Source organism: Plectropomus leopardus, chromosome 7 (assembly GCF_026936395.1).
Source record: "Plectropomus leopardus strain MGB_pleo_1.0 chromosome 7, ASM2693639v1, whole genome shotgun sequence".
Taxonomy (NCBI): Eukaryota; Metazoa; Chordata; class Actinopteri; order Perciformes; family Serranidae; genus Plectropomus; species Plectropomus leopardus.
Window position 1 is genome coordinate 37,325,511 of NC_142182.1, and position 140,134 is coordinate 37,465,644.

General features: G+C 41.2%; 3 protein-coding genes, 3 long non-coding RNA genes and 1 pseudogene across 9 annotated transcripts; 4 read left to right on the forward strand and 3 right to left on the reverse strand.

Moving 5' to 3' along the window:
* The first annotated feature begins 16,387 nt into the window (after positions 1–16,387).
* Positions 16,388–17,640, forward strand: LOC148189257 (general transcription factor II-I repeat domain-containing protein 2B-like; annotated as a pseudogene).
* A 3,887-nt stretch (positions 17,641–21,527) lies between these two features.
* On the reverse strand, positions 21,528–40,632 carry LOC148189258 (uncharacterized). Of its 2 annotated transcripts, XR_015777106.1 has the most exons (6): positions 40,400–40,632; positions 34,762–34,897; positions 28,378–28,420; positions 27,025–27,410; positions 23,475–23,625; positions 21,528–22,227 (listed from the first exon to the last, which is right to left on the reverse strand). It is a non-coding gene; the product is annotated as an uncharacterized LOC148189258 (long non-coding RNA). The 2 variants fall into 2 exon arrangements; XR_015777107.1 differs by lacking the exons at positions 21,528–22,227; positions 23,475–23,625 and having other exon boundaries at positions 24,852–27,410; positions 40,396–40,611.
* On the forward strand, positions 21,943–72,951 carry smpd3 (sphingomyelin phosphodiesterase 3). The gene is made up of 9 exons (XM_042496693.2): positions 21,943–22,244; positions 23,484–23,735; positions 23,869–24,826; positions 38,453–38,528; positions 41,428–41,583; positions 43,386–43,475; positions 46,430–46,493; positions 58,351–58,519; positions 61,944–72,951. Exons 1-9 carry the CDS (start codon positions 21,943–21,945, stop codon positions 62,043–62,045), a joined length of 2,169 nt encoding a protein of 722 aa, XP_042352627.2. The 3' UTR covers positions 62,046–72,951.
* Positions 72,952–78,264: 5,313 nt separating this feature from the next.
* Positions 78,265–92,455, reverse strand: ska1 (spindle and kinetochore associated complex subunit 1). Its single transcript, XM_042496607.2, has 7 exons — positions 92,309–92,455; positions 87,287–87,372; positions 87,049–87,164; positions 83,985–84,079; positions 83,440–83,571; positions 82,331–82,500; positions 78,265–78,966 (listed from the first exon to the last, which is right to left on the reverse strand). The coding sequence occupies exons 2-7, from the start codon at positions 87,366–87,368 to the stop codon at positions 78,818–78,820; spliced, it is 744 nt and encodes a 247-aa protein (XP_042352541.2). The 5' UTR covers positions 87,369–87,372; positions 92,309–92,455; the 3' UTR covers positions 78,265–78,817.
* Positions 92,456–95,043: 2,588 nt separating this feature from the next.
* On the reverse strand, positions 95,044–99,019 carry LOC121950751 (uncharacterized). 2 transcript variants are annotated; one of them, XR_015777109.1, is made up of 4 exons: positions 98,763–99,019; positions 97,541–97,611; positions 97,277–97,363; positions 95,044–96,673 (listed from the first exon to the last, which is right to left on the reverse strand). It is a non-coding gene; the product is annotated as an uncharacterized LOC121950751 (long non-coding RNA). The 2 variants fall into 2 exon arrangements; XR_015777108.1 differs by having other exon boundaries at positions 97,277–97,373.
* A 1,197-nt stretch (positions 99,020–100,216) lies between these two features.
* Positions 100,217–115,663, forward strand: tesmin (testis expressed metallothionein like protein). Its single transcript, XM_088080634.1, is given in 12 exon segments — positions 100,217–100,443; positions 100,616–100,703; positions 103,164–103,271; positions 103,372–103,503; positions 104,665–104,788; positions 105,369–105,397; positions 105,539–105,624; positions 107,084–107,155; positions 109,555–109,657; positions 113,018–113,155; positions 114,474–114,577; positions 115,079–115,663. Coding segments are annotated over 12 exon segments (1,395 nt in total). The 3' UTR covers positions 115,263–115,663.
* A 7,901-nt stretch (positions 115,664–123,564) lies between these two features.
* LOC148189260 (uncharacterized) lies at positions 123,565–131,042 on the forward strand. Of its 2 annotated transcripts, none has more exons than XR_015777110.1 (4): positions 123,565–123,670; positions 123,790–123,875; positions 124,776–125,021; positions 126,068–131,042. It is a non-coding gene; the product is annotated as an uncharacterized LOC148189260 (long non-coding RNA). The 2 variants fall into 2 exon arrangements; XR_015777111.1 differs by having other exon boundaries at positions 126,095–131,042.
* Positions 131,043–140,134: the final 9,092 nt, after the last annotated feature.

The window sequence follows — 140,134 nt, forward strand, 5'->3', positions numbered from 1 at the left end:
CGGAAGCGTCCACCTCCACCACGAATTGTCGATCGGGGTCCGGGATCAGGAGGATGGGAGCCGAGCTGAAGCGTTTCTTGAGTGTCTGGAACGCTTCCTCCGCGGCCGGAGACCAGCGGAAGGGGATGTTGCAGGAGGTGAGGGCTGTGAGAGGGGCCGCCACAGCACTGTAGCCCCGGATGAACCGCCTGTAGAAATTGGCAAAGCCCAGGAAACGCTGCAGCTGCTTGCGGGAATCAGGAACTGGCCAAGAGGTGACCGCAGAGACCTTGGCAGGGTCCATCTCCATATGGTTGTGGCTTATGATGTAGCCCAGGAAGGAAACAGATGTGGCATGAAACTCACACTTATCGGCCTTCACGAAGAGGGAGTTGCTCAGCAGGCGTTGCAGGACGGTCTGGACATGGTGAACGTGCTCTTGCTTCGTGCGGGAGAAGATCAGGATGTCGTCCAGGTACACGAACACGAACTTGTTGAGCAGGTCTCTGAGCACGTCATTGATTAGAGCCTGGAAAACGGCCGGGGCATTGGTTAACCCAAACGGCATCACCAGGTATTCATAATGTCCGGTAGGTGTGTTGAAGGCCGTCTTCCACTCGTCCCCCTCACGGATCCGTACCAGGTGGTAGGCGTTTCGCAGATCCAGCTTGGTGTAAATGGTGGACCTTGAAGGAGCTCAAACGCCAAGGCGATGAGAGGCAGAGGGTAACAGTTCTTGACGGTGATGTCGTTGAGGCCCCGGTAATCAATACAGGGTCGCAGGGAGCCATCTTTCTTGCCAACGAAGAAGAACCCTGCGCCAGCGGGAGAGGAGGAGGGGCGGATGATGCCGGACGCCAAGGCCTCCTTAATGTAAGTGTCCATAGCCTCTCTTTCAGGTGCCGACAGGGAATACCGGTGCCCCTTGGGGGGAACAGAACCAGGAAGGAGGTCAATGGCGCAGTTGTAGGGACGATGTGGAGGCAGTGACGTGGCCCTCGTCTTGTTGAAGACCTCCTGGAAGTCATGATACTCAGGGGGTACCATGGAGAGATCTGGCGTGGAGCAGGAACTGGAACTGGGAGCTGGCACTGGCGTGACCGTCTGTTGAAGGCAGATCTGGTGACACGAAGGACTCCACCCCAAAATGGACCCCGTAGACCAGTCGATGTGGGGGTTATGACGACGCAGCCAGGGGTACCCAAGGATCAGGGGGAGATTCGGAGACCTCAGCACATGGAAACGGATGGTCTCAAGGTGTGTGCCTGACAGGAGCATGGAGATGGGCGTGGTCTGGTGGGTGACCCTTCCCAGGAGGTGGCCGTCTAGTGCGCTGGCCGGAACAGGGCGGGGCAGAGGATCCAGCTCAATCTCCAGCTGCCGGGCAAGTTCCTCATCAATGAGGTTAACATCAGCTCCAGAGTCTATGAAGGTGGCAAGGGTGTGGGACCCCTCCGCCAACAGAAGCTGAACATGGAACAGAGGCCGTTGATAGGGGGCAGAGTTCAAAGATCGGCTCAGCAGGATGCCCCCGTCTACCGCTGAGCCCTCCGTTTTGCTGGACACCGTGAAACAAAATGGCCGGCCTGGCCACAGTAGAGACAGAGGTTCCCACGACGTCGTCTCTCCTGTTCCTCTGGCGACAGACCGGTGCGGCCCACCTGCATGGGTTCTGCTCCTGGGGTGGGTTCGGAATGGAGACCAGGGTTAGCAGGTGGCCCATGCTGATGAACGGAGAAGCGGTGATCAGCTCCCTCCAACCGTTGCTCTCTTCTTCTGGCTTGAATCCGCCTGTCTAGCCTCGTGGTCAGTTCAATCAAGTCATCCAATGAGCTGGGGAGGTCGAACGAAACCAGCTCGTCTTTTATGTACGGAGCTAGCCCGTTGAGGAAGGCGTCGCATTGAGCCGCCATGTTCCACTCACTCAGTCGGGCCCGGGTTCTGAAGTCGATGGCGAAATCAGCGACCGTTCGATTCCCCTGTCTCTGGCTCAGAAGACCCCCAGTGGCGTCAGGTCCCGCTGGTACTGGTCCGAAAACCTTTTGTAATTCCTCCGCGAAGGACTGGAAGGAGGAACAAGCTGGCGTGCCTCTCTCCCATTCCGCCGTTCCCCACAAGCGAGCTCTGCCGGTGAGGTGATTAATGGTGAAGGCGACTCTGGCTCCCTCCGTGGCGAAGGTGTGTGGCTGTAGCGCAAACAGGATCGAACAGTTCGTCAGGAACGGGTTACAACCCTCTGGATCCCCGGCGTATCGTTCAGGAGCCCTCACCTGAGGTTCAGATGCCGGGCTGAGAGATAGTGTCTGTGGCAAAGCAGGCGAGGCTGGGGCTGGTGTTGGCGGAGCGTGCTGAGTCAGCGAGGAAGCCATCTGCTGCACTTGGGTGGCTAACTGAGTTAGCGCACGCTCCAACGCTGAAGCCGATTGGCGAGCTTCGGTTGCGTTAGAGGTGAGCTGTGCTTCGTGCTGTTGCAGCAATCCCTCGACGCGGGCAAGACAGGACTGGAGAGCGGTGTTGTCTGCTGGGTCCATGTTTGGCCAGATTGTACTGTAACGGGTGTGGTACGGACCCAGATGCAGTACAACGGTAAACAGGAATAGTTGGTAATGACTTTTATTCAGCCCAGCACAATTTAAACACGAAGCAAGATGAGGTAATTCAGCACACAGTTCGTTCTTCGGGTCGGAACCCACAACAAAGTCTCTGGAGGGAGATCGAAGCAACGAACCGAAGCTTACGTCACTCGGCGTGGAAGTGGAGGAAACCCCGTAGCCCAACAGCTCGACAGCATGTGTGGAGTTACCGTCGAGGAGAAGGCAGAAGCGTGGTCGGGGACAGGCGGAGGTTCCGAAACCGAGTGAGCAGTTCGATGATGCAGTGGTACCGATGGGGATGGACCAGGAGGATCGTCGGGGCCAGGCGGAGGGGTCTTTACCAGCGGAGCAGATCAGAAACGCCAAAACAGAACTCGTGGTCGGGGACAGAAGGCAGGTAGGTTTACCGGGGATCAGGCGAAGAGAGCAGGTCAGGAACAGGCAGGGTCGGCTTTCAGGGATCTGGCAGGAGAATGCTGGAGAGTCTTGCATAATGCGAGGAACAATCTGGCAACGAGTGTGTGTGTGTGGCAGGCTTATATACTGGGTTGATTACTGATGAGTTGCAGCTGGAGGTGAGTAAGCAGAGCAGGCAGAGTGGGCGTGGTCAGCAGGTAGAGGGAGCAGAGGAAGAGTGAATGGAAAAGTACTGAGAAGGGGGAGAGGAGCAGGGATCGTGAGAGAGCTAAAATTACCATTTTTCTCAATGGAGTCTAGTCACTTGGATCAGAACACAGACGGGGGATTGAGGCAGATGGTGGCCTCCCCGTTGAAACGGGATGTCTGACAGAAAAGTTAAGCATTTAAAACATTCTCAATAGAGCATTGAGGTTTTTAAGTTTAAAGAACTTTTTTTAGATGGCTAAATACATCTTGGTTCTGATACCTCCACAGCAGTATATTTCATAGCCTCTGTAGACGGGTTTCCATGAACCCTCAATACATTAATAAAGAAATAAAAAAACAAAGTCCGATTTATTGCAGAAAGATTTAGGGTCCAATGAGGTGGTATTTCAGGTGGTTCGAAAAAGCTATATTTTGCAAAACTGCAATGGAAACAGGTTTTTGTCTTTTCTAGGTCACATGATACTATGGCTATGTGCTTGGAACTGGCTCCCTCATGATGAAGCAGGCGCTACAAGAGCTGTTATTGCATCACATAACTCTACAAAAGTTGAGCAAATCATCCGAAAGATCTGAATCCACACATCCTCTGTGAAATCGTGGACTATCACCTCCCAGAAATTCCTAATATATGGCCGCTCCCACATATAAGGGGCTCGTCTTTCCATTATGGCTCCATAACACGCCTACGTAGTCTTGGATAGGAAATAATGCTGGCTAGTGTGGTGGCTGCAATAGAAATAAAGCTGCTAATGTTTTGAACACCCATCACCATGCTTCTTGGAATGTTATCACTAGAGGGGAAGTCACAGAACATCACTCAGTGGGAACACAGTCATCTCACAATTGTGTTTTATTGACATTTTGAAAATATTTAGTTTTGCGCAAATTTGTAATTGGATCCCATCTAGTGTCAGACTCCAGCCTGCCTCTCCAAAATGGGGGTGTGCCAATTGACATACTGTATCCAATATACTGGCCATGGATAAGAACTCCATACAACCCCACTTCAAAAAATCCAAACTATCCCTTTAAGGCCACCCTAGACGGCACTTTATCATGTTATGTAGGGGCATCCAAGAGGACACTTTACTAAAGCTGTACTGCTTTAAGAAAAGGGAGTCAGTTATAGTTCTGACAAGTCATTGTCGCAGTCACATGCAGCTAATGACATGGTGGAAAGACTGTCAGAGTCCAGAGGTGATTATGTTGAGGGAAAGAGAGATGCTGAATGTAGTAGAGAGAGACAGAGAGCCAGACTGAGACATGATGGAGAGGATGACATGAAACAAAAGGTCATGGGGAAGAATCAAATGTCACTCGTTTAAAGGACCATGCAGTGATGTTCTAACACATTACCTCCAAATACCCCTCTCATGCAGGCTGTTCTTAAACCAAAGTCATGATGCTTTAATGTATTTTTTATTTTTTGTGTCTTTTATTTTTTCTGAAAGCTAGTTGCGATTTAACACAATTGAAAGTCAGAGGAGCTTTTCTGAATCAGAAGGTCTCGAGCTGTTGTGTGAATCTTTTAAAGGATTTATATTGTCATTTGTCATTTTTATTTTATTTTCACTACAAGAAGCTGAAATTTTGGACCAGCAGCAGATGTGTCAAATAATTGCACCTTTTCTCAGTCTTCTCATGACTTTTCACCAGTTGACCAAAACCTTAGTTCATTTTTTGCCAATGAGCAGCAATGTTGCTCACAAGCAGGTGGCAGCAGGTTCTGATTGAATTACAGCACTGATTACATTGTGTCTCATAGTGATGGTATTATATGCTTTCACTAACCATGTTACACTTCCATAAGAACACAGACAGAGAGACAGACAAAGTGGAGCACAGTGTGATCCCTTGACAGTTCAAAGTCAGTGTGCAATTTGGTCATTTTTCACGGGAGGGCGGGATACCATAGAGCAGATGTCAAAAGTGATATCAAAAGTCAAAAAAAAAATTTATTAAATAAAGCAGCAAAAAGTCTCTTACAAAAACAAATGCAAAACACAAAATCACTCCGAAGAGGAAAAGTAACAACAAAAATACTCAGCGATAAGCAAACAAAGTATCAACATAAATTCACTCAAATGAGGTCGCAGGAAAACTAGAGATCAACAAAGTATCAACACAAATTCACTCTTACGAGGTAACGGAAAACTTGAGTCCAACAAAGTATCAAAATAAAAATTAATTTCAAACCTGAACAATACAAAAACTTGAGCAACAACAAGACTTGGCATGAATACGGTGCTGGTTCACTGGCTGATGAGACAAGACAAACTGGCACAGGACAAAGGGAGACGCAGACTATACAAGGTAAGGGGAAACAGGTGGAGACAATCAGCGTGGCCAACAATCACAATGGTGGTAAAACACACAAAGGGAGGAAGTAAGGTGACCTGAAAAGAGAGGAGAGTTAGGATTTCAAAATAAAACAGGAAATCACAAGACAACATGGACACAAGACAAAAACAACACAATTTCCTTGACATGACAGAATTCTAGTGACTTCTGGTGATCCCAGATCTTTTATGTGAAAGCCACCAGCAGGTTGACATTTGTGTTTCAAAATATTAGACAGCTTTACATGACATTTGCTAGAGATATGTAAGGCCTTGAGTATAAATTCAGACAACTTTGATCCCCTATTTTTCCTCCAGCATAGAAAGCGGGTTTCAAGTATTCTGTAAAACATCTTGACTACTTCATGGATAGGCACCAACTTTTTAACTCTTAGTGTTTTTGATGTTCTATGTAGAGCACTTTGAATTCCCTCGATGCTGAAATGTGCTACATAAAAAAATGTGTCTTGCCTTACAGACAGTCATGGAGCTCAGAGGATGCATTCAGACTACTCTAGTGATCCTCTGACTTTCTCTAGCACTATCATGAGTTGAAATTTGTCTTTCTTTCTTTGTAAATTTCATTGAAATATCTTGACAACTATTGGACTGTTGAATGGATTTTCATTAAATCTGGTAGAAAAAATTCATCATCCTCGAGATGGATTGTATCAGTAATGGTGATCTCCTAACATTTCATTTAGTGATATCATCAGGTCAGATTTTTTTCAGTTAGCCCTGACCTGCATCAACACAATCTCAAACATGTTCCTATGTAACCAGGAATTGATTAAACAGGCCGAATCATCAGCATAACATTGGGCCTCAGGCAGCAACATTCCCCTAAATGTCTCTTATATTTTATCTTCATTTTCTGGTAAATGAAAATATATGAGAAGTCAACTCCAAATGCACCAAATGCTTTTAACCATCCAAATCTGCTCTGACCAGGTGTGCTCAATGAATAATCCCACTGATCAAAGTCACCTGTCAGCACAGGGAACGCTTCCTAAACAATATGTAACTTACATATTGTTTACCTGTGCATATGGCATATGGCATACGGCATATGGCAACAAACCTGCTCTTACATTATGTCAGGGCAGGTCTGTTGCTGTATGCAAACACTTCAGTACATGCTCAAGACTAGAGAGAAGCAAACAAAACAGTTTGTAAGAACTATTGCAGCAGTGAAACTGACATAGGCCTACTGGTAAATAAATGTAGAAACCCAGCATTAACAAAAACATTATTATGTTTAGTATTCAGATCCTTTACCAAACCGAAGTACAAGTAGCGGACTAAAAAATATTACTGTATGCATGTGAGTACATCAGGGATATGTATTGAAGTATTTAAAGTAAAACTCTTAATTTAAAAAAGTTTAAATGAATTTAATACATCAAAATGATGAAAATCATTTTTTAAAAAAGCAGCAAGTCTTCATACACACATACGTATATATATGAGAAGCTGACACCATGAAATGTTTTAGCATTAAAAAATTATGCGATTATAAAAATAGATTAATTTTCTAATTAAAAGACTAATTGTTTCTGTTGCACTTATATTAATATTTATATATATATATATATATATATATATATATATATATATATATATATATATATTTTAATATTGTTTGTGTGCAAAGATTTTAATATGTAAAGTACTTATCGGTGGAGTAGAAAGTACAATAATGATTCCCACAGTAGAAAGTACAATAATGATTCCCAAAAATCAATGGGTACCAACGAAATAAGAACAAATCCTGGATATAAAATAAGAGAAAATAACATAATACCTGTATTTGCACAAATTTACACATGTTGTTGTCTTTGTTATTGTATGCATGACAACATGTCAAAAATAGCTGGACACAACTGGGAAACACACACACTGAACACACATATATATGTTTACTTCTTGTATAAGCCCACTGTATTGCAGTACACAAACACACACATGTATAGACATCCTCCTGACACAAGCTATAATGTGCCTATGAAACTCCAGCCACACTGCTACACTTACCAAGAGTATATGACCAGGTCACCATGACAACAGAATTCCCTGGAGCATGCTGAGAGTGACGTTACTGCTCTCTGTGTGTGTATGTGTGTTCGTTTGTATCCTGTACATGTTGTAATTACTGAATGAACTGCTGCTCCTGCAGAAGCTGCTGGAGTATGCTGTTTGTGTGAGAGACAGAGACAGGAAATGAAAGAAGAAGAAGAAAGGGTGGGTAAGAGAATAAATAAAGCTGAAACGAAGACGAGAGGAAGCAAAGACTGACACTGAGGAAAATTTAAAAATGCGTTACATGCAGACAGGGCGTAGTTACTCTGATGCGCACTCCAGCACTATTTTAGTTTCTGCCAGATGGTCTTACACGTCTTATCACTTTTCCCTCCTCAGACATTTCTGAGCTCTGTGTATGTGTGTGGCTTAATGCTTTTTTCTCATTCATTCATAACAAAATGAGGGCATTGGTCACTGTTATTGCCTTGTTCAGCCGCTGCAGCACATTGTGCTCATAAACACACTCACATACAGTACACGAACATGAACAAACACATAACTGTTTATGCCTCTAGCAGGGTACATGCACACGTATACAAGCATCATACACAACGCTATTGATGGGCTCAGACACAAGCAAGCAAATATGCCCCTTTGCTTTCCATACTTACATAAATACACAAGTAGCAAGCACTTACACACAGTTTTTCTCCTGTTTATCCAGACCGATGGTATTGATTGGGGCTGAGGAGGAAATGATCAATAGCAGATCTGTGGGAAAAGTTGAACAAACCACAGTTCCCCATCTGGCGTAGTTATTAATCACTCACTGTCTGGTTTTTGATTTGTGTGTCATAATCTTCTGTATAAATAATTGACATAGCTACTGTGACATCATCCATTGGTCTGTGAACTTACATCTTGACACCTTGATGGTGCAGCTTTGACCATCTTGTTTTCTAAGAGCTGGAAGTCGGGTGAGAGGGTGGAGCAGTGGAGGAGCGAGGGGTGGATCTAACTGAGAAGCCATCACCACTGTGGGCAGACAGCCTGTCACTCAGCCAGCCTCGCCCTTAATTATGTGTAACTTCAAACCTTGATAAAATATAAACAGGCGAGTTAAATAACAATTCACCTCGATACAGTTGTAATGAATATTAAATTGAGCTATAGACACCAGAGTTTGTTTTTTTGTACCATGCCGCAAACATGTAATGTTTATTTCTGCTGTAAAGTTGGACATTTTAACATGGGGGGGTCGGAGAGTATTGACCAAAGACTGTAAATAAAGATGGACGACGCGCCCCCATTTACTCCTGCTATGCTGAAGTGAGGATATGAGCGTTGCCATCCTGCGAGGTTGATGTCACTGGGAGCCCTGCATCTGTGCAGTAACGATATCCGCGTTGGGAAGTTCCCACCCAAACACACGTCCAACCAGTCGTGAGCAGCGCCATTGAATATGAGCGCACGGATTGGCTGTCACAGCTGTCAATCATCGCGGAAAAGCCCCCTTTTGTATAATTTAATAACTCATTAAAACCAAATTTATCATGAAAACAAACAGGCTGATGAGAACTACCTTCAGTGACAGAGACCATTTTTGGGAAAAATTTATTTGGCGTGTACTTTGAGGTTTTAATTCAGCCTATGACCATTCACTAACATGGAGGGGCAGGTCTTAGGACCTGTACTGCAGTCAGACACCAGGGGGCGATCCAGATTGAATAACCTCATTTGGGGGGAGCTGTCATGTTTATGTCCTCTTTATTTACAGTCAATGGGATTAACTCGATTTTGGAGCCAGTCTCCGGTGGACATAAGAGGAACTGCAGGTTTTGGCACTTACATGTTGGGCTCATTTTCGGCCTGGAGGATGCCACTTGCTCCGAATGAGCTTTCAGTAGAGTGAAGAGTGCATCCAATTAGGCAATGTGTTTAGGTGTGTGATAACAGATGTATGTTTGTCTCCCTATAGACTCTGTGGAAATGGACAATATGAACATTTCATCTCAGGTTTATCTCAGCTATTCAACATATTATCCAGCTAATTGTTATGACTTATGACTAACTTGATTCCTAACTTGGAAAATTCCTAAACTAGGATGGTTGTGTGATAGCTAAATTCCTATCCTAAGATAAGATGGAATTTTTACTAAATGTAGTTAGGAAATAAGTTTCTCCTATCCTTATCCTTATCCTGCTACATCTTTGGAGTTGAAGGATAAGTCAATTAAAATCAGCAGCTACTATGAAGATTCCATCAGGTTGCTTGGTGATGTTGCTGCTGATGGCATTGTTCAATTCCTGCAGTGCATTTTTTGAACTTGCATTAGTCTTAAGTCCGTATGGCTCAGCTTGGTAGAGGAATAGCTCCCGCTCCAAGTCAGGCCAGCCTCACCATGATACAGTAACAGCTCTCCTCCCTCTTTTCATCCACACTTTCAGTTTCGTTTCTCTTATGGTCTGACTGGCTTGTTAGCGTATACTGTCGGCGGAGAACCTTTTCTGGTCTACTGCATTCAGTCCAAGCACCACCCAGCTTTTCCCAGATGATGATAAGTAGAAAAGTCGTGCTTCAGCAGAAGGGGCCATAGTGTTGAAAAACTGTTACTGAATGAGATTTAATTTCATTTCATCCACTTTATTCTCCTGCGAGTGGACATTAGACAGAAGAAGGCTTGGTAGAGGAACAGCTCCCAGTCCAAGTCGGGTCAGCCTCACCCTGATACCAGCTCTCCTCTCTCTCTTTGTCTGGCATAACTATGACTATTCTGTCCTCAATGTGTGTGTCTGTAACTAAATTGACAGATAGCTACCAAGCTTCAAGAGAAAGTCAGAGGCTGGAGTAAAGTTGAATGCTCTTTACTGCTGTCGTTATTCTCACAAAAGGGCTTGTTGTAAAACTGAAATAATACAGAAAAATAGCACCAATTAGTGCATGCTGTTTAAATTACAAAATATATGCACAGACATAAAATAATGCAAACGACCCCCAAGTCATTATAATACAAACATACCACAGTCAAATGATGCACTATATGCTGTACATAACTTGTAAATATCTTGAAAATGATGTACATAAAATTCACCAGCAGAAAATGACTGCTTACACATGTAGCAAGAAAACTATCATAAAGCTGTCACAACAGAAAATGTCGTAGCTACTCATAGCTACCTTAACTTCAGCAGCATTCACGTGTAAACCAAATTATCTTACATGACATATCAATAAAATATAGAATGTAAATTGAACTTACAAGCAGTGCTTGAAACAAAGAAAATTAGCCCCATGGTTTAACCCCCAGATCTGCAAACTGAAACTAACACCGCAAAAATTTGAAAGAAATTGGCGTTTAACCAACCTTGGAGAGTCCCGTTCAGTCTGGCTGGATAGTCTTAAAATGTATAAGAAAGCCCTCCACCATGCCAGAGCAAACTATTACTCATCATTAATTGAGGAAAATAAAACCAATCCCAGGTTTTTTTTTAATACTGTAGCCAAGCTGACTCAGAGTCACACCTCTCTAGCCTTGTATTCCTTCGGCCCTAAGCAGTGATGACTTTATGAGTTTCTTTAATGATGAAATTATAATTATTCAAGATAGAATTCATCACCTCTTGCCCTTAACTGACCTGATCCCAGACTCAGGTAGCTTGGATATGGCAGCAAGGCCTGGAATTTATTTGAACCGTTTTTCCCCCATTGACCTTCGCGGACTCTCTACTCTGATTTCTGCATCTAAGCCATCAACATGCCTGCTAGATCCCATCCCAACTAAGCTACTTAAGGAAGCTCTACCCTTATTAGACAATTCTTTATTAGATATAATCAATGCATCTTTATTAACGGGCTATGTACCACAGTCCTTTAAAGTAGCTGTTATTAAACCTTTTCTAAAGAAGCCCACTCTCGATCCTGAGATTTTAGCTAACTATAGACCGATATCTAATCTCCCTTTTATTTCTAAAATCCTTGAGAGAGTGGTTGCTCATCAACTCTGTGACTTTCTCCAAGATAATAGTTTATTCGAGGACTTTCAGTCAGGCTTCAGACTTCATCATAGTACAGAGACGGCACTAGTAAAAGTTAACAACAACTTATTGATTGCTTCTGATTCAGGTCTGGTCTCTGTTTTAACCCTTTGCTTATGACATCATTGAGCATCATATCTTGCTGCACAGAATAGAACAGTTAATTGGCCTTCAAGGAACAGCACTAACCTGGTTTAAATCTTACTTATCAGATCGTTCCCAATTTGTTCACATCAATGATCAATCCTCCACGCATACTACAGTCTGCTTCAGAGTGCCACAAGGTTCTGTGCTTAGACCAATCCCTTTTTACTTTAAATATGCTTCCTCAAGGCAACATTATTAGAAAACACTATAAATTGTCATTGTTGTGCTGACGATATGCAGTTGTGTCTATTTATGAAAACAGATGAAACTGATCAGCTATCTAGACTTCAAACATGTCTTAAGGACATAAAAGCCTGGATGAGCCGTCATTTCTTGATATTGAATTCAGACAAAACTGAAGTTATTGCTCTTGGCCCCAAACACCAATGAAACTCTCTTTGTCATCTAGAGAAACAATGTAATTTCTCTAGATGGCATTACCTTGGCCTCTAGCACATCTGTAAGGAACCTCTGAGTTTTATTTGATCAAGATTTATCTTTTGCCTCCCATATAAAACAAACTTCAAGGACAGCTTTCTTTCACTTGCGTAACATCGCAAAAATTAGACATATCCTATCCCAGACAGATGCTGAAAAATTAGTACATGCATTTGTCACCTTTAGGCTGGATTACTGTAATTCCCTTTTATTCGGTTGCCCCAAGAAATCACTTAGGTCTCTCCAACTGGTGCAGAACGCTGCTGCTAGAGTTCTAACAGGAAGCAAGAAAAGGGACCATATTTCTCCTGTTTTAGCTTTGTTGCACTGGCTCCCTGTAAAATCCAGGACTGAATTTAAAATCCTCCTCCTTACTTACAAAGCTCTGAAAAAATCAAAACAAAATCACAACTACAAAATCACTGTGCTCTGAAAATGCAGGATTACTTGTGGTTCCCAGTGTTTCCAAATGCAGATAGGAACCAGAGCCTTCAGCTACCAGGCTCCTCTCTTATGGAACCATCTTCCAGTTTTGGTTAGGGAGGCAGACACTGTTTCAACTTTTAAGGGTAGACTGAAGACCTTCCTCTTTGATAAAGTTTATAATTAGGGCTGGCTCAGGTTGCCCAGACCAGCCCATAGTTAGGCTGACATAGGTTTAACCTGCTGGGGAACTTTCTATGGGTTAAATATAAAGGTCAGAGAGCAGTGTTAGTCCCACTGCTCTCTGACCTTTATATTTAAGCCATAATAGCTGATTAGTGACCCTAGTTTTGTTAGTGTGTATATTCCTGGAGCACAAGTGTCTTGTGCTCAGTTCAAATCCCCGTCCGTGTGACAGGGAGGAGGGGGAGGTGGCAGAGCTTTTGGCCCAATCCGGCGGGGGTGGTTTTGAGTCCGTTCAGATCTGCCACTCTGGCTCTGCTTCCTCTCTCTTTCTTTCTTTTCTATTACTGCTCTCTGGCATTCATATTTAAGTCGGAATTGCTGATCAGTGACTCTAGGATCCTCATTGAGTGCTTATCCTTTTTACTGCTCACCACCTTGGATCTGTTGAACTGCACCACGCTAATCCCGTTGCTTCTCCGGAGCATTCCTGCTCCCTTGTTTCCTCCCCTTGCTTTTCTGGATCCTGGCCGCAACCCTGGCTGTGCCTGATCGTGGTGATATCTGTGCTGGCGCTGTGACCCTGCCTTTGGTTGTGCTCGTACTGTGGCTGCACTGATACTGTACCCCCCGCTCACCCTGATCGTGGTCTTGGTCCTGGTTACGCCAATGCCGTGATCATGCCTTTGGACACCTCCCTATCAATATATGCATGACACTCTTATCAGCACTCACAATATCATCATAGAGTGCATTCGATAATTTCACTCCTATCATTATTGTCATATGACATGCGTCTGTTTCCATTATTGCTGTGCCTCTCTCCCCCTCTCTCCCCCTCACCCCTTTCCTTGGGTGATGTGAGGGTCTAAGGGCAGAGGGATGTCATACCCTGTAAAACCCTCTGAGGCAAACCATGTTTTGTGATAATGGGCTCCATAAATAAAATTGACTTGACTTGACTTGCTTTCCTGGACACAACAACAAATGGAATAGAAAAGAACTGGATTTCCTGATTGGAATGACTGAACTATCGCCTATCTAAGTCACATGATTTAAACAATCAATAGAAACAACAGCAGAAATTAAAGAAAGACAACGATGAATTACTCACAAAAGCCACAAGAGGGCAGGGTTCTCACAGTACATAACAATGACAGTAGTTTCATTGGGTCCAAAAATTCACATCATAGTAAAGTCAGCTGCCATTAAGGCCTTGGTGACTTGAAGGTATAATTTACACCATTCTGACCCATACCATAAAGGAGCCAAGGAATTGCGGTTGAGGCAATACACACAATAAATATATACTGTTTATAATATAAATATATCAATAAAAATGACACAAGTTGGCCAGTTGACATCTAAAGGCCCAGACACCACAAACCGACATCAGCAATCTACCTAAAACAAAAGCCCCCTGACACATTGCTTCATGTTGCAGTGTCTCAGTCAAAAAGTTGCACATAAACACCAAACCAGCACGTACCTCCTGTGCCTGTATGAGAGGAAAAATCCCCCCATGGCAGCATTCGTCTGTAATTGTCATTCAAAATGGTAAACCAGAAGACCGCCATGGTGCTAGTTAGCCAGTTAGCACATAAATAACACAATCTAAAATCACAATGGATTTTTACGAACAACACAAACCATCAGGAAACGTTTCTGCTAAAAAGCTCAATAGCTTAAGAATAATCTAAAAGTTAATATTGTAAAGTTTTTTCCTACTCATCTTGACTTTAACCCTTTGTTACATTCCTCCCTTCTATCCCTCTTCTTGTGTGCTGGGCTGAACGGCCAGTCAAAGTGATTTCATTTTCCTACAGGCTCTGCCATCACCAACAGCGATTTGACATGTAGAATCAGTTGAAAAAAAGTTGTCTACAGATCACGGTGTAGGACTATGACGATGGATGCTAACCGAAAGCCATACCATGACCAACAGCTGACTATCAGCTTGGAGGGTCATGGCCTTAACTACATCTATGGCCTGCAGTCTGTTGTAAGGCACTTGTTTCATAAGAAATTCTTAAGTGAAAGAAGAGCACTGTCAGTGATCCCAGGGGAGTAAGTTTAAATTTGAGTTGTCCTCAACAGGAGGCAGATGCAGACACAGTGTTTGTCTCCATTAGTCAACATTGTTCCTCTGGTGAAACCTCTGCAGCAGCAGGAGACCAGAAACAGTTGCTCTAATTAGCAGACTTGAGCTCTTCAGAATCATACAGTGCAATGAAGAATTTCTCTATGGCACAAAGCTGACTCACTGTAAACTCTTCTATGTCTGTATCTGCATGCATCTGTCTTTGGACTGGTATATGTTTAGCATATCTGTGCCTGAAAGTGTGTGTGTATGTGTGTGTGTGTGTGTGTGTGTGTGCGCTTGTGTCTGCTAACATTCTGTGGGATCTTTTGCTGTCGCTGTTTATTTCCTTCTCTCCTTATAAGCCTGCATGTTTGGGTATGAATTATGCACTGCTGTATTTCCCTGATAACACTAAAAGTGACAGTTTGTGCTTGCTGATATATCAGCTGTGATTGAAGGGTTTTTCTGGCTTGGCTTGTTGATGACATCTGCAATTCCAAACAGGAAATTCTTCACAGAATCTGAGGAAAAAGGGCTTGTTGATAAGTGAATACCTTTCAGTGTTGTGGGTCATGGGATTTAATAGCCTGGTAAGACCATCCTGATAACATAAGCTCAACATTGTGTTTCTCTCTGGATCGGTCTGGACACTCTGCCACCCCAAACACTTTCAGTAATCTAGTACTCACTCTGACAAACTCAGCCAATCCTGATCTTAGTACTAGCCTCTAACTCAGACCTGGGCATCATCCGCCCCACGGGCCACTTCCGGCCCGCCGGATAACCCTGACTGGCCCGTATGACAGACCTGGGCATTGTACGGCCCGGGCCACATACCTTTGGTTGACTCTGACCGCCCGTGTAAGGTTAATTGGAAATTACAAAATAAACATACTTTCTAATTTCACCTCATTCATGGACTAAAGCTGCACTGCTTTTATTCTGAAGTTGTTGTTTTTTTGTTTATTCACATACATAATGACGTAATACGTATATCAAGACATGCGTGTGATTGAATGTTATCACAAGATGACTTTAGCCCTCAAAAATGTCCGCTCAGGCTAAAAAAAGAAAGGTAGATGCAACAAAAATTGGATGGCTAAGTATTTATTTACTGAAGTTGGAGGTAAAGCTGTGTGTTTAGTTTGCAGGGAGCAGACCGCCGTGTTTAAGGACTACAATTTGAGTCAGCATTACCAGACGAAACATGCGGAGAAATATAAAAACTTGACTGATGCTGAAAGAGCGTGAACATCGGAAGCTTTGCTAGCTAAGCTGCAAACACAGCAAGGCTTTTTTACCAAACTTCATACATCCAGGGATGCAGCAACCAAGACCAGCTTTGTGATATCCCACAAAATAGCCAAAGACAGCAAGCCATTCTTGGAGGGGGAGTTTGTGAAAGAGTGCTTGGTAGACTCTGCAGCACTAATATGCCCTGAAAAAAAAGCAGCATTTGAGCAAGTCCCGCTGTCCAGGCGAACCGTGACGAGAAGGATCGAGGACATTGCGGGGAATCTGGAGCTACAGCTGCAACGTGAAGTGCCAAGTTTTGACCTTTTCTCCTTGGCTTTGGACGAGAGCTGTGATGTCACAGCCCAGCTACTAGTATTTGTCCGTGGGATAACGCCGGACTTCAAGATTACGGAGGAGCTGGCAGCAATGCGGTCGTTAAAAGGGACGATGACAGGGAGCGATCTCTTCATGGAGGTAAATGCGTGTATGGACACGTTGGGACTGAAATGGGACCAAATCTTACAGGAAAAAATGTCCGACTTTTAAAACATATGCAGAATAAAATGACTGAAATTGACCCAGATCAGAAATTGGTATTTTTACATTGTATTATAAACCAACATGTGTTGTGCAAATCAGTGCTAAAAATGAACCATGTTATTGATGTTGTTACCAAAATAGTAAACTTCATCAGGGTGCAGGCACTGAAACACAGACAGTTTGTAACACTTCTGGAGGAGCATGAAAGTGAACATAGTGACATTGGCTACCACACTTCTGCCAGATGGCTCAGCCTGGGCAAAGTGCTAAAAAGAGTCTGGGACCTGAAAGAACAAATTCGAGAGTTTTGTGAAACGAAAGGCAAAGACATCCCAGAGCTTTCAGATGAGGACTGGATGGCAGATTTTGCATTTGGTGTTGATGTGACTACACTGATGGCCTTTTTGTTCATGAAATGCACAGCCTGGTGAAGGCTTTCATGAGAAAGATACAGTTTCTTTCAAGACAACTGCTGAGCAACACTCTCACTCACATGCAAACCCTGAAAGAAGTCACACCATCAGCTGATAACCTCTGCAGGTACTCATCCATGTTAGGAGCATTGCATGGTGAGTTTTCAAGGCAATTTGAGGATCTCAGAACAATGGAGGATAAAATGCACATGATTTCCTCTCCCTTTACCTGCAGTGTGGATGATGCACCCAGTGATGTTCAGCTGGAACTCATTGACCTGCAGTCTGATGTAGGACTGGCAGAGCACTTTAAGTCAGGATCTCTGCTGGATTTCTACTCTTCTCTCAAGGAGGAGAACTTTCCAAACATTAGGAGACATGCTCAGAAGATGTTTGTTCTCTTTGGCTCTACCTACATTTGTGAACAAACATTTTCAATGACGAAGTTTGCAAAATCCAGGTATAGATCCTCTCTCACTGATGATCATCTGTCAGCTGTGCTTCGCATCTCCACTTCAGACATTCAACCTGACTTTGATGCACTCGTTAAAGCCCAGCAGAGATTAGATTTCTCTCACTGAACAAGAAAAAAGAACTTAAAAACACCAAATGAGGTAGTTATACCACAAATGTAGGCATGTTAAGGCACCAGATAGCAGTGAACTGGGACACTTTATCTGGAAGCCTTTTTCTCAAAATCACAGTTCAGTGACAGTTCAATATGTTGTATCTTGCTTAATGTTTGGCGCACAAAGACAATATTGTGATGTCTATAAAATGCTCAGAACCTTTACACAACTTTCCAACAGTATATGAAACTCAAAATGTGTTTTGGAGTGAATGTGACTGAAAATGTTTACTAATATGAGTCACAAATAGTAAAAAATGTTAACATTTTGTCTACCATTGTTTTGAGAAATTTGAGTGAATAAATTACATTTTTTTGTAAGGCAACCTCACTTTTTCATTGCTTAACTTTATCATATACTCTTGCCAGCTTGTCAAAACAATACTATTTACTGCTTTTTATAAAGAAATACAATTAATATTATGCAGAATTGAGTTCAGCCTTTTGGCGCGGCCCTCCACAATATTTTCTGTTTCTTATGTGGCCCCATGGAAAAAATAATTCCCACCCCTGCTCTAACTACATAAACAGTTGTTACATTAGACAATAACAGTAGATCTAAAAAATACAATTTTATTCATATTTACCATCTGTTTGTTATCTGTACTTCCTCGACACCAATCCCCATGAAGTTTTTGTGACGCACCGGAGTTGCCAGTAATATTCGCACCACTTCTTATTCTTACTACCGGGAAACATCTTCTTCATCACCAACAGATATAGTTAGTATATCATGTTTTTACCAAATCCAGTCAGAAGTGACTTTTCCACTGAGTATACTAGTGCATACTCCTATTCTTGTTTAATTGTTAATGACTCTTTTTGTGCCAAATTTTCACTTACTGCTGTATTTACGCTACTAATGGTAATGGTTATGACAGTAACTACAATGCAGTCCCTGACTGGTTCCCTATGTTGTCACCCACAAATAAGGTCTCATCTCAAGTCATCACATACAACCACTTTGCAGTAGGTTTCCACCTTTATATATTATGCTCTAGGTATCCCTCTGCATCAGCTTTTGACGTTCTGGGGTGCAGCTATCATGATGTTGAAACAAGCACATGGTGGGATTAGGCAGGACGTGGTTACATTTAGGCAACAACAGCACATGGCAACAAACGCTGGGATGTCAACAAAAGCACGGATGGTTAGGTTTAGGCAAATAGAGCGCTTGGAAATGTGTACAGAAAAAAACATCACATTCAGACAGGAAGTGAGCAAGGGAATCCCACATGAAAGTCCGGGTTTGTTGGATCCATCCACCGCCCCTCCTGCCAAGCCTAGAGCCACCCTTGCACTCCTTATATAACCTTATTACTGGCAGCGTTTCAACCAGACAGTGCTGGAAAGCAGACGAATTATGCGGAACCCAACAGGTTCGGTCAGCCCACATTCTCAACTGATGCCCACTGTCCACACATCATGCTGACGCAGCAGGTGCAGCATTTAGCAGCATTTCTTTACAGCCCCATCATCAGTTAATTGCACAGATATAAGGTGGGTTGTGGGTCTGGATTTTTACGGTATTCGACAATTTCTGATTGTCCCAAAACATATTGTAATTTCTGCAAAGTGTTTTGGGCATTAGAAAGTCCAGGCTGATACAGAGTGAAACAAAGTGTTAAGCTCACTCCATCAGAATGGTCTTACCAGGCTAGAAAACTAACACAATAAAATTAGCAAAACCTGTACTATAACCAAAGGTTGTCTCTCCTCTTCACTGGCCAGCTTCCAGCACTGCTCAGTCATGTTGGCCTTGTATTGACATGTAAGGAAGATGAGAAATGCAGTCAGTCTACAATGAACAGTGCTGATATTTTAAATAGTTAAACTGCTTCACCTCAGTGGACCTTTATATGTAGACATGGAAGTCCACTGACAAAGTGGCTTTATGTGATGATCGGAGATAAGCATGTGTTGGAAAGAACAGACCCTGGATGCAAATGAACGTGACAGACCATGTGGCCTCCCTCTTTTTCATTTGGTCCATGTCATTAGGTGTAACATTTTTATCTTGTTCTTTAACCTTTACAGGCTTTATTCTGTTTTTTAATCAGTCAGATGAAGAATAATATAGTCTTCATCTGACAGACTCAAACATAGTAATAATGATGTAACATCACAATCATATTATTTGAAAGTTGTGTGAATACAATTGCTCACCAGTTTAGTTGCAGATATTGTCTTTACCCACTGCTTGTTTAAATACAGGATGTGCATGTAACACGTGTTGGCATAACATGTGAACAACATATGCTGAGTGCTGGCTGTGTAGTATGATGGATGATGGGGTGGTTTTGCGGTGCTGTAGATGTGATGCTGTCCCGCTGGTGGTCCCTGTGTGGGATAGTTACACTGAGGTCAACACTCTCTGTGTGTCTCTATAAACCCTAGGTTGTTGACATAAATGGTTTCATTTTTTATTCACGGTGGTGGGATTGATTCTTCCCACTGTGGCTTGTGTTGGTATTACACTTGGTTGGTTAAGGAATTTAGTTAAGTCATCTGCAGGTAAAAAGAATATCAGATCTTTGAAACAGTTGGCTCACTGTTCATTGCAGTATCATTTTGATTGTCATCCGTATTGCTTCTATAAATATTTACCTTTGATGAATAAAGTAATTTTTCAGAAATGTCTGAAGTGTAGAAGACTATATAATTTATTTTGTGCTTAAGTCAGTTGAACTTCAATATTGACATCATAGCTGACATCACTACATTCATCTAGCTGTTTATTTACAGTTATTAACAATGATAGTCCAGGCTTTGTATGAAGACATTCAGTTCTTCTAATGTAACATTAAATATTATCCTCCGTGACACTACCTAAGTTACTGATCAAACCTTTCAACCCAATAGTTTGCTAGTTCTGCCAGCTGTTTTTTACTACAAATGTTTGTGTACTGTGATCATTTCACAGAATATGAGAAGATAGCTGGATTCATGTATTATTAGAAACTGAAAACTGACATGAGTATTAAGGGGGATAACTCCTCTGCCCACCCTGTAGGGACCTTCCAGCTCCTTTTATTACATATTAACCAGCAACATTTCAAACTGACACACACCAATATGAAATGTGCCTTATTGCATGCTGAAATCACAGATCTTGCATAGATATTTGATGAGTTGGGAGTGAAAATGAGCTGGTTGTTCTGATATCTGAAGCCTACATGACAGAAAACTTAACCAAAAAGAGAAATAAAAAATGAAGAGTGCTCCATTCCATTCTGTTGTGTCACATTAAAAACTAAAAAGCTTCTTGTATGTTTGTTGCTTTACGAAATTGCTTGTCTTGCATTTGCAATTTCTTTATGCAGTTGTTCTTTTAATCTTTTTCACGACACATTTGGCGTTTGCCCACATTTACTAAGTCTAACATTTGAAGTCGAAATAGTCAGCATGCAGATTTTGCCATCGAAAGCAGTTTTAAGGCATCCATTGCATCGCTGTAGAATACATGCTGGCTTTTAATAATGCTTCTTTTACTCAGTAGATTCACTGTAATGTATTTTATTTCTCTTGATCTGGATATAATTTGTTTTAATACTATTAAGGCTGGACTAGGCCAGAGCAGTGTTGGAAACCTGGATGCCTACAAAAATATTACAAAAACAGACTGATCCTGTTATTTCTGCCTATGAGCATACAAGGGCCTATGGGAACACACAGCACATGCATTATACATTCACAAACATAAAAAAATGTACAAGGTTCATTTTGCCTCCAGCATGCTGACATCAGAGCGAGTCAAACACTGATCTCCTGCCTCTTTTTCCTGCCCCTGCTCCCTCCCCCTCCCCCTCCCTTTCCCTGTTTCCTTCCTCTATTCTTCTATTGATCAGTTTACTTTCTCCAGGTCCTGAGGATGTTTAATGGCCGCCCCCTCCCAAGGTTGTCGGAGTTCTCCAAATTGTAGATCCATCATCAACGGAAAAGTTCTCATCATGGAAACCCCCTGCTTTCAGACCGTGCTCCTTGGCCCCCTCTGTAGAGGGTGTAATTGCTGAGGGAGGCGTAGTGATACTGAGACTAGCTTGCCTGTGACAATAAAAATCACCCAAACCATGTAGTGTAGCTCTCTCCAAAGAGGGGGGAGGGTCTGTGTTTGAGTCTGGTTTATTTTTTGATTTACTTCTGTTTTCTGTAGAACAGATTTGTGTTCACTTATTTAAAGAGTGTGTGTGGGTGTAGCGTGCAAGGGGAGGAGAAAGTGACAGAGAGAAAGAGAGATAGAGAAAGAAGGAAAGAGATGGTCCTCCACACCACCCCTTACTCCAGTGCCTGTCTGCACTTCCTGGATGGCTTGTCATGGAGCCTGGTGTTCCCCTGCTATTGGCTCCTGGACCGCCTCCTGGCCTCCTGCGTGGCCACCTCACTGGAAAAGCACCAACGCTCCCAGGACCCCTGCTCCTTCCTCACCCTGTGTGTCCTGATCTCCGCACCCCTGTACCTACTCCTCCTCCTCGCCTCCTTGCCCTTTGCACTGCTGGGCTTCATCATCTGGGCTCCCCTGCAGGTGGTCCGCCAGCCCTACCTGTACACATACCGCAGGTCAGTGTGGACCTTGGCTAAGCAGCGCAGGCTTTATATACTATATATATATATATATATATATATATATATATATATATACAACTTCTTATTTTCATGTCATATAACAAATGACAGTAAATCTGTCTCATGCCTCTGGTCTTGCTAGTGCTAGTTTTTTTGGCACGGCCATTAAACCTTCTGACTTATCCAGAGTTTCGTTACCTATCCATTCTCCATGTAGTCTTTTGCATAAAGACCCAGACACAACGAACCCCCATAAAGCAACTAGCACCACTGAAGGCTGACTGTTTTGTTGCCTAATGTTGCCTGTGCCTCAGGCAAAAAGTTACACATGAACACACCGCAAAGACCAAGTCAACCAACAGTCAACCAGCACCTAAATTCTGCACCTGCATAAGAGAAAATAATTTTCTGTAATCGTCTTTCAAAAAGAGAAACTGGAAAATTGATAGTATGGATTCAAGATGCCAGTTAGCAAGTTAGTACATTAACAACACAGACAGATGTTGAAACAACAAATCATATGGCTTGCATTTTTTTCTTTGTCTCGTCTAAAAAACATGGAGAAGCTTGGTTTTATTTTGAACCAGAGCATCTGCAGATTATTTCCATGCCTGATATGTTCAGATTCTGTTAGGCTGGGCAAGATACAAGATGAATAAACACCCATTCTTGATATCTTTGCCACCATCTTAACTGTAAGGCTTCCGTGAGGGACAACTTCAGTGAGTGCATCTGCACCACATACTGGCTGCAACCTGAGTGTTACCTGTACTTGCAACCTGTACTTTATCTTTACAACCATATGAAGTTTTTGTTTCTGGTTTTATATCATGAAGAAAAGTAACACCTGCACATTCACCAAAATTAATCATTTTGATCTGACAAACATCCATGTAGGATCCAAACATTGTCTTTATTAAACATTTGTAGCATGGAATAGATCTGCAGGTATAACCTTTTCTATTTTTGATAGCCTTGCACCAATGTGATGTGCTTATAATTGCTCTTCTTAAGCTTATTTTCCCACTGTGTATGCCTATGAACTGTTGCTAAGCTAATTGGCTGCAGGCTTTACCTTCATATTTAGCATAAGATTGGTACTACTGTTCTCATACAGACATAACCATATTTCTTAATATCAAATTATTCTTTTCATACATTATAAAGAGCTTTTTGTGTACTCCAGAGCTTCGGATAAATTTGATATAATATTTCATTGCTTACCTTGTGCAGACCAGATAAACACCAGGTGGAGCAGGGCCAGGCTGGGCCCGGGACTGCTGGCATTTGGGAATGGAAGCCACAGGGCAGAAGCTTCTGCTTCTGCAGTGCCAACGTATGCCTGCTGCCCGATTCCCTGGCCAGGTTCAACAACCTTTCAGACACACACAGGAGAGCCCGGGAGGTGGGGAAGAGGATCCGCAATGGTGCCAGTCGGCCTCAGATTAAAATCTACATCGACTCGCCGACCAACACCTCCATTAGGTGAGAAGAGCCTGCTCTCAGGCTCCAATCTGCTGATGTCTAAGCAGTAGTGAAATAATTTTATGTAACTGTTTCTATCAGTTTAGATAATTTATTAACTCGTTCTTTCTTTTTTTTCTGTTCCATCCATCAGCGCGGCATCCTTTAGCAGTCTTGCCACAGGTTTTCGCCGTACCTCCTCTCTGGACCAGCGGCCAGACCAGACACACACCACCAACAGCCCAGCCGACGCTGAAACCGAACCCCTCACCGAGTGCCCAATACACCCCTCAGGTGCCACTGACTGCCCTGTTCACCCCTCTGCAGGAGACCAGAGCCCCTCTGACTGCCCCCTCCACCCAGATGGAGGAGACGCGACAGCAGACTGCCCCCTCCACCCTGCAGGGATGAACAGCAGCTCAGACTGTCCTGTCCACACCTCAGGAGAGGCTCCAGACTGCCCCATGCATTCCACAGGGCCTAAAAATGGCCAAGGCCAACATGACTGTCCCATGCATGGGGAAGGGACCCAGACAAAACCATCCCCTGACTGCCCACTTCACACCTCAGGGGTGCAAATCAGCATCAGCGCCCCAGAGCCGGACCCACAGGACAAGGAGGCTGAAACAGGGAACCATCGGCCTGGGGAGCAAGCAGGGGGAGATACAGGAAGCATGACCGCCTCCAGGGAATCCCTCGCTCGGTACCATGGTGCTGAAAGTGGCATGGGAATATCTTCCAACAATACTCTCTCTCACGTCCCTCGCACATCAATCTTTAAACGCCCTGGACGAAAACGCCGCCACGGAGATGAGACATTTGATCATGAGATCTCTGCCTTTTTTCCTGCCAACTTAGATTTCCTGGCTCTGCAGGAGGTGTTCGACCACGGATCGACCACTAGACTGCTTCGGCAGTTGCATCGCTACTTTCCCCATGTGTTGAGTGATGTTGGCCAGTACGGCTGGAGAGGCTGCTGCTCAAGATTCAAATTCCTAAATAGTGGGCTCATGCTAGCCAGTCGCTACCCTATCTTGGATGCTCGCTTTGAATGCTACCCCAACGGGAAGGGCGAGGATGCACTGGCAGCCAAGGGGGCGCTGTTTGCCAAGGTTGGTCAGAAATGTTACTCTACTTTCTCATCATATTTAAAGAAACTGTTTGACATTTTAGGTACTTGCTCATTTACTTTCTTGCCAAGAGCCTGGCTTGTATCTGTCTGTTCGCTATGGAACGAAAGCCAGAGGATGGTTATCGTAATTTGGCATAAAAACTGGAAATAGGCAACCATTACCTTAGCTCCTGTACTATGTGTTTAGACAATGGTAACCTTGGTGATAAAATGTCATTCTTCATATCACAAATGATCAAAGCAATTGCGGCACCTGAATGGCCATCAGCACTTCACTACAGTTTGATTCATGCTTCTTTTGCAGTCCTATTATAATGATAAAACATACAGAATTCATCTTGCAGATAAAATTAGCAGGTCACAGTGTAAAGCTCATAAACACAATGTGCAGTCGATCACAGAGTGAGCAGTATGTATGAAGTATGTCCCATTGTTTATTTGTGTGTTTGTGTTCCTTGTGATGAGTGTTGACAATCTGTAAGTGCGTTAATCAGCTCTGCACAGTCACTGTCAGGATGTGAATGTGGATGGGATCCTGTTCCGGCTGGAATGGATCTGCTTCATGTGACCTGGTGCTGATAACAGGTATCTGTATGTGTGTGCCAATCTGTTTGTGTGTATTCATACATGTCCCTACATGTATCAGATCTGATGAGGACACATCCCATCACAGCTTGCATGCTGACAGTCTCACCCTGCTGCCTGCTGACTGTTACTGCAGCGTACAAGCTGGCCTCACCTCCCTGTTTTACCACCTTCATGCCTATGAGGTCACTCTAAGGTCCCCTGACAGTCTGGCTGGCTGTGAGCTGCCAGGTACGTGTCTCAATGCAAGCTGCTTATTCTTCCAATGGACAGAGAGGGAAAGCAAAAAATGTTGAACAAAATGATTCTCCTTGCTTATTAAGACTGCAAGTAGACCCACATGTCTCACAGTCCACCTTGATTGACTCGTCTGCCCCCTCTCCCTTAAAATCCTCATAGGAAGCATTTTTGTGCAATGCTCTCAACCATCAACTAATCAAAGGAACTCTTAGAGACACACATTTTATTTCATATTACTGTATATTAGGCTTCCTGAAATTGGGTATAAAGTAAATGATGGTATGTGTGCAGCGCTAACAAGAGACCAGAGACTGAGCTCTGGTGGTGCGTGCTGTGCTCTATCATCCCAATCCCACTCCAAACTTGTCAAAAAGCACCACTCTGGCATTGCTTTTACTGTATGAGATTGACACCAAAAGTCGTCGTCTGCATCCAATCAGAATGTGGCTGAATGCCATTAGATTAGAACACACTCAGATAGAACCACTAGCGTTACTATCGCTGGCGGATGGCACTGGGTGCATTCACATGCAACGTGCACTTTAATAAAGAGTGCGAGTATGCTTAAAGGGCATTTGGGAGGGGAGATGGATAGGCCCCACAAACAATTGACTTTCTTGCTGAAGTTCCTGTGTGGATATGTGTGGGGTTTATTTCTACACCTTACCATGTGCCTCTTTTGCTTAAACCTAACTATCCGTGACTTCCAAACATTTGTGATAGTCTGCGCTGTTGTGTAAACATTAGGACCATGCTGCTTCATCCCACCATAAGCATTTGTTGACATCACAATGAGGGCATCACGGAGCTTAAACGGCTGACGTAGAAGGATACCTTAAACATAATAAGTAGACACGGGAGGTCACTGACAGAGCAGCACTATTGGGAAGAGCCAGGATGAGAATGTGTTGGCATTACATACAATGAGTTTAACCCTTTAAAACCTGGTTTGACATCAGTTTTCTTGTGCTACATTCAAATGCCTCTCGCAAGCTATGAAACCTGAGCAAACTGGTGTGATTTCTTTCATAACCATAGGGGAAAAAGACAGTGACTAACTTAGTAAAATTTGCTTTAAAAAGGGAGGGGATATTAGACAATCATCCAAACCAGAGAAAATATTCTTTAGTCTTCATATATAATCATTATAATTATATATTTAAAACTATGTTACAGAAAAAAATATATACAGTTTTTTGTCTAATCTTTCTTACCAATTTTTGGGCCATGTGTTGTTGAGCTGCTTATTGGCTTCTCTCCATGTTTTTAAGAGACATCAAACAAATTTGCTCAGGTTTCAAGGGATTAATAGAAAGAGGTGTGCCTGTATTTATGACAGTTTGAAAAACATACCTTCGGGATTTCTTAATACCCTGGTATACTGGTATACCATGATTACTGCCCAGGCCTACTGTATATTCTGCTCTTGTTGTTGTCATCAGGGCACCAGTGGTGGTTTTTCCCAGCCGTTCATGGTAAGCTCCATCTCGCAGCCAGCTGCAGCCTCTGATGTGCCTGCTGTTCAGTCCTTACCCCTCTCCATCCTCCACTCGTCTTGGCAGCCTTCCAAGGCAGCATCTTGTTGTGAACTCTCGCTTCCCCTTTGGTCATTCTCGCTCATTACTTCTCAGCAGTCCAGTTCAATCACCCGCCAGCTGGGATACATCTCATTAGATGCACTTTGTTTGATGTACCTGATGCTGCATTTGTCTTCACCGCTACCAGATACTGTCTTCATTCTTTCATATCAAACACAAACAAGGATGCACAGTCAGGAGTCATTGTTAAACTCATGATCCTTATAATTCTTCTTTTTTTGATTCAGTGTTGTGTGCACTCATTACTGTGGTGCTATTGCTCTTTCCCAGACTTCACCTGTCAGTCCAAACACTGGGGGTGGTACTATAATCTTCTGCTGTAGGTTTTTTTATTCTCTTTGTTCAGCAATTGTAGCTTTCACTGTTAATCATTACCACTCACTTCTTCTGTTTAATCTTAACACATCATCAAACTTTCTGCACAACAAAAAAGAGCATCAAGGATCAGGAGCCATAATGTGAATACACTGAACAGTTATGCCAATCCTAACTGATAAAAGAAGAAGCAGTATGGTAAAATAAACCAAGCATGACATGATGAAAAAAATAAAGCTGAGAGACTGGTTATAACGTGCAACATTTTCCTTTGAAAGTTATAGCCAGTTTCATGACTGCTGTATATCTGATATTTTGAAGTGCACGCAGTTTGGGAAAAACAGAAAGAAAGAAAGCCTTTACTGTCCCTGAGGGACAATTTGGTCTGCAACAGCAGTCAACAAAACCGATACGCGCCATAACAATAAACAACCAATAAAACTATAAATACATCTAATAACATACAGTAGATGTCATCAAAGTTAGTTGTAATGGAGGTTCATCAATAGTTGTACAGCACAAGGACATCAGGGCCTAAAGCTTGTTTAATTTTGGGTTACTTTGTGTTAAAGTATCGAGCACACAACAAGTTTATTATTACAATGAATTTAATTGTTTAGCAGCAATGCCATGGTGTCAATAACCTGCCTCCAGCTCCCCCATGCTATGGTTCCCAGACTAACCTATTGCAATTATAACAAATAGAAATGCTGTTCTTTTTATATGACTGTAGTCATAGCAAACCTTCCTCTGTGGGCACACAGTCTCATAAAATCCCCATGAAAGTATTTACCTGGAGAGCATCAGCAGGTCAGCACCATAAATCCCAGTTCTCCCTTGTGGGGAAGTGATGCAGTAGAAAGAGAGAGAGGGAAAGAGGCAGAGATAGAATATTAATTAAAAAATGTTTCCCTAAAGAGACAGAGCCAGCGCCGGCTCTATAATTAAAGCCTTTCACTCTCAACATTTATCCCCTCTTATAATTATTTAAGTGCATAGTCGCAGTGTGTGTGTGTGTGTGTGTGTGTGTGTGTGTGTGTGTATTTCCTTGTGTGTAAATACAAAGTTTGTATGCATTAGTGCAGATTAGATTTCAAAACAGGGAGAAATTCAAATCCAGAGGGGACAGACTAGAAATCAATGAGAGGGGACAGACTAGAAATCAATGACAGACTTCACCCCCCCCCCATCAACAAATTCCACATCTATAAATTACCTTCTAGGTATTCTTTTGCATCTGCTGTTACTGTTCTGGGCTTTGGTACAGTGATGTCAACACAAGCACATGGCGGGATTACACTGCATATGGTTATGTTTAGGCAACAACAGCACATGAAAACCAATGCCAGGACATCAACACAGTCACATGCTGGCACAGATGGTTAGGATTAGGGGAAGGAGGCACATGGTAAGGTGTAGAGAAAAAATTTTTAAAAAAAAATGGAATCCTACATTAAAGTTCAGGGATTTGTTAGACCCATCCAGCACCCCTCCAACCCTCCCTAAAGTTTCTCTCACGCTCCTTATATTACATTCTTACTGGCAGTGTCAACCTGATGCTGGCCTTTGGTGTATCAGGCTGCCACGTCAGCTGTCACCAGCTGTGGTGTAAAATAACACTGCAACCCATTTTGTCCGGCCATGTTCTTAGCTGTTTCCGTCCAGGAGCATACCATAAGGATGTGAAAGCTGGCTTTTGATGTCAGGATTGCTCGCTGAAAGCACTGTCAAGGTGGTATGCGACAACTTAAGCATGAGAATGGGCTGCCCATGAATATGTCTTTGTCCTTACAATGCATCTTAAAATATGGCAATAGTGACAACTGGCTGTTTTAAACATGACTGCTAGTGCTCTAGGGACAGCATGAAATAGAAATAAATTATAATCTAGCTCTGAATTCATTCCTTTTAATTTTTTTTTCAAAAATCAATTATTTAGTAAAAAAAAATTGAAAGAGAAGAGTACTGGTAAAGCACCAGACTAATAAACACTATTGAGAAGATATTGCCTATTATGGTCTTGAATGGGACTCAACTGTCTTTGGACTTGGTCTCAATTGACTTAAAAGTTAATTTGAACTTGTCTGGACTCACATGTAATTTGGGCTGAGCTTGTCTCAAATGACTTGAGTCTTGGATTACCTGGTCTTGATTGACTTGAGACTTGACAAGGCCATGCCTCAACCCAAGGTGTGACTTGAAGTCGTCTCAACAGACTCAAGATCTGGTTTGAAATTTCTTGTTTGACTGCAGACTTGAAATGTTTATGTCTCAATTTAAACTTTCGACTTGAACTTGTCTTGACTCACCTGTCACTTGGGTTGAGCTAATCTCAAATGACTTGAGTCTTGGCTTGAACTTTCTTGTTAGACTTAAGACTTGACATGGATGTTTCAATTACAACTTAGACTTGAACCTGTCTTGATTGATTAAATACTTATCCAGTGGTCTCAAATAGTCTGAGACATGACTTAAAGTTGTCTCGATTGTCTTGAGACTTGTCTAGGACATGTCTTGAATGACTTGATCTTGACTTGATCTTGACTTGATCTTGACTTGAACTTGTCTCAATTGACTTGTGATTTGACATTTTCTCCACTTGATTAAGTCCACTCTGACCAGCTTGGAAGTGGACTTATAAACAGCCCTATAAATGTATGGAAGCAATGAAATGGATCCAACTTTTAGGAACAACTGAGACATTCCAACATTCTTGGAATCAAGCAACAACTGCCACATTCTTGGAATCAAGCAACAACTGCCACTTTCATGGTCAGCTACAGGCAGGATGTGAAATCTTTCGCAGTGCGTAGGATTTACAGCACCAGAACGCTCTTTGACTTCACCACATTCTCTAAAGATAACACTTCTGCCGAGCTCGCATTGAGAGGAGTGAAATATAGCAGTGTCTGTGGTTCTGTTTGCTGACAAACAAAACCGCGACTCCTCTGTCACCATGTGGCTTTCTGTCTCCCGTCCGTCATCACAACTGTTTGGCTGCTTGATTTTCAAGTGAAGCGATCAAACTCATGGAAATAATGTGTGGTGAAATCTCTTCTCACCCTCCGTCTGATGCAAAAGTTAAGGCAATTAGTTCAAGCAGCCATGGAGGTTTTATGGCTCAGCTTAGTTCTGTTGGCCTTGGCTGTGAAATAGCCTCACAGCTCAGTTCAGCTTCTTGTAATGAGATTAAGTCTTTAGAAGTTTAACCCTTTAAAACCTGGATCATAATCAGTTTTCTTGTGCAGCATTCAATCACCTTTCACAAGCATTTAAACCTTTGCAACCTTGCAAATTGCTTTTAGTTCTGTCAAATACAGGCAATGCGCAACTTACTAAGAGACACCCTGCAAATTTCAAAATATAAAGGGAAAAGGTGACAAGAAAATGACCTGAAAACTAGTTAAAAATTAGTCAAAGTTTTTTTGAAATGGGAAAATATCCATAAAACTATAGTTTTTAACTGATAATTATTACAATTATATATGTTTTTTTTCTTTTGGCACTTTCTTTCCAAACTTTTTTCACCTTGTTTTGTTTTTGTTGATGTTGTTGTTGCTTTAATTGAAATGTTCAGGCTATTTTATCATTAGTTTTTACTCATTTTTGCTATATTTTGGTAATTTCTTAGACAAAATCTAATCTAATCTAATTTAAAGACAAAATCAAACCAATTTGCTCAGATTTTGGGGGTACCTCAAACTCATCTCAGCATAATGTTCTGGTCAAGGCATTCCTCTGTCACAACTCCAATTAGCATAGGCTTCATCTAAACTCCATCCTCTGCACAGACCACAGACAGTCTAAACACACTGAATGTCCACTGGCTCTTGTGTGTATGAGTGGGTACACACACATTAGAATCCCCTCAGGCCTCTTGTCAGTTTCAGGGTGCAAACATACCTATTGAAGCATAGATAAGCCCCTGAAATATTAATACAGAGCGGGGCATGCTGATAGAGAGTGGAGCAGAGGGGAGGAAGAGGGAGAGGAGCAGCAGCAGAAACAGAAGAATGAGCACAGAGTTGGAGAGATGAGGGAAAATAAAGAGAAGATGAGATTTACCCAAACTGACACATTAAAAACTATATAATTTAAACAGTCATTGAATAGAGACAAAAATGTTTTTATTAGTGCTGGGCCGTTAACGGCGTTAACGTGCTGCGTTAACGCGGGATTCTTATCGTGCGATAAGGAAATTATCGCGCGATAAACTATTCACTAAGTTGGGTCTATACAGTGAGCAAGGCACCAATTTCACTTTGTTGTTTAAGCGCGGATGTATACCTGGTCGACACGCTGGAGGGGCGTGAACTAGGCGGGAGCTGGTCTGCCTGAGTGACTGGAGTGATTGGCTCAAGCCGTGTCACAAAGCTGTTGACTGTTAATGGTCTTCTTCATGACCTCTAATGTAGGCCCACAGTTCAGTTAGGGTCATGTTATCAGAGGCTGCGCCCTCTGCTGTTCATTCCAGTTAGCAGGAAAAAGCTTTTTCCACATGGAGACAGAACCTGTGTTCCTAAATGTCTGTGTTTAACAAAATAAAAAAAAGTTAAACACCAAAGTAAATCTTATGGAACATTATTTTTCTTTACCAAATATTGTAGTAGAACAGCTTTCTCAAGCATTTTGTGATGCATTTTCATCATTTAGATAGATAGATATTATTTTGAATGTCTTTGGCAAAATTCAAATCTATAATTTTAATCTAGATTAATCTAGATTAACTACAGGATTGCAGTGAGATTAATCTAGATTAAAAAAATTAATCTATGCCCAGCACTAGTTTTTATATTACTTTTACAATTTGAACAGACTGACCCTTTGAAACCAGGGCAAATTGGCTTGATTTCTTTCAAAAACATGGGAAGAAGGCTACAGGCAATTTTGGAAGAAATAATCCATAAATTACCAAGAAAAAAGTAAAAAGTACAAGAAAATTAACAGAAAATTTAAAAAAAATTTGGAAACAAACAAAAGGGGGAAAAGTAAATAAACAAAAAAATAAATGAGGAAATGGCCTCGAAAAAAAAAGCTTAAAAATGCTTTAAAAAATATTAAATATTGATTTTCAACTAATTTCTTATAATTTGTGGAAAATGTCTTACAAAGTTGCCCATTGCCTTTTTTCCCATTTTTTTTTAAAGAAATCAAACTAATTTGCTCATGTTTTAAAGGTTTAAATAAGGTGTCTGAATGCAGCATTATAAAAGCGCTGCCAATCCAGGTTTTAAAGGGTTAAAGTAGGCTAAGTGGGAAGACTCCTGCTATCAATGATGGACTGGGACATTGTTAACCACCTCCACGGCTGCAGCTTCATATCTAACAGACAAACCTGACAGTGCTCTCAGTCCAATTCTGCAGAAAAGCAGAGTTTGACCTTGGTTCGACGTTTTGGTATTTCCCAAAATGTCAAACCAGTCCTTTACATATGGACCACTACAGCTGCGGTATTTACTGTGTAAGGAAACAGAGTCATCTAATGGATTTAACAAAACGAGTCAGTTCTGCTCTTCCAGCCCACCCATTTTAAGAGAAATGTAATTGTTGGCCAAATGTTTGGGGGGGTTGTGTATGGCCTTTCTCTGTATGGTGTACTTACTCTCCTTCAGTCTACAATGTGAGCTTTGAGTTTGCAAATAAAGTCAAGCTAATGAGGCTAATGCTTTACTGAGGCTTTTAGGATTTTTCCTTTGGAGTTCTGCACAGTTACCAAGCCAGAACAGCCATCCCATTATTGGCAATCATTTTCCATTTCGCTAAATCAAAGTCCTCTCCTCGGTGGGCTGCTTTAACACCAGAGCTAGTTCCCCAGAGAGATGACTACAGATTTTTTCTATTCACAGAATGAGTGTCACACAATGAGCATGTTTTTAAGTCACTGCTAAAGTCAGTGGAGGTAACAGCGAAGTTAAGGACTAGTGAGCATCTAAAAGACCTGGATAAAGCAATGACAGCCGATTCTCAGACCAAAGTCACCCCTTTGATAGTGCTTTTGGCGTAACATTCTGATGTCAAAAGCCACCTTCCACATGCGCAGGATACGCAACTGGTCATCCGGTGAGACTGTGGCCGGACAGAACTTTGGTGTTATTATACCCCAGTGGACAGCTGGATGGCTGGAGATGCTTATGTTTAGGCAACAGCACATGGCAACCAACAGCGGGATATCAACACACGCACATGCTAGCACAGATGGTCATGATAAGGTGGAGAAAAGAAATATCACATTCAGACTCCTGCATAAAAGTTCGGGGTTTGTTGAACCCATTAACTGCCCTTCCCACCTACCCTATAGGGACCTTGCTCCTTATATTATGTTGTTACCAGCAGCGTTTCAATCTGATGTTGTCCTGCTGCATAGCATGGGCACCATCACAGGTTCTGTCTGGCTGCATTCTCAAGTGATGCTGCCCATCCACGTATCATGCTGCCATGACAGCTGCCCTCTAGCATCCAGCAGCGTATAATAACACTGCAACCAGTTCTGTCCAACCATGTTCTCAGCTGATGCCATCCAGGGGTATATCCTGTGGACCCAAAAGGTGGCTTTTACGCTGACAGTATACTGACAAAGCTGTATATACTGACAACCATTCAAACATTAACAGATATTAATTTTAAAGTCATTAGTTCACCCGCATGCAGTTTGGGTGCAAACTGTTACAGAAACTGGGAGAACATGCCAAGTCCACTCAAAAAAGCCAGCTGTTCCTGTATCAAAAATAAATCAAACAACTGACATGCAAAAGTTAGTCAGAGTATTATTCGCGCAAAAACCACCCCAAATCATAAGCTTCTAGAGCAGCAAATGTAAAAGCTTTCAGTAACTGGATAAACAGCATGTTAAATCACTATTGTGCTGTAAATGGTAATAGCCTTTCATACATGTATGTAAAAATGGTCATGTGGCTTGTTACTGATTATATGGCTTCAGAAAAATCCCTCTTTGAGTGTGAGGATGGAGCTATACATAGAACAGTTTACCTTACATTGTCCTCCTGTCCAACACTGTCTCCTAAAGCTGGCCTCTAACAGGATGTATTGTGTCTTGTTAGATCTGCTCCATCCAAACACCTTCCCACTTCAAACTGACCACCCCACAGTTACCATCTCTCTTTCTTTGCAACCCTTTATTCCTCCTCCTCTCCCTCCTCCTTAGGCTGCATCCACCTACCAGCACTTGAGAGCTGCCAGCCTCTGTTGTCCTCCCCATCTGTTTCTGTGTTGCTGAAGGACTTCTCAGCACTGATGCTGAAGGTGTCTGATGAAATCTTGTGTGATGTTCAGTTTCTTGCAGCTTTGCTTGCACTCTGCAGTTCAGGCAACGGAGAGATTGAGGTCAGGAAGAAGTACTGAAAAATGTATAAAGCTTACGTCCAAGGACATGTTGAAAAAGTCAAATATTCAGCTGTGTGTATGGCTGAGTCAGAGCTCCTGCACATCATTTCAATTGTGCAATTAGACATTTGAGAATGTAAACCCCAAACGAATGGAACTTTTCATCTATACTTTCTTCAGTGTTCTTGTTTCTTTCACTGGACTTTTAAGTAAAGGTGTAAACAAATACATAATCTTTAAAGTCTTTCAGTAGAGAATTATTTAAAGAAACAGGCAATGATACTATGTGTCAGTTGTTGCAGATGATTGAGGTGTAGAAGGGTTGTTCCTCCATTTTGCTTAGATCAATAGCTATCATTTTCTTCATTTTGATTTTTTTTTAAAAGTGCCCTGCTCCTGGGACCATGGAAGGACCATGCCTTCACAATGTAGTTTACAATATCAACACTGCAAATGATATAGGGAGGGGGGTATTTCAAATAGTAATTCACGTTATTTTCAAGTTGGAATACGCTTCCCTCTTTCCTCCTCCCTCCTTTTTCTCCTTCTTCCGAAGAAATCTAACTTTCCATGCATGAAAACATACCAATCTTGGCACATAGGTCCAGTCCCATGGTAAACTTCCTCAACAGCAATTAGGGGCAAATTGTCCTGATGACGGTGCTACAACAACTGTTTAATGCTCAAAACTTTGAAAATCCATAACAAATCACCTATTTGGCCTATGGCTTTGCTTCACTAAACTATAGACCCAGTTGTAAAGACACCTTCCAATGTAATGCAAAATATGAAGCTCATCACTCTGTTTTGATCAAAAACTGTAAAATCAATTAAACCTCCAACAGTTTTTGGTCAATTCACACCACATTCACTTCACAGCATCTACACACTGTCCTACATAAATGCATCACACAGATTTTTGAATGATCAAAAACTGATCCCCTGGTGCAATGTTCATGAAAAAGAGACAATATTTTGCTGTCAGAGCAGATGAAGTGTGATTGTGTCGAAGTGAATTTTTATAGCAAATTTGAATTCTGCCATCACATAGCCTTTAGCAGTCAATAAAAAAGAGTATCTTTAAGTAGCATTTTCTCGCTCACTCTTTTTAAAGACATTCCAGCTGTTTTCTTTGTTGTCTAGATGAAGTATGTAAATGCACTGAACTTTGCCTTGGTAACTGAATATTTGACATTGATTTGAAGTTTGCCTGTGAGCTGCTGTGCTGTTCCCTGGTGGTTTGCTGTATCATAATGTGAAGTCGCCTGTGGTGGAGCTACACTGCTCAGGAAGCTCAATCACAATACTGCCATGTAGGAGGTTGTACATTTAATCCCTTGGTAAATACTTATGCCTACCATGCCATGGTACTGTTAGACACATTATTTCAAAGACCTTTTTTTCAAAGTTTAATAATTTCTGTTCTGGGATGTTGCGCTGATGGACCCTTTGTTTTCCTTTCTCTTGCTCCTCAAAATTCAAGCTGCACAGCAGCTATACTTTACCTTATTTTCTGTTGACATGATAATATGGGCCTACCAGCAATTCAGAGTATATCTGTGTGATAAAAGTCTTGTTGTTGTTTCTATTACCATTGCTAAAATCATGTTAGGCTGTAGTTTACAACAAGAATATGTTAGTCACATGTCATAACCGGCCATGCTAGCAGCTCTGTAAGGCTGCACTTAGACCTGCTAACATGTCTAAGCTAAGTAAGTTAGCAAGCTGCAAACCTCAGCATGCTAACAGGGCAATTTGGGCTCAGGAGGTGGAATGGATCATCCTCTATTTGGAAGGTTGATGATTCTATCCCCAGCTCCTCCGGTCTGCATGCTGAAGTATCCTTGGGCAAGATACTGAACCCCAAATAGCTCACAGTGGCTGTCCCATTGGAGTATGAGTGTATGCGAATATAAAAAAACTCATTAGCAGGTGGCACCCTATACGCTAGCCTTGGTCATTGTATGAATGAATGGGTGAATGTGACAATTAGTGTGAAAGTGCTTTGAATGATGAAATGACAAGAAAACTGCTATAAAATGCAGGTCCATTTACCATCCACGATGAAAAATTCTATATCAATTCTTGATTATATTTTCTATTAATAATCTGAAGCTAAAGGTATCAAATGAATTCAGTAAATTAAAAAGTATGTTATTTTTCCCTGATGTAGTGCAGTAAAAGTTTAAAGAATCAGAAAATGAAGTACAAGTATCTGAAAATTGTACTTAAGTACAGTGTCTGAGTAAATGCACTTAGTTACTTCCCATTGCTGTTTATGAGATAACATATTATTATGTAGCTATTACAATGTTGAAATATCATACAGGTGTCTGTGGCTCAGTGGTAGAGTGGGTCATTCTCTAATTGGAAGGTTGTTGGTTCAATCCCTGGCTCCTCCACTCAACATTTTTAAGTATCCCTGGGCAAGATGCTGAACCTCAAATTGCTCCAGATGCTGTGCCATCAGTGTGTGCGTATGTGTGAGTGGTTAAAGAGTAGCAGGAGGCACCATGTTCGGTAACTTCAGCCACAAGTGTGTAAATGTGACACGTAGCTTAAAAGTGCTTTGAGTGGTTGGACGATTACAAGGTAGAAGGTAAATTTATTGGTCATTCTTTAAACAAAGTTTAAAAAATTAAATTACAATTATCCTTGATCCTGCTACATCTTTGGAGTTTAAGGTTGAATTTATTAGAATCAGCAGCTACTATGAAGATTCCATCTGGTTGCTTGTTTATGTTGCTGCTGATGCATCGTTCAATTCCTGCAGTGCATTTTTTGAATTTGCATCAGAGTCTTGTGTGCAAATGGCTCCCACAAGGTCAGTCCACTCAGTGCAACAGCTGACATCTGGGTGGGCAAGATCACAGCATCGGCGCAACCAGGACCAGACCACGATCAGGGCGAGCGGGGGGCACAGTATCAGTACAGCCACAGCACGAGCACAACCAAAGGCAGGGTCACAGCATCAGCACAGCTATCACCACGGTCAGGCACAGCCAAGGTTACGGCCAGGATCGGGGAAAACTAGGAAACAGGGGAAACAAGGGAATGCTTCCGAGAGGCAATGAGATTAGCGTAGTGCAGTTCAACGTACCCAGGATCTGTAATCACAAGCCCCAGGTAGTGAGAGTACCACATGGCTATCACAGATGTAAGGCTAAGCTAAACTACTGAGGCTAAGCTAAGCTTGCAAACGGCAATGCAGTAAACAGACATGCATGATTTTCCGATGGTGGCATTTAGAGAAGGAAAAGGAGCTCAGTGTATCATAGGAAATCCCCCGGCAGGTTAAACCTATGTCAGCCTAACTATGGGTTGGTCCGCAACCTGAGCCAGCCCTAATTATAAGCTTTATCAAAGAGGAAGTTCTTAGGTCTACCCTTAAAAGTTGAAACAGTGTATGCCTCCCTGACCAAAACTGGATGTAATTGGTGTTGTTGTTACCTGTATGCTTTACAAACACATGTATTCAGCAGGCTTTGATGTAACATCATGTCATATTTGTCTCTGTGCCCCTGCAGGTCCATGTGGGCACCTCCCATCAGGAGCAAAGGGTTGTGGGATATATCACGTGTACCCACCTCCACGCCATAGAAGGTACCGTTACATGTTCTTTCAACCTCTCTGTACATAGAGTGGATGTGTGTGTGTGTGTGTGTGTGTGTGTGTGTGTGTGTGTGTGTGTGTCCAGTAAAACCATCCAGCTCTACACACAGGCCTGTATGTACGTGTGTGTTTGTAGATAAATGGGCACATCAAAACCTCCTCCTGCTGTTCCCATGGCGACTAGCTCAAGCTGTTTACAGCGTCAGAGCCCTATTTATAGCCTTTGGTCGATGCCTCCCTCATTTTTTAACAAAGACATGTCTACTCCCCTTTGCCTGCTATTCTGGGCTCCTGCTACGCTTCTCTCAGGCCTAAAAATAGCAGTGCCAGGGCTGTTTCTAAAGATACATCAAACATGGAGGTGTGGGGGTGGGGGGTGGGGGGGTTGTTCACAGAGACCTGATTCTTTTTCTGAGAGGAAGAAGTCATATATTACTAATCTTTGCTGCTTGAAGGCATGATGCATGCTGCAGTGTGACCGACTGAATACACTGGGACTGACTGTCAGCGGTAAAGCCTTATTTGGATTTGTGAGTGCAGTGTGTCAGGAGTGTGCTGATGCTGACTGACTGTGCTGCCAGTCGCATCAGCAGCAGCAGCAGCAGCCACAATACTAATCAAACTGTGGTTTACACTTTTGAATATTAACACAAAAGCAATTAGGCTTCTACCAACAACGCGACAACACAGCAGAAAACGAGACCATATAGCAGTGATATTCAACTTCTGGCCCGCGGGCCAAATCACCTGATAGGGTGCCATCAATCTTCAGTCATCATATAAATATACCAAGAGCAACAACCAGGCAAGAGAGTATCCTTAGTACTCAGTTTTGACTCTTCCCCTGCCCTACAGGAGGAAGTCTGGGCCGAGCTATTTTAAGATTAAAAGAGAGGCACCTTTGTAGGACTGAAAACTCTGGCTTTGGACTCAACATACCGTGCTGAGCCACTGATCTGGCTTCGTGTTACAGCCCTCTGATCATGGAGGGGGACATATGTGTCCCAATGACAGATATAGATTTTTTGGAGCTGTTACACATCAAGAAATCTCAATGATCTGATACTTTCTCTACCCCTCTCTTCCTCCCTCTCCCTCTCTTTTTCTTTTTCTCTTTTTCTCTCTCTTACCTATACAACATATATGTGGATCGAGGGGCAGCACAATTGCCCATTTTTGAGTCCTTTTTCAGTCCTTAACCTGGGACACACCAAAAAAATAGTACTGGTCGACTTGTACAGTCATTCACACAGTAAAAATGGTAAAGACTAAACAATGAGGTTCATTCTTGGCCATACTGTAGTATTTTCCATGTTGTTGGCCATTTAAGTTGCAATTTCAGAAAATAAATTATAAATTAAAAATTGAAATGAATGCAACATTTAAAAAGTGTTACGATGCTGAGAGCAACTGATACACAGGGAGCATCCTCCAGAGTCACACCAAAGAAGGCTGCACTGTTTCTCTGCATTTAGAGAAGCTGTTTATTATTATTGTCTATTATTCTATATTTCACCTGCACAGTCAGGAGCTGGACTCAACAATCATGCTTTCACTTTGGCAGTTACAGTTATAAAGAGAAAAAAATATTTACTGAGCTCTAAATAAGCATCATCCAGGTTTTCCAGGCAAGTTTCCCTCACACAAAAGTTTTCACACACAGAGCCAAGCTGAAAGAAGCATGCACACACACACACACATACAGGCAAACGTACAGCAATAACCCCCACAGCCCCCAGCTTCGGCTAAGTGGTCCAGTAACACAAAATATAAACAATTAAATAAACAAAATATAAAACATTGCATTTGATAGTTGAGTTGGTGCTGAGAGTAATCAAAGCCAAAGCCACCTACTCACCCACCGATATCTTGACACCTCTTTGTTTCTCACACTCTCCACTATGCGGCTGTTATTTCTCTCACATGCTCTTGCCTACCGCCCCCCTCCAATCACTTCTCTCTTCAGGTCCAATTTACCAGATTTTTTGGCAGTGCTGGACAGAGAAAACACTGCCAAAGCAAAATAGCAGCACACATGACTTGATACAATGTCACTAATATTAGTAACGTAACAGAGGAGCTTAACAGCTCAGTAAATAAGGGACATCAGGTAAGGACAGTTTGTCCCCAGAACATATGACAGTACATCGTTTTGTCCATATAGACTGTGTGCAGTCAAAGGATGACAGGTGGCATATTGTCAAACTTAACTTTTAGTTCTTACAGCTCAGGTTTTTTTATTCCTGCATCAGAAAATGAATACTGATCACTGTACCACAGTTATTCATTCTTTCCCAACAGTGTGTCGTTTTCCATTACAGATTTACACAAAACTTATAATTTTCAAAATGTCGATGAAACACAAGTGCAAGATGACTACGTTTCCACTGAGTGATGTTCTGTGACTTCTCCTCTGGTGATAACATTCCAAGAAGATGGTGATGGATGTTCAAAACATTAGCAGCTTTATTTCTATTGCACCCACCACACTAGCCATCACTATTTTTAATCAAAGGCGATGTAGGTGTGTTAAGAAAGCAATAATGGAAAGGCAAGGCCCTTAAACGCGAGAGAGGCCACATATTAATGCCATGCAAGCACTTCGGTCCTGACCGTGTCAATGTCGTGCTCAAATGATGTTAAAGCAAACCCTTTCATGTAATTGTGCTTAATTCTATACTCTATCATACCATATTGTATCATATCCAAAGGTGTCAGTGTTAGGGTATATTATATGTTACTTACCATAGTACACATACTGAAAGTTTTAGGTAACACCAAGACCTCCTCTTTGTACATCACTTTCATTCATACATGTTTTGGTGACTTTAGAGGAAACAGTTGTGATTATTTGTCGTTTCCCCCCACCCAACACTGCATTATATGCCAGGAGATGCCTCTGTACGTTGTGAGCAGCTGGACCTGTTGCTCCAGTGGGGCGCTGAGTTCCGCCAATCCTCGTCCCAACCAGCTGAAGGAGAGAAGGAGGACCTGGTGGCCTTCGATGTCATCCTGGGAGACCTCAACTTTGATAACTGCTCCTCAGGTATGACATTGTCAGGGCAGTGGATCAAACAGCATTGAATACTTATCTATGATGTTTAAAAGTACTAGTACAGTGCCCGTTAAACACATGCCTCTTGAGAACTGCTCAAACAAATAACTTCACTCTCAATACTGTGCTCCTTTGGATCCTGAGCATAGACTCTATATAAAGATGGACACATGACAGCTCCCCCAAAGTGAGGTTATTCAATCCGGATCGCCCCTGTTGTCTGACTGCAGTACAGGTCCTAAGACCCGCCCCTCCATGTTAGTGAATGGTCATAGGCTGAACTAAAAAACTCAAAGTATACGCCAATTACATTTTTCCCAAAATTGGTGTCCGTCACTGAAGGTAGTTCTCATCATCCTGATGTTTGTTCAAGTGTTTGTTGTCATGATAAGTTTGGTTCAGTTTTGATGAGTTAAATGAATTAAATTATTCAAAAGGGGGTTTTCCACCATGATTGACAGCTGTGACAGCCAATCTGTGTGCTCACATTCAATGGAGCCATTCACTATTGGTCGAATGGGTGTGTGGGTGGTAACTCCCCCACCGGGGATCGTTACTGTGCAGATGCAGGACTCCCAGTGACATCACCCTTGTAAGATGGCAACGCTCATATCCCATATTTTAATCTCACTTCAGCAGGGGTAAGTGGGAGTGCATCGTCCATCTTTATTTACAGTCTATGGTCCTGAGCATCACACCTGGAGCCAAGCAGCTACAGATTTAGATTTAAAATGGCGTTACAACCCAAAGATGTACAGCCTAGGGAGAAAGGGCGGTAACAAAGCTGTGATGGTAAAATTGGCTGGAATGCTGTTTATTATTCAGTGAATGAATTAATGATTAAATGGTGAAACAAGTAAGCAGCATTAAAACAAAGGGAGAGGGCAGCGGGTGGCAGCAAAAATAAACACACAATTAAAACAAATCTTATACCTGGCCAACCTCAACCCCAAGCTTGCTACATTTACAAACGGTACGGAAATAAAAAAAAAAATCTACCTATCTACTCTGTAATAACCTGTGCAAACACAATCAGTGCAGCAACCCATAAAACCTAGTTTTTTAGACAAACAGCTTCCTATGGTGTGGTGCGATAGCAGCATGTGTTTAACAAAACCAAAACAAAACCAAAATCTATTCTCTAGAGTCCTGCTCCTTTAACAACTGAGTTCCTTTGTACAAGTTAAGGTGAACAACCAGCTAGTTAACAATCATGAGCCAACAACACACAAACTAGAGGCACAGAGCTACTGGGGACTTACATAAGCTTCAGGAAACACATAATTAGAGCAGGCACTCATCAAGGGCTTCCTACCCCTTGATGAGTGCCTAAATTTTGCTCCAATGGGTGGCACACTTCCAGGGGGCCTGGTCGTAAGACGGGACAACTGGCAGCACCCAATTGGTCGGCAGGGAGACGTGGAGAGGAGGAAACCCCAGAACACGAGGGAATCCCCGATGATGTCGTGAATAAAGCCATTTTACATTACAAATCAGTGTTTCTTAAACGTGGTTTGGCATTTCGGAGACAGGCCTTTAGCCTAGCACCTGCTAATGTGTGCTCTCCTTTTTTCAGATCCAGATTTTTAAGAGGTTTTGGGGAGTTTAATTTTATCCAGAGAAGAACGCTCCATATTATTTGGTTCCCTGGTCATCCACGCTTATTTACTTGTGACTTCCTGTTGTCAGGCAGTACTCATTGATGAATGATGAGTGTGTTACTCCTCTCCAACGCACAGCCTAAACTGGGACTGTGTGTAAAATTCAACTGTATTTTTTTTTTTTTTTTTTAGAGGACAAGCTGGAGCAGCAGCATGCACTTTTTACTCAATACAAGGACCCGTGTCGCCTGGGGCCAGGGGAGGACAAACCATGGGCTCTAGGTAACAACAGGCACACAGTCACATGCTCCTCTGGGGACACCCTGGGACATCCCATATTTCTGTCTGATGCATGCACGCACTCACGGATCAAACTGTAGCAAAACAGACAGCAATACCACAAGCTAATCTCTAAAGAGTGTTGTTATATTAAAAGGCAGCTGTTGCCATGCACTCACAGGAAGTCTGGTAATAGTAAATGGACTGTTCTTGTATAGCCCTTTTCTATTCTTTTGACCACTCAAAGTGCTTACACACTACATGTCACATTCACCTATTCACACACATATTCACACATTGGTGGCCAAGGCTACTGTACAAGGTGCTACCTACTACTCTGTAACTTCTCACACGCAATCACACTCCAATGGCACAGCATTAAAGCAAACTGGGGTTCGCTATCTTGCCCAAGGATACTTCGACATGTTGACTGGAGGAGCCTGGGATAGAACTGCTGACCTTCTTTTTAGAGGATGACCCGCATTACCTCTGAGCCACAGCCATCCACGTGGTGCACACCAAGCAGAACCAAGCCGAGGCGAGCCAGGCATAGCATAGCCGAGCCGAGCCGAGCCGAGCAGAGCAGAGCAGAGCAGAGCAGAGCAGAGCAGAGTGAACTGTAATCTGGCTCGCTTTGGCTTAATCAGGATGCCCCTGCTGTTTGAATTCAAAAGCACCTAGTACAGCGGTTGACACATGGGCATTAGTGACGTAAGGACTGGAGGGTTTTGGTCTGGATGTGAAGCGTTATTTAGGCCAGCGGTATTTGGGGACAGTGTGGGCAGGTCAGAGATAGGGCTCTTTTACAGACTGCCTTATTTATTTTGACAGGGACATTTTGCGCAGCTAACCAGGGCAGCGGAGCTATGCCGCTGTTTGGTTGCAGTTAGACAGGAGGAAAGGAAGAAGACAGGAAAAGAAGAATGGATCAATGAATTAATGAAAGAAAAAGGAGAAAGATGATCCCATTTCATAAAGCTTATCCAAAGAAGATTAGACCTAAATGAATACAATAGCGAAGCTTAAAAAAGCCGGCAGAGAGCGGAGCGGCGGGCTGCCAGCCACTGTCACATGCTGTTCTGACTGTGTGGGTAGATTTCATGACACTTGCTGAACTCAGAGAGCTCCGGGAACCTTCTAATGCTGTCCACCCAGCCAGCCACACACACATACACAGGCACACACACACACCTGCAGTGCTGGTGCTGCATTCAAATCACATGGAAAATATAGCATTTGGTAGTTCAAAGCAGTGAGCTGAGAGTAAAATGACACCATTAATCATCTTCTACAATCATAACTGGCATAGCTCTCTTTGTGATGTGTTTGAGTTCATGTTTGATGGCAGATGAAACATGTCAACCACAAACCTAACAAGTCCAGGAACTGTGGCTGCCCGTGTGTTTTAGGAGTTCTTTCCTACATATACTACAGCTTGTTGGTGTGCAATAAGTCTTGAGGACAGAGACACTGAGGTCATGTTAACCACCTGAAAGAGGAAATATCAGGACATATATCTAGACCAGGGATACTCAACTTTGCTTGGGGGCCACTTTGCAAAATGAAATGTTTCTAGGATTTTAGCACAATTGTAAGATTTTACGAAGTTTCTAGAATTTTAGGACATTCTAGGATTTTTGGATGTTTGTTTAGATTTTAGAATGTCTCTTAGATTTTAGGATCTTTCTCGTATTTCAGCACTTTTCTAGGATATTAGCGCATTTCTAGGATTTTCAGATGTTTTCAGGATATTAGACATTTCTAGGACTTTATGATATGTTCAGAATTTAAGGGTGTTTCTAGGATTATGGGACATTTCTAGGATTTCCGTATGTTTCTTGGATTTTAAGATGTTTCAAGTATATCAGCCAGTTTCTGAGATTTTATCATGTTTTTAGGATTAGGATTTAGCCTTAAGGGCATTTCTAAGATTTTAGGCCATTCTTGGGATTTTAGGACATTTCTAGAATTTCAGGATTTTTTCGGGATTTGAAGACATTTCTGAGGCTTTAGGATGTTTTAAGAACATTTCTACGATTTTAGGCTGTTTCTAGGATTTCTAAGACATTGGTGGCTCAGCTCGGACCTCTGTCAAGGGTGCGGGGGATCCTCCACTGGCATTTTTTTATCAACAAGCTCCATTTTGAATGTCACTGGTCTGGACTTTTCCAAAGAAAAGCTGTGGAATTGACTGAGATAATGTCATTGTGCTGCTCCCTTTAAATTGGTCCTTTTACACTCATAACCAGCCCACAGCCTCACTGCCTCTTTGTCCATTAAGATGGAGATAGAGCTTATGCTCTCAACACAAAGCCTTCTGATGCCTCCTTTGCTACAATGAAAAAAGCCAAGCCGTACTTTCAGATCAGCTGTTCTGAAAGGAAAAAGCTGGTCGTCATGGTGAGAAGGTGGATTGTAAAGCATATTAGACAAATCAATAAACAAGTACAGAAATATAAAACAATTTGGACTGGATTTGCAGGTATGTTGGTGCAAGTGAAAACCATGCAGTGGAGGTGAAGTCTAAGTCCATATTTGTCGTGACTGCTCCTCCACAGTTAGATTTCAGTCCCATGTCTCCCAGCTGGTCTATGACAGTACAGCACAGAGGTCTGAGGTGGTTCAGTAGTGAAAACAGGAGTAAAGGAGGAAATCTTACTCACCTTGACAACCACTGCAGAGCTAAATAACGATTGTTGGATACTCCGTTTCAGGGAGTTTGACAACCCAGACCCCGACCCACCACTGTCCCACTGACAGAACAGCACCTCTGCCTTTGGGTGTCCTTCATTGGACTCAACAAAGGTGTCAGTATACATTGGTGGGATAGAACGACTGACTGCATTCTGCACTGTAACTTCTACTGGAGGTGTTAATTGAGAAGTGAAGAGTAGAGCCAGAGAGGAGAAACACAAGTGAGTCTGCATTGTGATGGATTTTAATGTGTCCCTCAACAGGTACTTTACTGGATCCCAGTGGCCTTTATGACGATGAGGTCAGTTCACCTGAAAGTTTACAAAAGTAAGTCACACACACACACACACACACACACACACACACACACACACACCAGAACCTTTACCACAGCCTTTAAACGCCTTGGGCACCCATACCACTATTGGCATCCTGTAGCCTTACTAATGGCACACAAGCAATAAGTATGCAAGAGTTTTTCCAAAATTTTGGCACAGGGTCTTACACATTCATTTATTTGTGGCAGCCTGCCACACGACAGTATAACAGGGTATTTAGAATTCCAGAGGGGAGGTCATGTGAGGAAGGCTAGCTGAGGGCTGTGTCTTCGTAGAGCTCCCGCTCCTGTCTCACTATATGGAGCTTAAAAGTGTTTCTTCCTACCTGAAGTTACACTGATGATGCTATAACATGGCAACAAAACCTGGTGGACAGTCTCAGAGAGAAAAATCTGCGAGAAAGGGGAAAACAACTCAGTCGCAGATTACCGACCATGCACCCCATCCCACAATGGCGCCTCCACCTCCGGCTGATACTAATGTCATGGAAGTCAGCTCCTTGGACATGTCTGAATTGGTGTGGGAAGTTACCCAGAACAGGTAGTTCTGGAGTAAAAATTTTGGAGTTATGGAGTAGAAATTGTCCATAAGTTATGGAGTAGAAATTGTCCAGGCTTACCGACGCCTTGGATAAAATTGCCAGCAGCCTGGAGGGTATGTCCAAACGCATGACCAAAGCCGAAAACAGCGGGTCTCCACCGTGGAGGACCAGGTCGCCACTCTCAAGCTACGCCTTGATCAGGTGGAGAACAGGCAGGTGGCCATGACCGAGCAGCTAGACGACGCAGAGAACCGCAGCAGATGGGACAATATAAGAACCCTCAGGGAAGGTACGGAGGGTGACCACCCCATCCAATTTTTTGAATCCTGGCTGCCAACGACGCTTGGTCTGTCTGCTGCCAAGGGGCGCATAAAGTTGGACCGTTCTCACCGGACCCCCGGACAGAGGAGTGAACGCCCTCGCCTGGTGATCAATAAGCTCCATAACTCCCGGGATAAACTGAGGATCCTATCAGCCGCGAGAAAGGCGAAAACTCACATTTTCATCCATCAGGACCTGTCCAGGGCATTCCGTCTGAAGCGCCGCGCCTTCAATGATGTAGTACAAAAACTTATAGACAAGGGAATGAAGTTCATGATGCGGTTCCCAGCGAGGCTTGTTGTGCAGCACAATGGAACGGAGCACAGTTTTGAGGACGCAGAAGCAGCCCGGCATTTTCTGGACAAGCTGATGTGAGCACAGTCTCTGGTGAGACACACAATAAAACAAGTGACATATTAAAGATGGACATACCAGTCTTAGACTCCTTCACCAATTTCTGCACTGAGAGCTTTTTTTTTACTATTTAGTTATTCTACTACTATTAGGGACCATTCGAACCGGGTTATAATCTGAGCCTAATTGAAGGACACTAGATTTAATTTTTACTGTGGATTCTCAACAGTTTCTCTGAAAAAGTTAGACACTCTCCTGTTATACTAGTAATGGCCAGCTGGTGAATTAACCACAGCAAGTTTGCTCTTTCATTGCTGACTTTAGACTTTACTTTGCTCCAAAATGCTTATTACGCCATTTGCGGTTAATACAATCTCTGTCGAGCCTTAGTCCTTAAAATACCTTTATTTGCTGTTGAACATCAGCACCCCGTGCTCCTTTTTTTTCACTTTCTGCTACTCTTAATGGTCATTTTGCTATAGCTTGAGCACAGGGGTTAAAATAACTTAAAGGACCAGGTTAAATGTGTGTGAGAGGTGCAGTGACCTGCGATGCTTTCGCCCTTGATTACCTTGCTCAGTAAGTTAAAGGTACCATGTAAGACTCAGTCTAGGTCGAATTTGGTTGTTCATTCATTTATTATTGTTTTTAGAGTGGGGGCTTGTGGGGTTTTTTTTTTTTTTGATTTTCTCCTTTTCCCCTGACCTCTCTCCATAGTGATGGCCTCCTTCAGTGTCATGTCCTATTGTAATACCCATTGGGTGTTTTTCCGTTGTTTTTCCAGGTATGAGACCTTCTTGTCTTATCTGGTCTTGTTTTCTTTTTTGGGTTGTGTTCTGATTCTTTTTCCTTTCTCACATGACAGCACTATTTGTTTCTGCCTATTTTCAGTGTTCGCGAGCAATATATTTTTGTGGACATGTACTAAGCAGCATGTGGAATTCATATCATAGTTAAGAGGTGGAAAAGAAAGGTACACTTGCTTTTCTACGAGACCCACCTCTCTGACCTTGAGCATTTAAAGCTAAGGAGAGACTGGGTGAGCCAAGTGTTTTACTCTTCTCCATCCATCCATCCATTTTCTTCCGCTTATCTGGGGTCGGGTTGCGGGGGCAGCAGCCTAAGCAAGAAAGCCCAGAGTTCCCTCTCCCCGGCCACTTTGTCCAGCTCTTCCCGGGGGACCCCGAGGCGTTCCCAGGCCAGCTGTGAGACGTAGTCTCTCCAGCGTGTCCTGGGTCTTCCCCGGGGCCTCCTACCGGTGGGACGTGCCCTGAACACCTCACCAGGGAGGCGTCCTGGAGGCATCCTAATTAGATAGATAGATAGATAGATAGATAGATAGATAGATAGATAGATAGATAGATAGATATACTTTATTGATCTCAAAACTGAGAAATTGGGGTGTAGCAGCGCCATGCAGTAAGAACAAGAGAATAAAGAGCACACATTATTAATAGAATATAAAGGAATATGCTTAAAAAAAACTAAAAAACTAAGAGACTGTACATATATCTGGCTCTTCTCAACGCGGAGGAGCAGCGGCTCTACTCCGAGCTCCTCCCGGATGACCGAGCTTCTCACTCTCTATCTCTAAGGGAGAGCCCAGCCACCCTACGGAGGAAACTCATTTCGGCTGCTTGTACCCACGATCTTGTTCTTTCGGTCACTACCCAAAGCTCGTGACGATAGGTGAGGGTAGGAACGAAGATCGACTGGTAAATCGAGAGCTTTGCCTTTCGGCTCAGCTCCCTCTTCACCACGACAGATCGGTGCAGCGTCCGCATTACTGCAGACGCTGCACCAATCCGTCTGTCGATCTCCCGCCCATCCTTCCCTCACTCGTGAACAAGACCCCGAGGTACTTAAACTCCTCCAGGACTTCATCCCCAATCTGGAGGGGGCATGCCACCCCTTTCCGGCTGAGAACCATGCCTCGGATTTGGAGGTGCTGATTCTCATCCCGGCCCCTTCACACTCTGCTGCGAACTGATCCAGTGAGAGCTGAAGGTCACGGCCTGATGAAGCCAACAGGACCACATCATCTGCAAAGAGCAGAGACCCAATCCTGAGGTCACCGAACCGGACCCCCTCAACAGCCTGGCTGCGCCTAGAAATTCTGTCCATAAAAGTTATGAACAGAATCGGTGACAAAGGCCAGCCCTGGCGGAGTCCAACCCTCACCAGAAACGAGTTCGACTTACTGCCGGCAATGCGAACCAAGCTCTGGCACCGGTCATAGAGGGAACAGACAGCCCGTATCAGGGGGTCCGAAACCCCACATTCCTGGAGAGCCCCCCACAAAACTCCCCGAGGGACACGTTGACTTCTCCAAGTCCACAAAGCACATGTGGACTGGTTGGGCAAACTCCCACGCACCCTCAAGGACCCTGCCAATGGTCCAGAGCTGGTCGACAGTTCCACGACCAGGGCGAAAACCGCATTGCTCCTCCTGAATCCAGGGTTCAACTATCCGGCGGACCCTCCTCTCTAGTACCCCTGAAAAGACCTTACCAGGGAGGCTGAGGAGTGATCCCCCTGTAGTTGGAACACACCCTCTGGTCCCCCTTCTTAAAAAGAGGGACCACCACCCCATTCTGCCAGGCCAAGGGCACTGCCCCCGTTGTCCACGCAATGTTGCAGAGTCGTATCAGCCACGACAGCGCCACAACATCCAGGGCCTTGAGAACCTCCGGGCGGACCTCGTCCACCCCCGGGGCCCTGCCACTGAGGAGCTTTTTGACCACCTCGGTAACCTCAGCCCCAGAGATAGGGGAGCCCACCCCCGAGTCCCCAGGCCCTGCTTCCTCACCGGAAGGCGTGTCGGTGGGATTGAGGAGGTCTTCGAAGTATTCCTTCCACCGATCCACAACGTCCCGAGTCGAGGTCAGCAGCGCCCCGTCCCCACCATACACAGTGTTGACAGAGCACGGCTTCCCCCTCTTGAGATGCCGGATGGTGGTCCAGAACCTCTTCAAAGCCATCCAGAAGTCATTTTCCATGGCCTCACTGAACTCCTCTCACGCCCTGGTTTTCGCCTCGGCGACCGCCGCCGCTGCACTCCACTTGGCCTGTCGGTACCTGTCTGCTGCCTCCAGAGTCCCACAGGCCAAGAAGGCCCGATAGGACTCCTTCTTCAGCTTGACGGCACCCCTTACCGCTGGTGTCCACCAGCGGGTTCGGGTGTTGCCGCCCTGACGGGCACCAACCACCTTACGGCCACAGCACCAGTCGGCTGCCTCAGCAATGGAGACACGGAACATGGCCCACTCGGACTCAATGTCCCCCACCTCCCCCGGGACATGGTCGAAGCTCTCCCGGAGGTGGGAGTTGAAGCTCCTTCTGACGGGAGACTCTGCCAGACGTTCCCAGCAGACCCTCACAATACATTTGGGTCGGCCAGGTCTGACCGGCGTCCTCCCCCACCATCGGAGCCAACTCACCACCAGGTGGTGGTCGGTTGACAGCTCCACCCCTCTCTTTACCCGAGTGTCCAAGATGGACACTCTTATGCTTGAACATGGTGTTCATTATGGACAATCTGTGGCGAGCACAGAAGTCCAATAACAAAACACCACTCGGGTTCAGATCGGGGGGGCCATTCCTCCCGATCATGCCCCTCCAGGTCTCACTGTTGTTGCCAACTTGAGCGTTGAAGTCCCCCAGCAGAACGAGGGAGACCCCAGAAGGAGCACTCTCCAGCACCCCCTCTAAGGACTCCAAAAAGGGTGGATACTCTGAACTGCCGTTTGGACCATAGGCACAAACAACAGTCAGGATCGGTCCCCCAACCCGAAGGCGGAGGGAGGCTACCCTCTCATTCACCAGGGTAAACTCCAACATACAGGCACCGAGCCAGGGGGCAATAAGTATTGCCACCCCTGCCCGGCGCCTCTCACCAGTGGCAACTCCAGAGTGGAAGAGAGTCATCCCCTCTCGAGAAGACTGGTTCCGGAGCCCAAGCCGTGCGTCGAGGTGAGGCCGACTATATCTAGTCGGAACTTCTCAACCTCGCGCACCAGCTCAGGCTCCTTCCCCACCAGAGAGGTGACATTCCACGTCCCCAGAGCTAGCTTCTGCAGCCGAGGATCAGACCACCAAGGTCCCCGCCTACGGCTGCCGCCCAGCTCACATGGCACCCGACCCCTATGGCCCCTCCTATGGGAGGTGAGCCCACGGGAAGGTGGTCCCATGTCACCTCTTCGGGCTGTGCCCGGCTGGGCCTCATGGGTAAAGGCTCGGCCACCAGGCGCTCGCCATCAAGCCCCACCCCCAGGCCTGGCTCCGGGGGGGGCCCCGGTGACCCGCGTCCGGGCGAGGGAAACTCTGGACCATTTGTTGTCGTCATCATAGGGGTCTTGTGAGCTACACTTTGTCTGGTCCCTCCCCTAAGACCTGTTTGCCATGGGTAACCCTACCAGGGGCATGAAGCCCCCAACAACTGAGCTCCTAGGATCACTGGGACACGCAAACCCCTCCATCACGATAAGGTGGTAGCTCAGGGAGGGTTTTACTCTTCTTTTAACTCCAAAAGCAGAAAAGTGGCAATTCTGCTACATAAAAGGCTGCCTTTTACATTAAAAAAATGCATAAAAGATTCCAAAGGGAGATATGTCATAATTTTAGGCTTCCTATACGGGGAAAGGCTCGCTCTTGGATGTATCTATTCTCCCAATACAGCTGAAGCTCCTTTCTATTCCAATTTGCTAGCAGATGTATCCTCTGATATTTCACCTCTTGTAGTTCTGGGTGGGGACCTAAACTCCTGTTTGGAACCAGAGTTAGACCAAAGCCCCCTCAAATCCACACGCCTATTCAAAATGGCACTAGCTACCAGGAGGCTCTGTAATGATCTGAACTTATTCGACACTTGGAGAGTATTGAACCCAGGAGTGAAGGACTTCACGTTTTATTCCTGTCCACATAACTCATTCTCAAGGATTGATTACTTTTTCACCTCTAGGCAAGCTTTGGACAGGGTTCGAGCATGTGGTATAAAAGCATCCACACTCTCAGATCACTAACTTATTGGACTGGAACTTACACCTCCTTATTATGAACCCTCTACACGTCACTGGCGGCTAAACCCATCCCTGCTTAGTAACCCCACTTTTTTAACTTTCCTGGAGGAACATTTGACGCTCTTTTTTTCTATTAATGATACTCCTGATGTTTCTGCATCAACATTATGGGAGACTGCAAAAGCCTATTTAAGAGGAGTGATTATCTCTTATACCTCAGCTAAAAGGAAAGAAGCGCTCTGACAGCAACTAGAGCTCGAATGCCAGATCACCAACCTAGAGAGGGATTTAAAAAACTCCCTCTCTAAATCAATACTGCTGAAGCTGGATGATGCACATTCTGCTCCTGATAATCTACTCACACAAAAAGCAGAATACGCTATTTTTTTACTGCTAGCACCAGCTATTTGAACCTGCTAACAAACCAGGGAGACTTTAAACAGTTTGAAACTAAACACATGATTAATATTATGAAACCTTTTTACCAAAATCTGTATTCTCCTGAATGCCCTGACAGTGCCGATGACATGGCAAATTTCTTAGACCGTATAGATTTGCTGACCCTGTTGGCTGAGAGCAGGGACATTTTATGTTGTCCGGTCAGTAAGGAGGAGGTCCTCGAGACAATTAAATCCCTACTAGGTGGCAAGGCCCTAGGCCCAGATGGGTTTTGCCCTGAATTTTATAAGAAAATGGCCAAATTAGTGGTAGAGCCATTCACCAGAATGTACACTGAGTCATTTGAACTGGGCACTTTACCTCAAACACTCAATCTAGCCAGTATTTCACTTAATCTGAAGAAGGATACACCCTCAGACTGCTGCTCGTCCTATAGACTGACAAGTCTTACTGGAGTGGATTGTAAATTGCTATCCAAACTTCTCGCCAAGAGGTCGGAGATTTACCTTCCTGCCCTGATTAAACTCGATCAAACAGGAGTTATCAGGAATAGGTTTTCACACTCAAATGTTCGGCGCCTTCTTAATGTATTACAATACGTACACTCCAGTCAAGAAAGAATTCTCTGTATAGCTCTCGATGCGGCTAAGGCTTTCGATAGGGTTGAATTTGAATATCTCTTTGACATCCTTCAGAGGTTTGGACTTGGGCCTGAATTTATTAAATGGGTGAGGCTGCTCTATAGTGCCCCAATGGCGAGAGTATTGGTCAATGGCTGTGCTTCTGAGGCCTTTCATCTGGGATGTGGCACGAGACAAGGCTGTCCCTTGCCCCCTCTGCTATTCTCACTGGCTATTGAGCCACTTGCAGAGGCCATAAGGTTCACAAACAATATCGCTGGCGTGAGTCTTGGGGGAATCGTCCATAAACTGCACTGTATGCAGATGACGCCGTTCTCTTCCTTACTGAACCCCAAATTTCTATTTCGGCCCTTGTTTCAACTATAGATGCTTTTGGCAGTTTCTCAGGCTACAGAATTAATTACAACAAATCTGAGTCTTTGCCACTGGGTGACTTTGTGAATAAAAGTGCCCCGGTCAACTTTTCCTTTAAGTGGTCTGAATCTGGTTTTACATATTTAGGTGTTAAAATCTCTGCCAACTTAAATAATCTATACAACTTAATTTTGCTCCCATTATATCTTTAATTAAAAGCGATCTACTCAGGTGGTTTGATCTCCCTCTCTCCTTGCTAGGTAGAGTCAGTCTAATTAAAATGAACATCCTTCCAAGGATCCTATACCCAATGCAAATGCTCCCTCTGAGGATTAATAAGTGTGTGTTCTTTGATATCGATAAGGCTATTTCAAAATTTATTTGGCATGGGAAAAAACCATGTCTCAATCTCAAGAAATTACAGCTGCCAAAAGAGAGGGGTGGTCTTTCAATGCCCAACCTTATGTTTTAGAAGTGGGCATGCCACATGCATATAGTGTCAGACTGGCTGAGGCATTTTTTAAATTCTAGACAGAAGATCCATATTGATGCCTGGCACTGCCCCTCTCTGTCCTTACTCAGCCTTGTCGTGAATGAAATGTCCTTGCTTCCAACTGAGGTTACAAACAGTCCAATTATGATGAACACAATCAAAATGTGGGAAAGAATTGTGAAGGTTACCCAAGGGAGGGGTCCCTTCTCAGTTCTACACCCCATTATAAAGCCTTACCCCCTGGACTGGGAACGAGCATATTTCAATGCTGGTATCATCACGGTATCAAGATTGTCAGTGATTTATTTAAGCCTGAAAAACTACTATCATATGAACAAATTAAAGCCAAATATGACATACCTTCTAAACATTTCTAGGGCTTTCTTCAGGTCAGACACTTCATTAATAATCTTAATTTTTTCGGAAACTCGGCCAATAGCCTTTGCTATTGACTTGTTTTTGCTATGGTCTTGCCACAGTAAAAACTTTATATCCCATGGTTATGCTAAATTACAGTCCATCAGTACATTCAACACTGACAGAAAAGAAAGAAAAAAAAAAGTTTTTGGGGGCAAGAAAAATTTCAGGAGGAAAATAAGGGTCATTTTTCCTTTTGTAATAGTCATTTTGACCACAAGAGGCTGAAGTGCACCACCTAACATGCATGGACGCTGTTTACTGAAAACTGCAATTATAATGCAATGCTTATTTAATCAGTCCTTCAATTAACAGAGCACATGAAGGCATAACAAGCTGAGTGCTAAATATGTTTGAGTCCACGGATGGGCAGTAACGCGTTAGATGTAACGCGTTACTGTAATCCAATTACTTTTTCAAGTAACGAGTAAAGTAAGGGATTACAATTGCAAAAATAGTAATTAGATTACTGTTACTTTTCTGCAAGCAGGCTGCGTTACTGTGTTACTAAACCGTGATTTTGTTTTGTGAGAGTGTCTCGTGACAATGACGTATGAGCGGCGCGACGTCTGTGGTAAACAACAGACGTGTAGTGATTGTCGCTACCCGATCAACAAGACAACATGGAGCGCGGGAAAGAGCAGGGCCGTGCAGCATTTAATTCTTGGAAGTACCGACATTACTTTGAGTTTGACTCAGTTAAAGGTGACAAAAACATTAGCGTCCGCTGTACACTGTGCGTGGGAAGAAAACTTTTATCTACACCGAAAAATTCCACGTCAAATCTGAGCAAGCACCTAGCAAGCCGGCACGGGAATGTGAAACTCACCGAGAATCCCCCGTATCCCCCCACTGACATGCCCGCTGAGGCTACCACATCCAGTTCCACCGAGCGAACCTCCGAGGGCCCTTCTCCTGCTAAACAGGTGAAAATAGACTTAAGACCGACAGGGCTTAGTGCCGCTGAACTGAAGAAGCTTGTCGCTGGCTATATTGTCGAGGACATGTTGCCCATTTCCACTGTAGACTCTGAATCGTTCCGACGCATCGTAGTTAAAGGATTGAAACTCATAAAACAAGTTAAAAAAGACAGTTTCATTTGCTTCAGTTTTATCTAATGGAATATGCAGAAAGTATAGAATTAGGCTGAGAGGTCTATTGCTTTATATTGTATTCAGGTTGTGCATCATGTTTTTGAAAAGTAACTAAGTAAAGTAATCAGTAATCAGTAACTAATTACTATTTCCAAGTAACTTGACCAACACTGTTTGAGTCTATGAACACTGTCAAAAGTTTGATGCTAGCATACTGCAAATATAATGCAATGCTTATTTATTCAGTCCTTCAGTTAACAGTTGAACCACTTAGATCAATCTAAATCACCACGCAGGCCCATCAGCTCATTTCTGATTGTTTCATATTTCACAGGGAGGTCCAAATTTGATTTGTGTGTCAAACAATTTCATCCTAGAGGTGTAAACTGCCTGAGGGGGATGTTAAAAATTCTGAGGGGGCAATTTGTTTGTTTTTTTATACTGTATAAAATTAATGAATTAACCCATACAATGACAACATAAGGGTACTGTTTCAAAATTAAAGAATACATTTATTAATCAGAGCACACAAAGGCATATTAAACTGAGTGCTAAATATGTTTTGAATCTATGAACACTGTCAAAAGTTTGATGCTAGGCCCATCCAGTCTAGCATCAAACGTTTCACAGTGCTGGAGGCTGCTGATTTTGATTTTGATGTTAGATTTTGCATTTTGAAGATAAAACATGAGAAAACACAAACACAGTGTACTGTAACTGCTACAAGTGACAGTGACCCCTATGATCATAACCTTTTATGTGACATGAAAGTGCTCATATATCAGAATTTGAATAATAAGAGATGCATGCTGTGTTTAGAGTGCAAAGAGAAATGAAAAGTCCCCTAGAGGTGCGCTTCAGCGTCTTGTGGTCAAAATGAGTATTACAAAAAGAAACACTTAGAAAAGTGACCCTTATTTTCCTCCTGTAAAAAAAAATCTCGTCCACCCAAAAAATGTTTTTCTTGCAAAAACAATAAATTAAAGAAGTTAAAAAATAAATATCACAATATCACAGACATAAAAAGGCCCTCACATAAAACTAAGCTGTATCTGCAATAGAAAGCAGCAAATACTTCTAAAGCTGGTGCTACATGACCAGCGGAAACAGAGAAACAGAATGCTTTTGCTCAAGAGTTAGAAAACCTACAACTACCAGAATGCAGAGCTCATACAGTGTGTGAAACAATGGCAGCCAGTCAGATCTCATATAACAGTTAAACAATAAGCTAATATATGTTTTTAAAAGTATTTAAGAGAGATAAGCAACTGAGTAACAGAATCTCGATTTATATTTGATCAGCACTGAGAGAGAGAGAGAGAAAGAGAGAGAGAGAGAGGCAGGTGTGTCCTTTGATCAGCTGTTTACTCTTTAAGTATGTGGTGGTGGCGTTCGGGTTGGCGGGCAATACGAAAATGCAGAAGTACAGCCTGTAGTTTGATCAACAGTCCAAAGAGTCAGAGAAAAGCCACCAAATGATGTAAATTAAGTTGCAGTTTTTTAACTGGGAATATCAGGAGGGATATCTGGGCACTGGTTAGATGGAGGGCAGTTTACCGCAGTTCATCTACACATAGTACCCACACTGATTTGATGCAAAGCTTGTTGAAAATCGGTAAAGTGTTCCTTTAACAAGAAACTTTAGAAATGGTATATCATATCAAAAAGGTTGCCCCAGACCAAGATTTATTAAGCCCAAAAGTTTTAATCCTAAAATTATATTCCCTGACTGAACATCATCAGTAACATTTCCAGCTCACTCATCACAGTGATATGGACAGGTCATGCAGACTCTGACTGAGTGACAGATGTGTCAGTCAGAAGCCACTGTTGTCAGGTCCACTGCAGGACTGCCAGACTGTTAATGACATGGCAGCATTGTGCCTGAGCTGACAGTATTATATCAACAGTGCCTTCCACTGTTTTGCAGAAATTGTTAGTGGATGTCAGAAGAATGCAACGGTGCAACTTTTCATCCAGGTCAAAGCTGACCTTTGACCAATAAGCACTGCACTCCATGGTCTTTAGTCCAGACCACTGTTTATTTATGTTACTAGACATGCTAACATTCATTTTAACTGCCTTTAACTAACTGCCTTTGAGTCCTTGTTGTTTTTTTGCTTTGTTCAGCCTGTTTGGAGTGCAGCTCCACAGTTTTATCCTCTGCCTAAACTTCAGTCTATGATCCTTTGTGTGTGTGTGTGTGTTTGTCAGAGTGATGGAGAATGAGGAGGGGAGAAAGGAGTACCTGGTGTTTCCTCCCAGTAAGAGCCAATGTCCCGCCAGCAGTCAGAGGGGGAGGAAGATCCCACTGAAGGGTAATGGACGCCGGATTGACTACATGCTCTACAGCGACGAGGGCCTGCAGCCAGACTGGAAACTGGTATGCCTCAGTGGTGGATTATGGGAAAAATAAAAAAAACAGTGACACTTTTTAAATTTTTTCAAATTAAGACCAAAATTGTCTGTCTCATTAAAATCTAAGTTTCCCCCTTTGTTTCCCCTGAGTAGCTTTAAAGAAATGCTTTGACATTTGTGGAAATTTGCTTCTTTGCTTTCTCTCTGAGAGAAAGATGAAGAGTTACAGTCAGCAACTATTAAATGCTGTTTCATACATATAAAAAACAATTTTTATTTTGTTTTGTTTGTTTGTTTTTTCACTTTTGAATGGAATAAACAAACTAAGTATTAAGGGGGGTAGGGAGTTGGGTTTACTGTTGGACAGAGCCAAGCCGCCCCTCCCCCCATCAGACTAAAGGATGAACTACACCCATTTTCAAAATCCATACATGTCCATACATGTTATCCCTGTGGGTTATGATAATCCAAAATATTAGAAGACATGAACAACTCTCTCCCATATCCAAAACTTCAGTTTGTGATGTCATGGGGTATAAGGTCTGGAGATGACAACTAATAGTGAAAGATGTTCTAGATCAGCGGGTCCAGTCTGTTCTCATGCTGCAGTCATCAAATACCGCCACTTTGACAGTGTTTTTGCTGTAAGAAAATGCCAAAACAAAGTTGTCACAACACCAAAGGACAGAACCGGTCTTGGTGTAATGATACACTGCTGGATAGCCAGACAGCACCTACACCAGGTTGAGTGCTGCCATTAATGATGTAATATAACGCCTGGAACTCACTGCATGTGTGAGCAGCGCTTGATGGTAACCTCGTCAGACTGCACGCTCACGGTGTTCACACTGGCAGTGTTGTTGCTGCGATGCTGCTGCTGCTGAGCTGCCTGCTGCTACGAGTACTGTATTTACACAATTACAGGCACATATTCCACTCACCTATGAAGTTGTGCAGCTTCTGCATTGTCAACAACACGGTCCTGAAAATTTTTACAATAAAATTACATATGTCAAAAACTGATGGGATTCTGTTGACAGAAACACTGTCAGAGGACTTTTATTTTGAAACGAGAATGGTTGAGTAAAATAGTGTTTCTTCATCTCTGACAGATAAAGACACTATTATAAAGGTGGCGCAAAGTCAATATAATTATCAAAACACTGTTTTCATTGTCAATTTCTGCTGACAACTGTGTGTATCACATAGAAAAAAGAAGCAGGAAACTCCCTACAGGGCGGTATATTTATCACCAACCAAAAACTCTGCAAATAGAGTTAAATATTGTCGTAGAAAATGAGGGCATGAACTGTGTTCGACTGTGTGCTGTTTTCTTGTCAGTAGGGAGGTGATCTGCCTAATTCTGCTCTGATTCATCTTGCGGCAATAGCACACTTGTCAGCGCTGGTTTTCCGAAACCTAAACCTAAGTGGATGCCAGTGAAATGTCACAGCACAGGAGAATGTTTGACTTGTTAACGGAATAAAAAGATTTAAAGACACAAAAGTTCAAGAGGAAAACAATGAAACACAACTACACAAGCTAGAGGGAGAAATGAGGTCAAAGCTGTGATGGCTGTGTGTGTGACGGATTGAAAACCAAATCACATCATTTCCATAGAGCATCTCTGTCTGTGTCTAACCACAGCCACCTGATGCCACCTTGTGTCAGAGCAGAGTTACTGTAACACGTGGACAGTTTCATGCGTTCGCTGCCAAATGAAAAGCATTAAATATACAGTATTGTTGTTTTGCTTCCTCATTAACAAACCTCAAACCTCGTGGCTTTACACACTGACTAATGAGCAATTTAACAAGAAAGGGGCCCAAAATTAGTGAAAAATTAGTAAAAAGTTACAAGAAAATGTACCTGAAAATAATAATTTAAAAAAAATTAAAGCAAAGTAAAACCTAAAAACAAACAACGAAACATCTAAATACAGTGCTGATAATTACATATTTTTCTGTAACATAATTTAAAATATGGAATTATAAGAATTATTGATACAGTTTTCTGGACATTTTCCTCTATTTTTTGATACCATCTAATAATCCACATCAATTTATTTTCAGGTCCTTTTTGTCACCTTTTACAATTTCGTTTCATTTTGTGTTTCATTCGCTTTGCAGAACATTTTGGCTAGGTTGCTGATTATGTTTTTCCCCATGTTTTTGAAAGAACTTCAATTTTCTCAGGTGTCAGAGGTTTAAATGCTTGTGTCTGACTGCTGCACCAGAAAACTGATGACAAACCAGTAAATGGAGTTTGGTACTGAGAAAAACGTGTTCCACTTATACATGTCTGAAAACATTAATCAGTAAAGACGAAATGAAACACTTCAATCTAATACAATACACTGATATTATTCTAAGAAATGATGCAGCAAGGATGATAGAAGCTAAAAGCACAGGTGGACTGAACCGGTCGCGGTGTTATTATACACTGGCAGCATGATATGCATACAAGGCGGTGTCACTTGAGAACTGTTTGGTCTGCATGATGTGCCACACATTGGCATCAGGTTGAAACGCTACCTAATGATGTCATATGAAGAGCGCAAGGGCTCTTATAATGTGAGTGGTAGGGGCCATGGATGGTGTCCAACATACCCCAGACTTTCATGCAGGAGTCCAGTGTTTGCTTCCTCAGTGAGGAAGAGCGTTTTGGCTTGAAACATCACTTGTTTTGCAGAAGAAAGTCATTTAATGAGAGCTTCCTGGTGTGCGGATATCTGTCTCTCTACATTTTGTTTTTGTTCACCTTGGGATGTGTGTTGTCTCATTCTAATTTTTTTCTACACCTTACCCTGTGCCTCTTTTACCTAATCCTAACTATCCATTCCCGTGTTGATGTCCTGCTGTTGGTTGCCATGTGCTGTTGTTGTCTTAACATAATCACGTCATTCCACCATGTGCATATGTTGTCATCATGGTAGCGGCATCCCAAAACGTCAACAGCAGATGCAGAAGGATACCTAGAGTGTAGCACGTAGATAGGGAAGTTCAAAGCGGCAACATGATGACTTGTTAGTATTTTAATGGAGTGAGCGCCAGTTCATCTGGTGGAGTGTGCGCTCAGTGTGGGATGAGTCCTATAACTTGAGTCCCATGAGTCCCAAACTTTGGCCACTCACGGTGTGTCATCCCCCCTCTCACTGCCCCCTTGCCTGTCTTTCTCAAGCTGTCCAAAATAAATTTAAAAAAAGCGTCTGTATTTGACAACATGAAAATGAGATCAGTTTGGTTCAATTCTACAAATGTTTCACTGAACACTGAGTGACAAGCACACAATTAGCGTGAGCAGCAGCTGGTGGAGAGCAGGAGAGTGAACAGTGAACCTGGTCAGACATATGACTGAAAACATGTTGCTGTTTGCTGGATGAGTCAATAGATGACTGTTGTTAACACCTTTGCTCTAAAAGCTTTCTGTATCCTCTCGTCTGCCTGCAGGAAATCGAGGAGTTCAGCTTTGTCACCCAGTTGGCTGGTCTCACCGACCACCTGTCTGTGGCCATGCGGCTCGCCGTGTCCACTGGGGAGGAGGAGCCTTAGATTGACCCCCGCAGCTTTTTCAAAATACTGCCATGGAGGAGCAGGAAGAGAAGAGGAGATGAAAAGTTTAAACAGTAAAATGAAAGAGTGGAGGAGTGGAGGAGCGCTCAGTGGATGAATGGATATAAAGAAGGTAGAGGAGCGGCAGTGGAGGAGCAATAGGACAGAGGCAGATGCCCCACCACCACACACACACACACACATACACACACACACAGTAAACACAGCACCTGACACACAAACCCTTTGGATCGACATCCAGACTGTTAAATATTGCTCGGCTTCTCCGCTCTCCTCCTCCAAACCTCCTTGCTGATTTGAATCCAGAGGCTTTTATTTACAGTGAATTGTTTAATGTAGCCAATTAACACACTCTTCTTCTTTTATTGAATCTGTTTTAGCTGAAGTCTGAGTATTATTTTTTTATGATTCTACCTTCAGGGACAGTTGGATTTCTTTCAGCGACTGTGTTTCAAAGGAAAACACTTGCTTTTGGTGATGAGAGAGAAGCTGCTGACGGGCCTTTAAAATGACCGCGCGTGTCCTCGTGTCGTGCTCATCCCTGAATGGCTATTGGTCAGTTCAGCTGTCAGTCATTCACCTTACTGCTCCCTCATCAGTCCCAGGAACCTCAACAAGTGTCTTTTTTTCTAAAAAACAAAACAAAGCTAGTCTTTCTAAAAGAGGAAAAATAATATGATACAATTTCTATTGTTGCCACATCACTTTTTACAAGGAGTTTAATGCCTGTTTAATACTCTATGGTCTGTTTCTAAAAAAACGTAATGTACAAAGGGACATGAAGCTGGAGGAGACCAGTTGTTTGTTAGATGCAGAGTGATGCGTTCAGCTTGTTTTTCAACCACAACTGGTGGAAATGACATTGGACATTTTTTGGGTGGAATAGTAGGAGCTGAGGTTTTGTGAATGCATGATGGAAATCGGGATCAGTTTACAACATTAATATAGCATCTTGATACACTTGCTTGCTTGAGTCTGGCTGCTTGACAAGTCAAGAAGCATTTTGCCCTGAAACACACACTTGTGTATGCCAGTGTGATATTAGTGCATGTGAGAAACTGAACACACATGAAGGTATGCACAGAAACATGCTGAGGATTTACACAGAGCAGGCACACAACTACACACATCATGTACTTCAGTTATACTGAACTTACAGACTGCAGGCCAAAACTAACTCCCAAAAGGGTGCTGGGTGGCCCCCCAACCATTTTCTAATTCACAAAAAAAAGCTGATTCACACTGGGAATTTTTTTCATATTTTTAGTATACATAAGGTGCCAGAGTTCACAAAATAGCATCAAAATACAGCTTGTTGATCAAAAAAAGTGTCATTTGAGGATCCCCCACTCCCCCTGACAGAAGACCCTGATGTCCCAAAACCCTAGAAATGTACTTAAATCCTAAAAATAAAAAACATCCTAGAATCCTGGAAATGTCCTAAAATCCTAGAAACAGTCTAAAATCAGAAATGTCTCTATTTCCTAGAAATGTCCTAAAATCCTGAAAACATGTATGGGGCTGCTGCGACTGGTCCCTGGCCTTTTGTCATTTTGCAAAAGTGGCCCCCAAGCGAAGCAATTTGAGCATCCCTGATATATGTCATGGACGGGGGGTTTCCAGCGATGGATCTCACCCTCTGGTGGCCATGCTGGAGGTTTGCAAATGACAGCATGTACCATGGTTATCTCTGAGAGAAGAGACATTCAGCTTATTAGCTAACCAGTGGAACTGGTAAGCCAGCAGGGCTCCTGTAAGAACATCTGATTTGTGCACTAGCTAGCAGAAAGTGTTCAGCCAGTTGTCCAATGGATCACCTCAATGACAGCCATATTGGTATACAATAATCCCAAAGATTATGACAGCCCACCCACTAGTTTACGCATTCAAGTAGCAGATGCTGATGAAAACAGACACACGGACTCACAGCTACACAAACTCATCCAGCACAGCAGTGAAATACTACAATGTTCATATTCATGCTTTGAAGTTATTTGAACAATGGCAGCCTCACTATCACTTCACACATGAACACTGACATGTTAGCAGGAAAACCCACATCAAGAGTCCTCCATACTTGGAGCATAAGGATAGAGTTGATGTTCACATTGGCATTACTTTAACATGGAACAGCGTCCACATCAGACTGTACATTTCTATCAGAGAGGTGTTGAAAAACTTCTCTGTAATGTTGGAGGCTGTTTGTCTGAATGATACCTGACTTACAGGAGGAGTTCAGGATCAGGTACTGTCAGATTCCCATGGTCTACATGCTGAATAATGTTTACACTGGTTTTGGGGGACTAGAGAGGACCTTTTAAGTGTTCCTTTCAACACAGATGTGTGTGTATGTTTGGGCAGCTCATCGTGTTATATATATTTTTTCAAAACAAATGTGCTAATTGGTGTTTGTATGAGCACAGAGTGCTGAGGGGAAACACAGGATGAACACAAGAGTTTGAGTTTACACATGTGCGTTCAGTCAGGAGTATACACACTACTGCTAGGACTGTGTGTGTGATTTTGTGTGTGTATCAGTGTTCAACTGTCATTTTCACACACTGTATGAGTCCACAGGTCACCTGGCTGCTCTGACATGATGTCTCTTTTAGAGTCAATATGATTATTATGAATATATCCTTCATATTACTGAGATTTGTATCTGTGCTTTTCAAAGCTTGTTTTTTAGGTTGAGTCCTCTCCTCTAGTTTGGGTGAACTTTAAATGAGATCAAATCCTAGTTACTGACTCAGTAAATAGTTGTGTAAATACAATATAGTTCTATAGTGAGTTGCAGAGAGGTGCCACAGGCTCCCTGAGGACCTGCTGTAGGGTCACTGAGCTGTGCTTTGGGTGGGAACACAGCGGTAGCCGTAGTGGAGATTTATTTATTACCTTTACTTTTAAACACGTGAATACTGTCGAACATTTCAGCAGGAAGTGTTGAGAAATCCAAAGCAGCTGGAGAGAGGGACCCTTGTAGTGCTACATCTTCATGATGTCACAATACTTCTGTATACCAATGTGGAATATGGTGATCATTTATTATTTAATTTGGGATTTTATTTTGCTAAGTGCTCCGCATTTGTACTTTTGCATATTTTTTTAAAAACAACTAAGAAAGTAGTGGACAAAGAAGCTGATTGGTTGATTAACCCTTTAATACCTGGCAAAATTGGTTTGATTTCTTTCAAGAAAATGGGGATAAGTCAGTAAGCAACCCCACAAGACATGGCCCAAATATTAGCAAGAAATTATTAATAAAACTTACAAGAAATTACTTCTTTAAAAAAAAAAAAAAACAAGACAATTTTTTTTTTTTTTTTAAAAAAGTCAAAAACAAAAACAAACAAGGAAATAACTCAAAATTATGTTTTTTTCTATGACATAACTTTGAATATAAAATTAGAGTAATTATAAATATAGTTTTCAGGACATTTTTTCCTAATTTTATATGCCTTCCCACCCTTTGTGTGTCCACTAATTTTGCATTGACACCAAACTGTTCATTGCCTTTTCCTCATCTTGTTTTTTTTTTTAATCAAAGCAGTTTGTTCAGGTTGAAAGGGTTAATAGCAGTGTTGGTTTGTGTTGGTGTTGTGTGTTCGTGGTGAGCCCTGAACCTTCAGGTGGCTGTGATCACTCGGTGTATTCTGGGTGGAAATATGATCTCAGCAGGTGGGAGGCACTCTACTTAATCATTTCTAAGGTGAAGATGAAATATGTTGTATAGGTGGGTGAAAAGTAACACAAGTTCATCCAGTGAAGCTGCACTCACCTGTCGAGACAGAGAATCCAACTCTGTAGCTGCTAAATTTGTCACTATGTTTGCTTGCTAACTTTGTCTGCTGTGTGGAGATGGGCAGGTAGTGTCGGCTACAGTTGTTTTTTATCAATTCATCAAAAGGGTTTTTTTTCACTGAAAATAACCATTTGTTAAAGCTTCAAACTACGTGGATGAGAGCAGACAGGCTGAACCAAAGGTGTCAAGATGGGGGCCACTATAAGGTACTGAAACACTCAGTAAGTTTGCATGCACAGTGAAGTGGAGCTACGCTTTTACCTCCACTAGGCCATTCAATTGGCTTGCTCTCCTCGCCCCAGTATACAAGCGGGGGAGAATCCATTTATTAACAGAAGTATGTCCGACTCCTCCACGACCTTTTATGTCACATACCAAACGGAATGTATGTTGAACGTGAAAACAGTGAAAACAGTGTCTCCTCATCTGCCCAAAAGTGTGTGGTTCTTGCACTAGCACTTGCCATGTTGATACCTTCATCTTGTTTTTTTTTTCTTCCCCTTTTCTTTTTCTTTTTCCAACTTTCTTTTCAAATTTATGCTGTTTGACCTCAGGGTCAAAGCCTGGCACGGGGGCTATGGAGCATTTGCAGAAGGCCTTTGTCAGTTTAAGTCCTGTTGAGGCGTATACATGAAAGAGTAAACTGACCTCCAACCCCACTCTGACTTTGAGAAATTTGACTGATTTCAGTCAAACACGTCTACATGTATTTTAAAAGTACAGTGTCAGTCAGAGTAACACATTGACATCATTTGACTTTTTCAAACATCATGTAAACGTACGTGTGTAGAGCTGTGGGGACGTGCAGTCAAATCATTCCTTTGGAGTTCATCAGTGCCAGCCTCCTGTCTTACGTTATTCATTTTTCATATGATCCAATGTGCATATGAAGCTACTCATTAGTGCATCTTTACAGTCAGTGCAGAGCATGTCAAATCAAAGACAGTGCAGGATCTGCTCCTTGCTGCTACAAAGTGCTCTGCTCAGCTCTAACACCACAGTAAACTACAGTAACACTGCTGATCCAAACAGCAGTCTAACTCACACACTGTCCAGCACTGACTGACACACACATCTCTGTATCACGTAAATCCTGCTGTTTGTTACTTTACACTCACCCAATGACATAATTTACAGTCTCAGCAGTGGCTGAGAAGATTTCCCATCCCCTCTTCTCAAATATGATGAAGCCATGTTGGGCCATGATAGCACAGTCCTGGATCAGGGCTGTTTCACTGCATGGCAGTGTCAGCATTAATCTCATCATGCTGCTGCTTATGACAATCAAGCAGCCAGAAAGAAGCAGTCGTGGGCTCCACACAATATCCACACAGAGCCCCGCAGCGCCAACAGGACCACTGTGGAGCTGCATGTATCTCCCCAAACCTGGCAAGAAATGCCCTGCAAAGTGCAAGAAATTAGTAGATTTTGAAAATTATTTTAAAAAGTCCAATAAACTGATATATAGATATATTATATTATCGTAAATATATATTTAAAATTATATTAATTAATAATATTTTTTAAAAACATTTTTCCAAGTCCTTTCCTTGTCAGGGCCCGAGCACCGAATGGTGCAGGGACCCTCTTGGAATGCAAGGCATTATTAGTATTTTTCTCTTCAATAAATTGCATTTTTGGAGGTCTAAACATGCTAAAAAACCCTTGAATCTTAATATGCTCGTCCAGCCTAGCAAAAAAAATTGTATTTTGGTGGTTTCAGAAACAGGCGTGGCAAAATTGCTGCACAGCGCCCCCTAATGTGTCGCCCTAATGGCTGGTTTCATCTACAATTACAAAATTTGGCACAGTATGTATCATGCTCAGACAAACAAAAAAGCTTCTTGGACCCACACCTCAAGCCCAGCAGGAAGTCGGCCATTTGGATTTTGTGCTGATATGTGGCGATTTCGGGCCTCGTACTTTCCCTATCTTGTCCTACAGGATTCATCCGATCAGCTTCAGAATTGGTGTGTCCATTCTCAACCCCTTGGTGATGAAAAGTTATCAAAGGTCCGTGCAAAATTTTGACGGTTTTCCCGTTATGTGGCATACAATTTTGATGTCTTGCCATAAAACAGAAAATTGTTGTAACTTTGGTGTACATTGTCCGATCTGCCTGAAACTTAATAGGTTTGATATGAGTCCCTCTCTGAACACATCTGTAAAACAATATTCACTAGTCATGATTGCGCCACCTAGTGGCAACAGGAAATAAAGTTTTCTTAAACTTTCATCAACTTGGCCTACACAGTTAATCAAATCCAGTCTGTCCAATTCTGTCTGTACGATCTTAAGACCTTCCCAATTGAAAGTTATCAATGGTCCACGCAAAACTTTTAAGGTTATCCTGTTATCTGGCTTACAAGTTTGATGTTTTGCAAGAAAACAGGACATTGTTGTAACTTTGGTGTACACTGTCTGATCTGCATAAGACCTCATAGGTTTTAGTAGGGTCCCGCCCTGAACACATCTGTTTGGCAATATTCACTGCTCATAATTGCGCCACCTACTGGCAACAGGAAGTAAGCCTTGAGGGACAATTATCATTGGATTTACATCATATTTACATGGTTTGGTCAAAAAATTATGTATACAAAGATGACATGGACTCCTCCGCTGTCACCTTGGGGCCACTGGAAGTACTACACCATATGAAATACTTCACTCCGGGGCCCAAACTCTTTGCGTATATTATCCAACTTTCACAGAAATTAACGATCGCTTTAGCTGTAGTCCCATCAGTACTCCTACTTACGTGGGGGTGCGAGGGCCCGTTCATCGCTGCTTGCAGCTTTGATTTGGTTTTGTTTTTACTTTCTGATGCTCTTCCTGAGGTTTCTTCCGTTTTTTTCCCCATTACAGGGGTTCTTTTTCGGGAGTTTTTCCTTGGGTGATGTGAGGGTCTAAGGGCAGAGGGATGTCGTACACTGTAAAGCCCTCTGAGGCAAATCATGTTTTGTGATAATGGGCTCTATAAATAAAATTGAAATTGAAATTGACTTTTTTTTAATCTGCAAATTTTTAGGTTATTTTCTTCTTCTTAAATTTACTAATTTCTTGCAAATTTGGGGGAATTTCTTGTTGAGTTGCTCATTGCCTTCTTTCCAAGTTTTTGGTAGAGATTTAGCTTATATGCTCAGGTTTCAAAGGGTTAAACTGGGGAGTCACTCTTTGGGGCTTTCCCAAACCCCTTTTACACCCTCTCCCCTCTCTCCCTCCCTTCCCCTGTTTCCACAGAGTGGAAGTGGCTTATAAAACCCTCCAACAGCAGGTCTGCATTGATGCCATCTTACTGACCATGTTGTGTTCTTCACAGAAGAAACTGCACACAAATCCAGTTCGGTGAAACTACACCTACAAACATAAACTGCTCAAACTTAGATATTTAATGCTGTCATACAAATGTTGACATCTGAAAGGTTGTATAAGATCAACCGTTCTCTACTCTCTGGGAAACAGCTGCATTTGATTGTTAAGTTTTGTATATTTACAGGAACCGTTGCAAAAAAACAAGCAGTTTAGAAATATCAGTGTGAAAAATGAGAAGATAATTACTAAAAAGAAGAAAAGACATGTCCCCAAAGAAGCCTAGGGCTAAGTTTTATTTCTATTTATTTATTTAACCCATTTGTTGAGTAAGTTATGAAGGACAACAATTCAGGCACACAACAGATGCACATACACAGCAAATTCAAGTTCTACAAATTAATATGAAGGTCGTAACATGGGATGAAGTGATATTTTCTCTATTGTTAAATGAAAAGTTGCGACAGTCCCTGTTTCTGCCGCAGAGAGCAGAGTTTGTCCAGAAGCTTTTTGCCCGTTTTATCCCCTAAATCTTGATGAAGGCAGCTTCATTCAGCTGTGAAGGTTACTACAGACAGAGTCACACTCTGTAACACAGTGGCAGTGGGGAGGGTCCAGTTTTGGAAACATCCTCCCTTCTCTGAATAATTCTGTTTCAGTGTTTCAGTAAATGATCAGCCAGCAGCCAGGATTACTTTGGTGTTTTGTCTGGGTCCACTACTGACATTACTGTTTTGAGTTTCTGAAAAAAACTGAGTATTTTGTAACATTTCTGATTTCCAATCACTGTCTCGACAGAGTTGTCCCACAGTCGGCCGCAACACAGCAAGTCCCAGTAGAGTTGTGCTTTTGCATGTACTGTAAAATGTTTCAGGCCTATGGTCTCGGCAGGAGGGATGCCTGACATTGCTCTCCATTTCTGCTTTCATTTTCTATCATTTGTCTCTGTTCATGTTTTTTATCGATTTTGGTCTGTGGATGGGGGACATCTCTGTAATGTGGCGGGGGGATCGATGGCTTTTCTCTTTCTATGCTTCTTCAACAAACTGCTTATTTTCTTCTGTTTTTTTAAAAAACAAAGGAGTTTTCCCTCTTTCTCTGTGTCTTTGTGTTGTTATTGGAGCTCTATGTATTCAGAGGTCATTCACTTATCACTAAACCTATACTGATGATCTGTTGGTTTGTAAGTTGTACTGTTTGTACCTCTGACCTGTGGTCAGGAAGCACTGCCGGGCCTCAAGCTTTAGCTCAATTTGACATCACAGAGTGTGATGTGTGTCAGGTTGACAGCATGTGTAAATATAACTTGCTCTGAGGCACTAATGAGGCTGGTATTTGAATACGACATTGAGGTCAAACCAAAATAGAAACCTGGTAGTAACATTTATTATACAGCCTGAAAGTTACAGAGTGATTACCTGAAACTGAGGAGGAAAGTCGTCTCAACATACGCTGTGATATAGATGTATGAACTACTACCCATAATACCTACCTGTTCCTAGTGGTACTTAAATGTACCCAAATCAAAAGTAGTACAGGTAAGTGTACTACAAATCTCATCTACAAAAGTTATTACTTTGACTTTATGTGCTTAAATGAAAGTGTATTGCACATGAACTTTGTAAAAGTGTACCAGGGTTCCCACACATTTTCATAGATAAAATTTCAAACTTTCCCATTTGCCCAGTGTTTTTCAAACACATATTCAAGCTCTATTCAAACATTTTTTTCAGTGAGTTGGCATGCATGAAGGAGAGACAAGACATGGGGAGAAAATAAAGAAATGATGGTAATGTGATGGTAAATAAAGTCTCATATGACACATATGAGCTGCGTTATGTCGAGAGCTACAGAAATCAAATCTATGTCACATTACATTTTGTGGAAGGTTATCCACAAAAGATTACTGAAAAAAATTAATTACACACGACATAATTCCATGACTTATCCAGGCCTGGAATAAGTCATGTACTAAAAATAAATGTACTAATTCTTCAATACTTTAAGTGGTATTTCAGTATACGTATAAAAAGGTATACTTTATTGCAAATAGTTACAATGGTAGTATTTCTGTGCACATGGAAAGTATACTTCTTAAATCCTTCGTAAAACACAATTAGTAATCATTATTTAAGTGTACTTAAGTTTCATGTCATTACAAGTGTGTTCAGGTATAATTACATCCACCCAGCAGGTCCTAAAAGTCTCTCGAGATCTCGGGCTCCAAGCTGAAGAGGGCACTCAAAGACCTGGTGGAGGAGGAAGAACCAGAGAGCTTCTAACTTCTGGCTCTGAAGAAAGAACAAGGCATGGGGACAGTGAGGATCCCAGGAGCTGGCAGCAGGGGGCATTACAGAGACGTCCCTGCAGCTGCTCCATCACCTCCAGATGTTCCAGGATTAAAGAAGCGAAACATCAGTGAAGGCTGGCTCCCGGCTGTTGATCCTGCAGCCAGCTTAGTGCCTCTGTCAGAGGTGTGTCAGGCACAAACACCCAGTAGCTGGAGCCACCTGTATTTCAGTGCACTTAAAAAGTATAGGCCTTTTAAATGACAAATACTTAGAGTGGTTAATTAGTTTACTTTTGAAAAGTAAAGTATGCCTTATTAACCCTTTGAAACCTGAGAAAAATTGTCTTGATATCTTTCATAAACATGGAAAGAAGGCAATGAGCATTGAAAGACGCAATGACCCAAATATTGGCAAGAAATTATTAAAAGTATAGGAAAATTACCTGATATTAATTTACCCATATAAGAACACACTTTGGCCCACCTTATATTTCCTTTTGAGATTGTCCCACTTTTTTGCCACCTGGGTGGGACTAACGGCACCAGACAGACCCAACTTCATCAGTTTTTGTCTGGGGATGTAAAACAGGTTTGGGGTTACGGTTGCGTTTTGACCGTGAACACAATGCTGTATCACATCACATTATTAGGGCAGCTACAGAAAGGTTTTAATCGTGGGCCTGGTTTGCCTGGTGTCATTCCTTTTTTTTTTCTTTTTTTTTTTTTAGAACAGAATAGAATAGAATAGAAATACTTTATTAATCCAGTGAGGGAAATTGTTTTGTTGCAGCAGCAAAGACAGCAGCGACTGAATGAAATATTCATTAAAAAGGGCAAAATAATGCAAATATATATATATATATAAAGGAAGGCACTTAAAATAGAATAAAATAAAATAACAATAATAATAATAATATATGTACATTATGTACAGAGAACAAACAAACAAAACACCTAAAAGATTAAAAAGAGCAACAAAAAAGAAAAAAAGTGCAAATAAGTGAAGATGGATGTGCATGTGAGTCCAGTGCAGATGGTGTGTTCACCTGCCACACAGCGGGGAGCTGTTAGAGAACCTTATTGAAAATGGGAGGATTGATTGTTTGAATTGCTCTTTGTGACTCCGGAGCTGAAGGAGTCTGTTGAAGAACAAGCTCCGCCGTCTCTGAATATCGTCATGAAGGGGATATGATGGATTGTTGAAACATAGCAGTTTGTTCAGTGACCGCTTTTCTGTCACTGACTGAAATGAGTCCAGGTTGTGGCCAATGACAGATCCAGCCTTGCGGATCAGTTTGTTCAATCTGCCGGTGTCCCTGGCACTGATGCTGCTCCCCCAGCAGACTACTGCACAATAGATGGCACTCGGCACCACAGACTGGTAGAAGATCTCCAACATCTTGCTGCATACATTGAAAGGATTTGAGCTCCTCAGGAAATAGTGTCAGCCTGTCCCATTCTTGTACACAGCGCAGGTGTGGGCACTGCAGTCCTGTCTGTGGTTCAAGTGGACACCTAAGTACTTGTCGTTCTCTATGAGTCCAACCGCCTCACCCAGGATCTTGATGGGCATCATCATGGTTCTAGTGCTCCTGAAGTCGACCACCATCTCCTTGATCTTTGTAACATTCAGGAGCAGCCGCACTCATCCACAAAGTCGTCCACCAACTGCCTGACTCCTGCCCATCTCTAATACACCCAACCACCGCAGAGTCATCCAGAGAACTTCTGTAGATGGCATGATGAGAACAGTCCCCTGAGGTGCTCCTGTGTTACTGACCACCACATCAAACGGGAAGCTCCCCAGATGCACAAAGTGGGGCCTGTCTGACAGAGAGTCAGAGATCCAGAAGACAGCGGATGAAGTGATACTGTGATTGTAATTTCAATCTCTTTGTTTTCAACTGCTTGAAATGCCCCACCTCCTGCATTTTCATCAAGACACCAGACCCTTTTGTGTTTAAATGAAGATGTCTAGACCTCTTAGACCCCCCACCCAAATAAACAAACCGGCAGAATCCCCCAGGTGTGAAACACACCCTAGGGGGTCAGTGGCAGTCCCTGCAGCAGGAAAACACACTTTAGGGGGTGTTCCTCAAGTATAAATGTTTAAATCTTTCTAGGTTCGTGGTCTTTCTTCACTCTGACCGCTCGTGTGTTGATTGTCCTTTTCTTTGCAAAGAAAATAAAAATCTTGTCGGCCAGCTGAAGTCTCTATTTCATTCTTCACCAGCGACTGAGAATTTCCACAACAACACCCATCCTGAGCAGCTTCCCACTCAGCAAGTCTGGTTGAATGGTATTGAAGGCACTAGAGAAATTAAAAATCATGATCCTCACTATGCCACCACTCACATCCAGGTGAGAGAGGGCAGGCTGCAGCAGGTAGAAGACAGCATCATCCACATGACTGATTGATTCTTTACTTACGTGTCATGCACACAATGTGCCCAACCCTCATTGGTTCATAAGACACCAAAAGAAAAACTCCATTGCAGCAATTTATCACATTTCATTTCATCATCACAGGGATTTAACACTTTTTGTGTTACGTGTTATACTGCCTTCTCTCCCAAGCTTGAACAAGAAAACTTGCAACAAAAAAGGTTCCTTTCTTGAAGCATAGCTCAAGTTTTTCATAATCATCCAACCAAAAAAAGTCGGCATAAATTGATGACATTTTAGTGAAAAGCATATTTCTTAATCATCAAACACAGGGCATCAAAACAAAAAGTGAACCTCATATTCAATATCGACCACATTGCACAACCTGCCCGTCTCCAGAGCTAACGGTAACGTTCCTGAGCGTAACTGTGCACACAGCGATCTTTGTCCTTTTTAGGGCTGCAGCTATGGAATATTTTAGTAATCGAGTATTCTACTGAAAATTCCATCGATTAATCGAGTAATCGGATAAAACATATTTTTGTTTAGTTAAAGAGCAATTATAAATATACATGAGACAATAAGACATTTCACCTAATATTGAACCATTGGTTTCCTTTTTTAACTACCCAGTTAGCTTTATTATGTTTTTATTTTCCACCCTCATCACTCTACAGCGCTGTGTTTTTACAGATTAAATAAAGTCTGTATGAAAGGCACATTAGCCACGCATCCACAGTAGTCATAATTAATAGAAACCTAGCCCTCCGCAGGGCTAACGTTATGTTAGCAAGGTACAGTAACGTTAATCTCATTAATTAGCGCTACGTTAACTTCATTTTGCCTTGTCTCGGGTGACGGTCCTCCGCTCTCGGAGTAAACAGGGTGCCTTCGGTGGAGATGCTGCAGCATTGAAGACGTACTGTTGTGGTATGCAAGCGCTGTCTTACAGTGAATACACGCAGCAGTGTTCGCCTCGGTGTCCAGCTTGAAATGCTCCCACACTTTTGACATTTTCTGCCTTTTCTTTGTGCCTTTCTCTTCGCTTTCGTCGCCTTCTTCGTCGTTACCTCTTCAACCATGGTTAAAACCAAACATATCCGCCACCTCTTTTTTATTCCTTTACGGGCGTGACGTCAGCACGTTGTGCCGCATTAGAAGTAGCCTGGGAGAAATACCATGCTTTGAGCTGGCAAAATTAAACGATTCCTCGAGGCAGAGAAAATTCCTCGATCATTTTTTGTAATCGAGTTAGTCGAATTATTCGAGGAATCGTTTCAGCCCTAGTCCTTTTCATAAATAATACTTCACATAGGGTTCTACATTATAACCATTCTTTATAAGACAATAAGTTCTTAATTTTGGCTTTTACCATATATCAACAGACCATTTTTCTTTGTACATATGAAACATCTTGTTCCTTACCTTCCGAATATCACAGAGTAATCTGTTCTGAAAAATTTAAGACAAATCATTCAAATAAAATAAAGATTTCAACGCTTTTGCCCAGGGGTGACAATGTGAAATGTCCCAAATTAATACCTTTTTTGTGAATCTCTGATCACACATCTTCACAAGTCTGTTCCAAACCTTAGTAACTGACACTTATGTCGGGTATTTAGAGGTTCCTATCCAATATCCCCATTAATGGTCAAAACTGAAGTGAATTTATGAACTCCCAAAAAGGCGCGGATTGCTCTATAATGCATGGGAACTCCAAACACACAAAGCATAGTCAGACACCGGAAACACGAGTTGTAGAGTTGTGAATAAGTATGGCAGCCTAAACTGTCACAACTCTTAACCTTGTTAAGTACAGATACCAGTGCTCTACCAGCTGACTGAGCTAGAACATTAAAACCATCTTTAAATGTCGTGTTAGGTCAATGTCAAACCAAGATATTTGTACTGATCAGTAAAAGACAACACAGTTGAGCCCAACAGGTGGTTGTTGTCTGCCCTCAATTTGATTAAATTGAGGGTCTCTTCTTCTGTCCCTGCAAGAGATGAAGCTGTATCAGATTCCTCACAGTTCTAATCCAGTTTGTTATTTACGTAATGTGTTGATGACAGCGGGTGGACCCTGTGCGGTTGGAATATGCTATTAAACACTAAAGACTTGATTAATGTGTTGATTACAAAACATGTTTTGGTACACAACATTTCCAACTCCTCTCTGGCATTGTTGTGCCCTGTTATGGTGCAGACAAACAGTTGTGACTGACAAGCGTAATCCCATGAAATACAGTCGCGACCTACTTACATGTGCATAGCGCTGTTCCCGCCATGCTTCAAACTGTGTTGCACATGGGGCAGTGTGCTTTTATACATCACAGAACTCAAGAAAATATTCCTTGCCATGATCCTCAGGTAGCTCCGTAGTCTCACCACTCGATAAGACTTCTGTGTAGGATACACTGAAGTATCCTCGCCCTGGGCTCCTCCAGAAGCCTCCTCTCTCCCCCATCCCCGTCTTCTCCAAGTGAATATGTGCAGTTGGCAGATCCTTCATGATGGCTGAGGGGAAATGAGTTCTGGGGCACCGAAAGACGTAGGAAGGGTGGAAGAATAAATTAGCAGAATGAAAAGGACCCCTTGTGTCTCTCCATGCTTCCCTGGTAGGTGGAGCTTAGACTTATGGAAAAGACACAAGTGAGGGAAGCAAGGATGCAATTTAAGGGATTTGGGATCCAGCCCATCAGCCTTCAGTCTGCACAGGGACTCACACACACCTAGATCTGAGTGTAACAACTACTTAGATTGAAATGACTTAAATGCTAACTGTAGTAGTAATACACCACCATCTATATCTAGATTCCAAGAAGGATGATTAGTAGAACACAACTTCTGTATGTCAACAAGAAAATATTTATTTACTGAAATATCAGTGTGAACTTTCACCTATTAGCCTTTGCTTATACACTTAACAAACAATAAAACAAAATACTCCTTCTCAGAGCTATGGTAATTCAATAACAAATCATAACAAATAAATGTTTTTTTCTTCTGTACCTGAGTACTAAATTGTTTGTTGTAGAGATATAGTCTTTTAAAGTGATTTCACTTCAGTTCAGTTTAGTCAAGAGTTTAGTTCAAGTCAACAAGCCTTTTTCTCATTTAGTTAGTTAGTGTGGGGCCCCATGTATCTTTTTGTCGTTATGTCTTATCTGTAATCCAGGTGGAGAATAAGGCGCAGATTCCTGAAATGGATCCTGGACTTACACACTGGACTTATACAGCTGCTGTACTGGTTAACCGCCCGCCGCTGGAAATCCTCCCTCAAATCGTATACCTGTATACCATGTAACATAACTCAAGTTAATGTCCACAATTTGTTTTAACGCATGCAAATTCGTTTCAGAATCATACTCTTCTCACATATTTTCACTGTGATGGTCATCTATTGCTCACAAGATATTAGCACATGAACATGAATAATGACCTGTAAATATGACATCTACATATACAACACTAAGCAAAATAATAATAAGTTTCAACTTTCAACATCACACACAATAATGAACTCTTTTTTAATCAAATAAAACACATTTCTCCGATTGTTTTTTTTTTTTTCCCATTCATGGTCATAAAATGAGCAGGACATAATGTTGCTTTAAGCTAGCAGTGAACAGAAAAACATGCACTCACCAGAGAGAAAGTCACATAAAAACTTGGTCCTCCGTGGTCCAGTAGTAAACTCAATATCCCAAAAACTTTAACACTCCTTCTGGAAAACTTTGACATCAATCATTTATAACAGAAACTTATTTTTAAAGATCGTTTTCCTATGTTATTTGCTTGCACGGTGAACTCCGTTTGCTCTCTTCCCTTTCACTTTCCTTTCCGTCCCCCCCAACCTGTTTCTTTACTTTCAGAGAGGCTAGCAGACTCTCATTCTACAGGAGCTTGGTGACACATAGTGGATGGTCTTGGGAACTACAACTACAACGACAACAACAACATCAACATGAAAACAGTGTCTAACTGCATTATGAAAAATCAAATTTACACTCAAACAGTATTTGTTACATTTTTGGGGGGTCACAAGTCCTTTTTTTTCAAATTATGAGACCCATTTATCAGTTTTAATTATGAGTAGCCTATTAAAATGCTTCAACCTCCAGCTGACATAAATTCTTATATATATCAGTTTGCTGCTGGATGTAAATCAGCTGAGCAGAACGGTCAGCCTCAGATACATCAATGCCTTCAGCCACATAGAGGACAGAAATACAGGACACTTGCTGTCATCAGTCACATCTGTACAGATGTTTTTTTTTTTTTTTTAGAGTCTGCGTTGTTCAGTACTTCAATAATTCAAAATGGTTTTTGAATATTTGATCGTTTCTCATAAATCATTACAGTGAGTAAACATGCCTGTTTCACTGGAGGACGGTGAGTGAAGAGAGAGATTTTTATTATTTTTTTCCCCTATTTTATTTTGTGTAATTTCAAAATTAAACATTTAGTTGACACTTGTAATGTAGCACAAACAAAAATCAGTCTAATTTATCGTCATTTATACCACAACATACATCCATGTATTGTGTGCAAATGTGCACATACAGGTGGCAAGTGAAAGAATACCAATGTACCGAATACTCAGATTACACAAGTGGAAATGTTTCAGCATGTACATTTGGAGGGCTCACAGAGGAAATCTCCGCTCAGATTCTGTGATGGACATAGGGTCACTTTTTGGTGTGAAAACTGTTAAATACGATAAAATAAGTCACTGTGGCCATCCAGCTGACAAACCCAAAACCTCATGTAGTGTTGAACAGGGTGCACAGATCTGTGTTCTGTAACTACAATTGACCAGGAAATATGCACATTTATTCTTTATTACTATTTATTTACTCTTTTTTATTTTCTCTTTTTTATTAACTTCTTTTGGCTTACTATGTCAGCACAACGAAGACAAGCAAAGTCGAAGTGTGTTCCATCTGATAAAATTTTGCAGGTTCATAGCAACACATAGCGGGTGATGCCCCCCCCTCGGAGCTCCCGGAGGCGCTGGCAGTGTCGCAGCATGCTCAGCATCCCTTGGAAACGTTTGTCCACCTTTATCTGAGTAAATTCACGGATGTCATCCTCCACCACAAAAAACTGACCTGAAAGACATTTCAGCAGATCAGTGAGCCGGGTGGTTCACTGTCACTCTGATGCACTCCTGCCTGTCAACAATGCTCCTGTCCAAGGAACTGAGGACATCAATGATTCGGATATCTTAGCTGATTGAAACATATGCTGATTTTTGCACCATCTTGAATAATTGTATGTTTCATGCTCAAGATGTGAAGGATTTGTTATTGGAAAATGTGCCACTTAGAGCAGACAACTGATCCATAATTTTTAAAAAGGGAACTGTCTTTTCTTGTTGGAATAATAGCTTCCAAAATCTTTATGTTATAGTATTTATCTTTTGAAAATGTTTGTGAGCTGTTCCTCTACAATTCCTTTTTCTAACAGCGTGGAAAAGAAAGTTTTTACACAAGATGACTGTTTCTGAATTTGTTTGTGTTTTCCTTCTCTAGTATTTCTTATTATTATTATTATTATTATTATTATTATTATTATTATTATTATTATTATTATTATTATTATTTTTAGAATTCTATTAATTTAATGAATGTGTTGTATTTACCCCTCCCTGAGCTACCACCTTATCGTGGTGGAGGGGTTTGCGTGTCCCAGTTATCCTAGGAGCTCAGTTGTTGGGGGCTTTATGCCCCTGGTAGGGTCACCCATGGCAAACAGGTCCTGGGGGAGGGACCAGACAAAGTGTAGCTCCCCGGGCCCCTTTTGATGAATGCTACAAATGGTTTCCCTCTCCTGGACACACACGCCTTTACCCATGGGGCCCGGCCGGGCACAGTCTGAAGAGGCGACGTGGGACCTCCTTCCCGTGGGCTCACCACCCATAGGAGGGGCCAAAGGAGTCGGGTGCTGTGTGAGTTAGGCGGCAGCCGAAGGCAGGGACCTTGGCGGTTGGATCCTCGGCTACAGAAGCTAGCTCTGGGGACATGGAATGTCACCTCTCTGGTGGGGAAGGAGCCTGAGCTGGTGCACGAGGTTGAGCTGTTCCGACTACATATAGCCGGCCTCACCTTGACACATAGCATGGGCTCCGGAACCAGTCTTTTTGAAAGGGGATGGACTCTCTTCCACTCTGAAGTTGCCACTGGTGAGAGGCTTACTGATACTTATTGCCCCCTGGCTCGGTGCCTGCATGTTGGAGATTACCCCGGTGAACAAGAGGGTAGCCTCCCTCAGCCTTCGGGTGAGGGGACAGATCTGACTATTGTTTGTGCCTAAGGTCCAAATGGCAGTACAGAGTATCCACCCTTTTTGGAGTCCTTAGAGGGGGGAGCTAGAGAGTGCTCCTTCTGGGGACTCCCTTGTTCTGCTGGGGGACTTCAATGCTCACTTTGGCAACAATAGTGAGACCTGGAGGGGCGTGATTGGGAGGAATGCTCCCTCTGATTTGAACCCCAGTGGTGTTTTGTTATTGGACTTCTGTGCTTGCCACAGATTGGCCACAACAAATACCATGTTCAAGCATAAGGGTGTCCATATGTGCACTTGGCATCAGGACACCCTAGGTGCAGGAGTTAGGTGAGGCCATGGAGTACGACTTCACAGATAGCTTCGAAGAGGTTCTGGATCACCATCCAGCATCTCAGGAGGGGGAAGTGGTGCTCTGTCAACACTGTGTATATTGGGAACGGTGCACTGCTGACCTTGACTCGGGACGTTGTGGATCAGTGGAAGGAATACTTCAAAGAACTAAATCCCACCAACACGCCTTTCGGTAAGGAAGCAGGACCTGGGGCTCTGCAACATTGTGTGGGATAGGGGGATCACATTCCTCAGCCTCCCTGGTAAGGTCTATTCAGGGGTACTGGAGAGGAGGGTCCGCCGGATAGTCGAACCTCAGATTCAGGAGGAGCAATGCGGTTTTCTTCCTGGCCGTGGAACTGTGGACCAGCTCTGGACCCTTGGCAGGATCCTTGAGGGGTGCATGGGAGTTTGCCCAACCAGTCCACATGTGCTTTGTGGACTTGAAGAAGGCATTCAACCATGTCCCTCGGGGAGTCCTGTGGGGGGTATATGGGGTATTGGACGCCCTGATACGGGCCGTCCATTCCCTGTACAACCGGCGTCAGAGCTGGGTCCACATTGCTGGCTGTAAGTCGGAATCATTTCTGGTGAGGGTTGGACTCTGCCAAGGCTGCCCTTTGTCACCGATTCTGTTCATAACTTTTATGGACAGAATTTCTCGGCACAGCCAAGGTATTGAGGGGGTCCGGTTTGGTGACCTCAGAATTGGGTTGCTGCTTTCACAGATGATGTGGTCCTGTTGGTTTAATCAGCTCTCACTGGATCGGTACGCAGCTGAGTGTGAAGCGGCCAGGTTGAGAATCAGCACCTCCAAATCCAAGGCCATGGTTCTCAGCCAGGAAAGGGTAGAGTGCCCTCTCCAGATCAGGAAGGAGATCCTGCCCCAAGTGGAGGAGTTTAAGTACCTCAGGGTCTTGTTCATGAGTGGAGGAAGGATGGAGTGGAAGACCAACAGGCGGATCGGTGCAGGGTCTGCAGAAATGTGGACTCTGCACCGATCTGTCGTGGTGAAGAGGGAGCTGAGCCGACAGGCAAAGCTCTCAATTTCCCGGTCGAGCTTCGTTCCTACCCTCACCTATGGTCACGAGCTTTGGGTAGTGACCGAAAGAACAAGATCGTGGGTACAAGCGGCAGAATTGAACTTCCTCCGTAGGGTGGCTGGGTTATCCCTTAGAGATAGGGTGAGAAGCTCGGCCATCCGGGAGGAGCTTGAAGTAGAGCCACTGTTCCTCTGCGTTGAGAAGAGCCAGATGAGGTGGCTCGGGCATCTAATTAGGATGCCTCCCCCGTGAGGTGTTCAGGGCCCACCGGTAGGAGACCCCACTGAAGACCCAGGACACGCAGGAGAGACTATGTCTCTCAGCTGGCCTGGGAACACCTTGGGATCCCCCAGGAAGAGCTGGACAAAGTGGCCAGGGAGAGGGAAGTCTGGGCTTCCCTGCTTAGGCTGCTGCCTCTGCAACCCGACCCCGGATAAGCGGAAGAAAATGGATGGATGGGTGTTGTATTTATTGGCAGCTTTTTCTTTACATGGTGATGCATGTGTTGTCTAAATCAAAATGATTAAACCTGTTTTCTCAAGTTGCAGCATAGTGAGCTTTTCTTTTTATCAAAATAAACACAGAAAAGATCACTGAAAATACTGTCCTCTGTCTTTACAATTTGCAACATTCAACGTCAGTCCTTATATGATAAAAAATGGTAATAAAAGGGTACTAATGAAAGGGATCAGGTTAAAATATTAAATCAGTGTTCATCCTTGGGTTAGAGCATTGATCAGACATTATACATGCAGTGTTTCATAAAATGTTTGTACTAAATGCAAGCATCACACATACTGATGGTCAGGTGTACCTTTGGTATCTGCAGTCTCCTGCTCCTTGAAGCGCTGGTGCAGCTTGCGTGCATGATTGTTGAGAGTTTTCACCGCCTGATGGAGGATCTTGTACTTAGCTATTACGGCTGTGTTAATGCTTTGCACCGCAGCGTTGAGCTGATGATATGATACACGGCCTCTCATGTACCTGAGGGGAACAAAACAGTCAGCTGTGGAGAGAATAAAGCTAAAAAAGCAAACAAAAACAATAAAACCCTTTGAAATGATCAAACATGGCTTTTCTTTGGCAGTCTGGTAAAAAAAAAAAACATTGTGTTTCTCTCTCTCTGTCAGTCTGGACTTTCTGCTAACCCAAATGATTTCAGTGGTCAGGAGTTACTCGCTTTGACAGACAGACTACTTCAGCCAATTCTGATGTTAGCATTAGCCTCTACTATACAAATACGTGGCCAGTTAGACGATAATGGTCTTAAAAAATACAGTTCATTTATATTTATCCTTTGTATGTGACAAATTCTCCATTGATAACAATCCCCAAGAAGGTTTTTGCAATACACTGGTGTTGCCAGTATAATGTTATTTCACCATTTCTCATTCAGCAGCTAGCTGCCTCTGGACTGCTGAATACCTGCTGGCAACGTCCTTGTTGTCTCTCTGAAGCTTTGTAAACACCGATCTGCATGGCCCTGACTCCCCGTTTTAAATCCTCTTGTATCTGCTTCTCCATCAGCCAATCAGAGACCAAACAACAGTAAAGATGGATTTGTATTAGGGAACATCTTCTTCATCACCAACAGAGTCAGTTAGTAAATCAAGCTTTTGCCAAATCCAGTCAGAAAAACAGGGAAAAGGTATTTTCCTCTGAGAAACTCTGAGTGCATCCTCTTTTGCTGTCTGCATGCTACGTCATCCACTATAACGCAGTTCCTGATTGGCTGCCTGTTATATTCAGCTACAGAGTGGATCCCTGATCACACACACACACACACACACACACACACACACACACACACACACACACACACACACACACACACATATATGCACTATTATAGTGTGCCCCCAAAAAACTGTGAACAATATTACTCAGCATCTATGTTGTATTTTATAGGGGAATACGACTCACTGAGGGATGCTGTCAAACTCTGGCAGAGTGATGGACTCCATCTCTCTGATGAAGCTCTTCTTGGTCTTCTTGACATTTTCCTGCTGGGCTAGCTTAACGTCTGCTGCTTCACTCTGGTTCATTGCAGGTTCACTGAGAGAGGAGAGGAACAATCAACATATCCATTAGCCATCACACCTGAGGGTTGTTTTTTATGTTACGATACCTGAAATCAAAACAACACAAAACCCCAGACTAAATCTTTATTATATCTTTATAATTTATTTTCTTAATATCATCGTTTATAAACTCACACACACACACACACACACATATATAACACACACACACACACGCACACACACAGAATATATACATACATACCTGTATCAATGGATGACAACATTTAGGGTGGGTCAAATTTCCATCTTTCGTATATAGGGGGGACAAGACCCCTGGTCCCTCGAGGGGACTATGCACATATGTCCAAATTGTTCTCTATGATTACAATTAGGCCAGTGTTCTACTGAAAAGCATCAGGCAAAACTATATATACAGGCCCTTACTTTGCTGGGCCTTTCTTCCTGGCCATGTGTGCTGGTATGTTGTCCTTCATGTGTTGGACGTCCTCCAAATCCTTCTGGAATGACTTCTCAAGTTCCTGAAATACAAACAAGTGTGATTTGTCATTCAGTATGTTTGAGGTCATTCAGAAACTGTGCATCCATTACAGATTCTGTTCACCACAGAGCACTGACAAGCTTATTTCATACTCAGAAATGCTCATTTCACTACATATCTTTTGGACCGCAGCATGCAAGGCCAGTCCTATAAAAGGGAAACACTGTCTGTGAGTGAGTGACTGACTGACTAACTGAGTAATGAAGTTGCACCACTGGCCAGTGTGACTGATGAGTGTTTCCCCCTGCTGGTGCTGACTGGCTGACATAGCTGTGGACGCTCACAGTCCTGTGTTACTCTTCTTCACTTTCTGAAACCACTATAACATGACAGCATGGTGGAATTAGAAAGCCAGACAGCTAACTCGCCATGGTCTGTAGTCGATGTGTCCATTTTGGATGGAGGAGAGATCACTTCATCAGTGTGTTTGAGGAACAGCTGTGTCTGTCAGACACGAACCTTACATTTACTGATGATGCCAACTCTCACGCATCTGGTGTTAGTCTCGCGCTTTTGGGCTCTGTCTCGCACTCTCACGACACCAAGGAAAATCCTACGCCGAAACACTGCGACAGCAGAAGTGTTGAACAATCTTGTAATGCAGTGAACGACTGACTCTAGAATACAGTTGAGACAGACAAACAAACAGAGTGGAGCTTCTCCTCACAGCACCAAAGTGTCTGAATGAACAAACAGTCAAATGCTCAGTGGTGAAAGTGACTTCTTTAGACTTCTACAGACTACTTTGTTTTATTTTCAGGTTTAGTCATGCTAAATAAACACCAGAACGCATCACCCCTTATCTTATCTTATCTTATCTTATTTTATCCAACTACTAATGCTGCACGCTCATTATCAGGAGCAGATGTAGTGATTTGGGGGCCTCGGGCCACAGGCACACTGCCTTATTTTCACCCTTTCTCCAACTGGGAATGTTGGCAGGCTGTTGGCAGCGATAAAAGAAGTAGACCTACTGAAAAAAATTCCCATGTAAAACCATTGTAGCACACAGCAGAAGTTAAAGTCAGAGTCCTGCAGTCAGGAGAGATTGGCCTATTATCGGCATAGTGTCCGTAAATGTACCTTTGGTTTGGTTAAGATGGAACTTTTAATTCTCATATAATACTGGATAATAATAATAATGCATCATATGTTTCATTACAGTGCAACATACTATGGTCAAATTAAACGTACAATGTAAATGAATGAATGAATAAATTTCAGAGATAGTAACACTGGATGATTTTTAATTCTGAAATCTGGTCACCTAATACAGTACAATTAGTAAATGTAACCTTAATTACATTCCATCACTGTTAACCTATAAACATTGAACTTTTTTTCCCCCAAATCTCTTGTATAAATGTGTAATGATAGCAGTATTCCATCTCCACAGAATACTAATGCTAATTACTAACTACTATTTGTCACATCACAATGATTCTTTTTCTGGCCAGTAAAATACAGTTTTTGATGTAACCTACACATTTCAATTTTTCAATTATAAGAATGTGAACTTTGAATTAATGAAAAAAGTGCTGAAGTGCATTAAAAGAATCAAAATAGAGCTTGTTTATCAACAAAACCAACCAACCAAACAAACAAACAAACGGTGAGGATCCCCCCAGACCTCTACAAAGGTCTGGGCTTATAAATTGCTCATGGCATCAAAATCACTCCAGCCAAGTACGCAACTGGCTCCCAACCCCACTAGGGTCACCAAAGCTTCCTTGGAGGTCATGAGGCCTTCTTGATTGTAGGGGGTCTTAAAATACTTTTTTTTTTTAAAATGAAATAAAATAGGCTTATCTTATCATTTCATGAGTTTCTACAAAAATAACTAAATGCAATAGTTATTTAGTTTTTTATAGTTCATTTTTTTTCTTTTAAACAGCTTCATCCTGCATTAGAAAAGATTGCCAAGCAAAAGGAATTTAAAAAAAAAGAAGCCTTTCAAGAATGCATGACTGTTGATTTTTTATCTTCAAAAGTATATAATACAGAGAATTCTATAAGTTACAACAAATATCAGGAAACCAATTTCCGATGCAATATTCACCGGAAATAATCTCCTCAAAATTCATTATAGTTGCTAATTTAACCCAAACTTCCTGCAGTTAGGCATTTGGGGTAGTTGTACAGTTTTTATTGTTTCTCTACTGTTATTGTTATGAATTTAATTTAATACGAAATATCCCTAAAATATGTAATTCTGTCAGGGGTCATCAGTTGATTACTCAGTCGTTCAGTGATAGTAGACGATAGTGAAAGACAGCCCTGAAGGAAAAAGGCTGGGAACCATTGAACATGGTCCAGCCAAATACTAGTCTTGAACCCATACTTATAATTCTATTCCATGATAGAGAACCACAGTAATGAGTCCTAGAAGCTGAAGAGTTTAATGTTTTGTCCTATAACATAAAATATCAGTAGTCCATAAATAACCCACTGTGAATTTAAAGGGTCTTAAAAAAAGCAGTTGCTAATAAGTGGCTAAATTAAACTACTGAACCTCATCACACTGAACTACACCGAACACAGCTTTACAGCTTCGCCGTGGTGCCAACAAGACAGTGTAGTTGGTTTATAGCCTAACATTAGCTTTTACTTCTGGTAATTGCATTTAGGCCTCAAAACATCCTAAAATAAGTGTTTGTGAAGATTATCTTGCTGAAAAAAAAAGTCTCATAAACGTTTGTTTGCCACAGAGTTTATTTTCTGCATTGATCCAAAATCCAATGGAAAAATCCCATAGGCTTTTTGATGAGGGAGGCAGCATGAAGCTCACTTCCTGGTTGACCTACAGAAAGTCTTCATCCCTAGAGCACTCTATTGATAGATACTTATCCGAAATGTGTATTTACGTTAAAACTTCTTAGGAAAAAGAATGTTGACCCTATGGTTAAATATCAATGTTAGTCTCAATAAACCAGTAGACCTGCCGTTTACCTTCAGATGCTTCAGTTGCTCTTTCTGTCGATCAGCACATTTTTCAAACTCCTCCAGAAGTCTCTCGAGTGCAAAGAGTTCTTGTCCAAGTTTCTTTATCTTATTTTGAGGGAATTCTGAAAGCAGAGACAGAAAGGAACACAACACATTTTATGACAGACTGCTGTAGCTCTGCATAATAACAAAACAGACAAAAAACAGTGACCAGTGCTGTCTTATAAAAAAATTACTGTCTTACCAACAGCTGACAGATCCAATATGCGCTGTAAGGATGATATTCTGTCATAAATGTGATGGCTGATATCCTCCAAATCCCCCATGTTGCTGAAAAAGGGACACATTCAATTCATTAAAGCTATTTACACATTCTAAACAGTTACATAGTTCATTTCATGGAGAAAAAAATTGGCAAGAACTTTAACATTAGTACAGAGCCCGGAGGTGACATGGATGTGACATGGATTTAAATTTAAAACATGCATTCGTCTTACAAAATTTGTGCAGTTTAATCGTATTTCGCTTGCGATTCATTAAAACGTGTTCATAAAATACCAATACAACACATAAAATGCACTTTGCCAACCTGCCAAAAAGAGATTATAGCTCCTATCTTGTCACCGAAGACTGTTTATGCCTCAGAATGACTTGATTTCATTAATATTATGATATTATTATCATTATATTTGACAGATTATAGCCCATCCAGTCCCCTATGCCTGATTAAATACCTTTAAAAGGACCAATACAACACACAAAATGCCCTTTTTCACTTTTTTTGTTATCAAAGATATGTCAATGATTAGCAGCAAAATTGATTTCTATACATTATTATTGTTTTTGCAGTGTTTGGTACTCACACTCATGCCACCCTGCAAACAAAATGTGCCTTTCAAAATCAGGAAATAAAAATATTATTATACATTAATATGATTTTCTACATTCATTGAGTTGTTTTGGGTTTTTTAATCAGTCCTAATCATAAATATCAAATATTCATTAATGTTCAGAATTTTAACCTTTTAAATGCCAGCTTTTTGTCATGATGTGGTCGTGCCCTCTGTCCACTGTTTCCTTCTATACTGTCCTGCCATCATCCCCCAAAGTCTTTAGATTTGTTGCTTAACACCCTGAAGTGGACATGAACCACTGTTATTTGTTTCAGAGCATGAAGTTTTTGAGTATTCAACAGCTATGCATTCCCTACTAGGACAACTTTGTGGTTTACTGTTTTTATTTGAACAGGAAATCACTAATATTATTTTGGATATATGACTCTTAAGTCTCAAGTGCTGGTCTCAGTTGTTGGGGACCCTTCAAGGCTTCAAAAAAGGAGAGCATCAGGGGAGGACAAGATCTGATAGTGGAGGCCCTCAGACATAAGGTTAGTTTTAATCTGCATTTTATGTTACTGTCTGGGGTCACCTTTCTTTTCTTCAATTCACTTGTTTACTGAATTTATTTTAAGTTCTTGCAAGAAGGTTATCAGTTTACCTTTATAGCTAAAATGAGAGAGAATTGAAGCCAGCTCCTATGAACTTCAAATGTTTGTAATGTTCTGTCTTACATCTTTTAACAGTTGCCTTGTTTTTATTGTTCTTTTGTCTTTTTCTCGGAATAAAATGCTGCAAAGAGAGAATGCTGAGCTTAAGGAGATCCTTGCTGGACAGATAACTGACTAATAACACTAATATATGCTGTTGCACTTACACACATATATCCACAAACCACAACACAACATAAACTACTGACCCTGTTACATATACTGACAACAGAAAAGAGAAAAGAAAATAGAGGAAGGATGTGAATGAATTCTGGAGTTAAAAAATCACTTTCAATAGTATTTATCTTAAAACCTCATAGTGTGTTATTACCCTCTTCTTATGTTGAACCCATTGGCTATGTGTTACCAGCTCATACCAGCAGAGGGCAGCTGTAAGCAGCCAAGGACTAGGTGGGTGCTTTCAAATGCTGCCTTCACAGGGTCAGAAATGTTATGCATATCTTGTGCCTACCTCATCCGCCGGGCCCCGTCTGGCCCTGGTGCCCTGGTTGTGGCTCTCAAACCAATTTTAAGCAGCCCTTGGCTTGACTTTCAAAATGTACTATGGCCTGGCACACAATATTTGTCAATCAACCATGATCACTTTGCAATTTTTCCCTTCAGCTCACAATGGAAGGACTGTAATAAAGCTCATAGACATGAATCAAGCAGGAACTAATGTGTTTTCATAAACAGACAGTAAACTAGTAAACTGAACGGTTACTAGCGGCAGACATTTCCTGTCATGAGCATACACAGCCACAGCAAAGAAGTGTGTGGACAGTAAGGAAAACTGCTCTAAGGAGTGGTGTAAAATTGAATACATTTTCAGTGAAAACTGAAACTGTTGCGCTTGTATTGTTTGTTTGTGTGTTGCCGGTTTTTTAATTAGCTATGTGATGCAAGAAACACTTGGCCCCGAGGTATTTTCAGATTATATAATTTGGCCACCATTCAAAAAAGTTTGGACACCCCTGGCCTACATGAAGAACCAAACAAAGAAGCCTTGAATACAACAGAAACATGAAACTTGATTTGATGGCTGGTTTCTACTGTGTGACTTCTGATGGCACGTGAGAATTGAGAATATGTTCAAGGCCAGTGAGCACAACAACTAGATAATAAATTAAGCTTGCATGCCTTGCTCTCTGTATTTTATTGCTTGACTTTTTTTTAAATAATCACTATCAGGTTCAGGTTCAGGTTCAGGTTACTTTATTTGTACCTTTCGGTAGATTTGTTTTGCAGTCAAGTGAGGTTACAGCGTCCATTATGAATGACATAAAGTCTTTCTGAGGCAGAAACAGCCTTTCAGTGGCAAGATAGGAGCTGCAATCACTTTTTGGCAGGTTGAAAAAGTGCATTTTATGTGTGGTTATTGTTGTATTAGTAATTTGCGCACACAAAGAAAAAAAATTGTCCATGTCACCTCTCTGCCTCTGTACTTAAATAAATATGAACTAGTAATTTCACAAGAACTTTTTTTCATGGTTGCCTGCTCCCACCCTGACTGCTACGTACACACACTAATGAACTGTACTGCCCAAGAGGTATTGCATAAACCCATATTTCAGGTACTGTATACTACTTGTAGTGCATACTGTTTGTACTACTGGTACAGCACACAATGCGTGGATAATAGTACAATAGTAGTATTTGTAGTAGTAAGAAATTCATCTTTACCATTACATGTACTGCACACTATGTGCGCATAATATTGTATGTATTTACAATAACTTACAATATGTATTTAACATTCATAATCTAAACAGTAGTTACAGTAGTAGCAGTAGTACCTGCAGAAGAAGTAGTTGTGGTAGTACTGTTTGTAGTATAAGCAGTAGCAGAGTTAGAAAGACTTATTTGGAGACTATTAACATTTGCTGTATTGTGTTTTCTGACATAAGAAAAGACCACATTTACTAGGTATAAGTATTGTAAGTGACATTTAATCATTACACTATGTAGTGTTTTTACTTATATTTGCATGTAATCACATATTTGTAAATATCCTTATATCTTTCAATTTTTAACTATGTAACATTGCTGTGCAATATACTGTGCAATCATATTTATATATTTTCATATTTTTACAGTTTAAATACTACACACCGTGTGTACTACAGTCATAATATCTTTTATGTTTATACTGTTACACATTTCTGTGCAAAGTACAATATGTTGTCACATACTCTGCAATAATATTTATATATTTCAATATTTTTGTTCTATAGTTATCCTGTGCAACTATCAATTATCAACATACAGTATCTGTACAGGTGAACTGTGTATATTGTGTGTAGATTTTAGACATTTTTTAAAAATTTGTATTTTTGTCATATTTTTATGCCCGGCCAGGCACACTTGCAGAAAACTTCCACCAGTAGAGCAACTGACCGGTTTAGCTAGCTTGAATGGTGGTCTAAAAGATGTAATCTTGCGGCTCTTTTAGACTTCCCAAATGTTATCTAACTGGATTAAATCTATATAGTAAAATGAGTCAATTTGCGGGGTTTGATGCTTACAAAAGATTATTTACTGATTTACAGACGTGTCTTTCCCGATGCAAGTCAAAGGGGAAAAGTCTGTCTAAGTAATTCTATTTTTGGCCACTATGTAAAATTTGCATCAGAGCCTGGCACACTTCCTGGGGGCTTGGTAGTGTTTAAATATGCTGCATCAAGTTCATAGTTTAGGAGCTGTACAATGTGCAGCTGCCTTTTTAGTAAGAAATGGAGTGTTAAAATAAACTAGCACATTTCCCAAGAAATTTCTCACATTTTCCCAAAAATTGGACAGGTGCTTGCTCCCGTGCAAACTAACTATTAATAGCAGTAGCTATTAGACTACAATACTAAGTACATGTATACATTTACTATATGTAGTAGTATTAGTATAGTATTAGTAAAAGCAGAGATGTCACAGCTGAAAGCAGTTGCATGAGGATGGACAAGGAGGGACAAAGTCACAGTCATCTGTATGTGCATTTCAAAGAGCTTCACAGTTTGCACTGCAGGCACTCAAAACTACTTTTTAGCTCAGGTTCATATGGTAATTTGGAACTGTACAATTGCAGGAAACACAAAAGGTACAAAATCTTAATTTATAAGTCAAAATTCACCATGAGTTTGTCTACAGAACCACCCAACAAGAAAATAACAGCTTCACAACTAACACTATGTTTTAAACCATCTTCAGTTTCTCTGGTTATTGCACTTTATCAGCTTCTCCAAACTAACGCTGATCTGAATGGACAGTGAAATGGGCCTTTTGGGGTTTTCTTTAACATATGAAATAAAGGTTTCATCGGATGATAAATATTTCTAATTTAACTTCCTGTTGAAACCTGGGCAAATTGGCTTGCGTTCTTTCAAAAACACGGGAAGAGGGTTATGAGCAACTTAGGAAGAAATTAGCCTAGAATTAGCAAGAACTTAGTAAAACGTACAAGAAAAACATAATAATAATAATAATACAAAAAAAAAAGCCAAAAACAAACAAAACAGCAAGAAAAACTTTCTGTGCCGGTGGTTTTTTTTCGGTCCACAGCTAACGGCTCATTTTGAACGTTGACGTTAATTATCGGCGTTACTGTGTCAGGCACCGAGACAGAGGAGTGCTCCGGGCGCGTTGACCTGTCTCCGTCCGGCCGGACCATGGATGTATTATAAGGAAGTCGAGCCGGACACACAAACACTGAGCTTCATCAATATTACTCACACACAGTTCTCTTCTCTTCCTCCGCGTTGTGCCGTGTTCCCGGTTTGAGCTCCGTTTGAAATGGGACTCTAGCAACTAGCTCCTCCTCCTCCTCCTCCTTCTTCTACTGCTGCTGCGGTTGTTGTTGCTCCCAAGCCCCCAGGAAGTGCGCCACCCTCTGAAGCAAAATTTATATAGTGGCCGAAAGTGGAACTACAGCGTCACACTGGCCAAAGACTTTTTCCCATTTGTTAACATAGATAGATAGATAGATAGATAGATAGATAGATAGATAGATAGATAGATAGATAGATAGATAGATAGATAGATAGATAGATAGATAGATAGATAGATAGATAGATAGATAGATAGATAGATAGATAGATAGATAGAGGAAAACAGCAACTTAAAATAGATATAAATAAGAAGGGAAGCATTATATACAGCAATTTAAAAATAAAGATAAAGAAAAAGACACAATATATGCATTGTTAGCTGAAGGTAATCTATATGCAAGCATACACAGTATGTATTATGGGCGAAGGGTTGTGGAAATATGTAGATAATAAATAAGTATACATATATATGTACGATATATGAATGTATGTAATATAAATATGTGCGTGGGGGTGCACTGGGTGTGCGTAAAGTGGGGACAGTGGAGGTAAAGTGTTTACTGTGTAAACAATGGGAAACATTGGGAAAGAGACCTTTCCTTATAATATTGACATTGTTACACTACTGTATATACTACATCATTATTATATTATATTATGTTATATTTTGTTTTCATATGTAATCTTGTTATTGTATATTGGTAACTTACAATAGGAGCACTGGGTGTTGGAGGAACTATTTCGAAGCGGGTAATAAAAACAGAAGGCTCTAGTTGAATGCAGATCATTAACCTATAAATTACACAGCTTAAAGAAGGCTCTCCTCTGGAACAGAGATCTGACTAATTCATGCATTCACATGCAGTGGTTTACACTTTGTATTAAAATCACTCATATTAACAGGAGTGTGACGACATAGAACAATGAAGTAGCCGAGATCTTTTTAAACAAAGGAAAAAGCTTGGACACAGGGACGGGCAAGCTGACAGAGGATCAAAGTCTGATAAATTATTAAAAAAGGATCAATAATTGTAGACCTATGATATGAAACACTATATCGAAATGCTGAGGTGAGTACAGCAAAAGCTTTTTTTTAGCGAGTAATTCACTATGAGAAGCGCAAACTTAACACAACTAACAAAATTTCATAACTGAAGTTGGGGAATAAACACGCCTCATCTCCAAAAGCGGTTTCCCACCCAGGCCCATAAAATGATATCTGACCCTCTCTCCTGTCCTTTTCTCCCTCCCTCTTTCAGCAAAGATCTACACAAGATTCAGTGGAGCCTGAAGACTCCCTGCACTAAGACATCACCCTCATCCTGAAAATCGGCTCCTTGTCCTCTGCAAGCCTTTCCCTGTTTCTTAATTTTATTCAACCACACACAAGGCATCCCTATGGCGAGCTCTTTGTTCGGGTGAAATGTTCTAATGCAGTTTTTGAAAATGATAACCTCATATTTTTTTTAGCTGTAATCTGTGGTGAGTGTAAGACTACTTCTGCTGATATTACTTAACAACATTTTCCTCATCTGCGTGTCAGCGTGTCTTTCTCTTCACACCTGGATCGTCCCTGTGCAGCACAGCAAAACATGGTGGAGACTATCTGAGAGGACACCACAAAAGAAGGACTTATAACAACTACATAATGTGATATTTATGTTTCTGAGTTTATTATATATTAATGGTATTAATCAATTGCAGTAAGTCTGTTGAAAGACAAAGATAAACAAAATACACGTTTATATACATAAGCAATAAACAGCAACCTGCTCCTTTACCATGGTAAGTATAAATGTTAGCATAACCTTATATGTCATATCCGCATCACTCATATTTATACTATGTAATTATACATTTTATATGTAAAAGTACGATATATATATATATATAGTTTATATATTTTATGTTTTACAATATATTTTATTTTTTGCATTTTAATCATATTTCACCCTTATTTAGCAGTCAGTCACTTTTTTTCTGTTGCCTCTGACTCTTGAGCTGCTGAAATGTGTGAATCTCCTGAGTGTGACATTAATCAGTCTAATCTAACCCTGGCTGTTAATATTAATCTTCAAATATAAGCATGTTTTGCTTTAAAAACAATATAATAATGAAACTACATACGATGTGCTTCGTGTAAATTGTAAATCAATGCGGTTATTGACTGCTATTTAGCGAAAATCTGAGTTTTGTCTCTCCCTATAATGTATTGGAATGGCCCGCCAGTCACTCCCGGGAACTATTCGAAGCCTCCATGTGTCACGTGACACATGGAGGCTTTGACTAGTTCCCGGAAGTCGTTGGCGGCCCATTTATGTAATTAGTGGTCAGTCAATGCATCGATTTACAATGTATTGTTGTATTATTTGTGTATTTGTGTATTATTTATGTAACACAACTTATGTAGTATAAAGTGCGTATGTAGTAACAATATCATTTTGTGCTAATAATGTAAGTTATTAGACTAATGTAATTTTTATGACTTTCAGAAAGGACACAGGGTCAAAGAAAGGAGAAAAACATGGATGATTAAAGTCAGCCGCAGCAATCTCAATGTAACAAGTGATTACAACAGAAAAATACGTGAGGTAATATACTAAAATTACATCTGTACTTTTTCCACAAAAAAAGACCACAGGCAGCTTAGAATTTGATTTATTAAAAATGAGGAGGAAAGGAGCTTGCTGTTTCAGAGCAGGAAGTCTCCAGGCTCCTCTGAGTCCTCCTGAAGTTCTCGTGTTGAAAGAGAAGTAGAAAAATGGTAGACAAACCAACATAAGCATCCATAAGAAACTGCCTTGAAAGTGGTGTGATCTTTTCCCCCCAACTGAGATTATGAAAATTCATGAGTTGTAAATGTTTAACATAGTGTGACAAGTGACATTAGTTATTAATGTGATGATTTTGTATAAATTTTGTTTTTTCTGTTGTCTTTTTGATTTATAATGAGTTTATGTTTGTCCAGTAAGTGTTAACTGTTCCCTAATACCTTGTGTGTTTAACCACTAAGGAATATGAATGTAGATAGAAAAAATTTAAATTTTGTATGTGGGAAGTAAACCACATCCTGCAACCCCAGACAGGTAGCTTCATTTCATGCCAGATGTCCCACATCTGGTAAAAAAATCTGAAAAGTGCCCTTGTCTGAGGACAGGTATTCATTATTCCCGAGGACATTGTAAAAAAGAGAACCTCCTCTCTAACAAGGCTTCAGTGGCCCCAATTGGCCCCAAAATACTTGCTGGCCTTTCAAGAAGGGATGGCATTGTAAATAGCTCCCTATCTTTCATCTGCAGACGTCAAGCCAAGTCACTTCTACAAAATAAAGGTTGGGCCTGCCCTAAATGTTTTCAGTAAGGCAACAAGTGCTGTACTGAAATACATGGTACAACAAGAAAATACATGACCTCTTTCATACATGACCACAGCATGGCTCCTGGAGCAGATTGATCACTGGTTTGATCTGATGTCATCTCGCCATCCCATTACAGCCTTGAGCAGGACAAATATGGAGGAGTACCAGAAGGCTGTCACCTTCCTCCAGGACATAGTTTATCTCTTCCATGGGATGAAGATTGGGCAAAAGGGAGCTTGGAAGCCTATACAAACAGGGGTGATAATGGCGACAACATCAATGTCAGCCATACAGGAGGAGATGCTGCCACAAGGACACAGGTTTGTGTTGATATCTAGGTTCACACAAGACTGCCTTGAAATCACACTCAGCTGTGCGCAGTCAAGAAATCCTGTCCCAACTCCAGTGGAATCCAATCATGCACTGAGGATCATATCAGTGGGACAGTTTTTCACAGTTATCAGGTCAAGGAGCTACCAGGAAGATGACGGCACCTTTTTGGCAGGCTTCCTGGACACAGTGGAGCCAAATGTCACTCCATCTGTCAGAGTGGAACAGCTGATGGCGGTGAAGAGAGAAACGCCTGACCTCACTAAAGCTGAGAAATGCATTCTCTTTCACCTTGCGGGCTACATCATCCACAAACTCATCAGGTTTGCCAGCATCTGTGAGAAATGCAAAACTGCAACTGAGCATAATGACGACAGTCCTGCTGGAGAAATCAGCATCTTGGTAAACCTGAAAGAGTTTAAGGCAGGTGCTCTTTGTCATCCCTCTCGGGAAGTTTTTGATTTCATCCACAACAATGAGGAACTATTTAGGACCAGGACTGGTTCCTCCCTCATGAAGCTTCCCAACGCAGTGGATGTCTTGGAGAAGGAGTCTTCGGGACTCCAGCAATCTTCCATCATGCTGTGGAGTAAAAGAAAAAATCATTAGAAGATTCATTTGGCTGAGGTTAATAACTGAAGCAAAACAAATAAGAAATGACAGAAAAAACAACACTTGCAAGATGGACATCTTGGAAGCAAGAGCCAATCCAAAAAGGTAAAGAGGGACAACAGTAGCTACTCATCCAGCAACCCCCACACAGCTTCAAAGGTGCTACCCAACCCATTAATTGTTGTAATGGAAACATCTGGAATAACCATTTCTACTACAAGTGCTCCAGCACCCAGCCAACATCCCCCCTCCTCCAGCACCAAACTAACCTCACTGTTTCTCCTCCCGCTAGAAGCCAGCCAACATAGCTGCTCCACCATCTACAAGCACCTAGCCAACATCAGTTCTCCTACATGTACCGGCAGGCAGCCAACGCACTGCGCCCAGCCAAAATCACTGCTCCCCCACCTACCAGCACCCTGCCACCAACAGTTCTCTTCCACCTCTCTAAAACTGTCGCTCCTCTCCACTGCTGGCCTGTCACACTGTCGCTCCTCTCCACTGCTGACCTGTCACACTGTCGCTCCTCTCCACTGCTGACCTGTCACACTGTCGCTCCTCTCCACTGCTGACCTGTAACATTGTCGCTCCTCTCCACTGCTGACCTGTAACATTGTCACTCCTCTCCACTGCTGGCCTGTCACACAGTCGCTCCACATCCTGCAGGATTCTTGACAAGATGCAGCATCATTGCAGTATGCTTCCTTCAACTGATTACTTGCATATTACATATTTAATGTGATTACAAATATAATTAGTAGAAAATGCAGTATAATGCATATTAAGTATGATTATTCCCAATTTAGCCTAGCATTTTTCATTTTTAAATATACTTACCTTATGTTTTAAATTCCACACAGGTGCTTCATCTTCCCTTTACTTTTGTCATCAATGCAAAATCAGCTGAGCTGTAACAGCAGGGGCAGGTATAGTCCACAGAATCACATAAAAGCGTTCATGTTTACACAGCTACGTTTTTTTTCAATGAATATCTATATTATGCACTATAGATACATATCGATAGCAATATATAACAAAAAAATCATCTCCCAGATTATTATGTGATGTTAACTTTATTAAACCAGCTCAAAAACTAGCTCATATTAAACGAATGTTATGTCTAAATACCGCCCTGTTCACACGGGATTCAGCATTACTGGTCTGTGATTTTCCCGTGCAAAACAGCAATGTCCCTAATTTGTATTTGCGCCGCTGTCCCTTTGTGGTTAGAAATAGGGCCCGTTCTTCATTTATCAGCGGAAACGGGGTACTGCAACACGGATAAGGTATTAAAAAAATGTAAACAGTGAGGAAGAACTTGTGTTTTTAAAACTGGCGTTGGTAATGGATATACAACTTAAAAAGGAGGTATTTTATATTTCACTTAAATAAAGAGCCGCACCCCAGGCACCCCCTCCTCGGATAAGTAAAGCACAGTCCCGAAACACCCTGAGCAATATACTGCTGTGGATGAGGCCGCAACAAAACATACTTAAGTCCGTTTAGCCATTTAGATTTAATATTCGTTTTAGAGTACACTTTAATTTCATATTTTCTCCTATATACCTTGCAAACTAGCCCTGTTTAATTCAGCAGCTCCGTCGTTTTTAGAATACAGAAAAAATGCATATAAATGTAAAAGTTGTCAGCAAATTTGTGAGAAATACAGACATCGATCACGCTGTGCAGATGCGGCAAAACAGGCGAAAAACAGACGTGTGGGGGATTGTGATTTCAACATTATAATACTAGTCCCTTGCCAGGTTTATATTAAACTCCTGTTTACTCACACAAAATATGTACAAAAAGCATTATTCTCTGATCCCCTCACATTGGATAACACGAGTGAAGAGGGAAATGTAAGATTAACATTAACATGGGTATTGTTGTGTGTTGCTAACTTTATCCAGTATCCTAAATTAGCATGTTAGCCTGTTAGCCCCTCTGTTAAGGTACAGTAAATCTACTTATAAAGCGGGGAATAATCCCATAACATGATTTAATACACCTTCTGATTGCATCCATATACGATTCCAATCAGATTTTTTTTATGTCTTACCCTTTAAAATGTGGACTCTACTCTATCGGCTCTATGGCATCAACTCCATTGTGCAGCAAGCGCCCGATAGCTACTTCCGGGAACTATTGAGGCTCGCCATGATCCGCCATCTTTGAAAAAAACGGTCCATTGAAGCGATACATAATACATCCATGGAGCGAACCACGGAGATGACGCGACTCTCTCTTAAAGGGTTCTGGTGTCAACTATGGCGTGAATCAAAGTCGGAGCTGCAGACTCCACCAGTCTCCCTGTCCAGTGCCCCGCCCCCGCCGAGCCCCCCAACCCCGACCACGCCCCCTTGACGGCGACAACACACCTCCTACTGTACATCATTAACGTTAACTCAAATTTTGCTCGGTTACTTTAGTGCACTAGAATAGACGCTTTCAAAGGGCTCTGGGTTACTCCAGTGCATGTGTCACCAAGGTTACTGGTAATTTTGTTTTTTTCCTTAGTTGAGGTTAGTATATTTGAAGTAATGTAGTAACTTGCCAGCAAGCCATTTGTGTCATTTGCTTTTTAAATTTAGCAATTTAACATAATTGGAATGTTGCTAACGGTAGGTCCGTTAGCCTTAGCCTTAGACTAATAACGTTAGCTAATGCAGCGGTCGCTACAGAGGGCCAAAATCGCGTTAGCGTTAGGAATAAACTGTTAACTTTTGGAATAGTAGAGGTTGATTTTAACAACTCCACAGTGTACCGTGTGCCTTGTTTAAAAATCGCTGTAGAGTTGTGGTTTTATCATAATATGTTGCAATTATTAACAGGTGACAGTCTGACATCGTCAGAATGAGGGTACACACTGTGCAAAGTCTATGAATCAAGACCAGTGGTGTAATATAAGAAAGTAATGATACTTCTTTACAGTACTTAAGTATTTTTTAGGAGTATCTGTACTTTATTTAATTTTTATATTTCTGTCAACTCTCCACTTTAGTTTTACTCCACTACATTTCCCCTGCATGCATTGTAGTTACTATAAAATAGGAAAGGAACTGAGGAAGGTGAAAGAAGGAATTGGAGGGAAGGAAAAGCTGCAGTTCATTTAAAAAAAACTTAAGTACCAGAAAAAGGACCTTGTTTTTCTTCAACTGAAATTTACGCTCTGTTTTTAAGGTGGTGTATGTTACAAGATAAATTTAATAATTCTCAAAATTCCGACCACTTGATTCTTTGTCAACAGAATTTACTTGTACTTTTAATTTCAATACTTAGTTGCATTTAACACAATAAAATTATTTTTGATACTGAAGTATAGTAAATATCGGATACTTTAAGACTTTAACTCAGTAATATTGTAACAGGTGAACTTCAACCACTGTCATTTTCTGGTAAGAAATCGGTACTTCACAGACAGTAGAGAACTTTGTGTCAGACTCCATGACTAACATCTTTGTTTTTCACTACTATTAATGTATGATTGGAACAGGTGTCCTCCATACTGTGGGGATGAATAACACAGAGCAAGATACAACACAAAATAGCAGGGGACATGTCAACACTGATGGTTATTCTTCAGATGCTTACGGCTCTGAAATGGACAGTAAAGTCCACCCTGGTCCTGCAGGGACTCATGTATGGCCGAGGTCCCCGTCAGATGTCAGTCTGCCCGAGGTCGTCCCTCATCCTCAACAGTATACTGTCCAGCCAGGCATGGTGGACCCTGTCACCTTAAGGTATAATGTTCATTCCATTCACTAAACAATTTTTAAATTCATGACAAAAATGACTTACAGGTTATTCTATTTTAGGCTACACTGTTCTCTGTCTTTTGTTTTACATGCTTTTACACACATTTCAACAGGGGATGTAATCTGAACCTGGGATAAAATTAATTATTAATTGCAGGTTCCACTGTCCATGTCAGTCCACTCAGTGTCAGCCAGACTACATCGTGGAGCCCCAGCTGAGTCAGTATCACATCCTCACTGGGTAAGTCCTCAGTCACTTTACTGTGTATTGATTGTGATCTGCTGAAGCATGTTGGAGTCCTTTATGTTGCAAAAAATGGCAAGTACCAGTTACATGTCTTCTCTTACAAATGATAAAATGTGCCAATCAACGACTTTTGAACTGCTACTGTCTTTACTTTTGCACCATCTGGTGGCGGTAGGGGACACAGGGCCAGTGAGATGAGTGGACTGAAAGGACAGATGTTCCTAACAAGTAGTTTCCCTGATGCTTAAATGGATGTTAAAATTTATACTCTGCCCAAGTAAGGAGCCAAACTTTCATGCATATTGATACACACTCAGGCTATCTGTGGTGTGTAGCTGTAAAAAATATTCTGGAAACATCCTCAGTCTGCACTCAGAATAAATGGTGCCATTTTCACTGTTGGACATGCAGCTAGAGTGCAATGCGAGACAATAAGGAGTTGTTTTGGATGCATGTAGAGCACACCCCCTGGATACACAGAGGTGGAAACTAGGGCAACAGTTGAAAAGTCCAAATAATCTCCTCTATGAACCACTTTCCCTTAACCTCAAGAGAAATTGTCATGAGGTCAAGAAAAGACGTGAAGAAGAATTCAAAAGGACGTGAAAAGCATGAAAGGGAGAGAGAGAGGAGATGACATGCAGCAAAGGGCCGCAAGTCAGAACCAAACCCGCAGCCGCTGCGGCAAGGACATTGCCTTCATTAATGGGGCACCTGCTTTATCCACTGAGCCACCCGATGCCCTGTAATTGGTTTGTTAATTTATCAGTTTTCTCTTAAAACTTGACAATTTGCTGCTTTCTTAAAGTACTTTGTTACGTGGATCTTTCAAGGTGCGCTAAATTCTGAATATTGTTATTATGATCATGACTATTATTATGTTTATTACTATTATTATTGTTGTCTACTTCTATTATTGTTGTTGCCTACTTCCCCCCGTGTGCACTTACCTTGTTGTTTCATGCACGTTATAAAGGCTAAACAAGGGCAACCCGACGAAAAATATAACATCATTACTGAGGTTAGAATTAAAATGAAACATAGTTAATAAAGGCTCCCAGTCACAGAAGTGAAATGTAACGTTGTTGCAAGCGTTGTTTGCTGACACTCACCCTCCTTTTCTTCTCATTTTTATCCCCATGAATCCCATTATGATTTCAGGAAAATAATAATTATGCAAGATATGTACGATATGTTGGACCCCCTACTCTAAATATGAGCATTCTTACATTTCAAACATGTGGAAGTAAAAACATGGTCTCTCTTAAAACGATCCCTTTTGGTGTCATATGCAGGTTCTGATCTTGTAGAGATGTTTGTTGTGACGCCGGTTACAGAGGTGCAATCATTTGAAATATTTTCGCTTGAAGCTCTTTTATAGAAAACAGTAAATAGTAGATATTATTTTCACATAAAACATGATAAAATATAATAACAAAATGAGCATATAACAAGCAATAACATATGTTTTTTGAAGAATGTATAGCCTACGTTCCAGACAAAGATCTGATTATTAGCCTGTGTATATAACAGCTGAAGAAGCATCACTCAGCTCAGTAAACAGCTTCATGTTGACGTGGTGGTGTCTTGAATTGTTTCAGCTCATACAGGCTGTGGATGTGTTAATGTAATGAAATAGTTGATTCCCAAGAGAACAGCCAACGTGGCTCGTCGCTTTAATTGTTGCAACTGCAAAAATTTGTGGGATGGAGTTACCTCCTTTCCTTAGGTAAAGGATGCTCCAGTGTATGCTATTCTAGAGGAGATAGTAAAGGAAGCATTGATGCGCCTTTCCTTAATGTTAGGAGAATTTGAACAGCTCTTCTCATTGGAAGACACTTTTGGGTCATTTCACTCAGTGAGGAACCTTGTTAGCAAAAAGGACTACTAGACCGCAGCCCTGAAAGACAAGCTGCAAAAAACTTCTAGTTCCTCCAAGCATCACTTCCAAGCTTCTGTTTTCATAATAATAAGTTTTACCGACTAGCATTTCTGTTGCTGACTGGTGAGGGTTGCAACATTTAATCAACTTGTTGACTTCTCATGCACATCACAAGCTGAAAGCATCAAAGATGCACCACCCATCGTTGGGATTGTTGAATTTTCCATTAAAATATTTTTTAAATAGATGCTATTATTATCTATTAAGATCACACACATAGTTTCTTGCGTTTGTTTATTTCTATAAATTAGTCAAAATAAGTAAAAGAGCGACTCGTAGGATGAGTCCTAAGCAGCAACCTGGATTCAAATCCGGCTTGCGGCCCTTTGCTGGGTGTCCATTCTCTCATTCTCCCATTCTCTCTCCCTCTTTCCTGCCACTCTGTAACTGTGCTATAATAAAGGCATGAAAGTCAAAAAAATAATCTTTAAAAGAATGATACGAGTGTTATAGGGGCAGTGTCTCATCCATGCCTGAGGGTTTACACACTAATGTGTGAGGGAAATGGTTACAAAGTTCCTTGGTGTCCTCAGCGCTGTGCCCTGTCCAGCAGACAGCAGCCATCACAGCTCAGTGTCTGCTCCCTGGTTTACTAATGAAAGCATCCTCTGCAGCATGATGCCTGTAAGTACTTACAATCATTTCACCATTTTCATGGATTAATAAAGAATTTTTACGTTGCTTATTAGTCTTGATGTGTGTGAGTGTGTCTCATGTGTTTTAGGGAGACCTACATGGCCCTTTAGCTGGTATCTGTGAACCACAGACCATGGAGCATCAGCAGTTTCAGGAGGTACTGACAGCACACAGCCTGTTAGACAGGGGCCATCAGTTAGATTTGTCCAAGGGCCAAAATGTTTCAAAGGAGACACTGTGAGGCTGGACTTCTAAAATTTTAAATGTGTGTATGTACTTTTTCTATGTCTATGTCTGTCCGTTTGTCCGTCCGTCCGTCCAGTGACAAGTCACCTTGCCACATTGACATTTGATATTTTATTTTTCTCTTAAGCTTACTGAACCTGACGCATCACTACTGCTAATAATAAGCTGACACATGCATTTATAATAACTCAAGTACCCACGGGTCAAACGCACATATTTGGGATGCTCAATTCATTATTAATAAAATTATTTCCATCTCAGATGCTTTGGGGTTGCTTCAATATAGGAAGAAAAAAATACTCTATCCTAAATACTGTGCCGCATTTTTTACTCCTCACATTTTATGAGTGAATTAATGTTGTGAAGGCAGAATGGAAAGCTACGATCACTGCTGTAAGGTAAAACATCAGCACAAAGGAAAAAACATTTTCATTTCAGTCCATTCAACATGAAACAGAATAGATCACATCAGTGTTATGCTGAATTATAGCTATGTGGTACATGTCCTTTACTTGATATTTCCGCGTAATGTAAATATACACCACTGGAGGAGCTCAGTCTCTTCTGTGTCAGAGGGACACGTATTTATTTTTCTACTGCATTTGTCTGACAGCTTGTTACAAGTTAATTTGCAGATTCAGTTTTTTTACACAAAACATATGATTAACAAAAAAATGGAATGTCATAGAGTTAAACTATGCAGCATTATATAAAGTAAATTTATCACTGAGACTTAAAGTTATCTCATTTTTAGTTTTTGCTAATTATTTCTTAATTCATTGATTAATCCATAAAGTAAGTAGTAAAGTAAGTAATAATAATAATAACTTAATAATAAAGTTAAAAAAAAAAAACCCTTTTACAATTTGACAATGTCAAAGGAGACCTTCATCTTTTTTTATCCAAACTATTTGTTTAGCTAAAACTCAAAGTCAGTCAGTTTTATTTCATTTACAAGGCAAAGAAAAACTGCACATTGTCACATTTGAAGACCTGGATTCTGGGAATATTTGCTATTTCTGCTTGAACTGACTTCAACAGTTAATCAAGTATCAAAATAGCTGCTTATTTGTCATTTAGATTAACTCGCTGACTAATCAGTAATTAACCCATTGTGTTCCCCCTCTCTGCATAGGTGGTGTGTAATGTGAGTGGAGATAGACAGTTTGTGCTGGTTAACCCCTGTGAGCCAGGATCTGTGTTCCTTACCCTGGAGTCTGCAGCAACACAAAGAGATGACAGCCCAACTGGAGGGGAAGGTGAGGACAAGGTTAAACAGGTTACGCTTTAGTTTCTGTTGAGTTGAGGAGGATGTGTCATGCATTTTAAGGCTTTGCTAGGCTTGAAATTCAAACAAAAATGGGGCCGTGTAACATAAATGTTTATTAAGGCTGCAACTTATGATATGTACATTATCAATTAATATGTTTATTATTTTCTCCATGAATCAATCATTTATTAAATGTTAGTAAATGGTAAAACATTACCAAAGCCCAAGATAATATCCTCAGATGGACATTTTTGTTTATGAAACCAAAATATTCACATTTCAGGAACTACAGTTAGAGAATTTTGACTTTTTTTTCTTTATAAAATAACCTAAACATGGTAAATCAAATAGCAAATGAGTCTGTGATTAATTTTAGACTTGACAGCTAATCGTTACAGCTCTACTGTTGATGCGTATGAGGGGTGTGTAATACTCATCATACACAGGGAGCTGAAGGTAATTTATAGTAATGAGTTACAAGCACAGTTGAAGCCCATCAATTGCTCACCCAAATTTGAAGGTGTTTGTATTTGTTCTGTAGTAATTCTCTTTTCTTTTATGTTTACCAGATATGAGTGTGCTGGGTACTTCCAGCCAGGTAGGAAAACAACATTTTTTCATTTCTTCCCAGAAACTAACTTTCTCTGTGGGACATTGTCCACGACTGAGGGATAGATTTGTTAAGTGATTGTTTAACAGATTTTTTTAGTCATGTGTTGAGTGATTCACACATGTATAGCTTCTCCAGTGCCTGCAGACAGCTTGTTTCCTGTATGAGTCCAGAGATCAGACAACCAACATGCAGCATCAGGCTGCTTCTGCACGGTAAGATCTGTGGGGCTGACACCAACACTGTTGTTTCCACCACACAAACACAGTAAGATAAGTAAGAGTCTATAGTGTCTCAAGCTTTGCCAAGCATGTGGTCAGCGTAATATATATCAGGCCCATAATATATTATCCCTATTAATTGGACTTTCCTATTATTATGTGTTATTCTGATAATTAGAATGATAGCTGATAAATAGCACATATAATACAAAGCCAGACTGCTGTCATTGACTTAACAAGGGCAGCATCTACACACCCAGACACACAGGATTGCGGTACACCTTTAATTTTGGTTTGCGAGCCACCATTAAAACAGGGTAGAAGAAGAAGAAGAACAACAACAACAATAACAGCATGCTGACCAAAAACATGACGTCTCTCAATTCCAGAGGAAGATGAAACAGTTGCTTGCACTGACGGTCCGCCTGAGCGACAGCATGCAAGCTAATTAGTACTGGAACTGGTACCTGTATAGGTTCAAATGTGAACGTTACCCAACAATATTCACTTGGCTTTTTTCCTAATTTTATAACAATTCCAGTTGTTTTCAAGTTACACTGATATGCAGGGGTAGAAATCACGAGTTTTATGTTTTAAGTGATTTGTGAAATGTTTACTGTGTTTACAGTGTTTGTTGCTGTCCTGTGTCAGATGATGAGGGTTATCCTGCAGTTACTTCTTGACACACTTAAGGCCATGAGGCACCAAACCGTGCGTCGGCGGCTTTCGTTGCCTTGGTGTGTCCCTCACCGTTGGCCCTCATTGACCCTCAGCAGGTTTTTCCCGTCGGGCTCCACAGCTTCTACCGATTCAGTAGAGCCCGGCGGTGAATGAAATCACTCTGATTGGCTGTTCAGCTCTGCGCACAAGAGGGCAAACGGAAGTGAAAAATGTAAACAAACAGGGACAGATAAGAGGGAGTGAGGTTGAAACAAACATTTGTTATAGGAGGTCAGACTCAGTATTTCCTCTGCCATTAAGCTCTTGAACAGAAAGGTTTCCTAATGGTTTGTGTCATTGTTAAATATGTTTTTTTCCTGATGATTGCTAACTGGCTTACTACCGTCATGGTGGTCGTCCGCTTTCCCTTTTTGAATGATGAATACAGACGACCGCCATCTGCTGCTATGGAGGGTTTTTTCACTCACACAGGTGCAGAATGTACGTGCCGGCTGGCAGATGGTTTGGTGTGTTCATGTTAAACTTTTTGGCCGAGACACGGCGATGTGAGGCAACACAGCAGGGAACTTCCATTGCTGCTAGTTCTGAGATGTTGGTTTGGTGTGTCTGGGCCTTCAGAGAGCTAATGTGTGATGGGTCTGGCAATATGTTTTTCAGGAGATAATATCCTCAGTAGAGTATCAACATGTCATTTGATGGTTAGTGGTGTTAGACGCTGAGCTTTCCTAAAACATGGACTTGAAGCGTAGTTATGTGTATTCTCTCCCTGTAGACGTGCTGGAGCAATGTGTGAATCAAAGTCTAGGAAACCATGCCACTGCTCCAGATCCCTGTGCCTCAAACTGTGAGTACACCATCCTGTTCATACTTTATAGCAGGATGTGTTAGGCCTGGGAAATAAAGAGATAGTGATATGCACTGCTATGTGACACTTCAATAGTAGCAATAAGGACTTTTTTTGATAGAATCATTGATAGTGTCACCTAAATGTATTAAATGACAAACTGCCCGGAAAAAAACAAAACAAACAACTCCAAAAAACAACACAACTCCACAGAGTTTGGCTGCATTAACAAACCCTCCCTGCTCCCTCCCTGCTCCCTCCCTGGTTCATAAACAGCCAATCATATCCCTTGATAATGGAGCATGCTATGAGTGACAATGGCACAGCCAGTCATTTAACAGGTGCATTGTTCCGTTGTGGCATTTTCATGAATGGAGTGAGAAAATTAATGCAGATGATAAGGAAATTGTTCATATAAAAAAGCGCGAGCCAGCTTGCTAGTATGTTTGTTTTTTGTTTGTTTGTTTTTTTTAAATTGACTGATGTCAGAGTAGCGCTGTGTGTAAACTGTGCAGATAAACAGCCCCAACCAGGTGCAGGAATACAGCAAACTTATTTTACCACCTTATCCGTTGTTTGTTGATCAGCTTACATCTGCTGCATCTTAACAAACACCCAATTGGCAGCCCATGATGAAGAGGTATAAAAATACACAAATAAGTGATGATAAATAACTATTAAGTGGTTAAATACACCCTTTTCCCCATAGTAATATATATATATAATTTTTAAAGGTTATTAAAACTTATAATCTGTGATAATCCATATCAACTCAAACGAAACATTTTATCATGATATATTTTTCAGCTGCATGTCCCAGCCCTAAAAGGATGCTGCTAAAGCAGGTACAGAATGTCCTCTAGGGTTTTCTGAAACTGGGGAACGGCTTCAGCACCAGCCAGTAGCCTGGCGCAAAAAATTCTTCTGCATCAGGCTGCAATTTTGGGGAATATGAAATTCGAAATGATGACAATGTAAAAGGGAATGTCTTTATAAATAAGTGATTTATTTATCACATACCAAATTATGCACAGCAAAAAAATCATTAGGAACACATAGACACATATATGTTTTTTCTTTTTCCCTGCTGCTCTCTCCTTTACTCTGCTGTCCTGCAATCTGCCCCTCCACTCTGCTCTCCTCCACTATTTCTACCTGTCACTAATGTAACTGAGAATGAGTAACATTAGATTAAAAAAAAACAATACTTTATCACGCAGGTTGGAACATTTAAATATTATAGTAACCACCATCACCATAGTATCAGTATAATTTTTTTCTCTTCACAACTCAGGGTTACCTGACTCTCTTCCTTATCTGGAACCTTTCTCTTCTTCTGGAAGTATTTTAATATACTCATCTGAAAATGCAAAAAAGGATTTTACTACTGAACATTACCTGACATTATTTCATGCTATTTATTCATAACTATATATATCTTTTTTCACAGCCTAATGTTAATGTTGGACACTTCTAGGGTGATTGTACAAGGCTGGGAAAATCCAACCATGTCCAGGGCCCCCTGGTAAAATCATCTTACCATCTGGTAGTTTTATTTTGAAAATCCAGCCTTGTCCAGGCCTTGCAGCAGTAAGGTTTTCATTTTAACTGCTGCAATTTGCCTAATGAGAGCGAGTGTGATTCAGCAGGATATGTTAAATAATAATGTTGGATCACATGTATAAAGTTATTTGAAAGCACTCAATAGGGGGTGCTAGCAGTTCTAAACAAGTACATGACCTTTTGATAAAATTGGCCATAAATCAATAATAGTTTGTACAAACATAAACAAATTTGGTGGATATTTTTCTCTAAGTCATTGAAACATATCCCCACAATCTTTCTGTAACTGACCAATAGGATGGGACAGTGTTGCCAAAGAAGAGCCTGGCCCAATAAAAATTCGGAGTATCTGTCTGATCGTTATAAAACCTGTTGATTATCTTTAATGCAGGTTTCATAAACTGGCAAAAGCCCTGGTCCTACCCAGCTTTAGAATTTAAATGTCAATGCATTTTTTTCCTTTTTTTGCAAAGGGTTGTAATTGAGGTTGATGAGCTCTGACAGCCAAGAAGAAATGCTAATGACTAAACACAAACTGTGGTCATTTAGATGATTCTTTTACAGTTAATAGTGTAGTGAAAGACTGTGGAGGACTTATTAATGATACTGAAAGTGTTCTGTGGTGACATGGAATGGTCCTGTAAATATAGTGATAAATCATTTGTGTAAGGACTATTATGATATTGTGAGCTGGCATCCTGAAATGTAGAAAATTGTTTTGCCATATTGCTGCTGCTATCCTATTGTAGTGATGGCGAGAGTGGGTAGGCTTGCCATGGTACCCTGTCTGTTATTTGACTTAGTATAATATGTATTCATGTGTGTTTGTCTTTCAGCTACTGTGAGTGTTTTGCCAGTGGAGTGATGTGCAGCAGCTGTGACTGCTCCAACTGCCACAACAATGCAGAGCATGAAAAAGAGCGTCACGAGGCAGTTATGGTTTGCAATGCTTTTTGGTTAACATGTTCATGTCAAGCTGAATTTCTTCACAATAAGCCTTTAAAATATCACAAAACATATAAGTAAAATAAATGAAGCCATAAATGCAAAGAAGCAGAAGCAGGAAACAATATATTTGATGGCAAATCATAACTTGAAAATTAGGCAGATTTAGTGCCTCTTTATGACTCAGATCATCCAGATCTTGGCTCTTATTCCTGTGTATAGTTTGGTTGTATATAAATGTAAATGTGTGGCAGTCCAACATGTCCATTATTAAGACCCGACTATCAGGAAACCCAGGTCTGTTCACTGTGGAGTACATTCATATATAATACAATCATATGAAGTGGCTGTACTGAACATGTATGTACTTTGTAAAATAATTACTTGATGTGTACTTCTATTATTTCAGTGTAGAATACCATAAGTTAAATAAACTGCTGTCAATACTTTGCTAGATAACTACCAAAAAAGTAATAAGAGTGCCCCAGTGATTATGTTTTTAGGTTGGCTGAGGCAGAGCTTAGCGTCACCCTGGTTCCCTTGTGGTACAAACATTTATGATACCTACATGTTTTGTTCAGCCAGATAATCTTCACAACTGAACACCACTTTTAGGTTTTGTGAGGCCTATGTACAATCACCAGAAGTAGAAAGATTTTGTTAGGCTGTAAACAAACTACACTAAGGTCACACAACTTAACATCACCACCACAAAAGGCTGTAAAGTTGTGTTCAATGTGATGATGTTCTGTAGTTTCCTTTAGCCACTTGTTAGCAACTGCTTTTTTAAATACATAACAACTTGTGACACTTCAGCCATGTCCTTCAGCTCTTCCTCTGAATACTTGAGTTATTCTCAGGCCCAATATGATACATTATGTCATCTCTCCCAGCTGGATGTGTCTGGACCACCTCCACAGGGGTCATCTAGAAGGCAGACATATCAGTTGCTGATCCACCTCAGCTGGGTACTTAAATATGTGGTTTAGTCAATCAAGTCAAGTCAATATTATTTATAGAGCCCAATATCACAAAACATGGTTTGCCTCAGAGGGCTTTACAGTGTAAGACATCCCTCTGCCCTTAGACCCTCACATCACCCAAGGAAAAACTCTCGAAAAAAAGAAGCCCTGTAACAGGGGAGAAAAAAAAGGAAAAAAAACTCAGGAATAGCGGTAGAGGATGATGAGGGATCCCTCTTCCAGGACGGACAGACGTGCAATAGATGTCGTAAATAACAAATGAAATACAATCATGGCAAAAAGGAAAGAGAAAGAGAGAGGGGAGGAGAGGGGGAGAGAGGGGGAGAGAGGCACAGCAATAATAGAAACAGATGCATGTCATATTACAATAATGATAGGTGTGAAATTATTAATTGCACTCTATGATGATGTTGAGGGTGATGATAAGAGTGTCATGCACATGTTGACAGGGAGGTGTCCAAAGGCAAGATCAGCACAACCAGGACCAGACCACGATCAGGGCGAGTGGGGGGTACAGTGTTAGTACAGCCACAGCACGAGCACAACCAAAGGCAGGGTCAGGTACAGCCAAGGTTACGGCCAGGATCCGGGAAAACTAGGAAACAAGGGAGCAGGAATGCTCTGGAGAGGCAATGGGATTAGCGTAGTGCAGTTCAACAGACCCAGGCTCCATAATCACGAGCCTCAGGTAGTGAGAGTACCACATGGCTATCACAGATGTAAAGCTAAGCTAAACTACTGAGGCTAAGCTAAGCTTGCAAACGGCTGTCACAGACATAAGGCTAAGTTTAGCAGTAAGGGTAATGCAGTAAACAGACATGCACGATTTTCCGATGGCAGGATTAAGAGAAGGAAAAGGAGCTCAGCGTATCATAGGAAGTCCCACGGCAGGTAAAACCTATGTCAGCCTAACTATGGGCAGGTCCAGGCAACCTGAGCCAGCCTTAATTATAAGCTTTATCAAAGAGGAAGGTCTAGAGATGCTAATACATAAAAAACACAAAATGCATGAAGTTTGAATATGTAATCTTCATATTAGCTCACCCCCTAAATTTGTTTTTCATTATCATCATAGTAAGCCCAATAAAATCACAATTTTATTTCAGATTTCTTACTTGAAATGTACAATATACGTGGCTGAGTTGTGTTACAGCTGTGTTATGTCTTTTTAACCATTAGGGCCCGCTTTAATACTACAAACTCTTGTCTCACTCTGCACACAAAACACTTTTAAAAATCATGCTTTAAAAAATCAAGCATTAAAAAATGTTTATACACTGATATCATTTTCTACTTTCATTGAGTTTATTTTTTAATCAGCATCAGTCCTCATCATAAATATCAAATATTCTTTTTTTATTTTTTTCCCCCAAAATTTAACCCTTTAAATGCCAGGTATTTGTCATGATGCCACCATGTTTTTAGATGAAAAAAAAAACCCTACAAAAAATGAATTATTTCCTATGCTATGCCATGCTTAGTAGATTATGATTACAGTGCACCTAGTGGAAATAGCACGTATTTTCTCCAAATGCCAAATATGATAAAAATGTCATCATCGGGTGGAAATACTAAAAATGACCAATTCCATTCCTTTGTTGGCTGTAGGATCAAAAATTGCAGTTTGAATTTCATTTCATTTATTTTATTTATAAGGACAACACACCGATCAACATTTCTGTAAATATGCCAAGGTTAGCCATCAGCCTATTTTTTAACTGTAGTCCTTTGGTAAGAATTTTTTAAACCTGCAAAATGATAAAAATCACATAACAATGGCAGCAGGTTACCATAATAGCAACAGCTAAAACAAACAGGAACTCCCAAGACAGAATGCAAGTCATGTGAAGCAACACGAAATAGTACAACAATGGGTTTCAATGGCACATTTTATGCACTTAACAGTAAAAATGCAACAATTTTGTTTCCACAGTGTATTGTAGACTTATTGTAGGAGCTGTGCTGGAAATTTAAAGATTAAACACATAGACAATCTTGCCAAAAATGTATGCTTGAACAAAGCAAAAATGATCAAAAAAATGAAAAATGAAAACTGTGCAGAATGCGCCTAACAGTCCTTAAGTGTTAAAGTCAACTGGAGGCATTTCAGTCTGCCTTTGTCTTTTTGATGTTGAGAAAATATTTGGTTGTTAGTGTTACATGATTTGACATTTGAATGCCAGGCTGTTTGGTTTTTTCTTACTTGTCATTTGCCAAGATTGTGATTAAAACAATTTTTAATCAGAAAAACTCTGTTTTTTCTGTTTGGAGATTCATACCTGTATATGTTTGGTAGAGAAATATTATCAGTTGTATTCGTCATTTTCCTGTTTCTCTTGATGAAACCATAATTGGTATTGTCTTTATGTAGTCCTGTTTAGGTCGAAACCCAGATGCCTTCAGATCTAAGATTGCTGATGGAAAGAAAGGAGAGGTCAAAGGTTGGCACAACAAAGGCTGCAACTGTAAACGCTCAGGCTGCCTGAAGAACTACTGCGAGTGCTATGAGGTTCACATGCCCGCACACACACACACAAGCACATGCACATGCAAATGCACATGCAAATGCACATGCAAACAAACATAAAGTGACCCTAATCTGATGCAAGAGAAATCAAACAAAGTGGCAACCACATGGGCTGAGTGCTGAAGCCAGCAGCCTGCTGGCAATGGTCATAGTAAGCAATGAAGGATGTTTATACTCCTTCGTAGTGGTATTTTGTGAATTCTGGCTTGTGTTTGATTGGCTTACAGAGTGTTATACACAGCACTGCAGGAAATGTTGAGCCATGATCAACTTCTTTTCCAGTGTTAAAAGTAAAGGCGGAAAATGTAGATTCCAGTTCAGTCCTGTCGTTGCTTTGAATGTTGCCTCATGCTGCATATTGTCTAATGGAGTCTTGATGCTGGCTCCTACGAAGCTGAAAACAATCTCTTACAAAGAGCAAAATGAGGACATTTCTCATGAGCAAAGGTCTTACTAGCTAACGTCACCTTGACTGACAAGCCTCTCAGGCTTCAGCACTTAATTTGGTGAGCACAACTTTTTTGGCTAGCAGAGAATTAATGCTTTATTTTAAATGCAAATTGATTAATGTAATCTACTGGAATTCCCAGTATGGCCTATATGAATGTGCTCAAACTTTCACTTACACTCATTAATGAGCTGATCAGGATTTGGTATTCAAAGGTCAAGATGGCCTGGAGGGAGTATACTCAAATTTGGCAAAAACATCCATGTGCACAGGGGTAGAGGTCATGGTGACCTCATAAAAGATGTTTTTAGCCATACCTCAAGAATCATGAGTGTTCACCTTGAGAATTTGCTGACAATGAGGCTAGAAATGTTTTCTTATTTTTTAAATGTATCATGCAGAACATTACCATTAAAATTAACTCACTCTTGGAAGTCGAACAGTTTTTGATTTTCTTCTTTATTTTTAATGATAATGTGCTAAGAATACTAATTATGCAAATTGCCCAACATGCAACTCTTTTTTTTATCTACTAGTCCTATCAATGACATTTCAGTTACAAATGTTCATAGGAAAAACCATCACTGGGTCCTAGCAATTCCCCTTAAACTAACGGAAGAATGTATGCAGACTTTCAACGTACTTATTCATTATTCTTGTCTATTTCATTTTTAGTAATGCAATAATCATTTTACACATGTGTGTTTCTATGTATGGTCAAATGAGACTTATAACATTTCTGTTAAAATCTACGCTGGAAAATATGAATTACCACAGATTACATGCAATTGTTTGTACAAACTGAACTATTTAAGGCAGTTTATCCATAATCCTATACATGTGTTTGTGCAGGCCAACATCATGTGTACGTCCAGCTGTAAATGTGTTGGCTGTAGGAACTATAATGGCAGCTCAGAAATGGGCCTCAAAGAGAAGACAAGTCAAGTCAAGGGCAGGTGAGTACGTCAGTTTTAGTAACACAGTATCTAGGATAGATAAGTATCTATAACGCTCTTCTCAAGTATGAAATACTGCTCCACCTACTTTTATTAGTGACCTCTGAATGATATTTGTGAGTTGACATGTAGCCATTTCTGTAGAATACTATGTCACAAACCTGAATTGCTTTGAATGGTTAACCTGGTATCTTAAAAAAATCAACTGCTGTGCAACAATTTGCTTCAAACTATAGAGATGATGAGGTTGGTCTGTAATCACAAGTTGCTCATGTTCTCCAGACAATGGAGTTATCATTGCTTGTTTAAATATTTTAGGAAATTTGTTGTTTCCTTTCAGCAGTGAGGTCCCATTTCCTCTCCTTCACTGATGCTCAGTGTGTTTAGTGTGTATCACCAGAGGAATGGGTTTACCCTCAGTCTGTGTGTGTGTGTGTGTGTGTGTGTGTGTGTGTGTGTGTGTGTGTGTGTGTGTGTGTGTGTGTGTGTGTGCGTGTGCAGATGGTCCATGTCAGTGATAACCCCGGCTGTGGTGGAGGCTGTGTGTGGCTGTCTGCTGGTGCGGGCTGAGGAGGCAGAGAGCGAGGCCCAGGGCCCCGCTCAGGCTGAGCACATGGTTCTGGAAGAGTTCGGTCACTGTCTCTCACAGATTGTCAAGGCCATGTTCAAGAACTATACACCCTGACACTGTGGAGTGTCTGGTCAGATTTATATCAGTGTGCTGCTGCTGCTGCTGCTGCTGCTGCTGCTGAGTGGACTGGATTTACAATATCAGTTTTAATGTTAATACATAAAACATCTATAAGAAATTGAGGTCAGAGGTGTGTAATATTTAATATTACTTGTGCTGTTAAGTTGAGTTGTCACTGAGTCAGGTTAATGTTGCTGTTCTAAGCCTAATATCAAACAACACTAAGAGTGTGTATGGACACTTCAGGTGGTTCATACTATACTATATGTCACTGCCTTTGGTAGCAGCAAATGCAGATTTGTAGCCTTTTTTTTTGGAGACCTAACAATATGTGAACTGACCAAATTTGAACTTGTATTTGACATATCAAATTCAATCCGTTTTGTTGTTACAATTATTACATGTTGCATCATTTAGGACTTTTAAAATGTATTTATTTATGTACTTTTGGATCAGCCTGGAGAATACTTTAATGTACAGGCTGAATAGGTTTCAAAATAAAATTAGTATGTTAGACACCTATAAAGCTGTAGTGGATGAACATGTTGTAACCACTGACGTGTTTGGCATGAACACGTCTTGAGAGATGACAGACTACACTGTCTGATTGGTACATGACCGCAGGGCTGGATTTTAAAAAATGCTAAGTTCACGAGTCCAAGTCTCCCTTGCCACCAGAAAAAATGAAACTATATCTGAAAACAATAAATTGAATGTCTGTGAAAGTCTGTTGCTTTTAAAGATTTCGCCATGCTGTTTGGGAGAAAAAGTCTCTCAAACTTGAATGCTGTTTTTGGCTTTAAACGAGTCAAAATTTAAAGCTACTGAGTCAAGAATATTGTGCAACATGCCTATTTATTATCCAATACGCCTTACTTTTTAATTAGGGTTCAAGCCCTAATGAGCCCTGAAGGGGTTGGTCATCAGCTGCTTGGCTCAAATTGCTGTGAGCTGAGAGGAGCTATAAACATAAAACTTGGCCCAATAAATGTTAATTAGATATAAACTGGCCCCATGGTGGTGCTGTAATTAGCACCCAAAAATGCATTTTGGATCCTGGCTACCAAAAAATTTGGGACACATAAACAGATCAACTTGGACCCAGCTACTAAAAAACACTCTTTAACCATATAAGTACTTCATAAAGAATATTGTGTTACTTTGCTGAAATATGAGAAACGTACAAATGGACTTTTTTAAAATCGGGTTTACATTCTTTGCAATTATCTCAAACATGTCAACATTCTTTCACCATTTTGATCTCTCCATTGTTCTGCATCCTTGCTTGCTTTGGTCTGCTGCTCTGAAAATGTCAATTTTTGTGACTTTTCCTCAATTTTCTCTAAATCCTATTTTCGCATCTCATCCCAGTTAGTGAAACTGTTCTATAACTTTGACGTGATCATCTATGGACACTGCTGATCTAAATATATCAAGGAAATTCAAGTAGGGCCTACATCAATATGTTTTTAAGTTATACATTTTGAACCTTTGTTGTTAAGTTCAGTTTTACATAATTATAAGTGACAAATGGCTAAAGCAACTGTAACCAAATTTTGTGCACATTTGAATCCTTTATCTTGCCAGGCAGATAAAGGAGTTTTGCTAGGCAGTCTTGTGATATTCTGCCACAATAGGCTGCAACAAATGATTGTTTAAAGTTAGACATTTCACATGCCAAATTAAGAAGTCATGAAATGTCCAATATGTCTTACAGAGCAGATTTTTTTTCAGTACATCCACTGAATTAGGATGAAAGTTTGCCTGCAGGCAACCTATAATTAATACAGAAGTCTGTCACTCCATATTTTTAAGAATATGTAAAATTAATCAGCATCTATATCTCCACAGGTCTTTATACAAATTTTACCAAAACAGACACATATAGTCTTTTGGATATTAGATATTATATGTTGTGCGTTCAGATCGGTTTAACAGTGATCCCTCAGTGATATGCAATATCTTGATGTAGTTTGTGCTGTATGCACTACATTTTCTATTTCATCTCATTCTTAACCAAATGTCACCAAAATATATAGTATATATAAATATACATATATGTATATATAGACAATACAGTTGAAACTAGCAGAATGATGTGAGATTTCTTTTTCTAGAATTTTATCACCAAGACTTTGACTGTTACAGGCATTGTGAACACTGATCGGATCGTGAACGTGATCTCCAGTTTTGCAGCCTCTGATATCTGTTCCTCCATCAGTCAATCAATTCAATTCAATTCAGTTTAATTCATTTTAATTCAGTTCAATTTAATTCATAAAGCCCATTATCACAGATCAGAATTTGCCTCAGAGGGCTGTAGCGGTTATTAATAACTACGTTAGAATTTGGATTTTGCACTCATTAAAGTAAAAGAGGCACCATTCTCCATTTAGGAGAAAATTAAATTTTAAATAATAGTTTCAAAACATGTCATCACTTTAATCAGTCTCACAATCTGTACCGTTTATCCTGTATACACTGATCTTGTATCTCTCATTAAACAATATCCACAGACAACGACTTGGCGATAAATGAAATATTTTATTTAGGCTAATAAAATGATGAGTAAATAGAGGAAGTAGTAAAGGACATTGAACAAATGAAAGGGAACCTAAGGGTGTATGTTAAGGTGGTGTAAATGATTAATTTAGCTTTATACAATAAATGCAAAACACGATAGAACTATAAAATTAATTACGAAATTACACACAACTAAGGCCACTAGATGGCAGTATGGCTACATCACAGAAAAGGAATAAAATATGATTTTTACCTAACTCCCTCAAATTAAATAATAAAGACATGGGAGTTGGTTCTACTTACTCATTAAAACACAGAGATGAACTTTGACCTACTTAGGAGAAAAATTAGGGAACTAGATTTAACATAATTCACAACTTTGTCCAAGTGGCCATGTTAAATGCTGGTCTTAATAAAAGAATGTAGAATGAGTTTACAACATGTCCTGCCTTTGTCATCTCAGCAGGGAGGAAAAGGACATGAGAGGGGAGAACGTGTTTGTTTGTCGGTGTATGTGTGGACTGAGACAACATAGAGAGAGAGAGAGAGAGGGGTAGACAGAGGATTAAATTTCAGAATGAGGATCATCATTTAATCTTGTGGGCCCTTCTCAAATTCTTGGCGGGAATGTGTCTCCAGACCTCTACACCAAACTTTAGTCCTTGTGTCAAAGACAGGTGACAAACGATTGTTCTTGTATGTCCGAATGACCTCAGGAGTTCATTTGGATGTCTCAGTCTGGACTCTCTGCAGTAACAGGGCTTTACAGCGTATGACAACCCTCTGTCCTTAGACCGTCAACGAAGGAAAAACTCCCCCATAAAAACCCTATAACAGGAAGAAAAAATGTTAGAAACCTCAGGAAGAGCGACTGAGGAGGGATCCTACTTCCAGGACGGCCAGATGTGCAAGAGATGACAAAATGATACATAGGAGAAGGGAGTGGATGCACAGCAACAATATTACATGCAAATATTATAGCTTATATATTGGGCAATAACAGTCATGTGTATCATAATAGTGGAGGTATGACTAATAATGGCAGTAGTAGTTGGCGGATCCCTGATTGGCCCGGCTAGATTTTGTATTCTTGAAAGTGTTTGAGGGGCAGAGAGTCCAGACTGAGACAGAGAAAGAAGCACAATATTGAGCTAACTAGGAAGGTCTCAGTAGGCCAGTTTGCTTTAAACCTAAAAAGATAAAAAAAATTAAATAAAAATGAAAAAAATCCCAGGTCAGTAAACAGGTTGGTTGCAGAAAGCAGCATTGTGGCCAGTGAAATGTTATGGTGGTTACTTCTTTGTGCAGACTAATCTGGATCGATGTGTGAGTGCTGCTAGGGCAGAGCTGGACTGTATTTTGTTGTGGCGTGTTATTGCATCTCACAGGTAAAGGGGCTAAAATTAGTGTTTTCATTCAGGCATTGTGTTTCCATCACTGCTGATCAGAGCCAGAGCCGATAAATGCCTGTGGTGCCCGCAGAGGCATTTGGCCCAGATGTGAATGCAGACTGTTCCCATTTCATAAAAAACCCAGATGTTAGCCGGTGTTAGTGGGTATTTTGTGCACTGGGAAAGGAGCTTAAGTCACCTGTTCTGGGGATACTGAGGTTCTGTTGTATCTCCAACAGCTAAACTGTTGTGAATATTTTCAGTTTTGTGACCTCCCTCTCTGCCCTCTGCCTCTGAGGCAGTTTAACTTCCTGGTCGAGGAGCTGGGGGGCAGGGTTAAAGAGGTCAGCAGGAAACTACCTGCACTTCAGTAGATGCACACAATTCCTGTTTCTGCCCATCTGTTGTAAACACTTGTGGCTTAAGATTAGGAGGATGCTCTGCTTGCAATTTTTTCGAATAAACAAGCTCCATTTAAATGCTGTTTTATGCACTCTGGCATCTTATGTATACTAAAAGTACAAAAACATTTGCCCATGTGAATCAATTTGTAATTGTGAATAAGAAAATGGTTGTGGGACCACAGTCTTGGCCCCCAGGCTGTAGAAGTATCACTGATGTACAGTAGCATACCATGGGGTTTTATTCAGGGCCAGCAGTAATGACCCACGACCCCTGCCGCCGTCCACACACACACCCCTTCATGGCAGTGACTGCTGACACTGCCATATACAAAACACATCATCACGCTATTTGCACCACTGCATGAACAACCAACACGAAAACTAATCTTAAACAACAGCAACACCACTAGCAGCAATTGCAGCACCACCATCAGATCATCCTACATGTCTCCAAGCAACAAGATTGCACACCAACAAAACATGGCAGAAATAAATATTACCATAAAATTATCACTGCACAGCCTTCAGTTAAATAAGAAAAACTGAATGTGTAAGTTATACCCAACAATACTTATCACATACAAACTTAACAATGCACAATGTTGTACAAACCACAACAATACAATAACTTTATCTGGGAAAAAAGTAGCACTCACCCCATCATTTGTAAATAAAATCCATCCATCAGTCCTTCCATCCTTTCTAATAAAACGTTCTATGACCTCCTCATGCAGACATACTGTCTGTAAGCCCCGTGCTCAGAAATGTCAGTAGATCACTTGGCCTCCTCCCCTGAAAGTTTGTCATGTTAGACATCAGCTCAAGTTCAGCTCTGAGTCTTGGAAGGTCAAATTGTGCTCCGTAGATCTCATTCAGACAGGAAATGTCTGCTTGAATTGTGGGAACAGTTGTGAATCAAGCAATGCAACAAACAGAAGCCTCTTGTGATCTTCAAAACAATTCTTAGTCCTGTGTAGCTCTTTGTAGTGTGTGGGTCTGGTCTTCCTCTGGCTGTCCTAATTTTCCCTGTTCACCTTCAATGCTCTGGCAAAAGTCTGCAGTTCTGGCCATACTGAACTGAACATCTAAGCTCTTATTTTACAGAATTCCAAAAAGCATGTCAGCAAAGTCAAAATATTCCGAAGAAGGCAAAAAGAAAAACACAGAAGTCAGAAGCTTCTCAACTGTGTTAAGTGTCCTGATGCACAGGGTACCGTTTCACGGTCAAAATCCTCAGCATGGTCAAGGATGTGCTGGAACAGCTCAACCAGCTCAACTCTTTTATCGTGGACCGTACACACCAATCTGGAGTTAAAGTGCCTAGCTATCCAACACTTCAAGCACTAAAGCAGCCAGATCATTTGCTTGTTTTTCTGTTTTAATGCACACCTTGCACATTGCATATTTACTCTACAGTGAACTTTTGCTCATCTCTGCACTAAACTGTTCAGCTCTTACTCCCAAAAAGCTACATTGCATACATTTTTCATATTGTACTTACTAGAGTATGTGTTACAGTACTTTGCTTTATTTTTATTATTATTATATTATAGAGTTCATACCGGGAGTCACATAGAACAACCTACTGCTCAACATCAGTAAAACCCGTAGCTGATTGTTGATTTTAGAAAGAAGGAGGCAAAGAGACACACCCCTATTCATCTCAGCTCCAGGTGAACAGCTATAGGTTCTTTGGAATTACTATCACTTAGAACCTATATTGGTCATCACACATCACCACCCACGTTAAAAAAGCACAGAAAAGGCTCTACTTTCTACAGAAACTTAGGAAGCTAAATTCCAGAGCAAGATTCACATTACCCTTCCACAGAGAAGCAATAGAAAGCATACTGACTGGAAACATCACCAACTGGCATGGTGCGACACGAAGGCTCTATGGCGGGTGATTTAAACTGCCCAGAACATCACTGATCAAATTTACAGAGCATCAGTGACCTCGATGAAGTGAGGTGTCTGCACAGAGCCCAGAAGACACTGAAAGACAGCAGACAGCCCAGCCGCAGTCTGCTCACCCTGCTGCCATCTGGAAAAAGACACAGAAGTATCCACTGTAGCACCTCCAGACTACAGAGCAGCTTCTTTCCCCAGACTGTGAGACTCCTGAACTCCTCCTTCAACACCAAAAAGATGCAGCAGGATTTAGGATCAACTTTAATTACATTTCTTCTTGAACCACGTTTAAGAAAAAATACAAGAAATCTACCTTGTACCTTGTACCTTGTGTATTATAATTATCTGCAGAGGATGTTTTCAGCTCAAGAGAGAAGTCCATTAAGGTATTTCTGCTGATTTGTAAAATGCAGCGTAGCGTGAATCCTGTCGGTCGATCTGTGTTCGTTTGGCTGAAAGTGAACAAGGGCAGATGTGTTTCATTTCAGTCTCCTGCCCACTTTCCCTCCAAGGGATGTCAGCTGTTCTGTAACACCAAAGGCTGTGGGGAAGTGAAACAGGGGTGTTAGTTTTTATCATGGACTGCATATAAAGATGGATGACGCATCCCCAAACAGTCTAGCAAATATCCAGCACACTGATTGGCTCACACAGTTGTCAGTAATGACAAAAAAAATCACCTTTTTATAGCATCAAATAATGAATTCAAACCAAAGTAATCAGAAAAATAAACTCTTGAACAAACATCAAGGTGATTACAACAACTTTAAATGACAAAAACCATCTTTAGGAAAAATTTATATGACCTGTACTATGAGTTTTTAGTTTGGCCTATGTCCCATTCACTATCATGGAGGGCAGGCTTTATAACCTATACTGCAGTCAGACACCAGGGGGCAATCCAGATGTTTTACTTTTGCAGAGCTGTCATGCTATACTTGTATAGTATACTATACTTGTATTGTGCTTTTCTAGTCTTACTGACCACTCAAAGCGCTTAAACACTACATGTCACATTCACCCATTCACACACACATTCACACACACATTCACACACTGGTGGCCGAGGCTACGAAACAAGGTGCCACCTGCTACTCAGGAACCATTCACACCAAATCACACTCCGATGACGCAGCATCGGGAGCAATTTTGGTATTCAGTATCTTGCCCAAGGATACTTGGACATGTTGCCCAGAGGAGCTGGGGATCGAACGGCTGACCTTCCGATTAGAGATCACTTACTTAATATGACCCCCTTCCAGACTTGGTGCAGATGTATTTAATCAGTGTTTTAGCTGCTTAGGAGGACATGGACAGTAATTAGTGACGGAGTGTCATTGCATCTCGCCGGTTAAGGAGCTGAAACAACCGCGTTCACCTGGGTGTTGCATTCCAATCAATACCAGTTGGAGCTGGAGACAATGAAAACCCATGTCTACTGCAGAGTCATTTGACCCAGGTGTGAATGCTGACTGTTCGCATTCCCATTGCATCTATAAGGCCAAATGCTAGTGGGTGTTAGCGGTTTTTTTGTGCAGTGGGAATGAGGTTATACAGTCCATAATTTTCACATGTAGAGTCTCATCTGAAGGATCAGGTTCACTTCAGTTTTTTAGACAATTGGAGTGACACCTCTGATAGTGCGGAGACTCCTCTGAGGGGAAGTCAGTGAGGGCATACTGAATGACTATGTGAAGGCAGCTAGAGGGAGAGAGGAGTGGGTGGGTGAGAGAGAAGGTGTGGAGGGGACAAAGGCTGCCTTAATTGCCTACAAAACAGAATGGCGGAAAACTTCAAAGGTGGCCACTGAGAGAATACCAGAGGATGGCATGAAGAAATCATGCTACAACATACTTTATAGCAAGAATGGCAGAGCTGAGTTACAGATGACTGCAAAGAACTATACAGCTCTGAGCAGGTACTTTGTTCAGTTGGAGCCCTGCAGGATTAACTGTGAATGGCATAAATATCATGAAGACATGTGTCCATGTTGTTGAGTGAGTGTGTCTTTGTGCTGTGCTTATGCGATCATGGAGATTGACAGGAGACTGCCTGCCATCACTGCCTGCCATCACTCATCACACTTCCTGTGGACTGTTTGGATGATAGGGACAAACAGCAGGCATGTGGTCAGGAGCTGGTTCAGGTCCCCAGGGTCTCGGAGCTGTCAGAGGTAACGCTGTTTCTTCTGTGTGTAAACATTCTGAACATTAGTTTGGCTGCTGGTAATTAATCACAGATTTTCATTATGTCAATTCAATAACATTACTCTGTGTTTTTATCACTGAACAGAGAATCAAATGATTTTCTCCTGAATTCAACTTAAGATGCTGTGAGGAAGGAATCAACATTTAGTGGGTGAAGTCTGATTTTCACATGTAAGAAATTTAAGCTTTTGTTTGTGTAAAGAGAACAACAATAGCCATAAAGATACAGAATTTAGAGTAAAGGATATGAGCTAAAGGAAGGCAGAAGAAGGTGGTTGGACTTTGGAGACATTTCAGGAACTAAGTCTGTATATTAATTTAATTCTTAAATAAACTCTTCTTCTTTTTATCATTATCATTATTATTATTCATTTCATGTACTAACTTATATTATTATTATTATTATTATTATTATTATTGTTATTATTATTATTAATTTTATGTACTAATTTATATCCTGAATGTAATCATAACATGAATAACCTGTTGATGAGGCTTATCATTTTATAAAATTTAGATATGGTTTTAGAGGAATTATAATGACTGGATTATCAAATTTTAGGGCTAAAGTGATACTACTGTACTCAGTCTATTGATCCCAATGACTGTAATTTCATGTACTGTGTGTCCCTCTGCGGACCAGAACTGTAACTTAGTATATTTAATTTTCGAATTAATCAGCTAATTGCAGCTGAAACAATTAGCTGATTAATTCGAAAATTAATTGGCAAGTATTTCTTTCGTGTAAGTCTTTTTTAAATTTTTTAATTTTTTAATGGTGTCATCTCTCCAGTCTTGGCCACATGATAGAGTCTTTGCACACAGCAAAAAACCTGCCCTTATATGGCGTTTAGGGGGTGTTGCCTGTGCTAAAAGGTCACTTAAGATCAAGTGGGATGCATCATTGAGCACACCTGGTCAGAGCAGATTTGCATGGTTAAGAATGTTTGGTGCATCTGGAGTTGACTATCAGTAAATTAAGAGAAAATGTAAGAGAATGCTGCTGCATGAAGCCCATTCTTAGATACTAAACAACAAGCTGCCATTCTGTCTTGATCTTTACAACTGCAGGTGTCACGCTGAGAACTGGAGGAGTTGGCCATGAACAGCTCCTCACATAACAACAGCTCCCATCACAGCAACATCACCTCCAGCTGCTTTAATGACAGCGCCCTCCTTTTGTACCATGTATTCAACCCGTTTGGTTTCTACACTTATTCTGGAGCAGATGCACCGATTTTACAGTTGGTGGCTTGGCTGATCCTTGGTATTGGCCTTTCTCTGACCCTAGCGGCCATCTTGGCTCTTTTCTCTCAGGTATGAACATCATGACTGAGTATTTCCTGTTTGTGTCATGTGGCTCTCTGGAGGCCAGAAACTTTGTAATAACTTTACAGCAATAATTTTCTCCAGAATTACCATTAACATGACACACACTTTCATGGTGCCCAGTGGCTGAACTGTCATTCAGCGCCATTATCACATCAATGTTGAATTATTGCTTTTTTTCATGACCAAAATCATTCCCATCATCCATCAGTGGAATACATCATGACACTCTGTTAGCATGTCTCCTTCTCTTCTATGAAAAACGCCCTTTGCCAAATGTGAGCAAATTTAAAAACTGTAAGGAACCTTGGAGTTATATTAGATCAAGATCTATCTTTTGCCTCCGATATAAAACAAACTTCAAGGACTGCTTTCTTTCACTTGCATAATATTGCAAAAATTAGACATATCCTGTCTCAAACAGACACCAAGAAATTAGTGCTGCATTTGTTACTTCTAGGCTGGATTACTGTAACTCCATATTAATCGGTCTCTCCAACTGGTGCAGAACACTGCTGCACGTGTACTAACGGGAACCAAGAAAAGGGATAATATTTCTCCCATTTGAGCTTCTTTGCACTGGCTCCCTGTAAAATCCAGAAGTTAATTTAAAATCCTCCTTCTTACCTACAAAGCTCTAAATGGTCAGGCTCTGTCCTATCTGTTGCAGCTCATAGTTCCTTAACAACCCTCAAGATAACTGCACTCTGAAAATGCAGGGTTACTTGTGGTTCCCAAAGTCTCCAAATGTAGGATGGGAGCCAGAGACTTCAGTTACCACACTCTTCTTTTATGGAGCCATCTTCCAGGGTCAGTCAGGGAGGCAGACAAAGTCTCCACTTTTAAGGGTAGACTTAAGACCTTCCTCTTTGATAAAGCTTATAATTAGGGCTGGCTCAGGTTGCCTGGACCAGCCCCTAATTAGGCTGACATAGGTTTAGATATACACTGAGCTCCTTTTTCCTTCTCTTGCTCCCTCCATCTGAAGCGCTCTTGTCTTTTTCTTGCATTACACTAACTCTGTTGCCTCTCAGGAACATTCCTGATCCCTTGTTTTGTAGTTTTCCTGGATCTTGGCTGCAGTCTTGGCTGTGCCTGATCATGGTGATGGCTGTGCTGATGCTGTGACCCTGCCTTTGGCTGTGCTCCTGCTGTGGCTGCATTGATACTGCACCTTCGGCTCGTCTTGATCGTGGTCTTAGTTTTGCCATTGCTGGGGTCCTGTCTGAAGCTGTGCCTGTGTCGTGGACCTTGGTTACGCAGATGGCATGATCTTGCTCGATGCCACATTCTGCTGCCATTATTATGCGTCATGCCTCCACTATTAATATACGCATGGGACTCTTATCAACACCTACGATATTTGCATGTAACATCACATGCTATTATAGAGTGCATTTAGTAATTTTATGTCTATCACTATTTGTATATAATGTGCTGTTGTTACCATTATTTCTTTGCTTCTCTCCCCCTCTCTTTCTCTCTCTTTCACGCTCGTTCTCTTTCCGCTTTGTCATTACTTACTCTATTAGATTGTTACTTACAACTTCTATTGCACGTCTGACCGTCCTGAAAGAGGGATCCCTCCTCATTCGCTCTTCCTGAGGTTTCTACCATTTTTTTCCCCCATTACAGGGTTTTTTTTCAGGGATTTTTTCCTTAGAGGATGTGAGGGTCTAACAGCAGAGGGGATGTTGTATTCTGTAAAGCCCTATGAGGCAAACTGTGATAATAGGCTTTATAAATAAAATTGAATTGAACTGAATTGAGTTGGCCGGCATGCATACTACAGCATTTTTGTCTGTTTTTGCGGATCCGTGTACACAAGGATTGTTGTCACAATGGTATCATATGAACACTGAATTTTTTTAAATGCAAAGGAAAGACTTACTTTTTTAGTAGAGCTGCATAGACAGCTAATGTTCAGGATGTGATGTAGCTTACTGCAGTGTCTATGAACAATGAAAGTTTGGTGTCCTTGTGTTTGGTGTTTTAAACTTGTTTTTTATTGTAATTAATGTCTGTTGTGTTTTCCCCATGCTGCTCATCCAAACTGGATTTCTCTTATCACACTGTGGGGTTGATGGTTTCTACCTCTTGCCTGCGACATAACCGTGGCTGTTTACCAAGCCAGGACACACTGGAGACATGCTGCAACTGACTGAACTCTAATTAGCATGACAGAAAGCAGGTTACAGCTACTAGACTTCTTTTAGAGAAATTCCTCTGAAAACTTTCTTGGCCCTGATATGATAACGGATGATATTTTTTGGTGCCATTAAAAATATTGCAGTGGTTTCTAAATAATTTTCTTTTCTTTTTTTATGACCAATTTTTTAAAAATGTATTTCACTTTTCAAGTGGAAGTGGCAGTACATGGCTTTGGACGGTATAAAACAGCAGACATAAACAACATACTCAAGTATACAAAAATATACATACATTATCATTTATCTGCTCATGCTGTCTGCTTGTGGTTTTCCAACCACCCTATGACCCTGTAATCCAAAAACAAAAACAAAACTCTTTCACAACCCAATTCCAAATTCCAATTTCCCTCTAAAAAAATTAAAAAAAAAATAAAACATGCACAGATGTGCATCTTATAAAAAATATGTTATGCTTATTAAATTGATACTGAATAAGAATGTGTGGTTTCTATTGATAAGTGTACAGGAAATTACTTATAGTTGGCTGGGGTGAGTGCTACCCGTGGATCAATCACAGGCCCTGCATGCATTCCAACTAAAGTAATGATTTAACCTTCAGAGCTGCATTCTGAAGGTATTGCATGTTATCTGTCTTTGCCCTTTGTGCTCGAGCTGTCATGGCTCCTGCATTCTCCTCCTCCCCACCGCCAGTGTTTTTCCACTCACCTCACTCTGACCTGCTCTACCTGCCAGCCACGCCCACTGCTGCAGCCCGCTCTCCCTCAGCTGCAGCTCATCTCCAATCAGTCCGGTGTTTAAGACACTCCCACACATTCACTCACTGCCAGATTGTTCCTCTGCATTATGCACGACTCTCCAGCGTTTTCCTGCCAGATTTACCGTTGCCGACCCAGCCTGTTCCCGACCAGCTCTCTGTGCCTGCCTCCCCGTGTACCTACCTGCCTTCTGTCCCCGACCACGTGCTTCGCTCCGGCGTTCCGGAAATCTGACGGCTTCACTGGCAAAGACCTCCCCGCTCGACCACGACGATCCTCCTGCCTGCTCCTCGACGGTACTGTTGTTCTTTCGGCCTGTTTTCCCGGCTACGGATCCTCTGCCTGTCCCCGACCACGATTCAGCGCTATCCCCGACAACATTCCCACACGTGTTGTCGGCTCGTAGAGCTACGGGGTTTCCTGTTCACCAGCCACAGTAGGTTCACGCTTCGTGTCTTCGCTTCGTGGGATTCCCAGAGACATTGTTTGGGCTAACCGCCCGAAGAACGAACTGAAATCCTGTGAGCTGATCTTCGTTTGTGTTGGTTACAATAGAAGTCATTACCAACTAACTCTGAGTTTTGGCGTACTGCATCTGGGCTCTAACACAGCCCGTTTCACGAGCACTAGATGCTTCTGATGTTAAAACCTCATAGAATGACAGCTTTCACTGGTATATACTTAGCTTATGGGGAGGTTTCCATCTCATTATCAACATTTTCTTTGCAACTGCCTAGCCCGCAAACAATACTCTCTTCATGTGATGTATCATCAGATGTATCATCATTCAATAATAGATAGATAATAGGTATCTTCATCGCAACTTTATCAGAAAGAATAATAGAAACATTAACCCAAAAGGAATGGACCCCTGGGCATTCCCACATCATGCATATATGTGCCCAATAATTTTTGGGGACACAATAAACACAGGGGACTTTGAATGATCCGGATTTGGCAACATTTCCTTGGAGATAAATAAAATCTTTGAATTAATTTATAATGGATTAATTGATGATTATGATTGTGAGAAGTTAGGGGGATATTGCTCTATAATCTCTGCCAATTTATATTTAAATCAATATCTTTCAAATCAAAGTTCCAAACAGTGACAATGCCGGTAGGTCCATTTAGTTTTACTTGTAACTTGTTATATAAGCAAGACACAAAACCACTTTTAACTTTTGTACAGCTCAGTAGATGCATTAAGGGATGAGAAAACAAGGGTTGATTCCATCGTTCTCGTAAATGTGCATTGCAGTGTGCAACTGTAAGTAAAAGAAAAATAAAGTGCTGGGCAAGTTGAAGGTTTGTTTAAGACCTTGAAATGATCTATGGCCATCTTCATTACATATATTGGACCATGAATGAACTCCCTGTTTTTGCCAATGGGGGACGGTGGCTGTCTTTCCACCTAAAAGTAAAAAATTGTTTCAAAATATAGGGGGATCTAAGTGCCATTTAGTGTCCCATTGACCTATTCTAGCAATGCATTTCCAAACCTTAATTGAGTGTGCAAAGATTGGTCCAAATTTAATATGACAATAATTTTGAGAGAAACCGGAAAAAAGAACATCTTTAAGAGTACATGGAGATACTATATGCTTCTCCATCTCCACCCATGGTACATCAGAGTCCTTATCAACACATCTTGACAGTGGCCTGAGCATAAAGGAGAGATAATACATTTGGAAACTGGAAACAGATAACCCTCCTGCCTTCCTGCTGTTTTGGAGTATAGAGTTACTAATTCTTGGATGTTGATCCTGCCTCAAAACAATTTTCTGACTAAACTTTGACATATACCAGTCTGTGATAATCAACCAGCATGTGTTTCTGCTATCCTTATTAAAGTGAAAATATTTCATATTTGTCGCTAAAAATGGTATAATTTAATGTAAATCATGTTTATTGACCCTAAATTCCTAATATAATTACAACATTTGTGCTAATGAGTTGATATTAAGTTGGCTTAGATAATTTAAAACACAACTGAGTGACAATTTATACTTGATATACTTGTAATTGATCTGTAAACAGTGAAACCAGACCAGGTCATTTTGACCCAGGAGGATACCAGGTGTCATTATTTGCTGCCACTGAAAAACCTGATATGAACTACATTGAATAAGATTCATAATTTTGTTTGTTTTTTTAGTCAACCATTTGGCATAATTTCATATAAATCATCTTTACTGACCATAAATCATAAACAGAAATGTAAAACTAGTGTTAATAAGTTGGAATGGAGTTGGCTTAGAATATGTAACACATAAATGCGTGATAATTTATACTACTGCTTCTAAAACACTTAAATAAAACCGGGTCATTTTTGACCCGTGAGACAAATCTTGAACAAATGGCCCAAGGAGCACACAAGGGCTAGCACTGGGGCCCTTAGATGTTTTTTTTTTTATCTCGTATCTTCTTGTCATGTTTTATCCTGTATGTTGTCTGTGGTGTCGGAAACTGTGTTAATGGATGCCTTCTTTCTACTACTGTTTACTTTCCACTGCAAAGCAAATCTACTTATGTGTATTAATGAAGTAACCTGACCCTGAACCTGAACCATGTTCATTATAAATACTAAGCATATTCCATCAGCACAGCATTATGTTGAAATAAGTGAAGAGCAGGAGACATGTAGGCAAATAGTAAGGACAGAAATCAGACAGACTACAGAGCTGTCTCAGCTGTGGGACTTATGCTGGCTGGGAAATGCTTTGGTAGACGTGCTCTGGGTCACTGTGATGGCTCCAACAAATCTGATTGCCTGAACAGTGTTATTTGCATTCTGCTGTTTGAGCTGTCTTGCCATTGATGTTCCTGAATTTTCATTGTTTTCACAGAGTAGTTTTGGGACTAAAAAATGAATATTCTGCCTTTTTATTATATTTTGTCTAATTCAAATTTTAGTTAAACATTTTTTCCTAAATTTACCCTTATCAAATTGTTCTGCCAAATGTTTCACCAATCAGTCATTTTGTTTTCCAGTGGTTGAACTTTCTCCTCACCTTCTGTTTGCTTCCATTAACTATAATCTTTACATTTTCCTCTAATAAATGCTTTGAGCGCATCCCAAACAGTAGCTCATCTTTATTTTTTCCTTTAAAGGTTTAAAATGATTCCATATCCTTGCCAAGTCTTGCAGCTAATTGTTCATCTTGTAATGTACTTGTGCATGATCACTGAGAACCTATCATGGTAATCGCACATCACCACCCAGGTTAAAAAAGGACAGAAAAGGCTCTACTTCCTACGCAAACTTAGCAAGGCTAAATTCCAGAGCAAGATCCTGGTTAACTTCTTCAGAGGAGCAATAGAAAGCATATTGACTGTAAACATCATCAACTGGCATGGTTGGTGCACGGCCCAGGACGGGAAGGCTCTATAGCGGGTGATTAAAACTGCCCAGAACATCACTGGTTCCATTTTACAGAGCATCAGTGACCTTGGTGAGGTGAGGTGTCTGCACAGAACTCGGAGGACACTGAAAGACAGTAGCCAACCCAGCCATTGTCTGTTCACCCTGCTGCCATCTGGAAAAAGATACACAAGTATCCGCTGCAGAACCACCAGACTACAGAGCAGCTTCTTTCCCCAGGCTGTGAGACTCCTCAACATCCTCCTTCAGCACCAAAAAGATGAAGCAGGATTTAGGCTCACCTTAAAATTGATTATTTACTATTTTTAATAGGACATGAGCAAAGAATTGTGGGTACTTTCTGCCCACTAAGAAAACACACATGCCTCCTCGAAAATTCTCTGAAGGAAGGACTCTGTCCTTGGTAGAATTTGAAGGATCCTTGACAATCAGAGCAGTCCTTTGGCAGGATGCGATGACGGCAGCTCCTTGAAGTTCAGCCGTTTGAGGTTCCTCCCTTGAAATTGAGAAACACTCAGGGTGCAGCCTCTGATTGGCCTGACCATTTCCTGACCTCACACATCACTGGGGGCAAGGGCCATAGTTTGTTTGCATATTTGGAACCAAGCAAAACGGCCACATGGTCACTCTTCCCAAACACAGTTTTTTTTTGTCCTGCGATGGTTAAAAAAAACCCTTGTCCATATTCTGGTCAAGTTTTTGCCATCCAAGGAAAAATGGCTTTCTGAGCTGTGGTAGTAACTCTGCTCTGTATCCTCTGAACAGCATGCAACAGTGATCCAGAGTGTTAGTTCTCCTTGTGGCACAGTCAACATGTTGATGGAGGCCAGGCGTTAGGGTCACCTGATTGATGCCACCAGCAACAATGAGCTCAGACTAACTGCTCTGTGAGCAGTTCAGCTCTTTGCACAGATCCCACAGGCCAGCCTCTGTTTGCTTGTGGTTGAATGTTTGCTGTTATAATGACCGCTGTTAATTTCATTGGTACAAAGTGCCGTCTGCATTTGACTGACATGATTTGAAAACTTTGAGCGGCCAGGTTGCAAAGTCAGCAGGCGGAGGATGGGGACTAAAATAGATGTGGCATAAATTTAACACAGCAGAGCTGTCAGAGAGGCACACAGACTATGAAGAGAAACCGGTTTGCAACATACATCACTCTGGGAATCTGTGTGTGTGTGTGCGTGCATGTGTGTGCGTGCATGTGTGTGTGTGTGTGTGGCAGTGTGTGTCTGCTATTTTTGATTTAAGCTTAGCAATTCACCCTAAAGCGAAGCTAAACTAGTTAATTTGAAAGGCTATTCTTAATCTTTCTCACCCATCCTGGAAAACTCTACAGCCAATTGTATTTGTTATAGTGTACCGTGCCCCCGGCCCATACTCTGAATTTCTATCTGAATTCTCTGAGCTTATATCAAGTTTAGTGCTTAAATCAGACAAAGTAATTATCATAGGGGATTTTAACATTCACATGGATATTAATAATGATAGCCTTAGTGTTAGGGTTAGGGTTAGTGTGTACATAAACCCACTCATTGCTACAATCACACCCTAGATCTTGTCTTAGCATACGGCATCAATATTGAAGATTTATTAGTCTTCCCTGAGAATCCTGCTCTGTCTGACCATTATCTAATAACTTTCAATTTTTTACTACTCGACTACAAGCCTCTCAGCAAGAGTTACTATTCTAGATGTCTATCTGATTCAGCAGTGGCTAAATTTAAGAAATTGATTCCTTCTGCATTGACATCATTACTATGTCTTACAGTGACTGAGAATACTCTCACTAACTTAAGTCATTCTGAAACTCATTGTCTTGTTGATAGTGCTACTGTCTCACTGCGAAGAGCTCTCGACTCTGTTGCACCTTTCAAGAAGAAATTAATGAAACAAAGAAAATTAGCCCCATGGTTTAACTCCAAGCTCCGCAAATTGAAACAAACGTTGTGAAAATTTGAAAGAAATTGGCGTTCAACCAACCTCAGAGAGTCCTGTTTAGTCTGGCTGGATAGTCTTAAAGTGTATAAGAAGGCCCTCCGCCATGCCAGAGCAAACTATTACTCATCATTAATTGAGGAAAACAAAAACAATCCCAGGTTTCTTTTCAACACTGTAGCCAGGGTGACTCAGAGTCACAGCTCTATAGAGCCTTATATTCCTTCGGCCCTAAGTAGTGACGACTTTATGAGTTTCTTTAATGATAAAATTATAACTATTCAAGATAAAATCCATCACCTCTTGAGCTTAACTGACCTGATCCCAGACTCAGGTAGCTTGAATATGGCGGCAAGGCCTGAAATTTATTTGGACCATTTCTCCCCCCATTGACCTTTGCCGACTCTCTACTGTGTTTTCTGCATCTAAGCCATCAACATGCCTGCTAGACCCCATCCCAACGAGGCTACTTAAGGAAGCTCTACCCTTATTAGACAATTCTTTATTAGATATAATTAATACATCTTTATTAACGGGCTATGTACCACAGTCCTTTAAAGTAGCTGTGATTAAACCTCTTCTAAAGAAACCCACTCTCGATCCTGAGATTTTAGCTAACTATAGAGGATATCTAATCTCCCCTTTATTTCTAAAATCCTTGAGAAAGTGGTTGCTCATCAACTCTGTGACTTTCTCCAAGATAATAATTTATTTGAGGACTTTCAGTCAGGCTTTAGACTTCATCATAGTACAGAAACGGCACTAGTAAAAATTAACAACGATTTATTGATTGCTTCTGATTCAGGTCTGGTCTCTGTTTTAATCCTTTTAGATCTCAGTGCCGCTTTTGACACCATTGACCATGAAATCTTACTGCACAGACTGGAACAGTTAATTGGCCTTAAAGGAACAGCACTAACCTGGTTTAAATCTTACTTATCAGCTCGTTCCCAATTTGTTCACATCAATGACCAATGTCATCAATGTCCGTGCATACTAAGGTCTGCTTCGGAGTGCCACAGGGTTCTGTGCTTGGACCGATCATTGTTACTTTATATATGCTTCCTCTAGGCAACATTATTAGAAAACACTATAAATTTTCATTGTTATGCTGACAATACATAAATGTATCTATCTATGAAACCAGATGAAACTGATCAGCTATCTAGACTTCAAACATGTCTTAAGGACGTAAAAGCCTGGATGAGCCATAATTTCTTGAAGTTGAATTCAGACAAAACTGAAGTTATTGTTCTTGGCCCAAACACCTCAGAAACTCCCTTTCTAACAATATAATTACTCTAGATGGCATTACCTTGGCCTCTAGCACATCAGTAAGGAACCTCAGAGTTTTATTTGATCAAGATTTATCTTTTGCCTCCCATATAAAACAAACTTCAAAGACTGCTTTCTTTCACTTGCACAACATTGCAAAAATTAGGCATATCCTATCCCAGATATATGCTGAAAAATTGGTACATGCATTTGTCACATCTAGGCTGGATTATTGTGATTCCCTATTATGCGGTTGCCCCAACAAATCTCTTACGTCGCTCTAACTGGTGCAGAACGCTGCTGCTTGTGTTCGGGAACCAAGAAAAGGGACCGTATTTCTCCTGTTTTAGCTTTGTTACACTGGCTCCCTGTAAAATCCAGGATTTAATTTAAAATCCTCCTCCTTACTTTCAAAGCTCTAAATGGTCAGGCTCCATCCTATCTGTCGCAGCTCATAGTTCCTTACCAACCCTCAAGATCACTGTGCTCTGAAAATGCAGGATCACTTGTGGTTCCCAAAGTTTCCAAATGTAGGATAGGAACCAGAGCCTTCAGTTACCATGCCCCTCTCTTATGGAACCATCTTCCAGTTTCGGTTAGGGAGGCAGACACCGTTTCCACTTTTAACGGTAGACTTAAGACCTTCCTCTTTGATAAAGTTTATAATTAGGGCTGGCTAAGGTTGCCCATAGTTAGGCTGACATAGGTTTAACTTGCCGGGGGACTTTCTATGGGGGTCAGAGAGCAGTGGGGACTAACACTGCTCTCTGACCTTTAAGCCATAATAGCTGATTAGTGACCCTAGTTTCGTTAGTGTGTATATAGTTTCTTGTGCTCAGTTGAAATCCCCGTCCGTGTGATGTGGAAGAGGGAGAGGTGGCAGAGCTTTCGGCCCGATCCGGCGGGGGTGGTTTTGAGTCAGTTCAGACCTGTCACTCTGGCTCTGCTTCCTCTCTCTTTCTTTCTCTTGTATTACTGCTCTCTGGCATTCATATTTAAGCTGTAATTGCTAATCAATGACTCTAGGATCCTCATTGAGTGCTTATCCTTTTTACTGTTCACCACCTTGGTTCTGTTGAACTGCACTATGCTAATCCCGTTGCCTCTCTGGAGCATTCCTGCTTCCTTGTTTCCTAGCTTTCCCGGATCCTGGCCCAACCCTGGCTGTGCCTGATCGTTCTGATATCTGTGCTGGCGCTGTGACCCTGCCTTTGGTTGTGCTCGTGCTGTGGCTGTACTGATACTGTGCCTGTACTGATACTGTGCCCCCCACTCGCCCTGATCATGCTCTTGGTCCTGGTTGCACCGATGCTGTGATCATGCCTTTGAACACCTCCGTATCAATATATGCATGACACTCTTATCAACACCCACTTCTTTTTCCGGAGTTTTTTCTTGGATGATGTCTAAGGGCAGAGGGATGTCGTACACTGTAAAGCCCTCTGAGGCAAACCATGTTTTGTGATAATGGGCACTATAAATAAAATTGACTTGACTTGATTTGTGTGTGTGTGTGTATGTGTATGTGTACCCTGCAGTATATAAAGTAATTGTAATACGATACGCGACCTGACCCCGGATAAGCGGAAGAAAATGGATGGATAATTGTAATACAATAATATAGTATATATTTATTATTGTAAAAATCAGCCATTCTGCATGAATTGATGCTAATACTTTTGTACTTCAACTTTAAGTTAAGTTTTGTAGGCAGGACTTTTACTTGTAACAGAATATTTCTACAAGATGGTATTGCTTCTTTTACTACAGTAAAAGATGTGAGTACTCGTTCCATAGCTGGAATTTAGTTAGCAGTAACGATGCAGCTCCCGAGGAGGACCCGTGCTGAGTGGCAGCTACACTGTCTGCATGATTTCAGCTCCACTGACAGTCAAATGTCTGCTGTGAAGACGCCCACTACATGTCTTGCTATCTTATTGAGGAGAAAGAAGCACGCCTGTAAGTGACTGAGTCTTTGTGCACTGTGGTGGTCAGCAGCTCCTCCTTGGCTCGGGCTGGACTGGGGGAGCTTGTAAGCACAATGACTGGCTCAGCTGCTCGGGGGCGTGGGTGGGTCCATGGACGGCGTGGTTGCAAAGACTGCAGAAGTGCTATGATGTCATCTACCACACAGGGCTGGCTGTTGTCTGCTTGTTGAGGTTTTTTTGTTTTGTGGGGTATTTCAGCTTTTCTGGATATTTTAATGGTGACTTTTCTTTTTCTGTACTTATCTGGACAGCTCTTCTGTTTAATCACTTCGACTTCCAAGTCATGCATTTTGAGAGTCAGACTCACAGCCAATGGTAAACATTTTTTCATAAGCTAACTTATGTGGCTGACAGGTAAGAATATCAGAGATGCTCACTAACTAATGTCTCAGTCCTCTTTCTGCACAATGGAAAGGACAAGAGTTAACCACTTGGAAACTGATCAGATTGGCTTGATTTCTCTCAAAAACATAGGAAGAATGGGCAACGAGCAACAAAAGAAGAAATGATCCAAAAATAGCAAGAAGTTAGTAAGAAGCACAAGGAAATTTAGTAAAAAATATTAAAACAAACAAATAAATAAATGAAGTGAATACATAAACAAATAAAAAAGGAAATGACCTTAAAGAGGTGCTTAAAAGTTATATTAATTCTGTAACATAATTTTAAATTTGTAATTATGATAAATGATAAAATCTACTAATTTCTTGCAGCGTGTGGAACATTTTTAACAAGTTGCTCACTGCCTTTTTCTTGTTTTTGAAATAAATTGCACAAAATGTGCTTATATCAAAGGGTTAAATACTTGTGAAAGGCATCTGAAAGCAGCATGAGAAAAGTCATACTGATTCAGGTTTCAAAGGGTTGATAGATTTTTGTATGTGCCAGCAAGGAAAAAATCTGTTTTTGTGTGTGTTTTCAAGGCTTTCTCAGGTAGACATATTATTTTGTGTCATTGCAGGTATGAGACGCCCTCTAGTGTCCTAGAGGGACTCTAGGCGTAGCCATTCTTTTACCCAGGAGGCAGAGTATTTCCTCTTCATGAAATGTTGGTACCTTAACCGTAACAATCCAGGGCCTTCATCTGAGGGAGGAGGGGCCAAGGCACAGAGTGGTGAAGCCTCCTGCTGACAGGAGGACTTGAAGGACCTGAGGAGACATCTTTATTTTTCTAGGGACAGAAAGGTAAGCTAACAACGGACTCACAGGCCTTTCTTTAGCTGCTGCAATGCTGAGAGCAATAAACAGCAGAGACATGTCTGTGTAGTGAGCCTTTATCAAGTAATTGAGAGACAGGTAGACCACACTGTTGATGATGTTATTCACTCACTCTCACCTGTCCTGCTGCTCACTGCTTACAAGAGAGCTGTGATTTTAGTCTGAAGAAAATGCCGAATATGTAAAAAACCTCAATGATAGAATTGTGTTTTTATTGTTCCACAGGTTTCTGTCTGTAGACACAGAGTCAGGTCCTCAGTTGAATCTCAAACACACACTCATATTGCTCTGTGCACAAAATGCACTTACCAGAATCAGGATTTAAAAAATATTAATCATTAATATTATTTTCTACCTTCATAGATTTATTGTTTTGACTAACATCAGTCATAATCCTAAATATCAAATATTAATTAATTTTAAAAAATGTATGCCAGGTTTTGTCATGATACCACTAAACATGAAAAAAAAACAAAACAAAAAAATAATTATTTTCAGTATACTACATGCTAAGTAGATTATTTATTTTTTGATTTTCCCATTGATATGTCACTGATTAGCTGCAACATTAATTTCTATACTCACACTCATACCGCTCTGCACACAAAATGTGCTTTTCAAAATCAGGCTATAAAAAATATTATACGCTTATATGATTCTCTACTTTCATTGAGTTATTTATTTTAACTGATATCAGTCATAATCATAAATATCAATTATTTATTTATTTATTTTTAGGTTTAACCTTTTATATGCCAGGCTTTGGTCATAATGCCACTGTGTTTTTAGATTAAAAAAAAAACACACACAAAAAAGAATTATTTTGAATTTAATACATGCTATGTAGATTTTTTCAAACATTATTATCTGGGATATGTCACTGATTAGCAGCAGCATTGATTGTGACAGTGCTACTGGAAATAGCATGTATTTGTAAAAATTAGGTCATCAGGTGGAAAATAATAAAATGACAAATTCCAAGGCAAAAGCCTTTTTATGCTATGATGGCTGTGAGATCAAAAATTGCAGTTTGAATGGGTTTCAATGGAGCATTTCTTGCACTTCACAGTCTGAATGTATCAATTCAGTTTCAACAGTGTATTTTAGACTATTGTAAGAGCTGAGCTGGAAATTCCAACATTAAACAAAAATACACAATCTTGCCAAAATGTATGTCTTATGCATGAACACTTTATGTGAAAGTAAGCAGTAAAATTATGATCTGAGCTATTGAGAGAATTATTTTCATTTTTTAGAATAATTCCTGATTTAGCAATGCTATAATAAAGGTGGATGCGTACAGTTTTTTTCTATCATTTTTTATTTTTCATAAGACTCATTTGGGTAAGTTTATCCTCAAAATGTTTATTCAGATCATCACCGCAGCACTAAACACTAACTGTGTTCAAACTGTTTCATTAACTGACAGAGAGTGGTGTATTTGTTAGATGTGTGTTTTGCTGTGAACAAACCACCAGCACCAGATACATTTAGGAGCAAACACTAGCAGGCCGAACTGACCAATCACTGCTCTTGTTGTTACCATTTGTTGTCTGTAATTCTAGTTTTGAGAAGAGAGACACGGTGAACAGAAGATATGGACAGCTTCTTCTCTTGTGGAAATAACTGATCATCGTTAGTAGTGTTGACTCATTACATGTGCTGAATAACAGTGTGTGTTACTGTGAGACTACAGCAGGATGGAACTGACCTGTTTGAATCCAGCATTTATGTGCTAGTGTGCGTACATGTTACCTTAGTTATGTCACTTGAGAACACAGGCAGACAGAACCTGTTGTACGTGTGATACTCGACAGAACGGCGTCAGGCTGAAATCCTGCAAGTAATGACATAATACAAGAAATCCGCAACTGCTTAAAGGGAGGGGGGCGGTGGATGGATCCAACCTGGACTTTTAAGCGGGAGTCCAATGTTTGCTTCTGTCTAAACGTGATGTTTTTTTTCCTACAACTTACCAGGTGCCTCCTTCCCCTCATCCTCACCATCCATATCAGCATGTGCATTTGTTGATGTCCCGGTGTTGGTTGCCATGTGCTTGTATTGTCTAAACACAATCATGGGCTGCTTGATCCCACCATGTGCATGTTTTGACATCACGGTAGCGCCATCCCAGAACATACAGTAAAGAGGAGATGCAGAAGGACACCAAGTGCAATATATGGAGACGCAGAAGTTCACTGCGGCAGCATGTGATGACTTAGGATGACTAGTAATGGCTTTACCTCCACTCCAGGTGCTTTTGGATAGTTGATGCTGAAATCATAAAGTCTGGTTGGTCTGCTTTGAGTTTTCTAGGATCACCTTCTGAATATCTCAGTCCGGTTGTTTAGCTGCACCAGAATCTGAGCCT

Bases quoted from the DNA above. Each gene is read 5' to 3' on its own strand.
- ska1 (XM_042496607.2), bottom strand. From the start codon at position 87,368: ATGGGGGATTTGGAGGATATCAGCCATCACATTTATGACAGAATATCA. The intron at 84,080-87,048 runs GTAAACGGCAGG...TTTGTATTTCAG, and splicing joins AGCAACTGAAGCATCTGAAG to GAACTTGAGAAGTCATTCCA. The intron at 83,572-83,984 runs GTAAGGGCCTGT...CTCCTCTCTCAG, and splicing joins AGGAAGAAAGGCCCAGCAAA to TGAACCTGCAATGAACCAGA.
- smpd3 (XM_042496693.2), top strand. From the start codon at position 21,943: ATGGTCCTCCACACCACCCCTTACTCCAGTGCCTGTCTGCACTTCCTG. The intron at 23,736-23,868 runs GTGAGAAGAGCC...TCCATCCATCAG, and splicing joins CCGACCAACACCTCCATTAG to CGCGGCATCCTTTAGCAGTC. The intron at 24,827-38,452 runs GTTGGTCAGAAA...GTGCCCCTGCAG, and splicing joins AGGGGGCGCTGTTTGCCAAG to GTCCATGTGGGCACCTCCCA.